Source organism: Nannobrachium achirus, assembly GCF_963921795.1.
Source record: "Nannobrachium achirus genome assembly, chromosome: 18".
Lineage (NCBI taxonomy): Eukaryota > Metazoa > Chordata > Actinopteri > Myctophiformes > Myctophidae > Nannobrachium > Nannobrachium achirus.
This window is the reverse complement of record NC_137825.1, coordinates 46285694-46399119: the sequence shown is the minus strand read 5'-3', so window position 1 is coordinate 46399119 and position 113426 is coordinate 46285694. Positions and strand designations below refer to the sequence as shown.

Sequence of the window (113426 nt, the reverse complement as noted above, 5' to 3'; positions counted from 1 at the left end):
CCACCGCATCGGCACGAGTCAATCGTGCCTGGTCGGTGAGTTTCTGTTGCACTGTTGAAGTTATGCCATGTAGTACAAACACTACCTGAAGAATTAAGTTGTCGTGAACAAATAAACTGGCCAAAGGTTCTCTGCTCCGTAGGAAACACCTGAAAGACGACCCAGAAAAACCCACAGCTTCTGCATATCCTCACCGCCGTCTCTCCATGCCCCACCGTCATCATCACCATCATCGTCATCATCGTAATCCGATCACTGGACTTAAGGACTTTTTAATTCATATTTTCTTTTTTCATTCTTTATTCTTTCTTTTTATTTGTTTATTCAATTTTAATTCTGTCTTTATTCATCTGTACAAACGATGAAATATTGTGTCATGTCTCTTTAACTTTAAGGATTTATTACAGTTCCCTTTAAAAAAAATGTACAGTTCTTTTTGAAAATTTGAATTTCTAAATATCACTGTCTTCATATTATTATTATTATTATTATTACCCTGATAAAATGTTTAATGTGGAGGTCATATGAACCTCATACAAAAATTAAAGGGTAGATTGATAAGATAAGAATTATGATACATAATTCATGATTTGTGTATGAGGCTCATATGACCATATAATATATATTATGAACTGAACTTACAGTATAAGAGACCACATTTTGGTCGGATACTTTAAGCTCAGGCTAAAAGATTGCAGGTCATGGTAACTTTGGTTGCCCTGGCTACGAAATCATGATATACTGTATGTCACTAGTGGAAAATTACCAACACTATGTATCACTGACTTCCTTGTTATGATCTGGGAACAAATCAATGAGTCCCACGACTTCTACTGTTATAATGTCACTGTCTTTCTTCCTTGTTATGATCTGGGAACAAATGAATGAGTCCCACGATCTTACTGTCATAAACTGTACTCTTTATATACTGTTCTCCTCCATCTTGGAGGAGAGAGAGATTTAGAAAGCTGCCGCTATGGTATGCTTACTGTCTGTCTTCCTTGTCTGCTCTCTTAAAATACAGCAATCTAAGATATAGTCCTTTGGTCTCTTTGTCTTATTTTAATTATGGATTTATAGATCCATACTTATTTAACTTTAATTAATTTATTTAACAGGCTTCTACAACACCAGCCCCTAATTGGGCATAATATGCACAATTACAAAAATACATTTATAGAAGCAGTTAACATGAGAAAATCATAAATCAAGGCTATGTGGTATGTGTGATGTAATTAAGCTTTGAGTCTTCTGATGTCACTGTAAAGAAAGAAAAAGGAGAAAGATTGAGAAGAGAACTTTGGTTATAGTCTGCAACTCAGCGGCCTCCCATTGCCACCAGCACTTGACAGGTTGGTTCACTTCTCTCTCTCTTGGTTGACTGGAGAGGGCTCAATGTAGCCCTCACACCACCACAGGAAGTCCAGGTCCCTTCCCTCTGGCAGATGACAGCTTCTCTTCAGGTTGAGTTGTTGTTTTGTTGTCGGTTCTGGGATCTCCATGAAGGCATGATGTTCCTGATCCATTCTCTCTGTGTGCATGATGGATATAGCATTGGTGGCAACACTGGAGCAGCCCCTCTTGCTCCTACTGTTAGTTCCACCTCGACGTTGTGGACCCCCACTAAGAACCCAGGCCACTTTGGTTCTCACTGCATGGGGCCCATCTCCCTGACTGTTGATTGGCACAACTGAAAACATAAAGGTGTCCCCACCACCGGCCCCAATATGACCATGTGATGTTGGTGGGTTAGCAGTTGCTTTGCTGTTTGCTGGTTCCTTGGTTGGCTCCATCTGTTCTGAGGATTTTCCTTCATCCTGATTTTCCAATGTGTGATTGCTCTTCTTGCCTTGGCTGGAAGGGGAGGAGTGTCCTTTCTCCACCACAGCAACATCAGTGTCCAAACTGCTTCCATTGTGCTCCCTCAGACCCTGTATCTGACTGGGAGCTTGGCTCCTATTTGAGGAAACAAGTTTAGTGTCCTGTGTGTCATCAAAATAGCTTTTCACAATTTTGTCAATGACCTCCAGACTTAGCTCTGGAGGGTCGTCGTCTGAACACCAGTCTTCTGACATTTTTGCAATAACCTCCGGACTAAGTTCTGGAGGATCATCTGACCACCAGTCTTCTGTGTACAAAGCCATGCTCTTCTCTTCACAATTTAAGTTCAGTTTTTTTGTTGCACTTGCTGCGTGATGTCCGATATAGTGTGAGCTTTTTCTTTTAACCACACAATAAAGTGCTGCAGCTCACGTACAGTGCAAAAAACGAACAGTCAAAAATAAAACGGCAGTGGCAGTGCCACGCAAATGTATGTCACAAATAAAAGTCCAACAGTGACAATACAAAAAACTAATACAAACGGACTGTAGAAAACATGTCACCTTTAAAAGTCTGACAGTGACAAATGAAAAAGGATGGCAATTGATGGAGCAAACGATCACCAATAAAAGCTCAGTGCGGTAAAACAAAAATAACTCTAATAGTTAAATGCTGTTTTTCTTTAGAGCTTGTTTTGTTACATACCGAGCTCTGGCCTTGTTGTGCAAATTCTGCAAAAGCGATCAGGTTACCAATCCTTTTATTCAACTTTGTCTTCAACATTTGCTCCCATACGGTGACTGCCCCTTCCCCCTCACCTGTCCATAATTATGCCCTCTGTTGTAATCAAACCCAGCCTGGGAGAGGCGTGCCCTTAATTAGTGCCCAAATTGGCCAATAATTGAATTAACTTTAATCTAATAATAATAATACAAAATAATATGCTAAATCAGTCATACGGCTTCTACAAGATATTTAGATATTCATTTTCCCCCTTCCAGGACCTTCCTATACAAACCCATTATAACTTCAAACTCCATTTTAACCATGATAGATTCAATTAAAACACTTGTCCTTTTTTCTGGTGACTCCTGACACCCTCCGAATACGTGAGCAGGCCGTGTTATTTCGATAACATTTTTCATTGATTTCTATACATTTTTGGGGGAAATGAAAATTATTAAATACAACAAAAGATAAATGAAAAACTTTATCGAAAAAAACACGGCCTGCTCACGTATTCGGAGGGTGTCTCCAGAAAAAAGTACAGTTGTTTTCATTTAATCTAGCGTGGTTAAAATGGAGTTTGAAGTTATAATGGGTTTGTATAGGAAGGTCCTGGAAGGGGGCAAAATGGGGGACGTGAATATCAAATATCTAAATACGGAATGAAGACATTCAAAAACTGTCCTGGGTGTGCCCAAAAGCCTGATTAGATGATAAAATTACAAGAGTTTTTTTTTTAAAGTGAAATATCTATTTTGTAGTTTGTTTAACCCATTTAGACCAGGAATGCATCCTAGATTTGAACCACTTTAATCAAATATTTGCACCAATATGCTGTTATAGTGCATAGCAGTGGGAGTGGTTTACTGGTGCCACAAAATAAATCTGCCTTTCATTTTCGCATAGACTTTTACAAAAATATTTTAAGAATAGACGCAAGCCATCCTAACCTGACTGCGCCAGATGGTGGCAGCAGTGCGTATGCCTGCATAACGCTCTGCCTTACATCCGGGATTGCTCGGGCAGACCCAATGTAAGGGGCGGGCCATTTTTTCCAATTCTTTAGCAGGTGATTGGATGGGGCCGTCTCTATCACAGTCTGGGAGTGCCAACTCCAACCACCCATAATCCGCCTCCTGGGTTTCCACGTGGTCTGCAATCAGACTCTATTGGCTCAGAGCCGCTCAGAGCCCGCCCGTAGTCTGCCGCTGATTCGTCCGGCCCGGGACTTTACGAGTGTTATCAACTCTCCCTGAGCAATCTCAGATGGCAAAGGCAGAGCGTTATGCAGGCATACGCACTGCTGCCACCATCTGGCGCAGTCAGGTTAAAGCCATCCAGGATCCTGGTTAATCCCGACCATAAAACCTTTGATTCTGTGCAAAGAAAAGTATATTTGTTCTATGTTTTGTTTATTATTAGCTTATTGAGAAAATCCTTAAATTCCATCTTGAGTCAATCAACTTTATTCGTGTAGATTCAGAGGACCATTAAAAAAGAAAAACAACAACATAAAAACACTAGCATGTAAAAAGAACACCCTATGTATGTTTAAAAAAAAATCAGCTTTGACAAGAGAGGCGATCATACCAGTGGTTACTAAAAGAAGATACTTGTAGTACTGAGACTCTGATAAGGGCTTTAGGAGACATTCAGGCGCGCTACACACAGTTGCGACAGCTATCGTGTCCGTATCGTCAGAATGAGTGGGGGAGGGGAGATCCAATTCATTGTCAATGAAGGTCACGTGGTTTTTTGTCGTTGCCGTGTCTCACGCATATATGTGATTGCGGCCTTAGAGATAGGGCCACAGCTGCATAGACACTTAACAAAACAAAAACACCAAGGAACACTGATGGATTAATATTATTTAATATAATATTAATATAATGTGTACCAATTTGTGTATAACAGTCAAATATCTTAATTCTTTGATTGTGCTGTTTGCCACCCTGTGTTCCAAAACAAACCCTGTTGTTTTAACTTTGTTGTTCCTACAGCCTTGACACTGTACAAGGGCCTGATACAGTATGTAACTGTTGTGTTCTGAATCTGACCACTGATAAAGGTCAGGTCAGCCGATGAGGTGAACACGGTCACCTATTACATCATACTGTTAAAGTAACTATATAAAGCCATGTCAACTGTCTATTAGAGGAAGAACCAACGATGGGTGTACTGTACTTGCTACAATTTGAACTCTGAACTATATTTTCAATACAACTAACAAAAAACGGAATTACGCTGGTGTGGACTCATTTCTTGTGTGCGAGTACTTTATTATGGTCGGGGAAAACTGTTTATCCATATGGAATATAATAATCCTTCCATCAAATGGCCCTACTCGATGCCGGATTAGCTCTGAGGAGATATTGGGGACTCAACTTTGTTGGACTCATCTCTTCTCCTCCGCTGCTAGAACCAGTTAACAACCAGTCGAGGATATTATCAGATGTTTCCCCTGACTCCCACGGATTATCACTGAAATGACTCTCTCCCACACGTTTTTCCTCCTGCGAGTACTGTATCAACATATTGATAAAATCTCACAACGGAAAAGTCTGAAGAAAGCCGAAATGGAGGTGGCCAGGCTTGGGATTCTAGCTCTGGCACAGCTGCGCTGGGCGGCTGCTGAGAGAGAGAGAATGAGAGAAGAAAAGGAGACAGCCTTCAGAATCGGACAGCCAGCCTCTGCCTTCCTCACACCGTGCCACACCAGGGGCCTTTCACAGACAGTCTCTCTCCCCTCATCTCTCCGCACAGAGACTTGAGAGGCATGCTTCATTCTCACACACTAAGTCCTAATTCATCACAATCCGGGGTACAGACGTTTGTACCTGCTAAGTTAGAGACTAGCTATCTCTAGCCCAAGCTGCGTTTTTATTGTTTAATGTTTTTTTAGTCTATTGTTTTGTCGCTTTTTGTTGCACGTTTGGGCCATAGCAGCCGTTTGGCCACGGATAACTGCGGTCCCAGTTGACGTTTCATTGCGCAATAAGAGTCATCCTCTCAGTCCTCGTGTTGGACTGATGCCCAGGCGCTGAAACGTAACTAGTTGGCGTTATATGCACAAATCCCTCCCGGTTGACCCACAGGGGTAACCGTCAAAACAGTTTGCACCACAAATCCCTCCCGGTTGATCCCCTGGGATAACCATCAGTTAGCAGTTTGCATGAATTTGCAATGTTAGGAGATTTTGGGGAATTTGCAATGTTACGGTAGGAGATTTTACGCTTACATGTCGTGTTTTATCTGGTGGTGTGTTTCGTTTTTTAGTCGTATTATTATTATTCTAATTTCCGTTTCAGGCCACTCTGAGATGTTGAATAAAGGAGCTTTTTATCTCAGAGACTCTATCCACCCCATAACTCTGTGAGCGCTCCCAAGAACATTTAATTAAACATGGCCAGTCCATCAGGCAAGTCAAGGCCTACCACTCGAAAACTTGGACCCACTGCTGAAGCCACTGGGACCCACTGCTGAAGCCCCCTGCTCCGAGAAGCAGTGTTTTTATTGTGTAAAACCTGGACCCACACGGATGAGATGTTACAATCTAAACCCAGAACCTCCTTTTAACCCGGACCTCAAGTCACTCTGGAAGATCACCGGGGACTCCCATTTACCAGCAATACCTAAAACCTTTCCTGGAACATTTCAATGGATATGTGTGGAGCTGCGGAGAAATTGGACATTGCCACTGGATGCCACTCAAACCTCATTAGGAAGGAACAGAGAACACAAACAATGTTTTCAGATGCTGAACACAGAGGGGCTTGACACAATGCCCCCCCAGCCGAACCTGGCTGGCACTGCCTTTCAAAATCACAACGCGATGGGACGCGTTGTGAGCTTGTAGATCTGCTATGTGACTTTCTGGATTACAATGTCTCTAAAAGAACAAACACTCTTTTGACCCTGGGGACGCATAGATAATGGTACTATATTTATAGTTTACTTTTGACTAAGTACTAGGGCTTTCACCAACTAGTCGACTAGTTGACTAGTCAACTAGTATAACCACTAGTCGATCTTGTAGGTACTAGTCGAAAAGTCTATAACAAAAATAAAATAAAATATTTTCGTTTTTTTTTATTTTTTTTATGAAGACCTAGCAAACTCATTTCAATTCGATTATAGTTGTTTTATTTCTAACAACCATTACAAACAGAATATTATTATCCAGTCACACACACACACACACACACACACACACACACACACACACCTTGCTGCATCTGCCTACCGGGGGTTAATCCCAAGACAGTGCTGGAGTTCACCCAGAGTTCACCCAAAGTGATGAAAGTCTGCGCGTCTGCAGTGCACACAGCAGTGAGTTGTGAGAATAGTCCTACACAATATAGTTGTTTAACAGTATAACATCGTAGCGCGATCAAATCAGCAAGTGAGGACAGCCGAGTTCTTGCTACAACAGACCGACCGATCGCGACGTTCCGCACGTTCGAGAAGTAATTAAAGGACAGAGGAGTGTTTGTGTTGTGCAGCGAGCTAGCCTGGCTAGCCTGGCTAGCCGACCATGCAAATGGAAATGGATATGTGATTTGTTTACGAGAGAGAGACAGCATCTAATGGTGAGTCCAAGCATGGGTTTCTATTACTGTAGCAGCTAAAATGGATGTGCATTGTGAAATGCTGGTCTGTTATGTTGCGTTAACGTGCACACATGGGTTTGTGTGAGTATCCGTTGTCATGGTAACTTGGCTGCTGTGAAAAGCCGTGACACAGCGCTCTTTATTATGACATAATATGTTAACGACTAGTCGACTAGTCGACTACCAGTGGCTTCAACTAGTCGATCTGTAAAAAATGCTTGAAGTGAAAGCCCTACTAAGTACGTGTTAAATGTTTTTGATATATTGTCTGTCTAATCCTCTCTAATCCTATTTTTCTCCCCTGGTTACATTTTGGTTTGTCTATCATGAAAGAAGAAAACAAAAAAATCAAACCAAGGTGAAGTGAGCGGTGCTACAGGATTCATGTGTTCTGTGCAGTACTGTACAGTGTGTGCTTATCTTGCTTATGCTGCTGGCTTGCTGGCGCTTATGCTTGCCCGCGCTTGCTTGACCGATGCTTACATTTTGGTTTATGGTTTATTATTGTTTTATTTTGAAAAAAAAACTATGAGGGAATTGCTGGATAATTTAAGTTTTTATTTCATTTTTCTTATTTTACTTTGAGAGGCCACGAGTCGCTTCTCAACATTTTTACTCTCTGTTTGACCTTGCTCCCTGCCTCCCTCTCTCGAAATGGGTCTCACTTTCTTTTTGTTAGGAATTATGTGCACATATGACCTTTGGTCTTGGTTTCTCTCTCTCCCTCTCTCTCGCTCAAAAGGGGTTTCATTCACTCTTGTCACGACTCCCCCAGCCTTGTTTTTCATTCCAATGTAGTACTGATAACAACCAACGCTTGGGATATATATGTTACAGGGTAACTGGGTAACTCAGGGAGACTGTGGTAAGAGCGCTCGTTTTGTAGTTCACCACACACTAATCACCACCAGATGGCGACGCAGCCATTCAATAGTGAAGGCGCTGACGTCACTCGTTTGCGACTCTTTCTTTATTTACTAGCCTAGCCTAGCCTAGCCTAGCCTAGCCTAGCCTAGCTTAGCCATTAGCTCCATTGTAGTCACTTGGACAGGGCGTTTATCGTGGGCTTGCCCAGGCCTTACGGCCTGGGCATAAATATAACGATTGCATTCACCACGGCTTCGTAACTCGCGCGGCGCTCCGCCGGCCGCGCGGCCCTGGCCCGCTCTTCGCGGCCACTCGCGCCTGCGGCGCTCGGGGGCGAAGAGCAGGACCAAGGTCCGCTGGCCTTCGTGCCGCTTGCAATGTCGTGGACAATCGAGTGGCTCCGCCTGGAGGACGTTGTTGTTGCGACCGCTTGTTCCGCCCTGTGCGGCACGGCAAGCGCTCCGTTTCTCTAATTCTCTGAGACGCAAAAAAACCGTGACATATATATTTGAATCTGTTTCCATGCCCCTAATGTATTAATTATTGTTTTCCATCAATGACAGGTGGTAGGGATTATTTTTACTTTATTTATTTCATTTTATGGGACAGGACGGACTTGACATGGGCAGAACAGGTATAGCGGAACTCCACTAACTCGCTACCAACTTGACTAACTTACTGATGGACTGTTTTATTTCAATTTTATTTTAACCAGTTTAATTTGATGACTGTTTATTTTATTTTAACCAGTTTTCTCCTGTCCTCCTGTTTTGTCGTCAAAAACACCATATCCTGTGAAAACCGTTCCTCTTGCAGAGAACGGGTAAACAACTGACTGACTCTGTTGGGAATTGTTTTTCATTCCTTTCAGAACATAACAAAAACACAACTGATAGCCCTGTTTTATTCGACTTTTAATTTCTCCCAGGTTGGTTTATTTTGGGTAAACCTTCATTCTCTTTACTCGAGTAAAGGTACTTAAGTTACGTACTCCCCAGCTGCCGACTGCAGGTGGGGACCTTGTTCAGAATATATAACAAAAAAACAACTAGGAGCTCCATTTTAACCTTTACAACCCAAACATACACAAACATAAAAAACACAGGAAAGATTGCACCACCCCTGTGATAAAGTGCATCTAGTCAATCGGTCGCATTATACCCTGAAAAAAAAAAAACTCGTAGCTAGCTTGCCTGCCTGCCTGCCTGCCTGCCTGCCTCAAACCAAGGCCCTAACTCACCAAGGCCCTGCTTGGCATTACTAATTAACGTACGTCTTTTTTATGCCCATCTCCATGTATGGGCATACCATATATTGTATGTATATGGATACATACCAGTAAGACTCCCTAATCGGGAGATAAGCGACCGTTGGTCGCTTATCTCCTGTCACACTGCTGACATCAGTATGACATCACACCGTACACAAATGACCCTTATATAAGACCGGCATTATCTACCGACAGATTAGTAACAAGATGTCAAAATCATTGAAGGTTTACCCTACTAACCAACTGTTTACCATAGCAACCATGTTTTTTACCTTAGCAACCAACTGTTTACCCTAGCAACCAACTGTTTACCACAGCAACCATGTTTTTTTTACCCTAGCAACCAACTGTTTACCCTAGCAACCAATTGTTTACCATAGCAACCATGTTTTCTTACCCTAGCAACCAACTGTTTACCCTAGCAACCAACTGTTTACCATAGCAACCATGTTTTTTACAGGGCCTGGGATTGATGACATCAGAAATCTCCATATATGGGCATGAAAGGGATTTTGTTTCTGGAAATATGTCTGTGGGGTGCCACATTTGGAATAAAACACTTACATCACACATCTGGATATCCATACAGCCCATCTAGTTTGCCTGTGTCCATTTATGCCCATATATCTGATGACATTGGGACAATGATCTCCATATATGGGCATAAAACTTATGTTAATTAGTAAAGCCTGGGGATCTCCATATATGGGCATGAGGGGTACCCTAAAAGGGCATCATCTGGGAATAGCAAATATAGTTATCCTAGAAAGTGAAAATCTTACATCAAAGGCCATAACTACCTACCTACCACCATACTGCATTCCTCATTAAACTACCTACCAGTAAGATGCCTAAGGGAGAAAAGCAAAGGGCGAGGTTGCACCATTTCTTGGTCTTCTGGCCAGTGATGTATATCGGACCATTTAACCATATATGGAGACATCTGGTACCCATAGATATTCACAGATATGGGCTTAATATTGATGACATAAGGGATCTCCATATATGGGCGTAAAAGGGATTTGGTTCCCCTGGCATCACAGGGATCTCCATATATGGGAATAAAATGGATTTGGTTACCCTGGCAACACGGGGATCTCCATATCTCCATATATGGGCATAAAAGGGATTTGGTTCCCCTGGCATCACAGGGATCTCCATATATGGGCATAAAAGGGATTTGGTTCCCCTGACATTACAGTGATGTCAGTGGCTGGTTCTACAGAGGGGATCTCCATTTATGGGCATAAAAGGGAATGTATGTATGATGATGTCAGATATCATAGACGTCATAGGACTTTCACATAACGAATAACTGAGTAAGCATGTAAACCCGTAAAATCTATATTTGGGCATGGCTGATTTATGACCTCATCATGATGACACGAGCAAACACAGCTGAATTGTATAAATGATCAGTGCAGAAACCAACAGAAGTATTTGACCAAGACTCTTGATCTTCAAGAACCCTGAGAACCTGTATTGTTTGGTATTTTACCATTTTTGATGTTTCTAAATGTTGAACTGGACTTTACATCGTGAAATCTGTCGGTAGATAATGCCGGTCTTATATAAGGGTCATTTGTGTAGGGTGTGATGTCATACTGATGTCAGCAGTGTGATGTCATACTGATGTCAGCAGCTATGTCTCTATATATGGAGTTATATGTTGTTCGTGTCCAAATATGGGGCTTGTGAGGTCAGACTTAGTGAGATTCGTCGGTTATCTCCATATATGGAGGGATGTAGGATAAAAAACATGGTTGCTATGGTAAACAGTTGGTTGCTAGGGTAAAAAAATGGTTGCTATGGTAAACAGTTGGTTGCTAGGGTAAAAAAACATGGTTGCTATGGTAAACAGTTGGTTGCTAGGGTAAACAGTTGGTTGCTAGGGTAAAACCATGGTTGCTAAGGTGGTTGCTAACGTACACTAACAGACCAGCAACAACAGACTGTTGCCACAGCAACGTACACAAAGGTTTGTGTACACATGTGGTGTGATGTCATACTGATGCGGAGATATGAGCAGGGCAAAGGTGTGACGTGTGACGTGTGACCGACCGACCGACCGACCGACCGACGGACGGCCGGTGGAGGTTTTGATACCAGTAAGACTCCCTAATCGGGAGATAAGCGACCGTTGGTCGCTTATCTCCACAAATAGGCCAAAAGTTTGTTTTACCAATTATCAAGACATACGGGCAGTTGACAGTTTGCCATGGTTACTCATTGAAGTTGAATCTCCATATATGGAGATAACCTACGCACCTACGCATCACACTAAGTCTGACCTCACCAGCCCATATTTGGGCATGAGCAACTTATGTCTCCATATATGGAGATATGATGACATCACGCCACATCATCGGCTGAGGACTGTGTGATGTCATCATACAATACACAAACGAGCCCTACAGTATAAAGGGGCAATTCTTGCCAGGAAAGAAGCATTTCTTCGACTCAGACCTTATCGCCAGGGTTGGCTTATAGCAGCTGTCGGTAGATAATGCCGGTCTTATATACTCATTGAAGTTGAATCTCCATATATGGAGATAACCTACGCATCACACTAAGTCTGACCTCACCAGCCCATATTTGGGCATGAGCAACTTATGTCTCCATATATGGAGATATGATGACATCACACAGTCCTCAGCCATCAGCCATGCTCTTTTATGCCCATATATGGAGATATCATCTGTCTGTCACTTCTATGTCCAAATATGGAGTTCTGTGTCAGCCATTCCCACATCTATCTATACTACAAGGGGACAAATACTCATATTTGTTGATTATTTTGGTTTCTATGGTTACCAGATAAAGATATTTCACTTTGCACAATTTGTTGATTTTTAGTTGCTATGGTTACTTGATAAAGGCCTTTCACTCGTTTGTTGATATTTTGCCACACATGATCTCCAAATTTGGATAAAGGCCTTTCACTCGTTTGTTGATATTTTGCCACACATGATCTCCAAATTTGGGCATGGTGCATTGTATGACATCACGCCACATCATCAGCTGTGGACTCTGTGATGTCATCGTATCTATATGAGCAGGGCAAAGGTGTGACGTGTGACCGACCGACGGACGGACGGCCGGTGGAGGTTTTCATTGCGACCGTCAGGGAGCAGTTTACTATGAAAACCTCCACCGGCCGTCCGTCCGTCAGTCGGCAGACGAAGTTCTGTGCAGTTCTTTGCAGTCCTTTGCAAGTTCTTTGCAGTTCTTTGCAGTCCTTTGCAAGTTCTTTGCAGTCCTTTGCAGACTTTTTGGTGTGGAGAGGCCTTTAGTCTGACCTCACCAGCCCATATTTGGGCATGAGCAACTTATGTCTCCATATATGGAGATATGATGACATCACACAGTCCTCAGCCGATGATGTGGCGTGATGTCATACAATACACAAACGAGCCCTACAGTATAAAGGGTCAATTCTTGCCAGGAAAGAAGCATTTCTTCGACTCAGACCTTATCGCCAGGGTTGGCTTATAGCAGCTGTCGGTAGATAATGCCGGTCTTATATACTCATTGAAGTTGAATCTCCATATATGGAGATAACCTACGCATCACACTAAGTCTGACCTCACCAGCCCATATTTGGGCATGAGCAACTTATGTCTCCATATATGGAGTCATCGTATCGCATCAGTATATAGGGCTTGTTTGTTTATTGTATGACATCACGCCACATCATCAGCTGTGGACTCTGTGATGTCATCGTATCTCCATATATGGCCATCTCCGTATATGGAGATATAAGTCGTCCATGCCCAAGACTCCCTAATCGGGAGATAAGCGACCGTTGGTCGCTTATCTCCACAAATAGGCCAAAAGTTTGTTTTACCAATTATCAAGTTGAATCTCCATATATGTAGATAACCTACGCATCACACTAAAGGCCACTTTTAACCGCACAGATTCGTCGACGATTCGGCGGCGGAAGGCTGCGGATAGCGTCGGCTGCCGAACGGGAGCTCATCGTCAGGTTTTCGGCAGCGGGTCGGGAGCGTTATCGACCGAGAACTGGGAAACTGGACTTGCTCGGTTTTGTTGAGTCGGTCCCTTGTCCGTCGGCAGTCAAATGAGCCAACGAGAGCGGATAAAATAAAAGACAACACACAATCCGCTGGTAGCTATCTGTTTGGCATACATACTGTTTCCACACAGTCACAGAGGACACCGAGACAACACACTACACACAACTGAACTGAATAAAGTGGGCGCGAGTGAACTGCGAGAAAGGTGCTTGATTGTATAATATCCACGTCCACGTTTCAACTGGGTCCAGTTTGGCACCGGCTTCGACTGCTCTCTTCGCATTCAATCCGACTTTTTCACCATTTCTCAGACGTTTGAATGCAGAGAATATGCACTGGGTATCCACGGAGGAGTATCCTCCGTGGATACTTTGAAGTACGCATGCGCCGATATCTCTCGCCTTGAATATTATTCCCCTCAGGGGAATCGAACCCAAACCGTGGGTTTGTTGCATCCGTGCTCTACTGACTGAGCTAATGAACGGATGAAGTGACTCCTTTTTTGTGCATTTATCTATGACGTGGATAGTGGGGTAGATGTTGATAGTGAGGGACTGAATATTTACTATTCTGTCCATAACGGCACATAACTCGGTAACGCGGCTGAGTGGGATTGGGCGCCGTTCCCACCGTTCGTCGCGGCAACTCGGCTCGCTAGCGCTCGCCTCGGTGGCGACTCACGGGGGTCATCGGCGCCCAATACCGCGCCGCTCCGTCAGGGTCAGTGGCGTGGAGCGTTACACTGGGGAACAGAGCACACTTGGCATCTGGTTCGAGGCTGGGAGTCACCTCAGGTTTTATTTTTGCGCTCCTCTGAGGTTGACCACTAGATGTCGACATTTTACTACTAATATCTCTGCATTGGTGAGTTATTGGATACTGAATATCCAAGTATCCTGGATACTTTCTGCATTGAAGAGTCTGAAAGCACGTGAATATTTCGCATTAAGTGCGTTGATATTAGAAGCAGGTGTTTGGTTACAGTTGGCATACATACTGTTTCCACACAGTCACAGAGGACACCGAGACAACACACTAAACACAACAGAATAAAGTGGGCTAGTAATAGTGCAGCAGCTGCCCGTGTTGTTGTTGTTTTTTTCTTCTCCTCTGCACGGGAACAGTCACGTACAGTGCCTCCGTGCCTACTAGTGGTTAGATTACCTCCTCTTTCAGCTGTGAAAAGCTGGATGTGTGCTTCAGCGTATGACGGTGCGTGTCGAGCATAGCAGACATACAAGCTCACAACGCTTCAAGTTCCGACATGTTGTGAGCTTGTAGCTCTGATATTTTCAATGCGCGACGTCACACCATCGTATCGTATGACAAAATAATACAACTGCACACAGCAGTGGAGGCAGAACGCTGAAGCAGCAACAAGCTGTTGTGAAAGTGTCAGATCATGATACAATTTTAAAGGATTATGATTGGTTTTAAAGGTTGTTCTACTTTATCCAAATAATAATATAAATAATAGGCTTAATAACAGCATTTTCCGACAGCGACGGCATGCAGGGACGATCAACTATGGAGTGAAAATAGCCTTTCAGACTACTGCCACCTCCTGGTTTGGAATGGTATTTCATGCGATCTCCCCGCGCATGCGCACAATTGCGTACAGTAAGTACAGTCGGCATACAGTCGGCAGACGAAGTTCTGTGCAGTTCTTTGCAGTCCTTTGCAAGTTCTTTGCAGTTCTTTGCAGTCCTTTGCAAGTTCTTTGCAGTCCTTTGCAGACTTTTTGGTGTGGAGAGGCCTTTAGTCTGACCTCACCAGCCCATATTTGGGCATGAGCAACTTATGTCTCCATATATGGAGATATGATGACATCACACAGTCCTCAGCCGATGATGTGGCGTGATGTCATACAATACACAAACGAGCCCTACAGTATAAAGGGTCAATTCTTGCCAGGAAAGAAGCATTTCTTCGACTCAGACCTTATCGCCAGGGTTGGCTTATAGCAGCTGTCGGTAGATAATGCCGGTCTTATATACTCATTGAAGTTGAATCTCCATATATGGAGATAACCTACGCATCACACTAAGTCTGACCTCACCAGCCCATATTTGGGCATGAGCAACTTATGTCTCCATATATGGAGATATGATGACATCACACAGTCCTCAGCCGATGATGTGGCGTGATGTCATACAATACACAAACGAGCCCTACAGTATAAAGGGGCAATTCTTGCCAGGAAAGAAGCATTTCTTCGACTCAGACCTTATCGCCAGGGTTATGCGATACGATGACATCACAGAGTCCACAGCTGATGATGTGGCGTGATGTCATACAATAAACAAACAAGCCCTATATACTGATGCGGAGATATGAGCAGGGCAAAGGTGTGACGTGTGACGTGTGACCGACCGACCGACCGACCGACGGACGGACGGCCGGTGGAGGTTTTCATAGTAAACTGCTCCCTGACGGTCGCAATAAAAAAAAGTCCATATATGGTCATTCCCAGAAAAAAAAGAAGAAAAAAGAATTATGCCCATACATGGAGATTTCTGATGTCATAAATCCCAGGCCTAAAATGAGAATGTTAGGGTACCCCTTATGCCCATATATGGAGATCCACAGACTTCAAAACAAGGCCCTAACTCACCAAGGCCCTGCTTGGCATTACTTACGTACGTTTTATGCCCATATATGGAGATTCCTATATTGTCAATATTAAAATTCACCTGTCTGGGTTATCAATCCTGATTGGATCAAATTAGTATCCTGACAATGCATGTTCTGTTTATTAAAGAATTGGAGAGACAGACATGGAGACTGTTATTGAACAAGCACTCTATAGCAATAATTACTATCAGAATATAGAGCTATTTAACACTTATTTTCACCAAAGAAAATCACTTACCCTACCTTTAAATGAACTCATGAAGAACCACCATGTTAAAACTGACCATATATTTGCATTACAACTGACACAACACAGTGACACAACAGTTGTGGTAATGTGGTTCAGTTCAATTCAATTCAATTTTATTAGAGTGTCAAATAACAGGTTATCTGTTATGGAGAGAGAGAACCCGAGCAGATACCTCACGGTACAAGGCCTCCACACTGAGCAAGCAATTTGTGACAATGGTAACGGGAAAAAAAAGACTCTTAAGGAGGAGGAAACGTCAGTTGTGTAGTCTAGTCAGCTATAATGCAGGGTCAGTTGTAATGTAATGTGGTGGGTGCTCTCCTACCTGGTGTGTGTTGGATGGTAGAGACAGTTGACAGTGAATCAACAGGTGGTTGGATGGATGAGAGAGTCGTATGTGATGTTCCAGTGGGAGGGTTGGTTGTTTGTGTCGTCTTCAAGTCTCCTGGGAAGTCAATGAATGTCTTTGTTATGTTCCGGACAGTCACCTGACATCTGACCTTCATCAGGTTGTTGTTGATGGTCAGAGTGGTGGAACATCCAGGCTTATTGTTTTTTATCAGTGTTCCATCCTTCTCCAGCCAGCTCAGCTTGGCACAGCTTACACCATGTTCAAACAGAGAACATGTTAACGTCCGTTCTGTCCCACTGTTTCCTCTGGTGACGTTCAGTACAGACAGATACAACCGTTTATCAAATCTTCCATTCTCAAATCGTCGACAGGTATAATGACCAGCATCTTCAGCTACGATGTCTTTAACAGTCAGAGAGCAGTTAGACTCCAAACTCTAACTCCAAACTCCAGACTCATTCTTTTTGCTTTAGATTTGCTTAATTTACTGATTTGAACAGGAACGGAGGAATCTTTTTCTTCATAAAGCCACGTAGTTGATTTACAGCCAGGATAATCAGGTACATTGTTACATCTCAGATTGACAGCATCTCCAGATCTTCTGTAGAAGTCAACAGGATCCAGTAGGTAAGTATTGTCGACTCCAAGCAAAAGAATGAAAAACAACTGAATCCATTTGATCCCGGACATTCTCTCTGATCTGTCGGTCTGTCTGTGTTTGGACCAGATACAGGCCTTCTTCCTAAGAAGAGAAGTGTGGCGTCTTTCTTAAAAAGTCTTCTGCACCGTGGTCAGCACCTCAGCTAGTTCCTCATTCATTATCTGCACAGTTTCCTGACGACACACGGCAGCTTTGACTACCCTGGCTCGACGTACAAACAGTGTGAGAGCATAAACTCCATTACGGTTAAAAGTCGAACTGACCCAGATAAAAAATTCAAAACAAGGACCTCTATGCCACTATCTCTCAGCCCAAGAGGATGTGTTGTACGTGCGAGCACAAGTGTGTGTCTGTGTGTGGGTGTGCGCCCTATCTCCAAAACTCAGCTGACAGCCCTAGTGGCTTCAAATCTGTGTTGGGCCCTGGCTGTGTGAGCGTACACCGCTTCCAGAACTGCGAAAGCGTCTCACTCCACAACGAAGCAAAATCCAAAACTAACCATGGAACTTGTAACCTGGACATTAAGTGCAATCGACTATCTATTCTCAACAAGGCAACCGGGACCGGCCACCAACTGCAGGAGCCAAGGCCGTCAACAACGCTATCTCTAGATAAAGAAACGAGTCAACCTGACCAAGAAACAAGCTCACAGCACAGGGGCGTCAATTGGGTATGGCAAGGGTATGCAGCTGCCATACCCTGGGTCCAGGGGGAAAATAAAAGTTACTTTTAAATATAAATCCACGAATGTCTCTTTGTCTATCTGTTCTGGTTATTATGTTATTAAATTACAGTAAAATAAATACACATGCGAAATTCTCTCCAACTTGACAAGATGGTATATTCCCAGGTTCCGCAGGTCAGCTGCACAGGTGCAATGCATTATTGTTAATTGTGGCACGTTTACTAACATGCCAAGTTTAGCTGCCTGCACTTGAACCACCATTCCAGGCTGCCATATCCAGCCCAATAAACCATAGAAACGGAGGAAAAATAGAATGTACTTCTTAAAATAAATGTATCATGCCTGTTGCTAAGGTATGGCAACATGACTGGTGTCTTGCGCGCGTGCAAGACACCAGTCATGTTGCCATACCTTAGCCTTTTCTGAACTGACCCCACTGTCACATCACATGGATTATCGTAACTGTGCACGCACACGCACCCTCCCCTGCTTTCCTTTTTTCTTCTTTCTTTTTTTTTCTTTTTATGATGGAAAAAAAAAATCTGAACACTCTTATAACTAATCAATGTCTTAATTCATGAATACGTATAGGATAGGCATTCGCAAGCTTTCAGCTTCTGTCTATTCCTTTTGATCACCTGTAACAATGATTATATTAATGTATGACCTGTATAAAAGTATGAGATGATCAAATAAACTAAACTAAACTAGTAAGGGTCCATTTTGGTTACTAAAAATATCAACTCTCCATCATTTAGTTTAGCTGGGGACCACCAGGAACTCCCTCAAGGAGCACAAGTGGTCACTGAACCATTGGTTGAAACCGACTGCTTTAGACTATTACAACAAAGTTCACACGCAAAGAAAAAGCATGGCGGGGTGGCCAAAAACACAAGCACTGTTCACGCACACATCATTGCACGGCGCGCAAAGAAGCACAGGAGACAGCTGCTCAAATAGACCTAGTCCTAGACACAGATATAAAGAGCTAGATGCCTCGTTCGCCTCTGCAGTTAATTGGAGCGATGTGCAAAAGTTCTAGACCGGACTTCCTGAAAAAACTAAGGGAAGGCTGTCAGTCAAAGTGACTACTGGCCAATCACAGCGTGTCTTTTCCGTGACTTATCCAAGGACCACAATTCAATTCAACAGAGCCAGTTCGATGTTGCGCTGCTCAGCTGTTCTTATAGGCTGCATACGTAAAGACCAGCCCCCACCTGCCTCTGATTGGCTTACCGACTTCCGTATGTGTGACGCACGCGGAAGCAATGAACACGGAAGCGACGAAGATTCGCGTCTGGCTGATACGCAAGCTTGTCCAAGTTCCGGTCCCCGCCGAGCCCCCTGTGATTGGCTGAACCGGAGGTAGGGAGCGCTCCATTGTAGTCACTTGGAACGCGCAGAGGAGGTGAATAGAATGCGTTAGGAGGTTATCGTGGCGTTTATCGTGGGCTTGCCCAGGCCTTACGGCCTGGGCATAAATATAACGATTGCATTCACCACGGCTTCGTAACTCGCGCGGCCCAGGACCAAGGTCCGCTGGCCTTCGCGCCGCTTGCAATGTCGTGGACAATAACTGAGCGTCGTGGACAATAACTGTGACATCTAACCATAAAACGAGCGCTCCCTTCCTAGACACGCTTGGACATAGACTAGACGCCGAAGATTCCCTTAGTTGCTCAATGCATACGCCCCCTAGCCGAAGGAGGCGTCTACCTTTCTATGTCTATGGTCCTAGACCATACATGGGCAAAAGGCGGCCCGGGGGCCACATGCGGCCCCCACCCTCACTGCGGCCTGCAGGTTAACATCAGAATACTGATATATTATTGATTTCAGCTGTTACCATTCCAAACACGCAAACATGACCCGTTTGAATTCCTTCAGTCTATCTTAGTAGCTTAATGACTAGATTAAAACTAGACTCAAATGTTGGTCTTTTTTAAATATCCAACATATTTGTATTTAAGTTCATAAAGTTAACATGAGTATGCATTTGAAATTAAATACAATTTGTACATTTCAGGATTCCAATTTAAAAATAACACATTATTCAGGATTCCAATTCAAAAGAAGCAAAAATAGCAGATCTACAAGCTCAAAACGCGTCTTTTACTTATGTGGATCTTCTATTTTAGCTTTTGAATGAGATACTAGAATGACAAAGTAGGATGTAGCAATACTGTATGCATTGTGGCCCTCGGGAGTGAAGGTGGAAATATTGTGGCCCTCTCCATCATCAAAGTTGCCCACCCCTCTCCTAGACAGTCCTAGCCCCTGTGTCCTGATGAGTCACATTTCTTGTGCTTTATTACCTACTTTTCCAAAGCTGCTTGAGTTGGCTCTATCAGCCACCTCCTCGGCAAGAATGGCCCATACAAGAGGATATACACGTGTGTTCAAATCTTTTGAAATAATTGTATGCAATTGTAGGAACCTCTAAAAGAAAAGTAATATTTACAACCCCATTGTTTGGAGGAACCACTCATCTATCACTCATGATTTATTACTCCAAATGTGGGCAATACTTCCATCCAATCAGTGACTGACTTATATTCTAAGGAAAAAAAATACACCTGTATCAAACAAGACATGCGCATATCTTCTTGTAAGGGCCATACACACAAAGCCAGATGTAGGAGCGATTGGCACCGCTCAAAAACACCCTCTCCAAGTGCTTTGCTGAATTGGCCCTGGTCAAACAAACCCACTAGAACAGGGGTCTTCGACGTTTTCAGTCCAAGGACCCCTTGGTTTAGAGATGAAGCAGGGAGCCCCACAACCTGTGCATAGATTCCATTTAGTTTCATTGTTTGACAGCACAATCATCAGTGTATTTTGGATTGATGTCAATTTGTTTTCAGATATTTAACCACCTTGAACTGTCAGTATACTTGACCTTTCACTCCGTACTTACTGTAGTCTGCTCTTTTTCCCCTCTACACCAAAGCTCTTTGCCAAAGATAGCCGATCTACAAGCTCACAACACCTCGCACTGCGAGGCGTTGTGAGCTTGTAGATCTGCTATTTTTGGGAAAAGTTCTCAGAGTATGGACTCTAGGGTTCGAGTGGTTAATATAAAAAAGGAGAAAAGAGTTTCTATCACTCAAAGATTTGGAGGACCCCTGTAGTAGTTCTGGGGACCCCCCATTGAAGACCCCTGCACTAGAACCACACCGTAATGACAAAGGACACTGTTCTTCATCAGTCTGTTAACTTTCAGCCTTAAAGTATTTTGTCGTATTAATTCACCTGAAATTAGACATTTTCTGTTTTTTTGTCATGAGTAGGCTACATCCACCCAGCATGAAGGTCCTCGATGCACGTCCCACTGGGAGGAGACCCCGTGGCAGACCAAAGACCAGATGGAAGGATTACATCTCCAAACTGGCTTGGGAACGCCTCGGTATACTCCCTGAGGGAGTGGAGGAAGTTTACCGGGATAAGGAAATCTGGAAGTCTCAGTTGGAACGGTTACCCCCGCGACCCGATTCCGGATAAGCGGTTGAAGATGGATGGATGGATGGATAAAGGGATATGTCACTATGAATAAAAGCACCAATGTGAATGAACAAGGCATCAGCTATACTGGTTTTGATGCTAAATATATTCTGCAGTGTTACAAGTTTATTTTATTTCATAATGCTTCCTAATATGCAAATCTGCCTTCTGTACCGTTTTGAAACCATTAACTCCCCCATTAACTACAAAAGAATAAAAAAAAAGTAGATCTTTATTATATTTCCAAAATGTTATCTTGCAACCATATACAAATCTCAGAAAAAAACTAAACAAACACATATATACACACAAAATAGTCCCAAGACACTTTACAAACGTAGAAGGCTTTACAAAAAATATAAATAATGGTGAAAAGTAGTTTTGGGCCAAGGCATCCATAGCAGGAATAAAATACACAAACCCGTTTTGTTGCAGTCAAAACATTAAATAAAAGTACAGTTGATTGAATGAAGAGGAAGACTATCTGCTACTTTGGTGGCAGCTTATCGGGATCAAAACAAATAATAAAATGAATCAGTGCAATATTTTAATTCCCTTTAAAAAGAGAACGACAATACACACATCTAAGGACACTTAAAGGACAACTTTGTTTTTTTTTTACAACAAGGGTTCACATTTTAGATTGTAATTAGAGAAAAGAAAAACATTTTGTTAAAATGTTTTCATTTACTGCTTTCTAACGTTTTAGCGATTTTAATGACTTTGATTTCAGTGGTTGGGGGCATGCATGCAAGTGACTAAACATGTATTTTTAGACGCAATAAGCCCATTCCCAAGATGCACCACAATCTTTCATAGGCAGATGTGACTTATGGGGGCTACTGTAAATAGTAATAAAGAAATTGCTGGCTTATTGTGTCTAAAAAGACTACTTGCATGCATGCCCCAAACCACTGAAAAGCTAAAACTATAGAGAGAAGTGACCGAAAACATTTTAACACTCATCTTTTCTTTTCTCTAATTTACAATATAAAATATGAACCCTTGTTGTAAAAAGACACAGTTGTCCTTTAAATCCCATGACCCTGATACCTCTTGGGAAACCAGAGTCCAGAAAGAGGCCAGAATGAGTCTGTAAGAAAAATAAATAAAACTAGTGAAGGCCGCACCAGATCTTCTTAGGCTTTCAGCCAGTCAGGGAGAAAGGTTCAAGGTCAACAAAAGTCTAAATGTGATTCTATAATGAGGCAGGTAGATCAAGTAGGTGCCAGCCTGGAGCCTGCAGATGCGTGTGTGCATTCAAGTTCTTTGCAGAGCAACAGTGCGTGTATGAACACATTTAATCATTATCCTCACATACACACTCTTCATCTCGCCACTGTACCTTTTTTCCTGCAAATACGACTGACTGGCAGAACTTCCGACAGATTGATGACACGCCAGTAGAGTGCACAGTGAAACCAAGCGTTCGTTTAAACTCAAGAGTGCACAAGTGGAACCAAAAGGACCCATAGGGTCCAATTTGCGCACGCTTTGTAGGTAAATGAACACGGAGGATTTTAGCGTGTAGATCAGTGGTTCTCAAAGTGGATTCCAGGGATTCCGTGGGTTCATTTAGGATGTAGTCTAGATGGACGGGGGGTCCGCGCGCATAGGGTGGATTTCTTTTGCCACCTGTTTTTTTCTTAATCCTTGAAGGGTATATTTTAAGATTCTGCCAGGTACCAAGCTGAAATATGTTCTCATGGGGTTCATTTTTAATGATTTCTTGCACCTGCCCATTCACTTACTATACAGGAAAAAAAGATCCCCCAAAAAATCTTTAAGTAGCATGTGAGGGGTCTAACTAGGGGTTTTCATGATTCTGAATCCACTGCAAGCATTTGTTTTGCACGAAAAACATTCCATGGGCTAAAAACTGCCCCACAAAACTATGTTTTTTGTGATGAAAAGTGATGAGTCATCACTTTTCACAGTTTTGCGAGGTCCATTTTTCGCCCAAGGAATGTTTTTCGTGCAAAACAAATGCTTGCAATGGATTCAGAATCATGAAAACCCCTAGTTAGACCCCTCACATGCTACTTAAAGAAGATTTTTTTGGGGGGATATTTTTTTCCTGTATAGTAAGTGAATGGGCAGGGCAGGTTCAAGAAATCATTAAAAATGAACCCCATGAGAACATATTTCAGCTTGGTACCTGGCAGAATCTTAAAATATACCCTTCAAGGATTAAGGAAAAACAGGTGGCGAAAACAAATCCACCCTATGCGCGCGGACCCCCCCTGTCCCTCTAGACTAATGGAACCATACAAGTATGTAACTCTGACAGTTGCCAGAGTATGTAACTCAGACTGGTTGTAGATCGTAGTGTGACGTGTGCTCAGTTGCTGCTGGGCTTGCCGTGCACCCGGAAACGGTACATGCACGTGTACTCCGGGTGGCCCCAGTTGGACAGCACCTGGACCTCCATGATCTGGAAGCTTCGCTCGTTCTGCTCCTGGTGAGACGCATGAGGATGAAGCAGGGCAGGGGCGTCACAAGGGGGGGACGGGGGGACGGGACTGAGTTACTAGGGCCCAAAGTGGAAGGGCCTTAATTATTTTATACTTTAACTATTGAAAAATAGCAGATATACAAGCTCACAGCGCGGCACCGAGTGCCGCGCTGCGAGCTCGTAGATCTGCTATTTTTTGAAAAAGTCATGAAAATGTGTGCAAATCTTTGAATGTATGTATTTTTTAAGTTGTAACTCAAATTTTGCTTCCGGGGAGTCCCTGGAACTAAATATTTTGAGATGGGGGTCGATTACTGTGACAAAGGAAATCGCGATTTATGATATTATCGCAATAATCAAAAGCCATTATCCTGGGGCGGAACATTTGCCAAAACATAGCAGATCTACAAGCTCACAACGCGTCGCATCGAGCTTGTAGATCGGCTATTTTTTGGCAAAGACATTTGATAGAGTGAAAAAAAGACTATCGAGTACTTACATTTTAAGTACCTTTGACCAATTATAGAGTGCATGACGGAGGACGATATAACGATAAATGAAATCTCCACGATACGATTATCGTGAGTGTTTTTTATCCCGGTAAACGATAATATCACATATTGTCCCATCAGTGCATCAGATACCCAATGTGCTAATTGTTTGTGCTCATCTTACAATAAATCTTACAATAAATGCGAGAAATCTCTGTGAGTATGTATGTATGTATGTATGTATGTGCCCCGCGTATCTCGAGAACCGTTCATCCCACCGGCTTCAGATTTGGCACGCGCGTTCCCCGCCGTGGCGCGGAGTGCAGTGCCGGGCCTCGGCCCGACCCGATGCGTGGTTTTCCCGAACCCGCGCGAAAAGTTCAGAATCTCCGTATGCGGAGATGATTGTTGACATCAGGCTGTTTCTGAGGAAACCGGCGCAAGCGCTGACTCATTGTGACATCACATCATAAAAGGCTCTGACATCACGTATGCCACGAGTCTACAAAACATGCCATGGTTACGTACGGCTCTTATGACAACATGTATAATGGGGTTTGCATTAAAGGGTAGGGATTCACAGAGATCTCCATATATGGGCATAAAATTGATGCCCGGTATGTTGAGCTGATGTCTGACATCAGAGTTTTCCGGAACCGGTACTGTGTCTGCAGAGATCTCCATTATTATATGGGCATAAGTGGACAAGAAACAGATGGTCAAAACGGGTCCTATGACAACAGGTATAATGGGGTTTTCATTAAAGGGTGGGGCATTCATTCCCTATTTCAAATTCGGCGCGCAGGTTCCCCGCCGCAGCAGGTAGTGCAGTGCCCGGCCTCGACCCGACCAGATACGCGAATTTCTGGAACCAGCACGAAAGGTTCGGATTCTGATGTCTGACATCAGGGTTTTCCAGAACCGGCACTGTGTCTGCATAGATCTCCATATATGGGCATAAAATGGATGCAGACGGACAATACAGATATCTCCATATATGGGCATAAATTGACACACGCAAACAGATGGTCAAGACCTATCTTATGACAACAGGTATAATGGGGTTTGCATTAAAGGGCGGGGCATTCATTCCCTATTTATATTGTTCCCGAGTTGGCCAGGTCGCCGACTAGACGCTCGGCCGCCCGAAGGGCGGCTGAGCTTCTAGTTTGATGTAATGGGCAGTTAATCCATTCAAATTAATGTAATTGATTGTGTGCCTTACTTATTAGCTACCTGGCATGAAAGCATCACTTGCTGCTGGTCATTCCAAATGAATGTTAAAACAAAACAAAAATGAATAGTTTTGCTTGGAAGGCCCTCTAGTGGACAGAATTAACCACAAGCTATAGCCTGTAGTTATGTCAATAAGCATTGGTATAAGGTACATTATGGGCAAACTATAAGCATTACAAAAACATAAATTTAAAGAAATAAAGAAATGAATGGGATTATATAGGAACATAATTTGATATGATCAAATATCTGCCCAAGCTTAGTCGCTCCATTATGTGAGAATATATCGCTAGGCATTGTGAGCTTGTAGATTGGCTATTTTCAAATGTATTTTAAATGTATATATAGGGCTGAAGTGATTAGTGATTAATGTATCTTTTGTAATACTGTAATATTAAAAATCTACAAAGTAACTACAATTTCCAAATAACTGTAGTTGAGTAAAATACAATACCTAGTCCATGGGCCGTACGAGATGTCGCTCTCCGAAAGGTGGCAAAGGTTAGTATTCTTTTTTGAAAAGCTCTATATCCGTAGATTATATTTTGGTATGATAACCCTTTCTGAGACACAGCTAAATTGGTGTTATCAGCCGCTAAAGTCAGTATCCCATTAACTTAACTATACAGGGGGGGAAAAAATGCAACAAATGAATCTGCTTTAAGTAGCATTTGAGGGGTCAAACTAGGGGTTTTTCATGATTCTGAATCCATTGCAAGCATGTGTTTTGCACGAAAAACATTCCTTGGGCTAAAAACGGCTCCACAAAACTATGGTTTAGTGATGAAAAGTGATGAGAGCCCCACGATGTTAATGGGACACCAACTTAAGCAGCTGATAACACCAATTTAGCTGTGTCTCAGAAAGGGTTATCATACCAGAATATAATCTACAGATATAGCGCTTTTCAAAAATGCATAGTAACCTTTGCCACCTTTCGGAAAGCGACATCTTGTATGGCCCATGGACTAACTTGCCTCTGAGATGTAGTGGAGTAGAAGTGTACAGAAGATTCGTCAATGGAAATACTCCAGTAAAGTAAAACATAACCAGAAAGTGTACTTAAGTACAGTACTTGAGTACATGACATGTACTTAGTTACTTGTGTAGGTCTGCACCCAGAGAGAACTTACAGTGACAGTGTAGGTCTGCAGGGCCTCTCCGTCCTCTTCATAAGTGTACCTGCCCAGGAACGTCCCGTTGGCCTGCTTCTCATCGTCCAGACCCTACCGGCACAACACACACACGTTCAACCATGAGGTCAAAACACACAGAGCCGCGTGAAAGACATAAAGATGCAGCCCCCTTGCTGTAATGTGTCGGTTCTCAACATTTTCAGGCCGCAACCCTCAAAACAATCATATATTAATGGGAACCCCCCCCCCCCCCTATTATTCTATTTATTTATTCACAAAATGACTTCATTGAATTATTGAAATCATTGAATTCATTTTTTGATTCCTGAAAAAAATATATTTTTTGGGAATGTTTATGGAAAAGGTTTTGAAATAAATAATTAAAAAAAAAAAACATTTAGAAAATAAAAATAAATAAAGGGACCCATAAAAATGTGTCCGCGACCCAGTGTTTGGGAACCAGATATAAGTATACAGTGGTTAACTTGATCATAGTACATGAAGCCACCCCGCAGAGGACAGTCTGTGTGTGTGCGTGCGGGCGTGTGTGTGTCTTACATAGACAGCGAAGTCCTTGGGCGCGCTGTGCAGCCTCCCATTGGGAGCCAGGGCTTTGGGCATGTGTTCCAAGGAGAAGGCTGTAGGAAGGACCCTCGTGGACAGACGGATCACCAGGTAACCCTGGGAACCTTTGAACGCCCAGCAGTTCCCTGGCTGGATGTCAGGCTGGAGGGGGGAGAACATGCAACAAAGAATCTAGATCAGGGGTCTTATTTTTTTTTCTTTTTTTTCCCAACGTTTTCAGGGACCCCCACAACCTTTTCATAGATTCCATATAGTTTCATCGTTTGACAGCACGATCATCAGTGTATTTTGGATTCATGTCAATTTGTGTTTTCAGATATTTAACCACTTGAACTGACAATACTTAATAAACTTGAACTTTCACTCTGTACTTGGTCTGCTATTTTTCCCCCTCTACACCAAACCTCTTTGCCGAGAATAGCCGATCTACAAGCTCACAACCCTGCTATTTTTGGCTTAAGTTCTCAGAATATGGTTATTAAGTGGTTAATATAAAAAAGGAGAAAATAACTTTCTATCACTCAAAGATTTGGAGGACCCCATGTAGTAACTCTGAGGACCCCCTAGGGGTCCCGGACCCCCTGTTGAAGACCCATGATCTAGAGTTGTAAATGGTATATGGTGCATTTATATAGCACATTTTAGCCAAAGAGTTTTACGTAGATTGTGCATTGCATTCACCCATTGACAAGCATTCATACACCGATGGGCGATGGCAGAGGAAACAAAGCAAGGCACCATTAGGGGTACAGAGTCTTGCTCAAGGACACACCAAAAGAACCTTGGTTCAAGAACCAGTGCTGCTCCGACCCCAAGTTTGAGAACCACTGGTATAAAGGGTTTAAATGCTCTAATCCAGAGTGACATCAACTTCAGTTAGACACATAACTGAAAGAAGAGAGCTACGACACTCTTTGATCGTGCCACCACGCAGGGGTGTGGCACCAAATTCTGGGCCCTGGGTACAAGGATTCACAGCGATGTTCTTCATAGGGGGGGGGGGGGGGGGGCTTTAACCCATTTAGACTGGGAACACATTATTTTGTGCTTTAACTCTTGAAAAATAGCAGATATGCAAGCTCACAGCGAGCGTGTGGATCTGTTATTTTTGAAAAATTGTGAAAATTTGGTCAAGTCTTTGAATATTTCAATGTCAGTGGTGCTCAAACCTTTTCATGAGAAGGACCCCCACAATTATATGTATTTGGCCACGGACCCCCCCCATCTCAAAATATGTTGTTCCAGGGACCCCCCCAGCAGCAACATTTGAGTTACAAATGTTCGCATGAAAAATACATATATTCAAAGATTTGCACACATTTTCGCGACTTCAAAAATAGCAGATCTACAAGCTCGCAGCGCGGCACTCGGTGCCGCGCTGTGAGCTTGTATATCTGCTATTTTTCAATAGCTAAAGTATAAAATAATTAAGGCCCCTCTCCACCTTGGGCCCTAGTAACTCAGTCCCACCCCCCCCCCCCCCCCCCCTGTGACACCCCTGCCACCACCTAATCACAAGTGACAGGCTGTGAGCTTTGTTACCTGGATGACAACACGAGGAGACTGTGTGAAGTACCACAGAGGAACACCAAACAGACTCAGCAGAGCCGTCTTTGTCTCGTACGTCTCAGAGCACCGTGTGCTGAGGATGCTGCCCCCTGCAGGGAGAAAGCACACACACTGAAGAGTCATGTACATACAGGCAATTCATTCATTTTACTCTCACATGGACAAATCCACTGTCATAGGAAAATATCTACTTAAATATAAGATGCAAAGAGCACAGTGAAGTAATTCAAATTTGCAACCAATAATTGTTATTTTGAAAGATCAAAAGGACCTGAAATATTTCAGTCAAGATCACACGGCCACATTTTGACGCGACCGCGTATTTCCCGGTGAACCTGTGCGCAAAGGTGGGGGCCGATGGGCAAGGAGGGTCGCAAGCTTATGAGAAACAACTAAAATAAGACCTTAAAACCTGGCAGCCAGTTGCGTGCATTAGCGCAAGATTACGATAAAGGAAATCATTAAATGGAAAACATTAAATTTACTTTTGAAAAGCCTACACGGCCTTAAAACATGGCAAAAACAGTTGCGTGCATTAGCGCAAGATTAGATGAGGATAAAGGAAATCATTAAATGGAAAACATTAAATTAACTTCTGAAAAGGCTTCTAGGCCTACACTATAGCCTACTAAAAACTAGTGGAACCGCGATCTTGCCACACGTGAATAATTGTGGTTGTAAACAATAACACAGACAATACAAATCCTTAGTCTAGTTGTGGGAAGAAAAGTTATCATCATGGCCCCAAATAACTTTTAAATATCTTGCAATTGGCGATGAGTCTCTTACTAAATCGGCAAGAGTGCCTCTCATTCTCAATACATAAAGGTTAAGCTATATAACCTCTCCATCATCAGCAATAGTCAGTGGTGCGTGTTCCCCACACTCCCAAGCCCCCACTGTTGCGCTAAGGTTCACCGGGAAATACGCGGTCGCCATTTTGACAGCATAAATTGACAACGCCATGACACCATGGGTCACCAGAATGATCCTGATGACCGGCCCGGGTTTTGATCGATTGAAGATAAATTATTCTTATAGTTTGGTTTTTATAGTTCAGGGTTTTTGATTAAGTCAGGTACAGCCTAAAACACGTGATACACATCAGTCTCACCTCCAGACTCCAGGGCAAAGTCTGGCATGCTGGTCCTGTCCTCAGAGTACAGTCTGAGAGCATCCTTCACTATGAGCTTCACCTCCTGTGGGAGGACGGCAGAGGAGAGGAGAGTCAATTAATGTCTGAAAGACTGATTTGCAATATTTTGAATAACTGCAATACCACTGATATGTAGCGACAAGAAGATTCTTTTTTAGAATATGCCTCAGGTCTTGGGTCAAGTAAAATTCAAGGGATAGTTTACCTACAAAATGACTTTTTTCCTATTGATTACTCACCCCATGGACACTTCATTGATATCTTTTAGTTTTTGTTGCATTCCTAAGACAATAATTTAAGGAGACTCTTTTGTCTCCAAAGCAGGCTCTTTGTGTCTCCATAGGGAAACACTGCTGGACATCAAATTGTCTTAGAAATGTAAAAAATGTAATTAAATTAAAATAATTCAAGTCTCCATGGGGTGAGTAATCGATTGAAAAATAAGTAATAATTTGGGGGCTAAAGGCACACAATTCAGAGAACGAGAAAACAAGGACGTTTTGAAAAACGGACACTAAAATAAAAATAATGTTGAAAATATTTTATAAAAAAGATTAAGCTTCATATATGTGTTTCTATTCAAAAATGACCACAAAAAGCGTAAAATAAGGATAAAATAATCAAATTGGCCATTGTCAGGCTGACTTTGTTTACATCCCTCTTCTATTCTTTTATATGGATTGATAAGGGATGTAAACAAAGTCAGCCTGACAATGGCCAATTTGATTATTTTACGCTTTTTGTGGTCATTTTTTTATAGAAACACATGAATTTTCGAAACATTTTTATTTTAGTGTCTGTTTTTCAAGAAAAAGTTGACTATAACTCCTTTAAACTCGAGGAAAAAATTCTTGTCTTTTTGACTCTCAGCCAGCTTTGTCAAACTAAAGACATGACGAGTCCGTCCGTCTTACCTCCTCTGTCATGGAGGTGCAGAGTTCAGATTCTCTTCCCTGAGACTCCGGTCCTGCTGCTCTGCCCCGTGTCTCCATCTGAAGGTTCATCATATTCTCCTTCTCCTGTGTCTAAGGATGGGACCATATGAAAATCACGGTTATTGTGACCAAAAATATAATAGCAATTTATTGCGACCGTAGGTCGCATTTACTATCAAACCCTGCACAAAGTGTAAGTCCGTCAGTCAGTCAGTCAGTCTGTCTGTCACACGTCACACTCTTGCCCTGCTCATATCTCCGCAACCGTTGCCCCGATCCATGCCAAATTTTGCACACACACTCCTTACCTGCCAAACTACAACCTCCAAGGACCCCCGGAGCTCCAGGGACCCCCAGGTCCCTGGGGGACCCCCAGATGTAAAAAATGACCAAATGTGCTAAACTGACCAAATGACCACCCCAACGGGGCTGCTCACGGGGAATTCCCGTGGACCACCGACTCCTGGTGCTCCAGAACGGATGCAAAAGTGGTGGTGCCCCCAGTGGAGGACCCCCTACACTGCAGCTCACATAAAATGCCGTAACTCCGGCTAGGAGCGACCGGGACAGCCGGGGCCGGTACCTATTCGTCCGCCTTGCCGGCGCGGAGACCCCACCCCTCATTTCTCACATGGCCCTCTTCTAGCGCCACCATGAGGCCGATTCTTGCAAAACACATTTTTGGACACTGCTCCTACAATTTTTGCCCTAAAATCACGCAAATCGGTACACAGTATGTCTACACTCATCCCATCAACATGAATCTCTCCCATATAGCGCCACCTCCAGGCCGATTTTTAAAAACACATTTTTGGACACTGCTCCTACACATTTTGCCCTAAAATCACGAAAATCACTACACAGTATGTCTACACTCATGTCATCAACATGGATCAGGAAGATTTTGGCAAAACACATTTTTGCCCTATTTGTGGAGATAAGTGACCTACGGTCGCTTATCTCCCGATTAGGGAGTCTTACTGGTAATATTATCGCGATAATCAAAATATTCCCAACATCCATTATCCTGGGGCGGAATATTTGTAAAAAAAATAGCAGATCTACAAGCTCACAATGCGTCGCGATGCGCTGTGAGCTTGTAGATCGGCTGTTTTTGCCAATGAGATTTGGTAGAGAGTGAAAAAAAAAAAAAAGAGTACGTTATTTACAGGTCCGTTTTACACATTTAATATGCAGCTCTGCAAATTAAAGGTGAATTGATCCCAGCGCATGACGGAGGATAATTTCATGATAAATGTAGATCTCCTCGATGCAATCATTGGGATTATTTAATCACGATAAACCAGGGGTCTTCAATGTTTTCAGGCCAAGGATCCCCTTAGCTGAGAGGGAGATAAAGCAGGGAACCCCCACTACATGTTGTATGTAGCAGATTTTCACAGATTTCATAGATGGATTCATAGACTTGTTAGACAGCACTGTCATCAGTCTATGTTGGATTTGTGTTTATGTGTTTTTTCAGACATTTAACCACTTAACCTCTACACCACACCTATTTGCTGAAAATAGTCGATCAACAAGCTGAGCTTGCAGATCTGCTATTTTTGGCTAAAGTCCTCCTTAAAATAGGGATGCGAGGGATGCGAAGTTGTTCATTTAAAATAATTATCCTATCACACAAAGATTTTTGGAAGCCCCCCTGTAGTAACTCTGAGTAACCCCTAAGGGTCCCGGACACCCTGTTGAAGACCCCTGCGTCAAGTATGCGATAAGGTCTTGCTGCGCAGTCATTATGGCTTATATGGACACGACGGGGGGGGGGGGGGGGGGGGGGGGGCTGTGTGTTTGTTTACATGGCTGACATGTTGGATACAGCACTAAATTCACGCAGTGCAGCCTGAATGCAGCAGGAGCTCTGAGCCGTTGATTAGGCAGCGGTGAATTATAGGGTTAGGGTTATTATACGCCTATAATTCACCGCTGATTTCAGCGCTTGACCAATCAGAATCAAGCATTCAACCAAGCCGGGTAATAAACAATAATAACAATCATGCTCCCATCCCTACCTGCGTCTCCGTCATCTTCAGGCTGATCTCCTCCAGGATGCTGAGCTCCAGGCGGTGCAGGTCGGCCTGCAGGTCCTCCCTGCTGACGTAGCGCTCCGTCAGCCACTGGAGGAGGGCCTGACGGGGCAGCTGGGACTGGGCCGCGTCCCCCGTACTCAGCTGGTTGCCATAGAACAAGACGCGCAGCTCCTCGCGAACCTGCGCCTTGACCCGGGCTGAAATCTGTCACATAAAATAAATGTTTTTTTTGTTTGTTATTTTTCAAATTAACTCTTTTACTGCTTCGAACGTTAACGCTCGTACCAATTCTGACGGCGGCGCAAAGCCAATACGAACGCTTGTTCACTGTAAGCTGATGAGAGGTCGCGCGGGTGTGTACAATAACATCATCTCCCGTAACGCTGCTCTCAAATTTCCACCACACGTAAACATCAATGGAGTCCCAAATCACTTCCTGGCTGTATTCTGTGGACCTGATCTAGAACATGCATTTCTACGCTCTGAACGACGGAAAGAGGGGAGGCCCATTTCACATTCATTCCTTGCATAAGGCTTCCCCCTGCCGTCAGTTTGGCTACAGTACACATGTATGTCTCCATTGAAAACGACTATGTTTGGAAATAATCCATAGATAACTTTCTATAACATCGCAAAGGTAAGCTACTTTTTGATGACACCAGCACAAATAAATAAATAATAAATATGGCAGTAGAACTGTTAATGTTTTTTTTTGGGCAGGTGCCTGCTCTATTTTTGGCTCATCTTTATTTCTCAAGTACCTTTAAAGGGCAATTCCAGGCTAAAACATATGCCCCTTTTATCAAGATTCTTCCTACCAGGTTTGGTTGGATTTCTGTTATTGTCGCCCCTCTTCAGAGATCAGAGCATTAGCTACAGTATGTAGCTACATTACGTGGCTGCTAATGCTCATTCAACAGCATGAGACTGAATGTCAAGAAACCACGCTGAAACCAGTGACCTGTAGAATTATGTGACCATAGGTGTCTCACTCTTCCTCTCTCAAAGTAAACGCAGCCCGTTTCTCATCCGGGTCAATATATGTGGATGGACTATATGCACTTCGGCTGGTCTCAGGGAACAATTCATGAAGAAAAGAGTAGCTTTGGGACGGCCAAAATTAGCACTTTTGTCTGTGTATATTTAGACACATTTTCGCTGTGAGGAGGGGTGACAATAGCAGAAATCCACCAAACCAGTTAGGAAGAATCATGATAAAAGGCAACTTGCGTCAAACAGCTACACAGAGACACACACTACCAACAGAAGAAAGGCACACAGTTACACCAAGACACACACAGTCCAAGGGGTGGAGTGCACAGATATAAAAAGCTAGATACCGCATCCACCGCTGCAGTTCATTGGCGCGACTGGTAAAACAGGACTGGCGGAAGTGTGGAACTGTGGAAGGCACTCTGCCCCCTGCAGTGGGAAAGAGGGAGTCCCGCATCTGATTGGCCCACCGAGCGTCCCATTCTGTGACGCACAAGGAAGCGTCCTTCAGAATTCCGGAAACTTACCAGAACTCTTTTACCAACGCCCCAGAGCCGGAGGAGGCGTCTACCTTTCTATAGGTGCCTCCACACCGAAAATACTACAGGAGACTTGTTCAAACTGTTCACAGACTGCAAAGAACTGCAAAAAACTAAGCACATTGAATTTTCCAGCCGACTGTATGCCGACTGTAATTACTGTACAGTTTTGCGCATGCGCACTGTGTTGCCATATTGGCTCGTTACAAGCGACTTTGATCCTGTTTTCCTATAATGTTGCTAGTTGTGGGTTACTTTTGTTTGGGCATGTTTCTGAATTGTAGTTGCTTATTTGGCCTTGCTTTCAACATTCTTTTAGAAAATAGCTAATGTAATAGAGCTCAATAGGTGAAACTGGACGCTCCTTTAGGCTTTGTTTTCATAGACCTGGTCGCTTGTTTAACTCACAGAATCTGGCAACCGAGGAGCAGAAGCGGAGATTCTTCCTGTCCGGTGATTTCTTCTCCTCACACCAAAACAACACACATCACTATTACTAGCGTTGCCTTGGAGTTGATTACTATAGGAAATTGAGAGTTGAGATTGTGAATATGCTATTTAGTTAAAATATGCAACGGGAAAATGTCTCTGGCTTATTTAGGCTTGGTTTTGCTGCAGCAGTAGCAAACTAATGGTCCATTACAACTCGCTACAATTCACCGACGTCCAGGGGCGACTCTACAAAACTGAGCAAGTCCAGTCTTCCAGTTTTCCGTCGATAACGTTCCCGACCCGCTGCCGAAAACCTACCGATGAGCTCCCGTTCGGCAACAGACGCTTTCCGCCGCCTTCCGCCGCCGTTTGGTTAAAAGTGGCCTTATGTCTATGGTGGAGTGTCTCTCACCGTCTCCTGTATGTCGTCCTGTTGTTCACAGCGCTCCTGGTATCCCATGAGCCCTTGCAGGTCCTGCCTGACGCCCTCCAGCGTCGACTTCAGCCCGTCGACTTCTACCAGCAAAGCATCGTGGGAATCGCGGTCCACACCCACCCTGAGAAAAAAAGAGAGAACTAATTCAATCATGGGCTCTGTCTGGTAGACACCTCATATGCCCCAAATTATTACTTTTCAGGATTCAAATTCAAAATATAGCAAAAACGTAGAAGATCTACAAGCTTGAAAAAACATACCGCTTTGCGGCAAATTGTGACGCTGTAGTATGATTAGGCTTAGGATTATTGAATGCTTTAACTATTGAAAAATAGCAGATATACAAGCTCACAGTGCGGCACCGAGTGTCGCGCTGCAAGCTTGTAGATCTGCTATTTTTTTTAAAGTCGTGAAAATGTGTGCAAATCTTTGAATATATGTAAAGCGAACGTTTATAACTCAAATTTTGCTTCTGGGTGGTCCCTGGAACGAAATATTTTGAGATGGGGGGTCCGTGGCCAAATACATATCATTTTGGGGGTCCTTCACATGAAAAGGTTTGAGAACCACCGACATAGAAACACAGTAGTACAAAAAACCTTAGAAGGATTCAAAAGACACTTGTAAAAAGACAAATAATAATACGCAATAATGCGTACCCTGTCTAAATGGGTTAAGTAGGGCGTTCATTTACGAAAAAACTAAAACATTACATTCGTAGGCAAGAGGTTTCTGCTCGACAGCAACGATACGTGTATTTTATGAGAGACGGGCATCCGTGTTACTCAGTAAAATCCTCAGTGGTAGACGATCTATTTGTCCCACCTGACTGGGACTGGGAGCGTTGAGGGAGACGCTGCCATCGTTGTAGGGATGGCCTCTTGTCTCCTCTGAAACTCCTGCAGACGGACCAACACAATGCGGGTTAAACTCCTTGACAATGAAGCAGGGTTCGTACACATTCTATATGATTAGAACAAATGAGTACCTGAGACGAATAACAGTCCAAGTCCATTTTTAAACCACAAACTAGTCATTTTTAATCTGTTAAATTGTTAATGCGCTCGCCCCTCATTTTGTTAAATTGTCTGTTTTAACGTTATCTGCTCCCTTTGTCTGCTGAATATTGCTTGTACAGACTTATACTGTTGTTCCACAGACTGTTGGAGATACTGTTTTTCCACGTTCCATAAGTATTATGTCTTATAATTCCTAATATACATGAGTTAAACTGTAACTGTAAAAGTAAAAAAAAGAAAAATCAACAAAATGAGGGGGGAGTGCATAAATAATTTAACAGCTTAAAAACTTCTAGTTTGTGGTTTACAGTCTGGTAAATCAAAAAAATACATTCAACATTTTTTAATATGGACTTTTTATAAAACAAATGAATGAATGAATGAATGAATGCATGAATGAATAAATAGTGTGTACCTCTGTCTTCACTGCTAGTGACTTTATAAGGACTTCCAGCTCAGCCAGATGAGTGGCCTGTTTCTCCTGTTGTAACACATACTGCTGCTGGCTCTACAGAAAGACACACAGACGCAGTTTCATGAAAGAGGTCGACTCCCTACCCAAACAAACACATTTTCGTGCCATAGTCGGAGAGCTCCGTCTATCCATCTTTAGATTAATCGCTGTTATGTACAGTCCCAGTGATCCATGGTTGCTATGAGACACAGCATACAGAAATAACCCGGAAAACAAAACAAGACTCCTCCGTCCGGTTCAATTCTTCTTCTGCCGAAAACAACAAGCATAACTCCTGTTCTAGCTCTCCACTAGGGATGGGACGATATGAAAATGTCATAACCGGTTATTGTGACAAAAGAAATCGCGATTTACGATATCGTGATAATGAAAAGCCATTATCCTGGGGCAAACATTTGTCAAAAAAATAGCAGATCTACAAGCTCACAACGCGTCGCGTAGTTAGCTTACACTACACCCACGGTGTGCATCAGATCAAAGGAGGGTGCAAAGTTTAGGAAGTAGTGAAAATAGCAGATCTACAAGCTCGCGGCGCGAAGCAAAGCATCGTGAGTTTGTAGGATTGGCAGACAGCTCCAGCTCAAAACGTTTTGCGAAGGAGAAGGACACCGTCCGTCCCCAACGGTACCTGCACCCTGCTCTGTCCCTCCTCTTCCAGCTGCCTGCGGAAGCCGTCCAGCCTGTCGGGCAGAAACCTCGTATCTCCAAGTTTCAAATGTGTACGTCTTTTGGTCAAGTAAAGCCCTGCTTCATCATACAAGACTGTCGCACAAAACTAGTGAAAACAGCCGATCTGTAGATCGGCTGTTTTTTACTAGTTTAGTACATTTTATAGATGATAAACACAAAACGAACGGTTTTGGACATACAAGGTTTCCCACCCGACGACATGCTATAAATATAAGGTGCTGGGAGTGAAAATTATAACGTAGGGGTGCCTCGGATTAAAACAAATATTCATGGGGTGCCCTGAGACAAAAAAAAAGTTTGAAAACCCCTTGCCTAACAGTACCTGCACCCTGCTCTGTCCCTCCTCTTCCAGCTGCCTGCGGAGTCCGTCCAGCCTGTCCTCCAGCAGGCCAGAGACCCAGGGCTCCAGGGACTGTCTGCTGTGGTCCTGGACCTGCTGCTGGAGGTCCCTGAACAGCTGCACCACGTCCCCGTGCCTCTGCTCCACCTGCCGCCCGCCCGCCTCCACCTGCTGCCACAGCCGCGAGACGCTCTGCTCCAACCGCAGCAGGCGCTCCGGGGCGCCCGGCGTCGTCGACGACCACGCCGCCTCGCCGGCGTCTTCTCCTTCCTGTGAAGGGGGATAGAGCAGTGGTTTTCGTGCCATGGACCCCATTTAACCGTTTAGGCATAGACTCTTATTCGTCTCAGGTACTCAAATATTTCTACAAGTCCATATCATTTTTTTTTAATATAGATATCTTTTTTATTTACCAGACTGTAAACCACAAACTAGTCATTTTTAATCAGTTAAATTGTTAATGCAATCCCCCCTCATTTTGTTCAATTGTCTGTTTTATTGTTATCTGCTCCCTTTGTCTGCTGAATATTGCTTGTACGGACTGTTGTTCCACAAACTGTTGGATATATACAGTTTTTCCACTTTCCATTAGAATTATGTCTTATAATTCCTAATATATATAAGTTAAGTAAAAAAAAAAATAATAATAATTCAACAAAATGAGGGGGGAGTGCATTAAGAATTTAACAGATTAAAAACTAATAGTTTGAGGTTTACAGTCTGGTAAATCAAAAAAAGACTAGACAGTTTTTCGTCTCAGGTACTCATTAAATGCTTTAACTATTGAAAAATTGCAGATCTACAAGCTTGTAGATCTGCTATTTTTGCAAAAAATATTTTTAAAAGCGAACATTTGTAACCCAAATATTTGCTTCTGGGGGGTCCCTGGAACAACATATTTTGAGATGGGCGTCTGCGGCCAAATACATGTAATTTTGGGGGTCCTTGACATGAAAAAGTTTGAGAACAACTGTTTTAGAAGAAGGATTTGGAAGACATTTATACTGTAGAATCATGTAAAAAATATTAAAAGACTTCACAAATGTTCACAAAGTAGGTCGGGAGTGGCTTATTGTCGGTATCAGCCGGTAACACGCGGGAGTCTGTCCCCGTTACAATGCGCTAGACCCCTGGGAGATGGACTGCTGAGGTGGAGCGCCACACCTACCATCAGCTCCCAGTACTTGCCGCACGACTTGCCAAGCCATGCTACTCATACGCTGAGTTCATGATTTTTCAAAAATAGCAGATCTACAAGCTCGCAGCGCGGCACCGCGCCGTGAGCTTGTAGATCTCCTATTTTTTAATAGTTAAAGCATAAAATAATGGTTAAAGCTGTTGAAATCTAAAGCAACAGAGATTTGCGTTAAGGCCTAAATGTGATCAGTGGTTTTCAACCCATTTTGTATCAAGGCCCAGTATTTATTCAGCATTTGAGCTACGGACCGCCATTTGATGAAATGTAGGCATTTAGCCTCTCAGACCTAAAACTGACCATAGGAGAGATAACAGGCAAACGTTGATCAAATGAACAATTCTTCTACATTCTCTAATTGTGTCGACTTCTGGTAAATTAAGTAATGCAGATGTTTATCAATAGAGGGTATGCACGTGACATCACTGTTGCTCGAAGTTATGTGGGAACGCCTACTGAGTGGCAAAAAACTAATTTCTGCCATTGACAGCCCATACATCCAAACAGATAAGTCCCATCTGATTGTATTAAACAAAGTTAAACTCTATAATTTAACTTGTCAGAGCCAAAATGAAACCAAACAGTATTACGAGTTGAGCTTCATGCAATGCCACTCATCAACCAGCAGGTGTCCTACTCAACCACAGGTTCTAAGTCTCCATAGAGGAGCAGGGAGACCACAATTCAATTAAATATTACAAAGTATAAAAGAAAATATAGTGGAACTAATTATTTGAACTACTGGCAATTTATACAAGAAATGTGCTGCTAATCTGTCCATTTAATTTGTGTGATAAGCTCTGGCCAGTCGCACAGACACAAACACCCTCTAATAGACAGCTAGCTTTTTCATTTTTTGGATACATTGCATACACAGGACCCCAATGGGCCCAAGAAACAAGCCATAGGCTTTCTTGGGCTATGCTTTTAGTATGGTTTTGTATGAAACTGTACCTCTGTGCTTTTTCTTTTGCTAACTGTTAATAAAAAGAACATGAGGAGAAGAGAACAGGTGCGCTTCCTATGATTGCTGCCGCTGATTTGGGCAGTGGGTGCTTAGCTCTAGCTCTAGGTACCTTAAAGGTGGGGTGACACAGGTACCTTAACTCTCCCCACGCTTTGAACGTTAACGTTCGCCCCATTTTTTACAGAACCTCGATGCCAATACGGCGCTCGTTCGGTTCGTCTGATGACTGTAAGCTGATGAGGGGTCGCGCGGCCGTGTACTGTAAACACATTTTCCGCGGTGATGGTGTAAAAAATCCATTATGCGTTAACATCAACGGAGAACAATTCACTTCCTTGTTGATTTCCTCTGGCTGTAAGGCTCTGTGGCCAGTGACTGGTCTTCTTCTTCTTCAACACATAACAGGCAAATTCACATTCATTCTCGCATGACGCCGCCCTCTGCTGCCTGGCAGACCAAAGTGCACTATTGCACAATAAAAAAGAAAAAAAAAAAAAAAAAAAAAAGAAAAAATGTCTGTCTATCTACTATAACGTCGCAAAGGTAAGCCGCTTTTTGATGGCACCAGACCCAATAAATAAATAAATAATCTGGCAGTAGGAGAGTTAAAGGTGGGGTGACATGGCCAAAACAGCTAATTATTGTTATCAAATTAGCCATTTTTTTTAATGATGTCATGTACCCCCATGTTAAATTACCCAATCAAATTAATTTATTGTAGTTACTGTACTGAAAGTAGTACGTTCTGTACAGTAATGGCAATACATTAATTTGATTGGGCTAATATGGGGGGAGGGGCGGAGTCGAGCATCCATATCATTATCTTTTGAAACTGACCCAACAAAAGCTGTCCGAGGTGTGTTTCCAACTTTCTAAACCAACTTTAAAACTATCAGTTCTAGGGGTAAAAATGATATAGCATTCGCTATAAAATCAATGGTTAGACCGGTAAAAAAGTACATGTCTTCTTCAAAAAAGGTGTCAGAGATTAGTTACGAGGGTCAACACGCTTCTCCCCGTCTATGAGACAGTTTTGTCGGCCATACCCTGCTGTCTCTTCCCCTAAAACCTGACTGGAGCACCAGACTGACCGGAGCAAGCCATATGTCCTGCTGTACGCCCGTCGGAGGACTGAGGTCCGTGGCTCACACACTCTGTGTGTGTAGCCTGTGTGTGTGCGCGTTTGTGCGTGTGTGTGTGTGTGTACACACACAATAGCTCTCGAACATAGTGCGGTGCGGCGCTAGCCGGGCTACACGCTAACAACAACGCATCACGTTGCGCGCGGCACCGCACGACGGACGAAGTATACATTGCGCGGCACCGCACGACGGACGAAGTATACATTCACTACTAACTGATACGGCCCGCCTCCTTTTCAGACTGTTTGGAGAAAGACCACGTGACCTACTGCAGCACAATGTTAAATTTCGGGGGGCGTCACCACTCCTTTAAGACAGTGGTTCTCAACCTGTGGGTCGGGACCCCAAATTATTTTGGTGGGGTCCCCAGATGATTAACTTAATGTGAAACATTGTTTTCTCACTCAACAGTAAACAAACCAACATAAAGTGTAAGTGTATAGAGGGTATCTGCATATTTCTAAAGTGTCAATTTAAGGACTTTTTAATACCTCTAGAATGACAAATTAAACATTGGGCAAATTGTCAAGTATTAGAGGCAGAATGTGTGAAAATAGCAGATCTACATGCTGAAACGCCTCGCAACGCGAGGCGTTGTAAGCATGTAGATCTGCTATTTTCACAATAGAAAGTATTATTTATTTTTTTCAACTTCGACTTTCTCTGGTGGGAGTCGACTTGTGTAATGAAGTCGACTGAGGCGACTTTTTCGTTAATGCCCTAGTATACTGCAGATCTGCTATTTTCACCATGAACCACCGTCGCACGATGAAGTAAAACATTAGGCGCAGGTCGTTACATTTCTTCACCTCAGGCTGTAGCATCATTACAGCAGCTAAATGGGTCAGTTCCAGGGTCTGTCCTGACCTGGGACATTTGGTTTGCAAATGGGAGGTTTGGTGGGGATGTTGTTGTAGCATCTAGAGTAGGCTGTCCTTATTTGCCTTGTAGGTCACCAGCAGCAGTGGTGGGAAAACATACTCACATGCTTTACTAAATAAAAGTATCAATACTGCAACAAAGAAATACTCTGTTAGGGTGCCCTCACACCAAAATACCTAGAGTGGAAACCGCCAATGCATTTCAATGAGAATGGAGCGTTTTTTTGCAGAAATCTGGCAAAAAAACACTCCATTCTCATTGAAATGCATTGGCGGATTCCACTCTAGGTATTTTGGTGTGAGGGCACCCTTACAAGTAAAAGTCTGGAATTTAACCAAAAGTATTGGTATCAAAATGTGCATCTTGTAGATCTGCTATATATAGAGCTGAAGTGGTTAATGCATGTTTTGTAATAATAATAATCAAAATCTACAAAGTTAACTAAAGTTTTCAAATAATTGTAGTGGAGTACAAGTATAATATTTACCTCGGATTTAGCAGTACAAGAACTGAAAATTGGAAATACTCCAGCAAAGTAAAAACTTGAGTACATGTACTTAAATTGCATCACTGATCACTAAGGGGTGTAACGACACATTTTAACAGCAATACGATACGCATCACGATACATGGTTGACAATACGATACATGGACGATATTGGTTCATTCATGGCAATACGATACGATTCGATGATTTAAAATCAATATAGTAACTATTTAGCAAAGACATTAAATCAGTGTGTAAAACGTGTACAAAAATCTATTATGGCATTATACGCTGTGATTATCTAGCAAATACATGGACATTATATTTCAACACATATGGACAAACCCACCTTGACATGAACACGGAGATTACACACATTTATCGATAGACCAAGAGTAGCTATATGGAATGGAAAGGTAATTAGACCCCCATTTCATTTTCCCTCTTAAAATTGCCAAATACAAGGCACAAATACTTAGTCTCCATACAATCAATTATTTGCATTGCATCCTACTGATCACCAGTGTTTTGAATTGGAATAAAAGCAGCAGGACAACATTAAGTCCAAACATGCAAATGCTTGAAACACCACACACTCACTCACCTGTGAGTCAGCTGTTGGAGCAGGGGGGAGGTGAGGCATCTCTAAATATGCCTCTACGTCTGTGGTGGTCTCCTCATGAGCAGGGCTGTCAGCAGAGCTGAAGGACCACAGGGAGGACAGAGACGTCCCCCATTGTGTCACGTTGACAGCAGGCAGGACGGACAGAAGACCACCTGGACCACACAGCCACCACACACCTGATGGACCAATGAGGAATGTATGTTAGTTTATTTAACCAGCAGAGTCACGTTTTATGCACTCTGGGTGGGAACCCATAGGCAAAAAAAGAAAAAAAAAAAACAGCGTCCTCTGCGCTTGTTTCCTTTGAATTTGCGATCAGGGTTCCTACACATTTTTACCAATTCATTTCCAAAACTTTTTCAGAATATTTAACCCAATTTCCAGGACTATATGACAATAATTCAGCTCAATAACGAGTCGTTTACTCCTATGCGCAATGCCCAAAGACAGGTAGTGTATGCCAGTGGTTCTCAACCTTTTCAGGCCGTGACCCCCGAAATAATCATATTTTAACTGGGGACCCCCCCCCCCACCCTGACGAGCACTAAGAGTTGAGGAATTTTGTACAACACGTTTCTATTGTGAAAATAGCAGATCTACATGCTCACAACGCCTCGCGTTGCGAGGCTTTGTGAGCATGTAGATCGGCTATTTTCACAATTTCTGCCTCAATTTGGCCAATGTTTAATTTGTCATTTCAGAGGTATTTATTATCAAAATCAATAACCAAAGACAATGCATAGCAATTTTTTTCCAGGACCTTCCAGGACCCTTGATCAATTCCAAAACTTTTCCAGTACTGGAATTTTTTTTTTCAAATTTCAAAATATTTCCAGGAATTTCATGACCGTGGGAACCCTGTGCCATAGAAATTGGATGACAGGATGTTGGTCCGCCCTCAGCCCTCCTGTCCACATGTCTTTGTTTACATACCTAACATTCTCATCCCAAACGATTTCTTCACCAACGTGTTCGTAAAAGGTGTCTATTAACATCTCTAACAAAGTCTAAAAATTCTAAATCCATAGGAGAATCTTTGACAGCTAGGGTAACTTTGGGTCTCATTTACTTACTATACTATAAAAAGGAAAAAATGTCTCCCAAAAAATCTGCTTTGAGTGGGATGTGAGGGGTCTAACTAGGTGTTTTTAATTATTCTGAATCTGAATACATTGCAAGCATTTGTTTTGCACAAAAAAACATTCCTTGGGCTAAACATGGACCCCACGGAACTGAAAAGTGATGACTCATCACTAAACACCGTTAACATTTAGCTAAACAACTGGGGACCTCACCAAAACTATTTGGGGACCTCTCTGGGGGTCCTGACCCACAGGTTGAGAACTATTGGTCTACAGTAACTTACCACACAGGAGTAGAGGGATGATAACCAGGAGGAGTGGCAGCAGCTTTGGAAGGCTCCTGGTAGAATATATGCACAGGATGTGACAGACAGACACAGACAGAAGAGTGAGTTGTGTGGATCAGCACTATACCACTGCAGCAGTCCAATGGATCTAAAACAGGGGTTCCCATATATGTCTCAGGGTACCCCATAAATATTTTTTTTTAATCCGAGGCACCCCTACATTATTATTTTCACTCCCAGCACCTTATATTTATAGCATATCGTCGTTGTCGGGTGGAACCTTGTATGTCCAAAACCGTTTTGTATTTATCATCTATAAAATGTACAAAACTAGTGAAAACAGCAGATCTACAAGCACACAACGCCTCGCGATGCGTTGTGTGCTTGTAGATCGGCTGTTATCACTAGTTTTGTGCGACAGTCTTGTATGATGAAGCAGGGCTTTGCTTTACCAAAAGACGTACACATTTGAAACTTGGAGATACAAGGTTTCTGCCCGACAGTGACGATATTTTTGTGATTATGTTGTGAGGAAAACGTTGAGATAATAGCCATTTTGGTTAGAACTGACTGAAAATAACTTTGTACTTCAAGTTTAAAATGATACAAAATATGTTTTCAAGTGTCCAAATAAATTCCAAATACTATCAAATGATCTCGCGGCACCCCTGGACTGCCGTCGCGGCACCCCAGGGTGCCCCGTCACCCACTTTGAAAACCCCTGATCTAAAACACTCAACCACAGGAGCCCCTAACATCCTTATAGAGGGTATTCGCATGACATCATCATCATACCCGGAGGTTGTGCAGAAATGCCTACTGAGTGGCAAAAAACGACTTTCATCCAAACAGAAAAGTCCTATCTGATTGCATTAAACAACGTTAAACTCACTTTGCCACTCTATTTGCCATTTACTTTATTCATGCACATACCCTCTATTCTGAAGACTAAAGCCTCGATCAGAGTCTGCGGTGAAGGGCTATCCACTGCAAATTTTAGGTGGAAAGCTTTCCACCTCAAGTCAGAAAATAAGTGAAGGCCATCATATTCAGTCACGGTGAAGTCCTATTCACCGTGACTGACTGGTCCAGGTCGACCAATCAGTGAACGGGCTAAAGAGCCTGTCTGTCTGATAGTAAAAACAGAGAGATGTGTCGGGACTCGCGGTGGAAAGCTCTTCACCGCGAGGAATGACGTAACGTTGTAGTTTCATGACACAAAAAGAGTACACCGCGGTGCCGACTCTGATCGAGGCTTAACAGTTGGCATAATTGGCCGATCTACAAGCTTGTGACCCATTGTGAGCTTGAGAAACGTCCATCTTTTGGTGGAGAGTATGACAAAGAGAACATAGCCAATATAATTTTTGTTGCAGTCGGACAAAAACCTTTGAGCTTGTAAACCTGCTACTTTTTCCATTTTTGAATCCCGAAAAGTAACAGTTTTTTGGACATGAGGTTTCCACCCGACAGAGACGACGTTTTCGCCTACATGGTCAAAATAGCGACGCCAGGTTGAGAGTGGTTAACAACTGTGTGACAATGTGTAAACAAGAACGTTTATTTGATTGTACTCAAATAAATCCCTTTGCACACAGGACAGTTGTGTTTTTTTTCGTTTGCTGCATGAATAAAACGCATTGGATTTGGTGTGCAATGCTGTGCGGAATCGGCGCTGCGAATCCCAAAAGGAGTCATAAAAGGAGTGATACGTTTTTTTACCGCATGCGACAAGACGCACGAATCGAACTGGGTTCGATCGAGAAAAAAAAACGCACGGCCGCAGCCACTCGTCGCACGGCTAATTCGGATCCGGTGTGCATGAGGTCGTAGAGAATCATTGTTTTCTTTAAAAAAAAATGAAATTGTCAGTTTTATCCGTGCGGAAAAACGCGTCTGTGTGCAAAGGGATTTAGTGGGATCTTACCGCATCATAAGGACATCTTTGAGGAAGGCCGTCAAGGTGACGAGATGACGCCGGGCCTTCCCTGCAGACACACATAAACAGGTCAAGGACACGTTTAGTACGAGTTGCAGCAAAGCAGGGTTAGGAGGACAGAGAGAGAGGTTTACTGCAACACATGTGGACGAGTGCAGCAGTAAAGACATGGATCAGGCTGCATGGTGAGTAGACAAGTTATTTCAGACATGTTAGTTCTGTACCAGTTCAGTGGTTCTCAACCTTTTCAGGCCGCGACCCCCAAAATAATCATATTTGAACTGAGGACCTCCCCACCCTGATGAGCACTAAGAGTTGAGGCCTTACATTTTGTACACGCTTCTATTGTGAAAATAGCCGATCTACATGCTCACAACGCCTCGCGCTGCGAGGCGTTGTGAGCATGTAGATCGGCTATTTTCACAATTTCTGCCTCCGATATTTGACAATTTGGCCAATGTCTAATTTGTCATTTTAGAGGTATTAAAAAGTCCTTAAATTGTCTCTTTAGAAAGGAGCAGATACCCTCTATGCACTTAAACGTTATGTTGGTTTGTTTACTGTTGAGTGAGAAAACAATGTTGCACATTAAGCTAATCATCTGGGGACCCTTCAAAATAATTTGGTGACCCCCCTGGGGGTCCCGACCCACAGGTTGAGAAGCACTGTACTAGTTCACTACTTCGCACACTCACTGCCTGAAAAAGACCTACTGTACATCTATGACAGACAGCAACAAGCAAGAAGATAACACAACAAGGGAATTATTCGCTGAGAAGATCCATAAGGCCCAGCCCAATGCAGCAGATCTACTAGAGGCAAAAGACTCACTCCATGCATACACGGCACTTACTGTACACACACACACACACACATGCTGAGCTAGAGAGACAAGGAGGCTGCGAAACTCAGGAGAGATCAGCAAAGTCAGTCTGTTAAGGGAAACCAATGCAAGCGACCAAACATGGGTCTGTGAACCACATGAACCCTAACACCCCCCCCCCCCCCCCGCTCACTCTGCCATGTACTTTTTTTAGTTGAAATACATTTAAACAGTTAAGTTGACACTTGACAGTCATGACAGCCCTAGATGTAGTCTTGCATGGCCAGACTGTTGACTCCGACAATTTGCAAATGCTCCCGTCATTTTGGGAGATTTCTCATCATGAGTAGGATGTGACACACCTGACACACATTATGCTGGAAAAGTGTTGAAGCACCAACATTGAGGATGTGGCATCGGGAACTCATGAATTCCATCGGGCTGGAGAGGTTGATATAAAGTGTGGGGTAGACAAGAGTGATTTTGAACAGCTGTGGGAGATGTATATGAATGCCATGGAAATAAATACCTAATGTAATATATATATATATGGTTAAAGAATATTTTTGTAAACAATGTATCGGAAATTATGTATTATCAATATTACTTTAAATAGGCGTGTGCAGGTGGTATGTGTGTGAATGTGAATGTCTTTGTCTTTATGTATTTTATGTAAAAAAAAAAACGAATAAAAAAAAAAAAAAAAAAGGATGTGACACACCCGCTCCCTTGGTGCAGTAGCGAAAACAAGTCCTACTGGAAGCGTTATGTCTTCTTTGGAGGCGTTATTTCCATGATGTTTTCAAATGTTTTCTTAAAGGGGGCGTGACACGGCCAAAACAGCTAATTATGGCTATCAAATTAGCCAATTTTTTTAATGATGTCATGTACCCCCATGTTAAATGACCCAATCAAATTAATTTATTGTAGTTACTGTACTGAAAGTAGTACTTTCTGTACAGTAACCGAAATAAATTAATTTGATTGGGCTAATATGGGGGGAGGGGCGGAGTCGATTATCCATATCATTATCTTTTGAAACTGCCCCAAAAAAAGCTGTCCGAGGTGTCTTTCCGACTTTCTAAACCAACTTTAAAACTATCAGTTCTAGGGGTAAAAATGATATAGCATTCGCTATAAAATCAATGGTTAGACCGATAAAAAAGTACATGTCTTCTTCAAAAAAGGTGTCAAAAAAGGTGTACGAGGGTCCACGCTTCTCCGCGTCTATGCGACGGTTTTGTCGGCCATACCCTGCTGTCTCTTGCCCTAACCTGACTGGAGCACCCGGGACACCGGAGCAACCGTAGAACGAGGGACCAGCGATCTCCTCCTCCTCCTCCGCAGAGGAGGTCCGCGGCTCATACACTCTGTGTGTGTGTAGCCTGTGTGTGTGTGTGCTTTCGCGCGTGTGTGTGTGTGTGTACACACACAATAGCTCTCGCAAATAGCCGTGCGGTGCAGCGCTAGCCACGCTACACGCTAACAAGGTTGTGCGCGGCACCGCACAACGGACGAAGTATACATTGCGCGGCACCGCACGACGGACGAAGTATACATTCACTACTAACTGATACGGCCCCGCCTCCTTTTCAGACTGTTTGAAGAAACACCACGTGACCTACTGTATCATAATGTTAATTTTCGGCCGGTGTCGCCACTCCTTTAAACTAATACACGTTTAACAAGAATATGCTGCTCAAAATGCTGTCTGTGGTTGTGCTAGTGTGTTCTGTTATGTTTCCAATGGGACCACAGTTCCATGCAGCAGTGACTACTTCCATTACTCAGCTTTCAGGAGCCGTAGTTCCAGACTCTATATAGCATTCGGAGAGAGTGTGGAATAGTTGCATGGCTACGCGAGACTACCCTAGATGCAATAAGCATGAAGTATGAAGCGGGACGTCTACAACAGCCACAGACTGACAGGTTACAGGTTGTTAACCTGGAGGCTGGCCAGAGCACCAGACAGAAGACATCAGCTTCTTGGATAAATCCCAGCCGGCAGACCCTGCTGTCTGAGCCAGCCACCACAGACATGTACCTGGTGAGAAGCAAGGAGGAGTGAGATCCACCCCAACCAATACGATGAAATATCCTTATTTGCATAGTATGTAAAACTTCTCTAATGATTTTCATATGATTCACATGTCTAATAATCATTATTAGACATGTGCATGCACTAGGGGATTCACCGAATATTAGAATATCAAAGTCACTATTCGACGTTGTACACCGAAGTCAAATATTGGCTTATTTCTTTTATTCAAATACTTTGAGGTCGAATAATTTGAATACTAAAAATCACTATTCGTGAATGGTCTAGCACAGGGGTCTTCAACAGGGGGTCCGGGACCCCTAGGGGGTCCTCAGAGTTACTACAGGGGGTCCGCCAAATCTTTGTGTGATGATGTTTGATCACTTGAACCCTAGCATCCCTATTCTTAGTAGAACATTAGCAAAAAAAAAAATCGGCACAGAGGTTTGGTGTAGACTAGAGGGAAAATAAGAGCAAACTAGTAGGTATTGAGAGTTCAAGTCGTTAAATATATGAAATAAAATACATATAAAATATGTATATATATATCAAAATAATAATTTATGTATATATGTGTGATATATACATTATGATATACTGTATGTATATATCAAAATTATAATATAACACAATTATATATTAAAATACACATTAATCCAACCTATACAATATGTAGTGGGGGTCCCTGCTTCATCTCTCTCAGAGCAAAGGGGTCCTTGGCCTGAAAACGTTGAAGACCCCTGGTCTAGCATGCACTATAAGTGCATGTATCCAATTATGCATGCACATGCTGAAGCCAACCAGTCAATGCAAGGGTTCTGGTAGGTGGGGTAACCTGTATAGAGGGCAGCACTCCATAACAACCCCAACAAGTGGGAAGAAGACCATGGTGATGGTGATGAAGATGTGACAGTGTGATGTTTCTCCTTGCAGTCGTCACCTGTTGGTCACCGGTAGCCACTTAATAGTTAATACACTTGCATAAAATACTATCTGGACAAGAAAATACAATAGAAATCACTACAGAGCATTTTATTTGTTCAGGTTTTAAATGTAAGCACATTTCAATATGTTTGTTTCGGCAGTTCTTGCACAATGCACATCCAACATGATTGGAAAACTAGCAGAAAAACACTCAGCTCTCTACATCAACCTTTAAGGAAGATCATGACCTGACGAAGATGTATCGCCATCGAAACGTTGTCACTCTTGCCTGCACCCTGTAAACAAAAAGGCTTAACTAGTCCGTGCTTGCTCCAGTGCCTTCCTTCCTTAGACAGAGACGAACTTTGCTCAAAGTGAAAAGAAGCAGCCAAACGTTTCGGTCATAAGACCTTCGTCTTCAGTATGCTGAAGGCTTGAGTCTCTGGGTCTGATTGCATGCATTGAAACCTTGGGTTGGATTGTACTTGGGGCTGTCATGATTATGACATTTTACATGACGATTGTCACTCAAATAATTGCGATTAACGATTTAATTGTGTTTTTTGTCGTTGACAATTACATTTCTGTTTGGCTTTTAGGCTTTGAAGTTGCACATGGTAATTATGACACATAACTTAAAGCTATACTGTGTAAGTTGCTCAACTAGTGGTCTGTAGCACTGTGTAGCAGTATAGCAAACCGCGGTCGCGTCTGCTTTTTTCGGCCGTTTTTCGCCGCGGACCTGGCCGTCAGACCACCGCGTCTGCCTCGCCGAGACGCATCCATCGAGGTCTCTTGTGTGCCTCTACGAGCAGCGGTTGGGGAGTTACATGCTAGACTTCTAGACCAGCGTAAACAAAGCTGTTGAAGCAAGCTATTTCCTGAAAAGACGCAAGATGCACTGTAATTTGGCCGGTAGTGTATCAAGTGTGTATGATCTGCGATGTGATTGGCCAACGTATACAGATGATGCAGATTACGTCATTTTGCCGCGAAATCCCACCCCTGTCAAGGCTAAGTAGAAATAGAAAACATATAAAGAAAAGGCTTTTGGGGCTGAAATTAACGGAGTGGGGGTTCTAAAACTTTAGCGATTTAATAGTTAGGACAATTTTAAGATATGTTTTATAAAAAAAGTTACATAGTATAACTTTAAATATACAAAGAAATTACTGACAAATTTGACAACTTCATACTTGGAAATAGCCGATCTAGAAGCTCATACTTGTAAGCTTGTAGATCTGCCATTTCCACTACTTTTTGTGTTTGTAATTATATTGACATTTCTCAACATGGAAACGATTATGAAGATTATGCACAATAATTGCGGTTACCTCCAATAATTGCGATTAGACGATCATGTAATAATTGTGACAGCCCTACCTGTACCTTCGTCAGTGCTGTAAGCACTTATTGGGGTGGATTGTACTCACACAGAGATCCGTTGCGGTCGAGTGGCTTCCCGTTGGTCCCCATCCCCTTAACGTTGACCACCCCACAGTATTGGGAGAACTCTGAGAGAGAGAGAGACAAAACACATGAATCAGTAATCACAGCATCGTCTCAGCATGGGAGGACGATATCCACCTGTACACTTCCCATACACCTGACGTGTAATGAACAGCAAGAGGCTGCACATAGAAAGACTGAGAGAGAAAGAGGGAGGCACATTTGCCTTTCTCCAAGGCAACAGCCAAAGCAAAAAAAGGGGCGGTGATATATTTGTTTATTTGTTTGGGAGGCAAACGGCAGAAGGATGGAATAGGGTAAAGGGGGTGGAATAGGGTTGAAGGGGTCTTCAACAGGGGGTCCGGGACCCCTAGGGGGTCCCCAGAGTTAGAGGGGGTCCTCCAAATCTTTGTGTGATAGAAACCTTTTTTTCTCCTTTTTTATATTAACCACTTGAACCCCGGTGTCGATATTCTGAGAACTTTAGCCAAACATAGCTGATCTAGCGTGAGGCGTTCTGAGCTTGTAGATCAGCTATTTTCGGGCAAAGAGCTTTGGTTTAGAGGGGAAAAAGAGCAGACTAAGTACAGAGTGATAGGTCAAGTTTATTAAGTATTGACGGTTCAAGTGGTTAAACATCTGAAAACAAATTGACATGAATCCAAAATACACTGACAAATGTGCTGTCAAACAATGAAACTATATGGAATCTATGAAAAGGTTATGGGGGTCCCTGCTTCATCTCTCTCTCAACTAAGGGGTCCTGGGCCTGAAAACGTTGAAGACCCCTGGGGTAAAGGGTAGGGATGCACCGATACAGGTTTTTTCAATTTTGATCCGATATATATATTTGGATATTTCCTGATACTTTACCGATACCCGATACAGTAGGCTACATAGCAAGTATGAAAAACGATAATTCACCTTTCAATTAAAGCCATTTATGAATTGTAGGATAGGCTTCAGTTCAAATAACAGAGTGCAGTCTCTGTTAAGTGGTAGAAGGATGAGTTGTTCAGTGCGTGAAGGGCACCGTGCAGGGAGAAACCAGACAAGTTTAAAACCGATAAACATCTACACAAATGTAAAACTACTAAGACCAGAATAATGAGAACAGACCCCCTGGTGGAAAGAGGACCCTGGGAAAGTGACAGAAATGAAGGCAGCATTAAAGTCAGGATGCACATTTTCCTTTCTACGGGTCAGAAAACGAAAACGGTGACGTTAATGGAGATCAGTTGGCGACTGAGTCTGCTTCACAAGAGAGACAACAGTCGTGATTAAGCCCGTTAAAACAGACCGGGCACGACAAGGCAGGTGCCGTGAACAAAACCAAACCCGGGTGCACTAAACTAGTGGTTCTCAACCTGTGGGTCGGACCCCCAAATTATTTTGCGGGGGTCCCCAGATGATTAACTTAATGTGCAACATTGTTTTCTCAATCAAAATGAAACAAACCAACATACAGTTTAAGTGTAACGAGGGTATCTGCACATTTCTAAAGTGACAATGTAAAGGACCACCTCACCTCTGGGACAACCAGATCTTATTTTATTGTTACGAGTTATTTTTTGTGTTCAATCTGTGTTTTTAGATATTGTAGTATTTCAGCATGCTACAACAGGTCATAATGATGCTTTGTTGCATGATCTTGCATCATCTATTGCATCATATGATGCAAAATGCATCATATGACTAGTTGTAGCATGCTGAAAATATCTAAAAACACAGATTGAACACTAAACATAACTCAGGATTGTGTCCCAAACAACAATAAAATAAGATCTGGTTGTCAAAGAGGTGAGGTGGTCCTTTAAGGACTTTTTAATACCTCCAAAATGACAAGTGAAACATTGGCCAAATTGTCAAACATTAGAGGCAGAAATGTTGAAAATAGCAGATCTACATGCTCACAACGCCTTGCGTTGCGAGGCGCTGTGAGCATGTAGAACGGCTATTTTCACAATAGAACACAATATAATGCCTCAACTCTTAGTGCTCGTCTGGGTGGGGGGTCCCCAGTTCAAATATGACTATTTTGGGGGTCGCGGCCTGAAAAGGTTGAGAACCACTGCACTAAACACACTCAAAATATACAGGGTTTAACCTGTGGAGTCAGTGTCTCCATCGAGCCTCTGGCCGTTGCAGGAGTGAGCCTGCGGGTTGAACCTGTGCCTCCAGGCGTGCTGGGTGGCCTGCGAGGCGCGCTGAGCCAGGCCGCGGCAGGCCTGTGAGACTAGGGTTAGGAGCCAGACTATGGAGGTTAGGGCTCTGCTGTAATACTGCAGCCTGGACTCCCACAATGACCACATCATACCTGAGGGCACAACCATTTACATGTTTATAGAAATGATGGGATGAGACTGGGGCTGGGCAATTGACCAAAAGATATATCAAAAACACGACTCATATTGTAGGTTAATTGCTTAATCGATTAACCGATATACCGTCGTGGGCGTGGCTAAAAGTATTGGCAGCCTTGCATGTGTAAAACAGAAAATGAAAATCTAAAAAAGTCTTCCAGAAGCTTGGCAAATGAAAACATGTTTTGCATCAACATACAGTACCGTTTGTTTTGTATTTATCATCTATAAAATATACTAAACTAGTGAAAACAGCAGATCTACAAGCACACAGCGCCTCACGATGCGAGGCGTTGTGTGCTTGTAGATCGGCTGTTTTCACTAGTTTTGTGCGACAGTCTTGTATGATGAAGCAGGGCTTTGCTTTACCAAAAGACGTACACATTTGAAACTTGGAGATACAAGCTTTATATATAGTCAAATAGCCATTTTGGTTAGAACTGACTGAAAATAACGTTGTACTTCAAGTTTAAAATGATACTCAATATTTTTTCAACTGTCCAAATAAATTCCAAATATTATCAAATTATCTCACGGCACCCCTGGACTGCCGTCACAGCACCCCAGGGTGCCCCGTCACCCACTTTGAAAACCCCTGATCTAGACCATTGTGTTTTGGGTGTTTTTTAAACAAATGCAAGGGGGCCAATACTTTTAGCCACGACTGTATATGCCTTGGCCTTAAACAGTCTAATGGATTTTTTTAGTAATAATTGACTAACGTTATTAGTCTGATTAACTTCTCCATTGTAAAACAAAGTGTAATCCAAGGTTGTGTACACAAATAGCCGATCTACAATGTCAAAACCCGCTGCAATGTGATGCGTTGATCTGCCATTTTCATTTTAGGTATATAATCGAGGCAAACGTTTGGAATAATCATATTGATTTCAAGTCATATCACCCAGCCCTAGACGAGACACAGATGGAAAGATACGTACATGTATAGATGGACAGAGACTGATAGGACAGACAGAAAGAGAGATGGACAGATACACATTGTGCCATAGTGGAAAATACACTGTTGACACAGCAAGTGATGATTTGCATATCACTGGCAGGCTGCACCGGCTGAAAGTCCTTACAAAGTCTAGCTGTCATGCAAGCATTTATCGAGTAGAGATTTATGCATTCACCCAGTGCCAATTGCCTATGTAATCCTGGGCTCTGCTCTCCCTCTGCCGCGCCTGGGGAGACAACGGACTGACCTCATGCTTCCTTCAATGCATGAGTAGTCCAAGTTGTTTCTTTTCACCTGACAGGGGGGATTTTCCCGGGATGGACGTAGCGCGTGGAAGGAACACGTTATTCCAACCAGTTCCTTTCCCCTCCATCAAGCGCCCCGGCTGGCCAGGCGGAGGCATTATTGAGATGTTTACTGCATGTTTTTGTGAGGGTATCTATCCTAGGAGATACGGGGAGAACATGCAAACTCCACACAGAAAGGCCCTATCGCCGTCCCCACCTAGGGTGTGGGGGCTGATGACGCGGAGGGAGAAACCCGCCCCCAGCACCCACAGCGTCCCCCGGCGGGAATCGAACCCAGGACCTTCAAGCTGCGCCACCGTGCCCCCAGATTTATGCATTACTGAATCAAAAACGGGTTGCACCACACAAACTCCTTCTTTACTCAGATAATTAGTTGTTACTCAATATTTACACCTATGTGGCAGGGTCTTGGCTACTCACACAGAACAATTTAAATTGGAGTTTCAACTTCTTGTCAGACCTGCCGGTTCCTGTAATGCTGCATTCACTTCAGTTTTTGACTGAAGTCACTTCATTGTTGATTTTGCTTTATGACTGGATACATACATAGAGATGATTCTTAGTAACCATTTACAATCAATCAAAACACATTGCTAACGCTTTACTAGCCAAGATATTCATTACATTAGAGCGCAGCATCATTCTCTAGTGTCACTACTGTATCTAGTAAAGAACTTTGTACGGACTGTAGATGCAAACTTTGCAATGGATATATGAGTCTGGGTTGGTGCAACCTGCCCAGGCAGAGTACAAGAATAGGAAACAGTACAAGTTAATGCAGAGACTGTGATACAAGGTGAACAGTGTCAGTTACTGTACAGTGTAAAAAGTGGTTAGTGTGTAAATAAAAAAAAGGTTCCAATCACTCAAAGATGTGGTTGAGCCCCTAACTCTGAGGAGCCCCTGTTGAAGACCCCCACATTATGAGTCAATGCAGACCAGCCTGTGAGACCAGGTGAACAGTGTCATCAAGACCTGGAATTATTTTATACTTTAGTTATTGAAAAAAATTGCAAATATACAAGCTCACAGCTATTTTTGAAAAGTCATGAACATTTGTGCAAATCTTTGAAAATATATTTTTCAAAGCAAACTTTTGCAACTAAGATTTCTGCTTCTGGGGGTTCCTGGAACAAAAACAATTATAGAATCGGGTCAAAATATTCAAAGATTTGCACTAATTTTCATGATTTTTCAAAAAATAGCAGATCTACAAACTCTGTGCCGCGCTGTGAGCTTGTACATCTGCTATTTTTCAATAGTCAAAAGCATAATAATAATAATGGTTAAAGTGGTTCAAATCTAACGAGAAACGGGTTAATGCAGTGATGGAAGCCCAGGTGCACACAGCATGAGAACATGGGGACTCCGTCAGACTACCTGCTCCATCGTGTCGTATCTTCAGCAGCACGTTGATGTAAAACATGGTGAGGAGGCGAGACACGCAGCCTGCCCACCTCCTGATCACACTCACACCGGTGTCCCCCACAGACACCAGAACACCTGATGACACATTATGGTCACACAGTTGCAGAGTAGCGGTGAGTGGCCCAATTCGGTTCTGGATAGCGGCATAGAACTAGAATACTATAAATGACTAGCCTGTGTGTGAGGTTTCTGTACCAATGGCAGAATTTTGGAGCGACAAAGGAGGAGGGTGAAAACATGAAATTCCTTTGATTCCTTTAACCCAGCGAATGCCGGTACAACGCAATTAATAGTCAATCTGATGTGAATGTCTCAGCCACTAGTGGGGGTAACAATTTCAACTTTACCAAACCGTGAATATTTGTCTTCAATCTATATAATAATAATAATAATAATGAGAAGAAGATTAATGGTTTCATGGTTATGCTGGATGGATACATTTTTTTGTTGGGGTAATTAATCTTCATGTAAATTGTCATAATCGTGACAGCCCTAAGCAGTAATAAACAACAGCTTTTTAAACGCCAGAAACTCATTTCACCTTTTCGGTTCTTGCGAATCTTATCCCGGCCATAGATGGTAGTAGTCGGGTGGCTGGATTGACGCTCGCGGTGGTCCGCCCCGGCCAGTCTGGACGAGGAGAAGAGGTCTGTGGTGGTGGTGGCGGTGAGCGCCTCCTTCCTGTCCGGGCGGAGGACGCAGTCGGAGCAGTAGTGGTGCCCGTTGATGATGGAGGTCTGGGTCTGGCTGGGGTGTTTGGGACACAGCACGTCACAGCTGGACAGCACCGTGCTGTTGGCACTGGGATCGGCCAGGAGGGTGCTTTCTAGGGATGGGACGATAAGCGATATAATATCGTTTATCGTGATAAAAAACACTCATGATAATCGTATCGTGGAGATTTAATTTAACGTGATATTGTCCTCCGTCATGCACTGGGATCAATTCACCTTTTATTTGCCGAGCTGCATATCCGGTACCACTTAAACCCTCTAGAATTGGTAAAAGGTACTTATAATATACGTACTTGATACATACTTGATACAGTCTTTTTTCACTCTTATCAAATGTCTTTTGCCAAAAGAATTTGCCAAGCTCACAACGCTATTTTTTGGCAAATGTTCTGCCCCAGAATAATGGATTTTGATTAGAGATAATATCGTAAATCGCGATTTCTTTGGTCACAATAATCGTGATATGACATTTTAATATCGTCCCATCCCTAGTGCTTTCTACAACAAGAACACGTGCAGTGGTGGGAAAAAGTACTCGGATGCTTTACTTAAAGTAAAAGTATCAATACTGCAATATAGAAATACAAGTAAAAGTCTGTAATTCAAAATGTACTTGAGCAAAAGTAAAAAGGTATTGGGATCAACATACCGGTATACTTAAAGTCGCGACGCGTTGTGAGATCGGCTATTTTCAAATAGCCTAGGTATAAAATAGGGCTAAGGTGGATTAATGTATGTTTTATAATATAATCATTTATATCTGCAAAGTAACTAGTAGCTAACGTTTTCAAATAACTGTAGTGTAGTAAAAGTACAATATTTGCCTCTGAGATGTAGTGGAGTAGAAGTAAAAGTACTGAAAACTGGAAGTACTCAAGTAAAGTACAAATACCTCAAAACTTAAGTAAATGTACTAAGTTACTTTACACCACTGGACACGTGTTGGTGTGTGTAGTTAGTAGATCAGTGGCTCTCAATGTTTTTAGTTTTATTGTAAGGACCCACTGTTTTGTATTTATTCTGTATTAACTTAACAAAAATGGACCCTACCCGCCCTTATGGGTCTATTTGGTTCAATTTGTACACTCACAGAGTTACTGACCAGTATAACTTACTTTGAGAACCACTGTAGTACATCTATAAAACAGGAGAGCTTCTAAGGCATTATATCACTTGTTATAAATGTTTATAATTATGTCCGAAAACTTATAACAACGTTTATGAAGAATTATAAGTGCTGGTCATAATGCATTTTAAACTCAGCGGAACAGAACATTATTAAGTGTGCCTGCTATGCAATAGCAAAACACTTATTGTAATCCGCCATACTTAAGTCATTAAGTCATTAAGTCTTTCGCCACGAATTTCTGCACGTAATAACTGCCGCACAATTTACGCCACCGCCGCAATATATACATCAAAACGTGCGGCTCGGCCGGGAATGGTGTGCTATTACTTTTCTTTCCGATCCGCGTTACCATTGCGACGTAATACGCAAAAAACGACGCCAAAAAACCCCATTGACTTAGAATGGGGGAAACTTCGGCACGTAATAACTGCCGCACGATTTACGCCACCCCCGCAATATATACATCAAAATGTGCGGCTCGGCCGGGAATGGTGTGCTATTACTTTTCTTTCCGATCCGCTTTACGATTGCGATGTAATTCGCAAAAAACAACGCCCAAAAACTCCATTGACTTTGAATGGGGGACTCCGAAAAAAACCCAGAAACTTTGGCGCCACATAACTCTGCCATACTTTTGCCTAGCAACGTCATTTAAAATGTAAAATGCTCACACAACTTTGGTCTTTTTCCGACCAATAGGGATGAGCTGTAATTGATTAAGCCTCGCCCCCTCTTTAACAGGAAGTGCCCTTCACCAAACAGGAAGTGCCTCTATAACTCATGAACCGTTTGTCGTACAGACTTGCGGCTGGTGTCATACCTTTTCTTTTTTTCTCAATTTTTTTTTTCTCAATTTTTTTTTTCTCAAATTTTTTTTTCTCAATTTTTTTTTTCTCAAAAAATTTTTTTTCTCAAATTTTTTTTCTCAAATTTTTTTTTTCTCAAATTTTTTTTCTCAAAATTTTTTTTTTCTCAATTTTTTTTTCTCAAAATTTTTTTTTTCTCAAATTTTTTTTTCTCAAATTTTTTTTCTCAAAATTTTTTTTTCTCAAAAATTTTTTTTTCTCAAATTTTTTCTCAATTTTTTTTTTTCTCAAAAAAATTTTTTCTCAATTTTTTTTTTCTCAATTTTTTTTTTCTCAAAACATTTTTTTCTCAAAATTGTTTTCTCAAAATTATTTTTTTCTCACAATTTTTTTTTCAAAATTTCTTTTTCTCAAGTTTTTTTCTCAATTTTTTTTTCTCACAAAACAATTTTTTCTCAAAAAACTGTCGTTAAAGTGCGACCCGTGATAACGGCCAAAAATGCTCCAAAACGCCACTAATTAGTCGAAATGGCTGACTTCCTGTTTGGTTTCTGATTGGCTGCTGGCCTTGTGACGTGGGTAGAGCTGCGAGGGCCTGGTCATCGCTGCTTGCAGCTTTAATTCATTAATCGTCCATGACCTTAATTGGGGCCTATTTCGCCAAACAGGAAGTGCCCCTCACCAAACAGGAAGTGACCCTTGATCTCGTGAACCGTTTGTCATACAGACACGCGGGTTGCGTCAAATGAAATAACGCTAATGCTAACACCAACCGCTACACAAGGTTGCACAGACTTAGCGAGCTGCAGGCACACTTAAAATTTCTTAGAAATGTTCTCTTCTAGTAACTAATAATAATAACAACTTAACTAATTAACTACCATAACTTAGTCACTTTTACTTAACTGTCCAAGTTATTGTTTTAATGTGCTTTTCTGTCTTTTTTATAGACGATTTACTAAACAATGTTACAGGTTCAACAGAGACACTTTGGCCCACAAATCAACTTGCATGTTAAGAAGACAGAATGGGCAGTTACCTGTGGGATCAGCATCCTGGTCCAGACCTGAGAGACAAGACAATGGCACTACATCAGTTATCAACATAAAACACTGAGAATAGTGCTGTCACGATTATGACATTTTACATGACGATTAATTGTCACTCAAATAATTTGCGATTAACGATTTAATTGTGTTTTTGTCGTTGACAATTACATTTCTGTTTGGCTTTTAGGCTTTGAAGTTTTACATGACAGAAATTACACATAACCTAAATATACAAAGACATTACTGATATATTTGACAACTTTATACTAGAGATGTTACCGATCAATCGGCAATGGATCGGATCGGGCCGATCAAAGTGTGATCGGCTGATAATCGGTGGTTTAGATCAAAAGGTAAATTCACCGATCAGATCCGATCGGTGCATCCGATCAATCAGCCGTTCAGTATGCCCACTTGAGGCCATTTTGGGGTATTGATTTCCACAGTGCTTAAGGAATAATTAGTTACTGCTATGATAATAAATACATAGTAATGCTGGTAAATAACTATAAGGCAAATATATAAATGAATTCATGAGTGAATTAATGAATTAAAGTTAAAACATTAACATTTAGAAAATATAAATAATATATAAATAATAACTTGATCGGATCGGTGATTGATCGGTATCGGGTGATCAAACTTTTGTGATCGGTGCTCGGTGATCGGTTCCAAAAAACCTGATCGGACCATCCCTACTTTATAGTTAAAAAAAGAACATTGATAGTGGAAATAGGCAATAGCCGATCTACAAGCTCACAACGTGTCGCATATTTCCACTTTTTTTTTTTAAAACGTCTTTAAAAAAGATACTTGAACATTTTTCAAAATGGAAACGATTATGAAAAAGAAGCACGATTATGTCAAATAATTGCGATTAGACGATTATGTAATAATTCTCTCATTTGCAAATCCCGCCCCATTCTGCCCTGTTACTATGGTGGTACAGATGACCCTGGGGAGATTGTTTTTATAGTGGCAGTGAATGGGGGGAGAGGGTATTTTCATTGCCAAATTATTGCAATTTAAAGTACCAAAGGAAAAACATCTAGGTGATATTAATAAAAAGGGAAGACAAAGGTACAGTAGTTACATTGCAAAACAGGGGGTTTCCCCCGAAAATATATGTTTTAATTTGTTTAATCCCAGTGGGACAGAATCACCATTGCAGATTCTTTTATAGTGGAAGTGGATGGGATTTTTTTTTTCATAGCCTCATTACAGCTATATAAAGTACCAAAAAAACCACATCTACATGATATTAATAAAAAGGGAAGAAAAAAGTACAGTAATTACATAGCAAAACAGTAGTTTTCCCCCGAAAATATATGTTTTAATTAGTTTAATCCTCTGGATCAGATAGAGGACATAAATAGAAAGAGAAAGCGCAATGCATCTTGGGTAGGAAGATGACAGACAGATTATAGTTCTCCTCACATAATAGGCTGGCTTTCGTAATTCTGCCCATTTAAAATACTAGAAGCTCGTCTAGTCGGCGACCTGGCCAACTCGGGAACGATGTAAATAGAGAATGAATGCCCCGCCCTTTAATGCAAACCCCATTATACCTGTTGTCATAGGACCTGTTTTGACCATCTGTTTGCCTGTGTCCATTTATGCCCATATATGGAGATATCTGTATCTGTCTGTCTGTCGGCGTCCATTTTATGTCCATATATGGAGATCACTGCAGATATAGTTCTGGGTCCATTTTATGCCCATATGCCCATATATGGAGATATCTGTCTATTTGCGTCCATTTTATGCCTGCCCCACCCTTTAATGCAAACCCCAATATACCTGTTGTCATAGGACCCGTTTTGACCATCTGTTAGCCTTTGTCCCCACCCTTTAATGCAAACCCCAATATACCTGTTGTCATAGGACCCGTTTTGACCATCTGTTTGCCTTCTGTTAGCCTTTGTCCCCACCCTTTAATGCAAACCCCAATATACCTGTTGTCATGTTGTCATAGGACCCGTTTTGACCATCTGTTTGCCTTCTGTTAGCCTTTGTCCCCACCCTTTAATGCAAACCCCAATATATGGAGATCTCTGCACACACAGTACCGGTTGCGGAAAACTCTGATGTCAGACATCAGCTCCGCATTCGGGGATTCAGTTTATGCCCATATCTGGAGAACGCACGTGCCGGTGGGAAGAACGGTTCTCGAGATTCACATACATACATACACATTCACAGAGATTTTTTGTTGACTCCTGGCGTACGTGATGTCAGAGCCTTTTATGAAGTGATGTCACAATGAGTCAGCGATTGTGCCGATTTCCTCAGGAACAGTCTGATGTTAACAATCAGCTCCGCGTAAGGAGATTCCGAACGTTTCGCGCCGCTTCGGGAAAACCGCATGCCGAGTCGGGCCGAGGCCCGGCACTGCACTCCGCGCCGCAGCGGGGAACGCGCGTGCCGAGGATCTCTGCACACACAGTACCGGTTGCGGAAAACTCTGATGTCAGACATCAGCTCCGCATTCGGGGATTCAGTTTATGCCCATATCTGGAGAACGCGCGTGCCGGTGGGAAGAACGGTTCTCGAGATTCACATACATACATACACATTCACAGAGATTTTTTGTTGACTCCTGGCGTACGTGATGTCAGAGCCTTTTATGAAGTGATGTCACAATGAGTCAGCGATTGTGCCGATTTCCTCAGGAACAGTCTGATGTTAACAATCAGCTCCGCGTAAGGAGATTCCGAACGTTTCGCGCCGCTTCGGGAAAACCGCATGCCGAGTCGGGCCGAGGCCCGGCACTGCACTCCGCGCCGCAGCGGGGAACGCGCGTGCCGAATCTGAAGCCGGTGGGACGAACGGTTCTCGAGATACGCGGATTACAAACAAACAAACAAACAGACAGACAGACAGACAGAGATTTGTCGCATTTATAGATAGATATGTACCCAATCAAAACTCTTAGTTACATTGATAAGGTCCATGTGAACTAGTTTGTTGAAGCTTATTCATTATAATGAGCAAAATCGCTATCACCTCGCGCGGCCGTACTGCACGAACGCCGTGCTCCGCAGAGCGGACCGTTGTTGAAAGCCCAAAGCTAGAGATGTTACCGATCAATCTGCAATGGATCGGATCGGGCCGATCAAAGCGTGATCGGCGATAATCGGTGGTTTAGATCAAAAGGTTAATTCACCGATCCGATCGGTGCATCCGATCAACCAGCCGTTCAGTATGCCCACTTGAGGCCATTTTGGGGTATTGATTTCCACAGTGCTGAAGGAATAATTAGTTACTGCTATGATAATAAATACATAGTAATGCTGGTAAATAAATATAAGGCAAATATATAAATGAATTCATGAGTGAATTAATTAATTAAAGTTAAAACATTAACATTTAGAAAATATAAATACTATATAAATAATAACTTGATCGGATCGGTGATTGATCGGTATCGGGTGATCAAACTTTTGTGATCGGTGCTCGGTGATCGGTTCCAAAAAACCTGATCGGACCATCCCTACCCAAAGCAACATTCTCCACTGCACAAACTCCACCCCCGATAGCAAAAAGTGAATGGTTTTTTTCTGGTTGGCCAGTCAGTCTCAGGGACCAATCAGAAGGCTGACAAACGGTCTATTGTGACAGCCCTAACTGAGAAGTAGGGTTAATTGGGAATGTTGGGCTGCCGTGGGGTGTTCTCACTCCCTGAACCATTCTTCAGCCTGGAAGTTCAAAGGGTTCAAAGCAGAACCTTCAAAAAACAGTGGTGGAAAAAGTAAAACATTTTGCTTTACTTAAAAAGTACTGTAAGGGTGCCCTCACACCAAAATACCTATGACAGTGGAATCCACGTTCTGCCAATGCATTTCAAAGAGAATGGAGCGGTTTCATGCCAGTAGAGGATTTCTGCAAAAACCGCTCCACTCTCATTGAAATGCATTGGCAGAACGTGGATTCCACTCTCATAGGTATTTTGGTGTGAGGGCACCCTAACAGTGCAAAAATACTCTACAAGTAAAAAGTCCGGAATTGTAAATTTACTTGAGTGAATATAGAAAAGTATTGGTATCAACAAAATAATAAAGTACAAATTATGCAGAATGTTTTTGAATGCATTAAATCAGGGGTCTTCAACAGGGGGTCCGGGACCCCTATGGGGTCCTCAGAGTTACTTCAGGGGGTCCTCCAAATCTTTGTGTGGTAGAAACTTGTTTTTTCTCCCTTTTTATATTCACCACTTGAACCCTAGTGTCCATATTCTGAGAACTTTAGCCAAAAATAGCAGATCTACAATCTCACAACGCCTCGCGCTGCGAGGCGTTGTGAGCTTGTAGATCGGCTATTTTCGGCAAAGAGCTTTGGTGTAGAGGGGGAAAAGTACAGAGTGAAATGTCAAGTTTATTATTACGTATTGACGGTTCAAGTGGTTAAATATCTGAAAACACAAATTGACATGAATCCAAAATACACTGATTATTGTGCTGTCAAACGATGAAACTACTGTATATGGAATCTATTAAAAGGTTGTGGGGGTCCCTGCTTCATCTCTCTCTCTCAACTAAGGGGTCCTTGGCCTGAAAACATTGAAGACCCCTGCATTAAATGAATAAAAACATCTTTTGGAAATGGACGATATTCAAGCTCACAATGTGTGAGCCTGTAGAACTGTATATAGGGCTGAAGTGATTCATGCATGTTTTGTGATAATAATCATGATTTTTTTTTAAATAATTTAAGTGGAGTAAAAGTACAAGTATTTGTCTCTGAGATGTAGTGGGGTAGGAGTAGAAATATCGACCATTTCAAATACTCCAGTAAAGCAAAAACATAGCTCAAATCTGTACTTAGTTGCTTAACACCACTGCATCCAAGTCAGGCGAGACGGGAAGGGAGTACAACATGACGGTACAGCACTTGAGCGAATGCACTTGGGTTACTTTAGACCAGTGTTTCTCAAACTTTTTGGACTTCAGTACCCCCTTTTCCTGATTGCTGAATCCAAGTACCTTTAATCAGCAACAACATTTTGATTCGAAAATACGGACATAAAAAAGTTTTTATCTACATGCTCACAGAGCATGTAGATCAGCTATTTTCACAATTTCTACCTCTGACATTTGACAGAGAACCGAGTCACACACCCCAGAAGCTGTCCAGTACGGTCTTCTCCTCCATGGCGGACTCCTCCAGCATGGAGGAGAGCAGGGTGGCGTCGGAGGCGGCCACGCTGTGGAAGGACTGGCTGCCATGTTGTCTGTGTGAGGAGGCAGAGGGCTGGGTCCGGTGGAGGAGGGACTGGGAGCAGGAGACCGACATCTGCTGGGACCGGCGAGACTTCGGTCCCCTGGGGGGAGAGGATGGGAGAGATGATGGTAAGTTACGTAGGAAGGCCACATACACACGCTGGTAGTGACAACCAAATGTATGAAGAGAGCAACACAGCATATAAATACTGTCGGGCAAAAAGTCCAGAAACCTTGTATCTTAAGTTTAAAATGTGTACGTCTTTTTCGTAACGCAAAGCCCATCATCATCATACTAGACTGTCGCACAAGACTAGTGAAAATAGTCATTGTGTGCTTGTAGATCATCCATTTTCACCATGTGAAAATATATGGTGTAGGGACTACACCATGAATTTCACATTGTTGGTTTTTTCATTTTTTGGTCTTCCCAGTGGTGTCTCTTCCAAAAAACAATTTGTTAACTCTAAGCCTTTCCTTTCATTTCAGTGATTTTCTGAATGGGCGTGTCTGAACGGTACTCTTTTGAAATCTGCCCTCCGTGTAGGTCACCTTTGGGCGTGTAGATCGGCTATTTGGTAGGAAACAAATACCAAATAGCCCCTTTTTCTTTTTTTCTGCCTTTGTATTTGATGTTATGCTTTTGAAACTGATATTATCCTAGATAAAGTACTATGTTCTATCCGTCTGTCTTTCAATGTTATGAGATACTTAAAGTGTGGTTCCTGTGGAAATAAGCCTCGGCTTTCTAGGATCTCCTTTTAGTTGACCTTGTACCAGTGATTTGTACTGTCATGAAACTGTACTTTTTTCTATTGCAAACTTCTAATAAATTCTTCAATCAATCAATTCTTCAATCAAAAAAATAATAAAAAGACTCAGTTCTTTACAGGTCCGTTTTACAGTAAATGCCTGGTACCAGATATGCAGCTCGGCAAATAAAAGGTGAATCGATCCCAGTGCACAAATTTGAAATCTCTGCGATACGATTCATTTAAGTGTTTTTGTCACGATAAACGATAATAACGATTATCGTCCATCCTTACCTGTGCTTAGGGCGGTCACGATTATGACATTTTACAAGACGATTAATTGTCAATCAAATAATTGCGATTAACGATTTAATTGTGTATTTGTCGTTGACAATTACATTTCTGTTTGGCTATAAGGCTTCGACGTTGCATAGGGTGAGAAGTTCAGTCACCCGAGAGAGACTTGGAGTAGAACCGCTGCTCCTTCACTTGGAAAGGAGTCAGCTTAGGTGGTTCGGGCATCTAGTATGGATGCCCCTCGAGCGCCTTCCTAGTCCCACTGGGAGGAGACCCCGTGGCAGAGCTAAGACCAGATGGAAGGATTATATCTCCAAACTGGCTTGGGAACGCCTCGGTATACTCCCCGAGGAGATGGATGGATGGGTAGACAATATTTGACAACTTCATACTTAAAAAAGAACAATGATAGTGGAAATAGTGAGCTTGTAGATCGGCTATTTCCACTACTTTGTGAAAGTGTTTGAAACTATATTAACATTTCTCAACATGGAAACGATTATGACGATTATGCAAAGTAATTGCGATTACCTCAAATAATTGCGATTAGACGATTATGTCAGTGTTTCTCAACCTTTTTTCTGCATGGGCACACTTTTCATGTCCCAAGAATCCATGAGTACACCAACATAATACGGGGGTGTAAATATCGTCACTGTCGGGAAGAAACCTTGTATCTCCAAGTTTCAGATTTGTAAGTTTCTTCACAAAGTAATATAAAGCCCTGCTTCATCATACGAGGCTGTCGCACAAGAGTAGTGAAAACAGCAGATCTACAAGCACACAACGCCTTGCACCGCAAGGCGTTGTGTGCTTGTAGATCGGCTGTTTTCACTAGTTTAAAATCATTTTTAAAATGATAAATACAATACTGGCTTTCAAGCAGTTTCAAGGGGCCCACTTGACCCTTCTCAGGGGCACACCAAAGGTCCCCAGGCACAATGGTTGAGAAACACTGGATTATGTAATGATTGTGACAGGCCCACCTGTGCCCAGCAGAGCTTCCTTTGCCCAGACTGTGGGGTGTGCTGCTGTAAGGCTGCTGCGCGCTGCGCTCCAGGAAGCTGTCGTCGCCATAGCGCTCGCTGTTGGGCAGGCGCAGGCTGCGGCGGGACATGGCGGGAGGCTGGAAGACACCGCGCTGACGCTCCTTCTCACACTCCAACACACAGGAGGAATAACTGGAGCTGACGGGAGGAATAAGAACGAGAGAGGGAGGGAGGGAAGGAGAGATGGAGAGTTGACACAGGATTATTCAACATTTAATCGGCAGTTGCCATTGGAAACCCACCATTTTAGCTTGTGTTAGGCTTAGGGATGGGTCCAATGCGGCCCGCGACGGACCCCCGGCGGCCATCTTTGAAAAAAAAAAAAAAAAAAAAAAAATTTTCTTTCAAAAATATTTTTTGGACCTCCAAAAATGTAGTAGGTATGATCACAATCGCGAAATTGCATGTGTAGCCCAGTGGTTAATTCATGCCCTTGGTTAATTCATGCCCTATCCTAAAACCTAGAGTTCATGTCATTCTAAAACAGTTTGACCGAGTTCATGTCATTCTAAAACAGTTTGACCAAGTTAAAATGTATGCCTTTAATAAATAGTTGTCTGTTAAAAATAGCCCTGCTATATAAATAGGTTTTGTCAAAAGACTTATGTTAAAAATGCATACAGTATATTTCATGGTTGTTTAAAGGGTTAATTTCATGGGAGTCACGGTGACCTAGTCCTGATCAGAGAGTTTACTGATCAAAGGGTAACCTAGTTAGTTACCTAGGCAACTGAATGTTCATGTTTATTGGTGATGCATGCTGATTGGTGACTTCTCAATCAGTCCAGTGGGGAGAGAGGAGAGGGGAATGATTGCTGAGCAGAATCACCTGTTGCATGATCTGACAGAGAAGTGTTTGCAGTTTGCTGCTGCTTGGATGGACAGTAGCTATTCTTTTCTTTTGTTGATGTAACCTGAGTGTGTGAAGTATCTGTAAGTTGGTAGAAGTGTGTGTTTGAGCTGAGGGGAGAAGTCAGTAGATTAATCAACCAGAGGACATCGAGACTGACTTTGAAGATTGTTTGGGAGTATATTGCCTAGAGAAGGATTATACCTGCCCGCTGTCTGTTCACCTCCCACACCTCATCATCCCATTCCGCAACTGTTCCCCAGAGCGAACAGAGACTGGCTTGCTGACTTTTCACCGAAGAGAGGATTACAGTCTACAGTATCTCCACCAACTGTTCCCCAGAGCGAACAGAGACATTGAGTAGCATTTGCTCATCTACAAGAGAAGGATCCCATCATATCAGGCCTGCACCTTTTTTGTTTTGTGTGAGTGTGTGCGAGTGTGGGCCCATAGTAATTTGATGACATTGATTTGTATGTTCTGTCGAGAAATAGTGTTCGCCTATTGTATGGTACACTAAGGTTAAAGGGATTCTTGAAGGTTTTGAGATTTGAGTTTTTACATTTTGATTGATTGATTTCAAGTCATTCGGGTTTATTGTGAAGGTAATTTAGAGTCTACATTATGTAGATCTCTCAATTTTGGATTTCATAACAGGCTTTAGGCCTAGAGGTTCATTTAAAAAGAGTTTACCATTCAATTTCATGTTGTATGTCCATTTCATGTTTTTTATTTATTTGACATTTAAAAAAGGGTTTATCCCGTTTGAGTAAACTTTGATTACCATTTAAAGTGTGGTCTGTTCCTTTATTTAAAACAGGTATGTGGTCTATTATTCGAGCCTTGTGGTTTATTTTATAAATACAGGGTTAACAGTAGAAGGTCAACGAACTCAAGCGCCCCGTTATTTCCTTCCCTATAGTATCGGGGTGCTACATAAAATGGAGGCACTGCTGAGATCCTAGTTTTCCTTTCTACTAAAAATAAAACTAAGCTAGTAAACAGACCACACAATAAAACCTCATCTCTAAAAATCCTTAGCATATTACTTCCAAACCCCTTAACTATTAGTACCTCAACAACATGGCTACCTTCCTCAACTGGTGCAAGGGGGAAATGTTAGACCCTGAACATGCCCTGTTAGTGCATGATGTACCGGAAGGCACTGAAACGGACTTCATTGTGGAAACACTGGAAACTGTCAAAGCCCTGGGTCGGGTGAAAGTAAGGGGACGGACTTACAACCCTGTATTAGAATGTCTGACAGTGCTATGTGAAACCGAGGTAAAAGTGAATCCTAAAGCCCTACCCCCCACTGTGCAACCTGAGGGAAGAACAATGCCTTGGAGGCTTACAGCCAGAGAGGAAGAAGGGCCAAAGGTTGACCCCCTATTCCAAGCCAGTTCCCCAGAGGCCATTATCAGAGCAGTTGGGGACTTGATGGCAAAAACTGCAAAATCTTCCGGTGAAAATGTGTTCAGGCGATTGCGAACATTCTCTGGAGTTGTTCCAACCCCGGTCGGGGAGGAACACTTGGATAACTGGATAGAGCAAGCACGTCTCATGGTCGAGGAAAGTGATCGGCCTGACCGAGAAAAGAAAATGCGAATTGCAGAAAGTTTGAAAGGACCTGCTTTGGAGATAATCCAAGCCGTGAGGTTTGCAGACCCTGATGCCACTTCCAAAGAATACCTCGAAGCAATAGAAAACACTTTCGGGACCGTTGAGTCGGGAGAGGAGTTATATTTCACTTTCAGGATGCTAAGCCAGCACCCTGGAGAAAAATTGTCAGACTTCCTAAGAAGAACGGAGAGAGTACTGATTAAAGTTGTACAGAAAGCAGGCATGCCAAATACCTCAGTCGGTCGAGCTCGCCTGGAACAACTTATTAAAGGTGCTATAGAGTCTGACATAATGATGCTCAATCTCCGACTAAGAGAACGAATGAACAACCCACCTACTTTTCTAGAGCTGCTGAATGAGATTCGAGCGGAAGAAGAACATGAGTCTGCCAGACGCAAGCTAAATGCCAGAGTGAAGCATGTTGGCATCAAAAGTGACAAGACTTCACCGTCAACCCCGATGCAAGAACTGACATCTGAAATACGAGAATTGAAGTCACGTGTGGCCGAGCTGACCGGTACACAGCCAGCTCAAGCTCAAAGTGTTCCCGACTCAGCGTCTGTGACTGAGGATGTTGAGGACACAGACAGCAAGGACATAAAAGCCCTGAAAAAGGAAATGAGGAGGTTACAGGAACAGATGAAAGTAATGTCTGTGAGATCTACTCAAGCTTCCACAGCCCAACTCCCTAACAAAGAGCCTCCCTCTAACTCTACTCAGGGAGTGCGTACCTCCACATCTAAGTCGTCAGGTAGTTATTTCTGCTACAGATGTGGAGAAGATGGGCACATTGCCACAACATGCACAGCTCCTGAGAACTCTCAGAAGGTGATTCAAAAATTGATTCGGGCTCGTGGCTCAAAACGTCAACCAAAAGAACCCGACACCAGTTCTGAGGGGAATGAGCAAGATGTTGTTGCCAATAAAAGTTCAGTGAAAATTATGCAAGCCCATTGCATTCCTCAAGGACTGGTAGGACCCCCCTCCACTACCTCAGTGAAGGTTAATGGGACAGATTGTGATGCCCTTCTAGATAGCGGGTCACAAGTAACTATAATATTTGACAGCTGGTATTCCAAACACCTGAAGCACGTACCTCTTTATCCTGTTGGTGGGTTGGCCATTTGGGGTCTCAGCGATTCTGCAGAAAGCTACCCATACAAAGGCTACATAGAAGTTGAGGTGGAGTTCCCTGGAGACCACCAGGCCATAAACCTCCTTGCTCTTGTGTGCCCGGATCCACGCTGCTCTGACAAAATTCCCATCCTTGTCGGCACTAATGCAAGAAAGGTCAGGCAGTTAGTGGGTTTTGGAAAAACACCAGCCACTGTTTGCAGTCACTCTCTACATGTGTGCCCTGTTGACCCAAAAGTGAAGCCCTCAGCAACCACCTTGGATGGTGTTGGGGCAGAAGTCAAGTGGATGGGTCCTGGACCTCTCATTATCCCTCCCAATTGTGAGCAAATTGCCAGTTGCAAAGTGGAAGAAAAACAGCCACTGTGGAACAATATTCTCCTGACAGAGGAGCCTGCTGATCTAGAGCTCCCCGCAGGTGTATTCATACAACCTACAGTATTGTTCTCCTCCACCCTGAACAAGAATGACTTTTCAGTGCTGCTAAGAAATGAGTCATTGAAAGAGGTCTCCATTCCACCCGGCACGGTGATAGCTCATTTGAACGTCACTGATACTGTTACAGTGACTCAGAAAAATGGCTCAGAGACACACCCAAACCTTGACCCAAATCCGTTTGATTTTGGGGACTCGCCCATTTCTAATGAATGGAAAGACAGACTCTCCAAGAAACTGTCTGAAAGAGCCAATGTCTTCTCTGTTGAGGAATGGGATGTGGGCCTCGCTAAGGGAGTAGAACACCACATTAGACTCAACAATACCAAGCCTTTCCGTGAGCGATCCCGCCGCATCGCACCTGCAGATGTGGAAGACCTTCGGCGCCATATCCAGGGATTACTGGCTGCAGGAATCATCAAAGAGTCTCGGAGTCCCTATGCCTCGCCCATAGTTATAGCCAGGAAGAAGAATGGGAGTGTGCGCATGTGCATCGATTACCGGACGCTGAATAACAGAACCATACCGGATCAGTATGCTGTGCCACGCATAGATGACGCCTTAGATTGCCTGACTGGAAGCCGGTGGTTCTCAGTCCTCGATCTACGCAGCGGATATTATCAGATCCCCATGGCCGAAGAGGACAAAGAAAAAACAGCTTTTATCTGTCCTCTAGGATTTTTCCAATTTGAACGAATGCCACAGGGAATCACAGGAGCCCCTGCGACGTTCCAACGGCTTATGGAAAAGGCTGTCGGAGACATGCACCTCCTAGAAGTCATCGTGTACCTTGACGATTTGATTGTGTTCGGGAAGTCCTTAGAGGAACACGAAGATCGTCTTCTTAAGGTCCTCGACCGGCTCGAAGAGTGTGGGTTGAAGCTGTCAATCGACAAGTGCCAATTCTGCAGGCCAGAAGTGAAATATGTGGGACATATTGTCTCAGAACATGGCATAGCCACTGACCCAGCCAAGGTGGACGCAGTAGCCAACTGGAAGCAACCCACAGACCTCAAGTCCCTTCGTTCCTTCCTAGGTTTCTGCGGGTACTACCGCCATTTTATAGCGAGTTACTCCTCCATCGTGAGACCTCTCACAGAGCTCACTAAGGGGTATCCTCCAGCTCAGAAAAGTCAAAAGACTAAAAAGTCCAAAGAGCAGTCATACTACAAGGAATCAGAGCCCTTCGGAGTACGGTGGGATCAGTCATGCACTGATGCCTTCCTGAAGATCATCTACTGTCTCACGAATGCACCAGTGTTGGCCTTTGCAGACCCCACTAAACCGTACATTCTCCATGTTGACGCCAGCCTTAATGGGCTAGGTGCGGTCCTCAACCAGCAGTACCCTGAGGGTCTGAGACCTGTTGCCTTTGCCAGCCGGAAGCTCAATACTTCAGAACAGCACTACCCAGTGCATCAGTTAGAATTCCTGGCCATGAAATGGGCAGTTGTTGATAAGTTCCACGACTACCTGTATGGAGCTCAGTTTACAGTCAGAACTGACAACAACCCTCTTACATATGTATTGACAACAGCCAAGTTAAATGCAGCTGGTCATCGATGGTTAGCGGCCCTTGCTACCTACAACTTTCACATACAGTATCGGCCAGGCCGGAATAACATCGATGCTGACTTGTTGTCAAGGAAAGATGAAGGAGGAGAGTGGATTGAGATTCCCCCAGATGGCATACAAGCATTATGCAAACCTATTCATTGTCAAGAGTTGTCTGATGATTTCCCCTACTGTGCAGAACAGCTAGGAATTGATCCAGACGCCATCCCTGAATGCTACGCTTGCCCAACACTGCTACAGATCGGTTGTCTCGAGCAAGTCAGTAGGCGAGATCTAATCAAAGCTCAAGACCGAGACTTGCTCATCTCACCTGTGAAACAAGCTGTCAGAGATGGACGGATGTCGAGCGCAGTCAAGGGCGGGGCCCCCGCTGTAACCTTGCTAAGGAGAGAAGGCCCAAAGCTGCAGATCAGGGATGACCTACTCCAAAGAGTGATAAAGAACCAATCTGGACAAGAAATGCAACAGCTTGTACTACCAAAGGAGTACATACCTGCGGTACTAGCATCCTTGCATGATGAGTCTGGACATCTAGGAGTAGAGAAAACCACAGAGCTGGTTAGACAACGGTTTTACTGGCCCAAGATGGCCAATGAGATTGATCAGTACATCAAGAATTGCGGCAGATGCATTGCACGCAGGACTGCTCCCCAGCGTGCGGCACCTTTGGAGCAGATCACCAGCAAGGGACCACTTGACCTGGTATGCATTGACTTTCTGTCGCTGGAGCCAGATTCCCAGGGGATGTCAAGCATATTAGTAGTGACTGATCATTTCACGCGTTATGCGCAGGCCTTTCCCTCGAAAGACCAGAAGGCCACAACAGTAGCCAAGATCCTCTGTGAAAAATACTTTGTCCATTATGGCCTTCCGGCCAGGATTCATTCGGATCAGGGGCGTGATTTTGAAAGCCAACTAATCAGAGAGCTGCTGACAATGTTGGGGATCAGGAAATCACGTACGACTCCATACCACCCCCAGGGAGACCCTCAGCCAGAGAGGTTCAACCGTACCCTCCTCTCCATGCTGGGGACTCTGGATCCAAGACGGAAACAGAAATGGAGTCAGCACATAAGCCAATTGGTGCATGCCTACAACAGCACCAGGAATGAGGCCACAGGATACTCACCCTATGCTTTAATGTTTGGACGAGAAGCAAGGTTGCCTGTTGACCTCTGTTTCGGCGTGTCTCCTGATGGTGATGCAGAAGCTCAGTACCACCAGTATGTGGCTAAGTTGAGATCTGACCTGCGCAAGGCGTACCAGTTGGCCTCAGACGCTGCAGATAAGAACCATCAGAAGAACAAAAGAGCACATGATAAACGGGTACGAGATCAAGTGTTGGAAGTAGGAGATCGAGTTTTGCTCCGAAACTTTGGATTAACTGGCAAACACAAGTTGCAGGATAAATGGAGACCTGTGCCTTACATAGTTTTCAGTAAGATGCCAAATCTACCCGTGTATACTATAAGGCCAGAAAGAGGAACGGCAAATGTGAAAACAGTCCACCAAAATCACCTGCTGCCAATTGGATACCTGGTTCGACTCCCAGTCGACACAGATGAACCAGAGCCTGCTCAAAGGTCTGTGACAAGGTCACAAGGCAAACAGACAGTGACTCAGATGGAACAAAGTGATCCGAGATCTAAGTTGCAAGACGTGCCATCAGACTCGGAGGATGAGGACCTGGACGTGTCTCTACCACAAGTCATGGATGGAGACCGGGAACTAGGGAATGAGACACGACCTGAAGCCCCTGTTCAGGAGGTCCCTCCTGTGGTTGATGAGGCCCAAGCTGTACTTCCTCTAGATGAGGATGTGGAAGATGCCACGGCTATAGATCAGTCAGCCCCTGAAGTGGAACCTGTATCTGATGCAGTCTCCCTAGACCCTGTGGTAGACACCGGTCTAGAAGGGGGAGAAGGAGTTGATAACCCTCAGTTACCTGTGGAGACAGAAGAGTCCCCACCGCAACTCTCAAGGAGGGAGAGAAGACCAGTTAATCGGTTCAGTTATGATGAGCTGGGACAACCTTCCGCTCGAACCTGTTCCGTACTGAGTAAAGGAATGCTTGTAGAGTGCAGTACCTACTAGGATCCAGATTGTCTGTGTCACACTGTCTAGTGTCATCCCATGGCAAGATGTCCTGTTTATACAACAAGACAGAAGATGCTGTAGATGGGGGTAATGCCATGTCATTTGATGAGGACATCAAAATCTAAGAAGGGGGAGGGTGTAGCCCAGTGGTTAATTCATGCCCTTGGTTAATTCATGCCCTTAGCCTATCCTAAAACCTAGAGTTCATGTCATTCTAAAACAGTTTGACCGAGTTCATGTCATTCTAAAACAGTTTGACCAAGTTAAAATGTATGCCTTTAATAAATAGTCGTCTGTTAAAAATAGCCCTGCTATATAAATAGGTTTTGTCAAAAGACTAGACTTATGTTAAAAATGCATACAGTATATTTCATGGTTGTTTAAAGGGTTAATTTCATGGGAGTCACGGTGACCTAGTCCTGATCAGAGAGTTTACTGATCAAAGGGTAACCTAGTTAGTTACCTAGGCAACTGAATGTTCATGTTTATTGGTGATGCATGCTGATTGGTGACTTCTCAATCAGTCCAGTGGGGAGAGAGGAGAGGGGAATGATTGCTGAGCAGAATCACCTGTTGCATGATCTGACAGAGAAGTGTTTGCAGTTTGCTGCTGCTTGGATGGACAGTAGCTATTCTTTTCTTTTGTTGATGTAACCTGAGTGTGTGAAGTATCTGTAAGTTGGTAGAAGTGTGTGTTTGAGCTGAGGGGAGAAGTCAGTAGATTAATCAACCAGAGGACATCGAGACTGACTTTGAAGATTGTTTGGGAGTATATTGCCTAGAGAAGGATTATACCTGCCCGCTGTCTGTTCACCTCCCACACCTCATCATCCCATTCCGCAACTGTTCCCCAGAGCGAACAGAGACTGGCTTGCTGACTTTTCACCGAAGAGAGGATTACAGTCTACAGTATCTCCACCAACTGTTCCCCAGAGCGAACAGAGACATTGAGTAGCATTTGCTCATCTACAAGAGAAGGATCCCATCATATCAGGCCTGCACCTTTTTTGTTTTGTGTGAGTGTGTGCGAGTGTGGGCCCACAGTAATTTGATGACATTGATTTGTATGTTCTGTCGAGAAATAGTGTTCGCCTATTGTATGGTACGTCCTAGATTAAAAACTAACCCCAGCCCCACCCCCCCACCCCTCCCTTGCATCCATCATTCACCACCAAGATGACACACACACACACACACTCACACGCATGTGCCTGCACAAAGGAAATTAACATCTTATCCTGTGTTTTGTAAAACTGAGTATCTGGACACTGAGTCCAGTGGCTGCTGAGAAAGATCAGCTGACGACAGGGGAAAGTCCTTGTGGCGGCATGGAGAGACAGCTGACGGGAGGGAATAGACCCCACTGGGACGGGCATGGGCTAGCTTCCCATGTTTGTAGTTTCCTATGTCTTTGGCATGTTGGAATCACCCGCTATAGCTACGAAAAGACGACAAAAGAGAACACCCCTAGAGTCTGCGAGAGTGGGGGCGGAAGATGACTCATCGGCTGACATCATGGTAACAGACCCTGGAACGGAAACGACTACGAGTAACGAGAGCACAGCGCAAGAGAGTGACACAGCAGTTGCCCCGGCTACAGCCACGTCAACGGGCCACACACAGCAAATATGTCCCTGTGGTTGGAGGAAGGTTACATCCTATCGGGGGTTGAGAATTCACCAGGGAAAGATGAAGTGTTTGACAGAAGAGAGACAGAGGCCTCGCGTTGATTACTTTCTGCGAAAGGAATCAAATCAGTCGAATGAAGTACAGCAACTGGACGCAAACCATAGCTTGCAGTACATCAATACCACTGTCGTGGAGGAAGCAAACACAGAGGTGATAACAACAGAGGCAGAACCGACCCAACCTCCTAGACCTGCAGTCGAAAGGAGACTAGCAGGGCATAGATTGCATGTGAAGTGGCCTGGTGCCGTGGATAAGAAGCTCTGGGAAACTATCAATACTGATCTGACCCTGTCTCTTGAGCAACTTCGAGGGACAGTGGAAAAGAAGCTGGAGAGAATGGGGGATATCATCTACCAATACGGGGCAGAACGCTTTGGAGTGCAAGAAAGGAAAGGCAGGAAAGATGTTCCAACCGCACCAGTCTCCAGGAGGCAACAGGAGATCAAGCGCCTCGTCCTAGAAAGAAGACAACTTAGGAAACGGTGGAAAAAAGCCTCTGGAGTGGAAAGGGAAGGCATAAATGCACTTCAAGGTGACATTAAAACACGACTGGCATCCCTCCGCCGAGCAGAGAACCTCCGGAAACGTAGAAAGAAGAAAGAACAAACTAGAACACGGTTCTATAAAGATCCCTTCAAGTTCCTTAAAAGTATTTTCACAAAGGAAAAAAGTGGAGCTTTAAAAACAACAAAGATAGACCTGGAAGATCATCTGAAAGCAACACATTCTGACCCAAGGCGGCATGAACATCTGACCATTCCTTCAGATATCCCACCAATTGACCCCCCTGAACATCACATGCCTTGCAGTCCTCCAACATGGAAGGAGGTGGAAAACACAGTGCGTCGGGCAAGAACGGCATCATCCCCGGGGCCAAATGGAGTCCCATACAAGGTTTATAAGTACGCACCAGATGTCCTGAGGTTTCTCTGGAGGCTCATGAGAACAGCATGGCAGAAGAAGATAATACCTAAAGTGTGGCGTAGGGCAGGTGGAGTCCTTATCCCAAAGGAGAAGGATGCAGTGAACATCAGCCAATTCCGTCCAATCTCCCTACTAAACGTTGAGGGCAAAATCTTCTTTAGTGTCATTGCTCGGAGGATGTCCGAGTATCTGCGAAGAAACGAGTACATTGACACATCTGTACAGAAGGCAGGAATATCGGGATTCTCAGGGTGCTCAGAACATTCCAGCATGATCTGGCACCAGATCCAAACGGCAAAGGTGGAGAGAAGGGACCTCCATGTAGTCTTTCTGGACCTTGCCAATGCCTTTGGCTCGGTGCCCCATGAACTCCTGTGGTCTGCCTTTGATTTCTTCCACATACCGGACACCATCACAGCCCTGGTTAAATCCTACTTCCAAGACATGCAGTTCTGCTTTACCACCTCTGACTTTACCACCTCTTGGCAGTGCCTGGAAGTAGGCATCATGGCGGGATGCACTATCTCACCTCTGGCATTCACGATGGCAATGGAGATCATCATCCGAGCCTCAAAATGGGTTGTAGGCGGACAGCGGGTTGACTCTGGTCAGCGCCTCCCTCCGCTCAGAGCTTACATGGACGACATTACAACGTTGACCACCACCGTCCCATGCACCAGGAGGCTGCTCGGAAAACTGGAAGAGAACATCAGTTGGGCCCGCATGAAGATCAAACCATCCAAGTCACGAAGCATCTCAATTGTGAAGGGAGTGCTCTCCGACCTGAAATTCTTCATCGGCGATGACCCAATCCCAACAGTGTCTGAGCAGCCTGTAAAAAGCCTTGGCAGGTGGTATGATTCAAGCCTGAAGGACAAAGACCAGGTGCAACAACTGCGCAAAGACATCAGCAGTGGCCTGCAGTCCATCGACAACACACAACTACCTGGAAAGTTAAAGGCCTGGTGCCTTCAGTTTGGCCTCCTACCTCGGATGTTGTGGCCCCTTGCAGTTTATGAGGTCCCAATTTCAACGGTGGAGAAGTTGGAAAGAGGAGTCACAGGCTACCTCAAGAAATGGCTCGGAGTTCCACGATGCCTGACCACCATAGGCCTCTATGGAGATGGCATCCTCAAGCTCCCCCTCACCAGTCTCACAGAGGAGTTCAAGTGTGCAAAAACAAGACTCCAGATGACACTGAATGAATCCAGAGATTTAGTGGTGAGCAACAACGCACCGACCTTGGCAACCGGGCGCAAATGGACACCAGCCAAAGCAGTGGAGGAAGCAACAGCAGCCCTCAAACATGCTGACATTGTGGGCTATGTTCAGCAGGGACGAGGAGGTTTTGGGTTAACAGCTACTCGCCCTGCTTGGAGTAAGGCAGCAGCACCAGAACGGAGAAAGATGGTGGTGGAGGAAGTACGCCACCAGGAGGAGGATGGAAGATGGGCCAAGGCAGTCTCTCTTGCAAAACAGGGCCAGTGGACACGATGGGACAGTGTGGAGAGGAGGAAGATCAGCTGGAAGGATATGTGGGCCATGGAAGCGAGGCAGTTGAGCTTTATCATAAGAGCTACATATGACGTTCTTCCAACACCAGTCAACCTTCACCAGTGGTTTGGTGAAGACCCGGGGTGTGCCCTTTGTTCAACTCCAGCCACCCTAAGGCACATTCTATCAGGGTGCAAAACCAGTCTCGCCCAGGGACGTTACACATGGCGCCACAACCAAGTCCTAAAGATCCTTGCCTCCACCTTGGAGGACAAACGAGCTGCCACCAACTCCCTACCGTCACCAGCATCCAACCACCAACAGGCAACCACCTTTGTCCGTGAGGGGGCAAAGGTAACCAGGAGTGGCTTGACACCATCTGAGCGAGGCCAACTACGTTTGGCTCGCGACTGGAAGATGCTGGCTGATATTGGCCGACAACTTGTGTTTCCTCCAGAGATCGCTACAACCACCCTGAGACCTGACTTGGTGCTCTGGTCCCCTTCTCTAAAAAAGGTGTACATCATAGAGCTCACAGTACCCTGGGAGGACTCAGTGGATGAGGCTTACGAGCGGAAACACCTACGCTGAAGCACAACAGCGCGGCTGGAACGCTGAAGTCCGCCCAGTGGAGGTGGGATGCAGAGGGTTTGTGGCAAGATCTACAACCAGGCTCTTTGCAGACCTGGGAATTAGAGGCCAAAGCCAGCGGTCAGCCATCAAAGCTGCATCGGAGGCAGCCGAAAGAAGCAGCCAGTGGCTTTTTATGAGGAGGAAGGACCCCTGCTGGGCCCCAAAGTAACCAAGCTAGATAGCATTCGTATAGGTATATACGATTTGTTCTTGTTCTGGATTGATATCTCTATGCAGTTGATGTATTGATGTTGATTAAGTCTCATGAGGAGCTGGCATAACGCGATTCTCATGCATGCTTAATCACTTTGATTGTTGTATTGCTTATTGCTTATTGTATTGCTTTGCTTGTTGTGGGTCGCTTTGGATTTGGAGCTTCCAGTTTGGGTATTGATGTTGATTAAGTCTCATGAGGAGCTGGCATAACGCGATTCTCATGCATGCTTAATCACTTTGATTGTTGTATTGCTTATTGCTTATTGTATTGCTTTGATGGTTGTATTGCGTATTGTATTGCTTTGCTTGTTGTGGGTCGCTTGGATTGGGAGCTTCCAGTTTGGGCATTGAGCTTCTGCTAAATGCCTAAACTGGAGCCAGGAGGTATGCGGTCAGCCTATAGGCTTGACTCAGGGAAAAGGACGCCCCTGCCTTGCACAGTCCCATGAGAAGTCTGCCATCCATAAGATGAACGATACTCTCATGATTAATTGGAAATGACGCAAGTTCGGGACTCATGACCCTGAGCTGGCCGCCTCCGGAGAGGGTGTATAGTGTATAATGGCCGAAACACCCTAAGACCTGGAGGAACACTACTGATGATGCGTCCTAGATTAAAAACTAACCCCAGCCCCACCCCCACCCCCCCACCCCTCCCTTGCATCCTTCATTCTCCACCAAGATGACACACACACACACACACACTCTCACACGCATGTGCCTGCACAAAGGAAATTAACATCTTATTCCTGTGTTTTGTAAAACAGGTTAAAGGGATTCTTGAAGGTTTTGAGATTTGAGTTTTTACATTTTGATTGATTTCAAGTCATTCGGGTTTATTGAGAAGGTAATTTAGAGTCTACATTATGTAGATCTCTCAATTTTGGATTTCATAACAGGCTTTAGGCCTAGAGGTTCATTTAAAAAGAGTTTACCATTCAATTTCATGTTGTATGTCCATTTCATGTTTTTTATTTATTTGACATTTAAAAAAGGGTTTATCCCGTTTGAGTAAACTTTGATTACCATTTAAAGTGTGGTCTGTTCCTTTATTTAAAACAGGTATGTGGTCTATTATTCGAGCCTTGTGGTTTATTTTATAAATACAGGGTTAACAGTAGAAGGTCAACGAACTCAAGCGCCCCGTTATTTCCTTCTCTATAGTATCGGGGTGCTACACATGTTTAACCCCCATACCACACCACATTTGAAGAAAACATAATGGCTTCTATCTCATGAATGCCTGAACGGATTTCCAAGCGGATTTTTTTGTTTGAAAGCTGTGAACAGCGTGCACACACATGGTGCATGATCTAGGCATGGGCATGCATGATCTGTGCACTATGAATTACATGGAAGTCTATGGAGACTGAGGCATCCTGGTACTTGGCAGCCATTTTGAAAAAGCAGCGAATGCGTTAATAGTAGAAAAGAATATGTATAACTTCAAATTGAGTTGTTCTACTTTCAATGTTTTAATTGGGCTCCTTAAAAATGCATTGTTTGTTTTCAGTGTCTATAATTAAAGTATGTATATGTATATGTATATATACATGTGTGTGTGTGTGTGTGTGTGTGTGTGTGTGTGTGTGTGTGTGTGTGTGTGTGTGTGTGTGTGTGTGTGTAAACACCTTTGACACAATCTAATTGTCTCAATAGAAGAGCAGGAAAACTAAACACAATCATCTCAATTGTTATATTGTAACATACACTACATTCAGATTAGTAATAAAATGTGATTTTATTGGCCAAGCAAAGTAGGCCTGCATAATACAAGTGTAACTATACAAGCTGAAACTCTGGAGTCTCAGGTGATCATAGCTGAAACCTCAGTGTGTGTGTGTGTGTGTGTGTGTGTGTGTGTGTGTGTGTGTGTGTGTGTGTGTTAGAGATGGACATCGGTATCGGCCGGTATCGAAAATCGGCCGGTATTATATAAAATCGGCCTCAATCGGTGACCGGCCGGTCCTAACGTAATTTCCGGTTTTCCGCCGATCAAAAACAGTACGCAACATGTGGCTCAACGCGCGCTGACCATGCCTCGTCCAAATTTCGCTGCACAGTTTGTAGACAGTGTACGGTAACCACCGTAACAGCTCGCTTGGGCCGCTGTGACGGTGGTTACCGTACACTGTCTACAAACTGCGCAGCGAAATTTGGACCCGGCTCATTTCACGTTCCGTTTGGCAAGTCGGATGACTTTTGGCATTGAACTTACCGAGGCGCGTGCGTGTGCGTTGTCCTTGCGAACATCGGTGTGGATGACGGCCGCACATGAGATCTTTAGCGTGGAAGTTTAATCCAAACAGTAAATGAAGCCCAATGAAGCTAATGGTGGCTGCCTGGTAGCCTTTGGTTCCTGTTTACAGTTAAGAGTCGCATCTGAATGACGAAACGAGCCGCTGAGCTTGATGGGAAATGTAGTGTTTTTTATTCCCCAGCAGTATGCTGTGTGGACTGTTCTGATACACATTATGAGGAGCTGATTTTCAGTATGAATTGGTTAATGCAATACAATACAGCAGAATGTTATCTCTGCATGAGCTTTCTATGATGATTTTCCAATAAAAACGTTTTTCTTTATAAATAACCTAATATATAATATATAATATTTATATATTTTTTTTCAAAAAATGATGTAAAGAGTCAGAGTCGTACTATATTCGGGCTAATACGGTATTCCAGTGTTTAACTGGGGTACTACGAGTACCCCTGGTGATACCCAGAGGTACTGCATGGGATACTGAAGAAATTACATGGTAGAATACCAGCCAACTGAGATGTGTTTTTGAATTTTGTTGATCAGTTGATGATGATTGGTTGTTGATTACTAGTTATTGACATGAAAACTGACTGAATCTTATTGTCAGTGTTGAAAATAAATCTGCTCAGGATGCACTGTTTGAAACTCACTCCATTTCTTATTTGTGATGTTATATTGTTGAACAGGGGTGTTATGCATATAGCCTACCATAGTTGTGGTTTTAATTGCAGTTATATAAGCAAAATGTTGTCTGGGAAAGGGAGTACTTGGATAAAAAAATCATGGAAAGGGTACTCAAGCCAAAAAATATATGGTGTATTGTATAATTATTGTTCTTTCTTAGATAGAAAATCGGTATCGGAAAAATCGGTATCGGCAGATCAGAATTTAATAAAACCGGAAATCGGAATCGGCCAAGAATTTTGCAATCGGTCCATCTCTAGTGTGTGTGTGTGTGTGTGTGTGTGTGTGTGTGTGTGTGTGTGTGTGTGTACATATTATATACACATATGTTTATTTTATTTTATGTATATATATATATATATATATATATATATATATATATATGTGCACACTTAATGGCACTTAGCTGGATGTGTGTGCGCGTGCGCTGGCTGCGGCCCAGCTCAAGTCACCTTTTGACCAATGTGGCCCTCAACCCAAAATGAGTTTGACACCCCTGGATTAAATGAACCACTTTCAGGCCTAGATGACAGTGTGAGACAGGGACAAGGCGGTAAGCGAGCCTGCCTGGCATTAAAATCAACTTCATATGCCCTGCACCACATTCTAGGCAGCACAGCTGAGGTTGGACTGACAGATCTATCTGTGCCAGGGAGAAAATAGTCTCAGTTGATATGAACAACTGTACTAGTCCTGCTTCCCCTGTTCACACACGACTCGTGAACTTTGGAATCAGCGCTGCCTGCCTGGCCTATGAAGTTAACACCCAAAGTTTTGCCTTAGCTGACCTGCCTTACAGCAGTGGTTCACAACGCGTGATTCCTAAACCCACCAGGATTGAGTTAAGACCCGCCTCCTCTCGATAATCTTAAGTATGAAAGTGCCCATGAACGTTAGTGCTGCTCGCTCAAGTGCAAAGTACCTACTACCTACTGATCCATTACAATAATACACGCAGCATAATAGGCCCAAAGCCATATCCAAACCATAACAATTTAACTGATAATCAGTAAAAGTTTTTATTTTGAGCACAGTAGTGACAAATAGCTTTCTCAGTACGTTTTTCTCTTTAGCAAAGTTACAAAGTTTTCCCTTTATTAAGCACAGTACAATTAAGTCAGTTTCAAGTTTTTTTTTAGCACAGTTTATTTTGAGCACTGTAGTGAGAAATTAATAGTTGTGCATTGTGCAAATGCAGGCTTTTCTCAAGTACAAGTCTTCATGCCTCTGACTTTATCCACCCTCCATGTGTCAGGCAGGGATTTCAGCCACTCCTGGAAGTCCTCGCGTTTCCGCGAGGCGGGTCTCAACTCAAGCCTGGTGGGTTTAGGAATCACGCGTTCACAACCTATGGGTCGGGACACCCAGGGGGGGGGGTCCCCAAATTATTTTGGGGGGTCCCCAGATGATTAACTTAATGTGCAACCATTGTTTTGTCACTCAACAGTAAACAAACCAACAAAAAGTGTAAGTGTATAGAGGGTATCTGCACATTTCTAAAGTGACAATTTAAGGACTTTTTAATACCTCTAGGCTATTATGATAAATTAAACATTGGACAAATTGTCAAATATTAAGAGGCAGAAATTGTGAAAATAGCCGATCTACATGCTCACAACGCCTCGTGTTGCCAGCCTCCAGTACCAGCTAAACTTAAAGTATTCCGGCGGGCATAGGAGTGATCAATATGCAGTAACAGTTCATGGGATCTCAAACAAACTAGCTATTGTTTGCCCATGTAGGGCAGTGGTTCTCAAACTTTATTTCATCCCCTATATATGAGAGTAGAAATGGAACGTAATTTGATTACATTTGCACCCTCTCAAGGGTTACACACCTGTATAGCCCCTATTATAGTAGGCACCGCGGTGATAAGCTATCTACCGCGGTGTAGTCTTTTTAAGTCATAAAACTACAACATTACGTCATTACTCGCGGTGAAGAGCAATCCACCGCAAACCCCGACACATCTCTCTGTTTTTACTTTCAGACAGATCGGCCCATCACCCCGTTCACTGATTGATCGATCTAGACCAGTCAGTCACAGTGATAGGACTTCACCGTGACTATGATGGCATCCACTTGTTTTCTCACTTTAAGTGGATAGCTTATCACCTAACATTTGCGGTGATAGGCTCTTCACCCTGGACTCTGATAGAGGCTTAAGGGTCCACTTGGTTGGAACCCCCTCAAGGAACGCAGCAGGTTCCAAACTTTTAGAACTTTAGCTGTAGGGCATCATAACTTCCAACCATGATTCATGATAAAAGAAGCTAGGAAAAGCAAAAAAAAGGTTAGACCAAGGCACTCTTGGGGAAAGTTAAAACGCCTTATTTTCAGGTATAATGCATAGCAAGATATATGATATTTTAATATTCTTGCTATGCATTAGCCCTGAAATAAAGGCATTTTAACTTTCCCCGAGAGTGCCTTGGCTTGGTCTAACCTTTTTTTATTTTTTGCATCTATTGTGTCACCTTTGCACACAAAAAAAAGCACCTTGTATGGGAGATTTTCAGTCTATAGCCAAACAGATGCACTCCTTGCTCTTTTTTCTATAGAAAAAGCAAGTCCAATCTCCAAAATGAAAAGCCGAATCACATCATTTGAAGTAACATTCTATCTATTTTACGGTGCACTGCTGGTTCTCCTATACGCAGCCTTGAAACTGAATCCGTGGCTATATCTTTTCTCACGCAGACAAACCCGGAGAAGCACACACAGACTGCACAGGTAAACATTGTAAAACGACCCAACAGACGTAAGGTTTTAAGCGATCTAAAACAGTCCAAGCTAAGCACAGAACAAAGGACAAGAAGATTAAGTTCACAGGTTAATCTCACTTACTGTAACTGAACCCGAGAACAAAACGTCTAACCACAGAACAACATAACAAGGTTCAATGTGTATATCAGTGACACAGCAAAATAGAACAAGTGCACCGACCAAAGCACACAGATAACCGTCACGACCCAGTTAACATCCCTGGCATTGTAGAAAGATCCTGTCGATAAGGGCAGAATATGGAAATGAAAACCGCAGTAGTACTGTTACACACAGGTCTGTCCAGCCCCAACTCTCCAAGTCCACCTCTTCGTCAGAGACACACATCCCAGGGAGAAGAGCAGCAAACGGTCATCTTTAGCGCTACACGGCCAGCCAGTCACATGCATACAGTACACACACAGTTATCCCCAACGGTAGAGGAGAGCAAGCACCTTAGCCCTTCTTAGCATAGTAACGTACCGTACCATACAACTGCTGCAGTGATCACTTCCTGTTAGGGTGACAGTGTGAATGGAACAGCTGCTTAAGAGCGTGTGTGTGTGTGTGTGTATGTCTGTCTCACACACACACATTCCTCTCTTCCCACTAGGGATGGGACGATATGAAAATGTCATCACGATTATTGTGACAAAAGCAAATGCGATTTACAATGTTATCGCGCTAATCCAAAATCCTGGGGCGGAACATTTGCCAAAAAATAGCCGATCTACAAGCTCACGCGACGCGCTGTGAGCTTGAAAATCGGCTATTTTTTGGCAAAGACATTTGATAGAGAGTGAAAAAATACTGTATTAAGTAGGTATATTATAAGTACCTTTTACCAATTATAGAGGGTTTAAGCGGATATGCAGCTCGGCAAATAAAAGGTGAATTGATCCCAGTGCATGACGGAGGACGATATCACGATATATTAAATCTCTGCGATACGATTATCTTGAGTGTTTTTTATCACGATAAACGATAATATCGCTTATTGTCCCATCTCTACTTCCCACCTGTTTCAACTTCTCTCATGATCAGCACCTTCTCATATCTCACTGATGCTCCCTTACAGGGGCGTCACAACAAGGGGGACTGGGGCCCACGGTGGAGGGGCCTTCATTATTTTATATTTTAGCTATTGAAAAATAGCTCATATACAAGTTCACAGCGCGAGAGGTTGTAGATCTGCTATTTTTGAAAAGTCGTGAAAATGTGTGCAAATCTTTTTTTTTAAGCAAACATTTGTAATTCAAATTTTGCTTCTGGGGGGGTCCCAGGAACGAAATGTTTTGAGATGGAGGTCCGTGGCCAAATACATATCATTTTGGGGGTACTTCACGTGAAAATGTTTGAGCACCACTGACATAGAAAGAAACATAGGTTGAAAAAAACCTTCAACAACTTTTTTCACAATCTTTCAAAAATAGCAGATCTACAAGCTCGCAGCGTGGCACTCGGTGCTACGCTGTGAGCTTGTATATCTGCCATTTTTCAATAGTTAAAGCACACAATAACGCAGTGAATCCTTGTACCCAGGGCCCAGAATTTGGTGCGACACCCCTGCTCCCTTACACCCAGACACATACTGTACACACAGCCAAGTGGGCAGAAGTTAACGGGAACTCTGTCAACTTTATTTACAGAAGGGGAAATATTCTACTCAAAACATGAACTCCTATTGTTATTCTGAATGCCCATTCTACTCAAAACACAAACTCCTATTGTTATTCTGAATGCCCTTTGCCCGGTGACTGCAATCAATACAACACTTTTTTGTGTCATCTTGTCAGCGGGTAATTGGATATAAAGTGAGTTACCAAGGGGACAAAGGTTTCCTCCGAACTATTACTATAGTTTATGTTTACATTCACAGCACAATATTTACCTGCAGCAAGTATCTAAAACACGTTAGAGTTGTATGAAGCTGCTGCAAACAATACCAATGGATTTTGATATTTTACAATTATGACAGGCTGTGTCAGTTGCAACTCGCTCTGTCTCAAGCAGTATTAACTCAGTCGGTGCCATATTTAAAGTGGGATGACCTCTTATATTGCCGGTTCGCCAACAAAGGGTTAAAAAAATAGTGTGCACGCTGGTGCACACATTCGTGCACAGATCATGCACTATGCATGTGCATGCTTTTCACAGCTTTCAAACAAAAAAATCCGCTTGGAAATCCGTTCAGGCGTTCAGGAGAAAGGAGCCCTTATGTTTTCTTCAAATGTAAACAAACATGGCTGCCATGTTTGAAAGATGGGGTTGGTATGGGGGTTAAACATGCAATTTCGCGATCGCGATCATGCCTAGTACACTGTTGGAGGTCCAAAAAATTTTTTTTCAAAAAAAAAAATTTCAATTTTTTTTTTTTTTTTTTTTTTTATAATTTTTTTAAAAAAGACGTTCAGAAGACGTCTGGCAGGGAGGTCCATAGTGAAAAAGACGTTTTAAAGACGTTTTTATCATAGAAACATATTTTTTGGCAGGGTATGAGTTTTAAAGGAGCTATAGTCAACTTTTACTTGAAAAACGGACACTAAAATAAAAATGTTTCTAAAATATTTTATAAAAGATTAAGCTTCATATATGTGTTTCTATTCACAAATAGAAATCTTTTATAAAATATTTTCGAAACAGTATTTTTATTTTAGCGTCCATTTTTCAATAAAAAAGTGTTAGTTGTTTAAGTTGTCGAAAATGTGGCCATATTTTCCCAAATATGGAGTGGACTGACGCCCGACGTCGTACATCATAGACCACATGAGACTGACCCACTATGTCCATTATACAGGCATTCCCAGATATGGGTTAATATTGATGACATCAAGAATCTCCAATTCTGTCATGGCCATATATGGAGCTCAGGGACAATGACGGAATTCATTTGCAACATCATTGTGATGTCAGAACAGGTCAGCTATATCATTCTGCCGAGCTGGGATGAGGTGTCACACATGCACAGGATCTGCAGATTCTTATAGTAAATGCCGGTGGCTACTGGCTATATACTGCAATATTATCAGCATATCAGGACATTATGTTGAGAACTCCGACCAGCTTCTAACTGAACATGCTCATATTACACACATGCAACTTATACTGTACATCTTCTGTATATAATACAACTGTAACTTCCTTTGTAGAGTGCACTGCTCCAGTTGACACCGATAAGATAATGTTCCCAAAGCTCACAAGTTGCAGATGATAAGAAAGCTTTGCATTTATCTCACTTCACTTTCACCAACAGTTCAACAGACCCGCACACTCAGGGCTCTATTATGATCCAGGTCTTATGCCTTATGCCTTAACTTCTTTTGCTGATCTACATCTGCACGTTGTGAGCTTGCAGATCAGCTATTTGAAATATAAAAAGAAATATGTCTATCTATCTATAAATGCGAGAAGTCTCTGTGTGTCTGTAATCCGCGTATCTCGAGAACCGTTCGTCCCACCGGCTTCAGATTCGGCACGCGCGTTCCCCGCCGCGGCACGGAGTGCAGTGCCGGGTCTCGACCCGACCCGACGCGCGGTTTTCCCGAACCGGCGCGAAACGTTCGGAATCTCCTTATGTGGGGTTGATTGTTGACATCAGGCTGTTCCGGAGGAAATCGGCGAAAGCTCTGACTCATTGTGACATCACTTCATAAAAGGCTCTGACATCACGTACGCCACATGAGTCAACAAAAAATCTCTGTGAGTGTGTATGTATTTGTATGTAATCCGCGTATCTCGAGAACCGTTCGTCCCACGGGCACGCGCGTTCTCCATATATGGGCATAAAATGAATGCCCCCATATATGGGCATAAAATGGATTGCAGACAGACAGATACATATATCTCCATATATGGACATAAATGGACAGAGGCAAACAGATGGTCAAAGATCTCCATATATGGGCATAAAATGGACGCAGACAGACAGATACAGATATCTCCATATAATCACACTCCCCAGCGCCCCTCCCTTAACATGTGTGGTCAGAAAAGGTTACTGCAGGAGTGCAGGCTACGGACACGGAGACAGACAGACAGACAGACAGACCCACACACACGGCCACGTATAGGAGCGTTGTGACCACCGCTCAAAAATAGCAGATATACAAGCGTGGCACCGAGTGCCACGCTGTGAGCTTGTAGATCTGCTATTTTCGAAAAGGTCGTGAAAATGTGAGCAAATCTTTGACTTGTATGTATTTTTAAAGCGAACATTTGTAACTCAAATTTTGCTTCTTGGGGGTCCCTGCCTGGAACTAAATATTTTGAGATGCGGGTCCGTGGCCAAATAAATATCATTTTGGGGGTCCTTCACATGATAAGGTTTGAGAACCACTGACATAGTAGTCTCTCAAGAAATTGAGCTCCAGTTAAGTGAAAAGGACATTTTCTTTGACGATGGCTGGCCAGATTGCTGACATAGAAACATATTTTTCAAAAAAACCTTAGAAGGATTCAAAAGACACTTATAGAATCGGGTCAAAATTGAAATTCTCACGATGTGAATTCTCACGTGCCGTGCTGTGAGCTTGTATATCTGCTATTTTTCAATAGTTTTCAATAGTTAACCTGTTCAATGTATTGATTTGAGACAACATCTAAAAGAAGTTATATTTACATCACTTGTGCTCGGTCGGTGTTCTGGCATGAGCCATAGAATGTTGTATGTTATCTAGTGGTTCTCAACCTTTTCAGGCTGCGAGCCTGCGACAAATGCCGAATAAATAATGGACTTTGACATAAAAAGGGTTGAAACCCACTGGGCTGCGATCTATCAAAGCCCCCACTATGGGACAACAATGTCCAGACATGAATGGATGAATCCCCAGCACCCTGCAGGATCAAGTGTAGTTCTAGTCTTATTTAATCTGATGGCAGTTAAGTGTTTAAACACTAACAAAGATTAATAACTTACAATAAGAACTCCTAGTCAACAGATGTTAGATTCATTTTCCCCTAAGACATTAGGCATTAGTCCCACTGTCACTTGTTATTGCTTCACCAAAGCAATTTGGTCAATCAAATGTTAGTCCATCAAATACAAGAGTAAATTCTCCCAGCCTTGTGACTGGTACAGTGTATAATCGTCTGCATACACCTGCATACATAAGTATATGTCACTCACCTGCGGGAATAGGTATAGCCAGTATTGACCACATGCTGAGATAGTTTGAGTGGGTGAAGCGTAGAACGCTCCATGACGAGAATCATCAACTGAGCTCTGACTTAAAACTGTGACTAGAAGAGTCAAACAAGGAACTTTTATTATCTACAGTTCCCTCTCCCTCACACACACAAATCACACTCACGTGTGCAAATTGACACAAACACTATCCCACCCACACCCACTGTTCAGTTTTACAAGCTGGACAGTTGCTTCCTGAAGCAGGCGGGACAACACAGTTATAGGGATGGGACGATATGAAAAATTCATATCACGATTATTTTGACAAAATAAATCGCGATTTACGATATTATTGCGATATTCAAAATCCATTATCCTGGGGCGGAATAGAGAGTGAAAAAAGACTGTATCAAGTATGTATATTATAAGTACCTTTTACCAATAGAGGGTTTTGGTACCGGATATGCAGCTCGGCAAATAAAAGGTGAATTGATCCCAGTGCATGACGGAGGACGATATCACGATAAATTAAATCTCCACGATACGATTATCGTGAGTGTTTTTTTTTATCACGATAAACGATGATATCGTCCCATTCCTGAACACAGTCACACCAAGCTAATAATAGCATAACACCACCCTTTCCCCCGCACTCTAAATGAGCTCATCTTTGGCAAAGACAAAAGATCTTACTGTACTTTTTTTTTTAATTCATAGGGAGAACCCAGCTAGTCCTATAACCAGTCCTGTAATGCCTGTAGGAGCCATCACCACAAGTCCTCAAATCACATCAGTGAACACATGGCTTGGACACGAGTCAAGTCACACCCTAAACAGACAGCCATACACACACCCAGAAGGCTGGGTCAGCAGAGTCAGTATTTACTAGACTTCTATAATTACAACTAATAAGAATTCAGAGCACTCTGTACTTCGGTAGTGCATTCTCAAACCTTTCAAGTCAAGGACGCCCAAACTGATATGGCAACTGACCCCAATTTGAAAATTGTTTGTGGCATACATTTTCAATAGCAGATATACAAGCTTTCAGCATTGTGGTGCTGCATTAACACATTTTGCTGGGGACCCCCTGAAACCCCCTCGAGACCCCTGGGGGTCCCCGGCAGACCCCCAGGCAGTGGCAGTGGTTCTCAACCTTTTCAGGCTGCGGCCCCCCAAATAATCATATTTTAACTGGGAACCCCCCACACTGACGAGCACTTAAGAGTTGAGGCATTACATTTTGTATAGCACGGTTCTATTGTGGAAATAGCCGATCTACATGCTCACAACGCCTCGCAACGTGAGGCGTTGTGAGCATGTAGATCGGCTACTTTCACAATTTCTGCCTCTAATATTTGACAATTTGGGATTTGGCCAATGTTTAATTTGCCATTTTAGAGGTATTAAAAAGTCCTTAATTGTCACTTTAGAAATGTGCAGATACTCTCAGTATACACTTAAACTTAATGTTGGTTTGTTTACTGTTGAGAGAGAAAACCATGCTGCATATTATTAGGTTATCATCTGGGGACCCCACAGGTTGAGAACCAATGATTTAAGGCACTCTGTGGTCATTGGTTAATCAACACACACACACACACACACACACACACACACACACACACACACACACACACACACACACACACACACACACACACACACACACACACACACAATTATTACTATGTCAATATTTAAAATGCAACGTTAGTTACATTTTGATTAAAACTCACTCTGAAAACTGTTGATAAGGGTTTGACAGAAAGCACGTGTGTTTGCCTGATTTGACTGACACGGCTGTCGTCATGCAAACAGCCAATCAGGGTATACGCTGCGGCGCCTGAGAACCAATCAACGTCTCCGGTGGGCGGGGTACCGCGAAAAACGAACACCTCGAAGCAAGACGTTAGCATTAGCTTTTTAGCTTTCCTACTCTTGCCACTGCCAGACAAACAAAATAAACCACATTACAGCAACAACAGCAAATACGTACACTATCTTAAACACTTTCAACCTGGCGTCCCTAATCCTATTCCATTGTACCATGTTCATGTCATTTGTCCTTTTACGCGAACATGTTCCCAACTTCCCTGCTTTTCCCAAAATAGCTTTAAAAACAAAAATAGCAGACCTACAGGCTCACAACGCAGCGCGGCAGGACGCGCCTGAGAGCTTTTAGATCTGCATTCCCCTTCGTAAGACGAAGCATAGACTAGGACTCAAATGGTCACAATATTGCGATTCATAAACGATGAACAAATACGACAACTGTGGTTTCTCACCTTGTGAACGTGCAATGGACGCCGAATATCGTGTTTGTTGTTTGTTGTTCTCGTTTATGTTTCTTTCTGCTGCTTGTGTGTTTGGTTTGTTTGTGTCAGGTTTGTGTGTGTGTTTGTTTGGTCACTCTGCCGGGGTGATGTTCTTCGCCTATGTGAAGTGAGCAGGAATAGCGTTAGCAGCAATAAGACTTCCGGTGCCGATCTCTTCAGAATAAGAGTACCCCAAAAGCCATTGAAAAACGTTGAAAAACTAATAATTTTGCCATAATATGGACGTTAAAAAATGTAGATTGAGTATCTAAACGAACATACACAATGCAAATTAGGTTTCTGTGTAAAAAAAGAAAGGTTTTATTTAGGGTTTTTTTAACATAAAAACATGATAGATGGATAAATGCTGTTCACTGGAGTGCATAGCCTTTACAAATTGGACTCTGGAGAGCATGTTTTGGACACACACATGCACGCGTGCGGGTAGACCTCCTCTGCCACACCGACACCGCACTCTTCGCTAAGCAGGAGAGGTGTAAAATCAATTTCTGTTGGCTTTCCAGTGCAGCCACTCACTTTACTAGGTCACGCGATTTAATTAACATATTGAACTCCAATTTAAAATGGGTGAAAATAGGTGGGGATTTGGCGAATTTTTGCTTGTGAATAAAAAATGTGGCTGCACCGTGCTTTTATTGTTGAAAGCATAGCGTCCACATGACGTAGAATACGTGAGCCGGAAGTAGTGTCAACAACTGCATGTGTTTACGTCGCACGTGTGGCTGGAATCAAACCCACTGAAAACAGGTCAGAAACTTTACTTTATCCAATCCAAAACAGGTCTTTATGAAACTTACTGCTTTGATATTGATACATTGTTATGGTGTAAACTGTCACCGAGATGTTTTATTTAGTTATGAAACACCTTAGTAGTAGTAGTTTGACATTGAAGGACTCCTGCTATCTAAACTGCTAGTGCTTCCTTCCAGAGTGAAACAGTCTGAAGTAGTTCTCAAACTGTTTAACTTCAAAGACCCCCATAACTCCCAGGGAGGGTACTAGAGATGGAACCAAGTGGACCCATTTGGTTCCAATTATTTAAAAACCGTCCATTTAGAAGCACGATCGAGGAATGTTCAGGGTCCCTGGCTGGACCCCCTGTTCGTGAAAGTCTGTTCTAAGATCCACTGAGATCCTGGCCCGACAAGACTGGCCCGACAAGACTGAAGAAGTGCTGCTGGTTTCTGAAGAGCTCTGTTATCATTCATTATATAAATGTTTATAATTATTTATTGAGCAACTTGATCCTAACATGGTCATCAAATTATTAGTTGCAACTAAATACATGATTGTGGAAGGATGCGCAAATGTTAAGAATGGGCGGTTTATTACTAGTTTCTTGATGGCAAGGCACTACTGCATTCTGTTTAAGTGATTTTTACCTTGTTTATTATATGTCACTGGTCAAAAACTAACAGCATCTGCTAAATGCCTAAATTGTAAATTGCTGTTATTCAGAGCCACATTCTCTGGATTTTACTTCAACTCTGAGAGGCTACAAATGGAACCAAAATATACAAATTATCGACATATTTGACAACTCTATGCTTAAGGGGACTACCACTCATTTTCAGTCAAAGAGTACATCTTCATGATGTCACTGATCACATGACCCCACAATCAATGCTCCAGTTCTAGGCAACACAGAAGGGGGGGGGATTTTATTTCTTATGGTATGACATAGTTCAATGTTGAAAATGAGTGGTATTCCCCTTTAATTAATGACAATGATAGTGGAAATAGCTGATCTACAAGCTCACAACACATCACATTAATTTGCAACACATTGTGTAGATCTGCTATTTCCACTATTTTTCAACATGACAATTATGACTAAATAACTGCAATTATGTAAAATAATTATGATTAGACGAATAGGTGTTAATTGTGACAGGCCTACGTATGTACATGACATGGAATCTCCATTCTCACTAGAGATGCTCCGATTGTGATTTTTTGGGCCGATACCGAGCAAATGGAATCAGTATCTGCAGATACCGATATTCTGGATCACAGCGCCAAATCCATAAATTCTTCTATTTATTGTGTTACTGCAGCATCATTTATATATTTAATGATTCTTCTTACAAAACATTGACATTGTATATTAAGTATAAACATTAGGAGATTGCAGGCTGAGGTCCTTTAGTATCCAATTCAACTTGTAGGAGTTGAAGCTGAGGTTACATTCAGTCCCACAGATAAATATTGCGAAAATAGCTGATCTAGCTTGTAGATCGGCAAAGGTGATACCGTTCAAATTCAAAGCCGATCGAGGCATTATCGGCCGATCGCGATCACTCACCGATCAATCGGCACATCTCTAATTCTCACCCTGGTTGTGTTTTCTCTGACAGATTGACATCCAGTCACGACAATGACGTCTTTAGCTCACCAGCTGAGGAAGCTCGCCCTGCCCCAGAATGACCCCAACCTGTTGACCCGCAAGGAGGTGGCCTCCTTGCTGTTCGACCCTAAAGATGCCTCCACCATGGACAGGAGCACCTTCTATGCCCTCGGTGCGTGTGTGTCCCTGTCCCCTATTGGCAGTGGTTCTCAAACTTTTCAAGCCGCGACCCCAAAAATAATCATATTTTAACTGGGGACCCCCCCCACCCTGACTAGCACTAAGAGTTGAGGCATTACATTTTGTATAACACGGTTATTGTGAAAATAGCAGATCTACATGCTCACAACGCCTCGCAATGCGAGGCGTTGTGAGCATGTAGATCTGCTATTTTCACAATTTCTGCTTCTAATATTTGACAATTCAGCCAATGTTCATCCCCAAAATGACTTTGTTTCTATTGATTAGTCACGCCATGGAGACTTGAGTTCAATAATATTTTTGTTGTATTTGTCGCATTCCTAAGAGACAAAAACATGCATTATAGTAATAAATATACCCCCATTGATTCTGGCTGGGGACCCAAATGCATGGGCCTGGATGGGGACCCAAATAAGGCCCTGGATGGGGACCCAATTTTGCCTGACTGCGAGCGCCAGACATCTCACACTACGTTTCACTTCGGGATGAGAGTCTGAAATTGAGGGCAGACATTCTATTTCGGCGGGGGGGGGGGGGGGGGGGGGGGCTAAAGCCTATTGACGTCACACACACACACACACACACACGCGACGGCGACGTGGCGTGACATTGCATAAATACGTTATTTCTCATAACATATTATATGTCTGCATGTTTACGTTAGTGCAAAATGGTATTAAAACGTGAAGAAACGGCACTATTTCATAGTTTATTAAAATAATACGAGTCGAGTCTGACTCCGCCATGACAGTTTTCACGGACCAATCAGAGTCCACTAGACTCTCACGTGGGCAGAGGACACCAATCAGAGTCCACGAGCGAGTCTCACGTGAGCTCAAGAGCTCTGTTTGGAGGGGGCTGGGACCGGAGCAGCCACACCACGTGCCCCAAGCATACAACCCTGATTGGCCCATTCAATGCGCCCGCTCTTTGGGCGCTTTCGAAATAGATTAAAATGTGTGCAGCTTCAGTCCACACTACACACCACCCACCAGCAGGGGGTGGTGATGTGCGGACTGAAGTGTCAGGCTAGACCCAATTGCCTTTGGGTCAGAATCAATGGGGGTAAATGTAGTGTCATGGGCCAAGTAAATTTACCCCCATTGATTCTCACACAAATGCATTTGGGTCCCCATCCAGAATCAATGGGGGTACATTTACTATAATACATTTATTTGTCTTAGGAATGCGACAAATACAAAACAATATTATTGAACTCAAGTCTCCATGGTGTGACTATATACAATAGGGAAAAAAAGTCATTTTGCGGGTGAACTACTCCTTTAACCCTTTCAGTGCCCAGAATCACCACTAGAGGGTGCCCAATGGCCATAGAATCCACCATAGACATACGCTGTATATGCACAAGCCGTGCAGTCATGACGCGCCTGAACACTTTCCTTTGTGCATGAACAGGAACAGGATGATGTTAGCTTGAAGTTAGCTATTGGCTACCAAGCATTTTAGAAGCCCTATTTTTGGCGATTTAGCCGTGATTAAACCTTGCACAACTCATGGATATGCATGGAACAGAGAAAATGAGCTCTAAAGATCCTGGATTGCATTGGAGTGGATGGGAAATATCGGCGGCGCGACGCTCTCGCGGGCCGTGTAAACAGATGACGGCCGGCGGCCCGGCTCGAAAATTTGGCCCGGTGCTTAAAAAAAAAAAAAAGCCGAACTAGTTCGGGATCGGCACCCCGAACGTTAATAAGGTCCAAATAAAGCCGAACTAGTTCGGGATCGGCACAATAAGAGTTCATTTGTCATTTCAGTATAAAATAATCCCTCAAGAACCTAGAATCTAATCTTTCTTTTTCTCTGTCCCGGATCCTCCTTACCACACACCGTACCTCCCCCATCCCCCTGGCCCAGGTTGCAACGGGCTGGAGGCGCTCCTGGGGATCGAACCCAGGTTCCTGGAGTTCCAGGACACCCTGTTCAGCCCGTCGTCCGTGACCCTGGAGAGGAGCGTCCAGTCCAGAGAGGTCAACGCCAAGCTGGACGCCGGGATCTCGCTGTTCCTCTGCCGCCTGTCGCCCTACTTCCTGCTCAGACCCGCTCAGAAGTGCATCGAGTGGCTCATACACAGGTAGGAAAAGTACCCATGTTTTCTACTTAAAGGACAACTCCGCCCTAAATCACTTCTAGGCTCATTTTCCAACTTGTATTGATCCCAAAAGACTGTCCATGGGTTCTATTAGGCAGAAAAGCTCCTGTTGTCCAGTTTCCCCAGCAGCTCTCATAGCATAGAGTGGAGCATAAGCCTATCGCTTTTACACTGTTTGTTGTGTTCAAAAGTGATTTTCTTTTTCATGAATGTGTTACTAGTTGTCATTACAAACACATCCATGCCTTGGTTGTCCCACGAAAGCCACCACAATCTCAAAAATAATGTTTTGGGGTGAGCATTCGGCACAAGTGCCAATCAAAGTGTCTGTACTGGCCAATCACAGGGCATCTTTTCCGGGACTTGGCAAAACACATAAAAGCATAACATCTGTTTAGCAGAGTGTGATGGCTTGTGTGGGACAACAATGACATGGATGTGTTTGTAATGACAACTAGTACCACATTCATGAAAAATTAAAACACTTTTGACCAAAACAAATAGTGTAAAAGCGATAGGCTTATAGGCTCCAATCTAAGCTATGAGAGCTGCTGGGTTCTCATGGGGAAACTGGACAACAGGGGCATTTCTGCCTAATAGACCCCATGGACAGTCTTTTGGGATCAATATAAGTAGGAAAATTAGCCTAGAAGTGATTTAGAGCGGAGTTGTCCTTTAACCCATTTAGGCCTAGAATTATTGAATGCTTTCGGTGCCGCGCTGTGAGCTTGTATATCTGCTATTTTTGAAAAAGTCGTGAAAATGTGTGCAAATCTTTGAATATAATGTATTTTTTAAGCGAAAGTTTGTAACCTAAATTTTGCTTCTGGGGGGTCCCTGGAACTAAATATTTTGAGATGGGGGTCCGTGGACAAATACATATTATTTTGGGGGTCCTTCACATGAAAAGGTTTGAGAACCACTGTCTGACATAGTAGTCTCTCGAGAACAGACTAACAAAACATGTGCTCACCGCATCGTCGAAACAGTTTTCTATCTACCGATGTGCCCACTCGTCGGCATGTGATAGTCCATATGTTTACAATAAATAAATGTTTACTCAGACTTCTCCGAGACTCTTGTTTCCTCGTCGGAATGCCTCCGCCTTCAGAACTACAGAACGTAGGAATACTTCCGCCTACAAAAACGTCATGTCCTAGTATGAGCGAATAGCGACAGCGATCAACGTCGCGTGATATGTTCGGCCATTTTTATCCAACAAGGAAAGCGATGAGACTCGGAGAAGTTTGAGTAGACATTAACTTATTGGAAACATATGGACTCACACATGCCGACGAGTGGGCCCATCGGTAGATAGAAAACTGTTTTGACGATGCGGTGAGCACCTTATTGATTTGTACATGTTTTTAGCCGAAAATGGACATTAGGACTCACTTCAGCAAGAGCGTTCTGACTCCCCTTTATAACTCTTGTAAAGAGTAAACGTCCCAATATAAGCGACCTATACAAGAGTTATGATTTATGGCTATGTCAGCTCAGCTGTATGATAGGCTAAACAGGCACCCACAATTTAACAGCTAACTTGAAACAAAGGTGTTTGTTTGTGTAGCACTAGCAAGGGCCAAAATGTCTGCAGTGGTGATATCTTTGGGAAATTCCGATCATTTCCAAACGTAGATCGTCTCTAACAAAATCCAATCACTGTTCAATCCCACTATTTTCAAACAATCTCAAACAAGTATAAAGTTATAAAAAACCTTGAAACCTACGAAACCTTTGTGTTCCATTGTTTGTTGCCAAAAACACAATTAGGTCCTTGATTGCAATTATTTATTCATGACAATTAGGTCCTTGATTGCAATTATTTATTCATGACAATTAATCATCAAGTACAATGTCATGATTGTGACTGTCCTAGACTCAGATTGGCCATCTGCGAGGCTAAATGCTCAGCCCACTCATGCGACACCAAAATAAAAATGCAAAAAGGAGCTACAGTGGGCAAACCTGCTTTTAGTCATTTGCTTGACATCCCTAATTTGTCCACATGTTGGTTTCAGGTTCCACATCCAGCTGTACAACGTGGACAGCCTGCTGGCCTGTGCTCTGCCCTACCACGAGACCAAGGTGTTTGTCAGGGTGGTGCAGCTCCTCGACCTTAAAGAGCCCACCAACCGCTGGAACTGGCTGCAGTGTCTACAGGTGTGTGTGTGGAAAGGCTAATAACGTGAATAGAAAATCTAATAGCATCACATCTAAATAGAACAACTTGGATGCATAGATCGTACTGTAACTGCAGGCTCCATCACCGTGTTTGTCTGGCCTTCTTTTGATTCCATAATAGTAAACATTGCTTACTGTATATAGACATCTTAAACAGTGTTTTACGAATTATTGAATGCTTTAGCAATTGAAAAATAGCAGATATAAAAGCTCACAGCGCTGTGAGCTTGTAGAACTGCTATTTTTGAAAAAGTCGTGAAAATGTGTGGAAATCTTTGAATAGATGTATTTTTTAAAGCTAACGTTTGTAACTCAAATTTTGCTTCTGGAGGGTCCCTGGAAAAAATATTTTGAGATGGGGGTCCGTGGCCAAATACATATCATTTTGGGGTCCTTCACATGAAAAGGTTTGAGAACCACTGTCTGACACAGTAGTCTCTCAAGAACAGACTAACTGAGCTCCATTTAAGTGAAAAGGACCTTTTCTTTGACGATGGCTGGCCAGATTGCTGACATAGAAACATCGGTTTTTCAAAAAATCTTAGAAGGATTCAAAAGACACTTATAGAATCGGGTCAAAATTCAAATTTTCACGATAAAAAAAAAATAGCAGATCTACGAGCTCGCAGCGCGGCACTCGGTGCCGCGCTGTGAGCTTGTATATCTGCTATTTTTCAATAGTCAAAGCATAAAATAATGATACACAATAATGTGTACCCGTTCTAAATGGGTTAAAACAGAAAACATGTGAACAATAAGCTAACCAGTATAATGAATGATGTAGTCTTGGGATGACCTTTGGAAATCAGCTTCCGATTTGCTCAACATTTGGATGGAAACCTGTGAGTTTTTAAACGTTCCGCTGTGTTGTGTCTGTTCAGAAACCAGGCGTGCCTCTGGCCAAAGGGACTCTGATCACACACTGTCACAAGGACCTGGGCTTCCTGGACTTCATCTGCAGCATGGTGACCAACTCTGTCAAGGTACACTGTTAAGGTGCCTCCACACCGAAAATACTACAGGAGACTCTTTCTAACTGTTCACAGACAGCAAAGAACTGTAAAGAACTGCAAAAAACTAAGCACATTCTTTTCCAGCCGACTGCACGCCGACTGTAGTTACTGTACGCAGTTGTGCGCATGCGCACTGTGTTGCCAGGTCTGCTCGTTATAAGCGACTTTGATCCTGTTTTGTTATAATGTTGCTAGTTGTGGGTTACTTTTGTTTGGGCTTGTTTCTGAAGTGTAGTTGCTTATTTGGCCTTGCTTTCAGCATTCTTTTAGACAATAGCTAATTGTAATAGAGCTCAATAGGTGAAACTGGTCGTTTTGTTTTGGGCTTGTTTTCATAGACCTGGTCGCTTGTTTCACTCACAGAATCTGGCAACCGGACAGGGTTTTTTTCCTGCTCTGACCAAAACAACACTCAGAGCAGTATAGGAAATTGAGAGTTGAGATTGAGAATATGCTATTTAGTAAAAATGTGCGACGGGAAAATGTCTCTGGCTTATTTTGGCTTGGTTTTGCAGCAGTAGCAAACTAATGGTCCATTCTACAACTCCCCAAATCCTACCACTTCCCCAACATACAGTAACTGCTTACACAGCTTTTAGGTTCATCATATTTTTGTTATCATCTTTCATTTTTAAATCACTCCTGGATTAGCCTCGGAAACCCTGGCTTATTTTGGCGATTGGAAGACAAATAAGCCTGTAGTAAGGGGAACAAAATCTGCTAAGTAAATCGTTACCAAGAAATGTCTTCACCAATGTGTTTCTAAAGGTGTGTAATAATATGTAGGGGAAACCTCATGAAAAAAATGATTTGTGTTTGTGTCCCATTAATTTACTATACAGGAAAGAAATACAAAAAATAAATATGCTTTAAGTAGCATGTGAGGGTTCAAACTAGGGGTTTTTCATAATGTTTTTCATGATACATTGCATGAAAAACATTGTGTGGGCTACAAATGGCCCTTACAAAACGGTGAAAAGTGATGATTCATCACTAAACCATCGTTTTGTGAATCCGTTTTTAGCCCAAGGAATGTTTTTCATGCAAAACAAATGCTTGCAATGGATTCAGAATCATGAAAAAAAAAACTAGTTTGACCCCTCACATGCTACTTAAAGCATATTTATTTTATTTATACTTTCCTGTATAGTAAATTAATGGGACACAAACACAAATCAGTTTTTTTATGAGGTTTCCCCCGAGAGTTGAATTTCAACCTTTTAGTACATATTATTACACACCTTTAGAAACACATTGGTGAAGAAATGTCTTGGTAACGATTTACTTCGCAGATTGGTCAAATATCTTATAAAATCCCTTTACTACTGGGCAAGCCCCCCTATAACTGTGCTGGTTCATGACATTTGAATTGTATGAATAAATGTAGCCGTTCAGATATCTTATTTTACATCAGTGTTGTTCATGTGTACTGGTTTGTTTAGGCTTATCCATTATAATTATAAAATCGTTATGATTTATCACTCGTTTTCCACCGCGGATCACTTCCTCATTTACTCAAAGCGGACAGCAGCAGGAGTCATGTCCCCCTCCGTGTCATTTCGAGACGCCGGAGGACCCAGCGAGATCCGCCGGGCAGCATAGAATGTGCCCCGTTAGGTTAGACTACTCCTGGATTCATGTCTTAGGCCATGGCTATACGGAGCTGGATTTTTCATATATCCCGTTTTTTTAGATATCCACACAGAAAAATATCTAGGTCCACACGAGCAATATATTTAGGTCTAAAATAATCTGACTGCACTCTCCACCTGTGTCTAGATCCAGTGAATCGTTTTTTTTTTTTTTTTTCAATGTCTTCACTTATTTATCCGGTTTAAAAAATATCCAGCTTCGCGGCCGAAATATCCAGCTTCATGTAGGGCTGTCTTCGACACAGGATTTATGAAGTCGATTCGAGTCGCGGGGGTTAATCCGACGCGTCGACGAATCGTTTTATAGTCTACTTTGTGTAAAAAAAAGAGAAAAAAAAGTGTTGCTTTAAACCACGTCAACATAATAGAATAATACATTAAGAGATGAATTGAATACACAGTGTTTTCGGTGATATCGGTGCGCGAGCACAAATGTTATCTGCATAGCAGTGTACAACCATAGAGTTATAACACACCGTTAAAACAAATCTCCGCTGTTTCAACTCTGCCCCGTCTCTCGGCAGCGTGCAGTAGATGAGACATTCGCGAACGATTCCGCTCTCTTGAACGGCTCTTTTAAATGAACGATGGGATCCAGTCCGCAGTCGCGGGACACAGAGCACTGACAGAGTAATGAGTCAGTGTCGAGAACGGATTCATTTCAGAAACGGATCATAAAAAGGGGGAGGCACAGCTCCCGTTAGAGCTAAAAGTCTGGGTTTCCGAGGCTACGTTAGAGCCAGCAGTGTGGACATGTCATGGACGCAAACACAGCGAAACACAATCATTCATCATGGATTACAACATTGGAACAATTCAGAAGCACTTTAATTAGAAAATGTAACTTGTAGCCTACACTTGTGTATGTTAATTTGACTTTAGAAGATTGTTTACTACTTCGTGGACGCGCGTTTGTGCTGTGGCAGGTTATTTAGTATGGGATTTTGACAGCGTGCTTCCCTCCTCTTAACGGAACACTGTCCCGGCTCTGAATGTTTTAACGAAGCGGCGGTCTGAACCGTTCTGGCCGTTCCGTCTCACTTTCAACCCGACGCTGGTGCGAGACAATAAATAACTGTTCGTGTTCGCCAATTGCTACTTCTCATTGGAAGTACATGACACCACACCAGTCCAGCAGTGCACCGCAGTACTGGCAGTAGTAGGCTAACTGGTGGTATAAAAAAATATATATTTTCGCTTCGACTCAAACAATTGGCGTCGATTCCCGGGGCTTAAAACGACGCGTCGATTCGTCGATTTTTAGAAGACACCCCTAGCTTCATGTGGCTGCAAGCTCCAACAGTCTAGCTTCAGAAATATCCAGCTCCGTGTAGCCATGGCCTTAATGATCCAGTTTACATGATGGATATTTCACTGATTTGTTAACCACTTTCGATGCATTGGAAAAAGTAAACAGATATATCACTTTTTATCCCACGATTTTGTAACGCAAACCCACAGACATGTGGAGAACATGCAAACTCCACACAGAAAGGCCCTTTATAGTGCTTTTCAAAGTCGCTTTAAAAATATACATGATCAGTGTACATCAGGGTTCCCCAATTAGTTTTCCCCAAGGGCCGATTTATGTCTAGGGTACCAAGCCGAGGGCCACAACATTGCAGGGGGCGGCGGTGGCGTTCCTGCTACTCCAGCAACAGTTCAGATATCGTCGTTGTCGGGTGAAAATCTTGTATGTCCAAAACCGTTAGTTTTGCATTTATCATCTTAAAAATGATTTAAACTAGTGAAAACAGCCGATCTACAACCACACAACGCCTCGCGGTGCGAGGCGTTGTGTGCTTGTAGATCTGCTGTTTTCACTACTTTTGTGCAACGGCCTTGTATGATGAAGCAGGGCTTTACTTTGCGAAAGAACGTACAAATGTGGAGATACGAGGTTTCCACCCGACAGTGACGATATACTAGTGTTGTTGCTGCTCTTATAGACAGACCGTAGCCCCCAGCGGGCCGCAAATGGCCTGTGGGTCGCCTATTGGGGAACCCTGGTGTACATGATTGTTTTATATTGGGAGTTCTACCAGAGTGATCGTACAAGGCCTCTCTTTTCCAACTAAAACAATCCTTTGTGTGTGTCCAGGCGTATGCGGGTACCTCTGGTAACTGCTCTCAGCTCAGCGTCATGTTCTCCTTCTACGCCTCCACCGTGGTTCTGGCACTGGACACCGTGGAGAGAGTCACTGACAACATCATAGCCAAGCTGCTGCCTTACATACAGAAGGTAACAGAGTTACTCTTACATCCAGAGTTTCTTCCTAATTAGATTTCACAAAGGTATCTTTTCCAGAATGCTATATATTTTTTTTTTTTTGTTTGGGGATAGGGATGGGACGATAAGCAATATTATCGTTTATCGTGATAAAAAAAACACTCACAATAATCTTATCGTGGATATTTCATTTATCGTGATATCGTCCTCCGTCATGCACTGGGATCAATTCACCTTTCATTTGCTGAGCTGCATATCCGGTACCACTTAAACTATCCATAATTGGTAAAAGGTACTTATAATACACGTACTTGATACAGTCTTTTTTTTTATCAAATATCTTTGCCAAAAATAGCAGATCTACAAGCTCACAACACGTCACAACGCAAATGTTCCACCCCAGGATAATGGATTATCACGATAATATCGCAAATCACGATTTATTTTGTGACAATAATCGTGATATGAATGTTTCATATCGTCCCATCCCTATTTGGGGATAATACAGCATGAGTTTCAGTAGTTATGACAACATCATCTTTCATGTTGTTTTCCATAAGCACTGTCACAAATGCAACAAGTGATTAGCTTGTTGTTCTGCCCCAGGGCCTCTAGGGGGCGATATTGGACTGTATTCTAGCCAGCCACTTAGCTCCTCTAGGGGGCGTTTGTGTACCTGAGTATAAATACCCTGCTGTGTTGAAAACTGTCAGTCTACCTTGAGCCTCAGAGCTGGCAGCAGCAGAACTGTCCTCTCCTACTCTTCTCACACAGGACCTTGAGAGTCGTGAGACTGTAAGATTATGTTTATTATTTTCATAGAATGTGTGTACTGTGCAAACTAAAGACATGACTGTTCATTTATTATTTAAAGAGATGGAAAATGTGTATGCTTGTGTGAAGCAGCAGTGTTTACCAATGTTTGTTGACACCATCCTAAGTTTTACTTACCTGTTCATATATTACCAATTGCTGTAGTGGGAAATATGTTTCTATTATTGTGCAACATGCTAAAAGAGTACAATGTATCATTTCTGTTTGTTTGGTCATACTGGTTTCAGTCTGGCCTGCTGGAGATGGCACACCTGTTATGGATCATTCTAATTAGTGCAGTAGTGATTGATCTCAATTGTAACCTATTTGACATGCCTTTTGACTGCCTTTGTGTTGAGATGATGTGAAAAGATAGGTCCAATGATTGAAACCCAATTATTTCTTTTTGATTGCAGTTTTACAAAATAAGAACACTTTGTGCCAATGAAGAAGGTGGTCTGTCCCTTTATTGGAGCTGTTCCTGTAAGCTATCTGTGAAGTCACATAAATGGGCGTGTGATTAAACAGAATAGTAAAAAGTCTCCCTTCAACGAGGTCACTTCCAGAGGACCAGGAGAAGTTCTACACAGCAGCACAAGACATCAAAGCCTGTAAGGTATCCGGCACAACATGGATCCAAAACAAAATCCACAACAAGAAGATAAGCGCAACATGGATCAAAAACATTATGCACAACCACCAGATGAGACATTAGAGACACGGTCTAAGGTTTCTGCACACTCCAACAGATCCAACACATCTAATGTAAGTGCAGCTGCCACAAAGGCACGTGCCAAAGTTCTTGCTGCCCGTGCCAAACTAACTTTTGCTAAAAAAGAAGCCGACCTACTCAAGCAACAAGCTCAGTTGCAAGCAGACATGCATGTTCTCGAGGCAGAGAAGGAAGCTACTGCAGCATTGGCAGAAGCTGAATTCTTGGAAGGAGCTGTAGAGGAGGAAAGAGCAGGTTCATTCCATGAACTAAATATTACAACACAACCCTCTGTTGAACGCACTAGGGAATATGTGCAGCAACTTTCTCTAGAAGACAACCCCTCACACACTGTCCATGTGCAGCAACAGTCACCAGAAGTTAACCCTTCACACACTGTCCATGTGCAACAACAGTCAACAGAGGTTAACCCTTCACGCACCAACCCTAAGCAGACAGAACCTACCTCAACTCAGGTGCCACACTCAACTACACATTACAACATAGAAGATGATTGTGATGACGGTGAACTGAGTTATCATACCTTTAGCACCGCATCAATGGAGGTTAGACCTCTTCAACAACAAACACGCAGCATGCCCTCCTCTCATCCATTTACAGGAGCAAAACAGTCCTTGCATCCAACCACGAGAGCAGTACCCAGTAGAGGTGTCAGCTTTGACTGGGTGAATCATGATGCACACGGTGCATACAATCAGCAAGGTTACTCCTCTGTGCCTCATCGATCACAGTCTTACAGTACACCAAGTCATAACCCTCAACATGGGTACTCCTCTAAGCCTCAGCAGTCGCAGCTTTACAGTACACCAAGTCATAACCCTCAACAAGCGTACTCCTCTAGGCCCCAGCAGTCTCAATCTTACAGTACGCCAGATCATAGCCGAGTCAGCCGACCGGCTGAAGCAGATGCATCTGACCTAGCAAAATACTTGCTGCGCCGTGAGATGGTCAGCTCTGGCCTTCTACTTTTCGATGACCAGCCAGAGAATTTCTGGTCTTGGAAGGAGTCATACCTATGTGCAACCAACGAACTAAACCTAACAGCCAGAGAACATCTTGATCTAATGACCAAGTGGCTAGGCCCACAATCATCGGTGCATGCCAAAAGAATTCGGTCATTGCATGTCCACAATGCTGAAACTGGACTACTCCTTCTGTGGCAAAGGCTTGAAGAATCTTATGGAGCACCGGAGATCGTAGAAAGTGCACTCATGAAGAAGTTGGAAAACTTTCCAAAAATCGCAAATAGAGACAATCACAGCTTACGAGAGCTGGGAGACTTACTCCTTGAAATTGAAGCCGCCAAATGCAGTGGCTACCTCCAAGGCCTGACTTATCTAGACAACTCAAGAGGGGTCAGCCCGATAGCTGAAAAACTACCGTATAATTTGCAGGAACGGTGGATAATGTATGGCTCTAAATACAAGAGAGATTACTTTGTCACCTACCCACCATTCTCTGAGTTTGTCAGATTTGTCTGTGAACAAGCGAAAATACGAAACGACCCCAGTTTCGCTACTTTAGCTTCAGGCAGTGCCAGCAGTTGCAAACCAGAGAAACCTGCAAACCAAGGATACAGACCTGCCGTGGCGGTACGGAAGACAGATGTGGAATCAGAGTCAGAAGTGAATCCTGCTCTACAATCAGATTCTCAAGAGAGTCAACCAAAGAACGCAACAGATGATCCAGGCAAAGAGTGTCCTCTTCATCACCTGCCACATCCTCTCAGAAATTGTCGAACCTTCAGAAACAAACCGTTGGATGAACGCAAGGCCTATCTTAAAGACAACAACATATGCTTCAAATGTTGCTCATCGACTCAACATTGCGCAAAAGACTGTGATTGGACAATAAATTGTCGCGAATGCAACAGCGAAAGACACCTGTCTGCTTTACATCCTGGACCAGCCACAGTAAAGGTGACAAACATAGCCCTGCAGGAAGATCAAGGCGGGGAGCAAAGTAATAATTCAGAGGATGAAGTGTCATCCGTCACAAATAAATGTACCGAAGTGTGTGGTGCAGAAACTACAGCGAGATCGTGCTCGAAGATATCTTTGGCAAAAGTGTACCCAGCTGGGCACAGAGAAAAGGCCATCAAAGTATACATAGTATTGGATGAACAAAGTAACAGATCTTTGGCAAAGAAGGAGTTCTTTGACATCTTCAACACTGGAGTCGAGTCTCTTCCATACACCCTAAAGACCTGTTCAGGCATCGTTGAGACAGCAGGTAGAAGGGCACGAAATTACATTGTGGAATCACTTGATGGCAAGACACACGTTCAACTGCCAACCCTGATTGAATGTGACAGCATACCTGATGACAGGTCCGAAATCCCGTCTCCAGAAATCACAAGTTACTATACTTACCTCAAACCTCTTGCAAACCAAATTCCCCCCGTTGATCCTGACGCAAACATCCTGCTATTGCTTGGAAGAGATGTCCTTGAAGTCCACAAGGTTAGACAGCAGTACAATGGACCTCACAACTTGCCATTTGCACAACGTCTCGACTTAGGTTGGGTTGTTGTGGGAGAAGTCTGTTTACAAGGAGCTCACAAGACTGCTACAGTCAATGTCCACAAAACAACCATACGCAGTAATGTCCATCCAGCTGATCTTGATCCTTCCCCCAGACACCTTCTCATTAAAGAGAACTACAAGGACTCCGACACTTTCAATGAGATGGGCAACCTCAGGACCGAGGTGTTCAAACAAACTCCAGAAATTCAACAAGCAAACAAAGTTGACACTGAACTTGCCCTGCAAACAAAAACCACTGTCCTCAAATGCGTACAGCAAGAGCGTTTAAAGGAAGACAAAGAGATCATGACGTTAAGTCCACTAATGAAACTAAACCCCATCCCTGATAAGGACTCTTTGCCCAGAGTTGGGGGCCGTTTGAACCGCAAAGTCTTGGTCATGAACCGCCGGCCATTAGTAACTGTCTCAAAAGACCCAGGCATGTCAGCAGTGCTGACCCCTGCAATGATCGTGAATCAAAAGGCTGTAAACTTACCTGCACCTTCAGGAGACTCCAACACCAAAGACCTTTACTCAAAACAGTGGAGCCAAGTACAAGGTCTCACAAATGCCCTTTGGAAGCGCAAAAAGAAATGGCAGAGCAATAAACCCAACCTTCAAGTGGGAGATGCAATCCTGCTCAAAGACTCCCTGACAGAGAGGAGTGAATGGCCACATGGAGTGGTTTCTGAGACAATACCAAGCAAGGACAACGGAGTGCGAAAGGTCAAGGTCAAATGGAAGACTCCAAAGAACTTTTATTGCTTTTCGCAAAGGGAAATGGTTAATGGCATAATCATCATTATACCAGGCGGGGAGTGTTCTGCCCCAGGGCCTCTAGGGGGCGATATTGGACTGTATTCTAGCCAGCCACTTAGCTCCTCTAGGGGGCGTTTGTGTACCTGAGTATAAATACCCTGCTGTGTTGAAAACTGTCAGTCTACCTTGAGCCTCAGAGCTGGCAGCAGCAGAACTGTCCTCTCCTACTCTTCTCACACAGGACCTTGAGAGTCGTGAGACTGTAAGATTATGTTTATTATTTTCATAGAATGTGTGTACTGTGCAAACTAAAGACATGACTGTTCATTTATTATTTAAAGAGATGGAAAATGTGTATGCTTGTGTGAAGCAGCAGTGTTTACCAATGTTTGTTGACACCATCCTAAGTTTTACTTACCTGTTCATATATTACCAATTGCTGTAGTGGGAAATATGTTTCTATTATTGTGCAACATGCTAAAAGAGTACAATGTATCATTTCTGTTTGTTTGGTCATACTGGTTTCAGTCTGGCCTGCTGGAGATGGCACACCTGTTATGGATCATTCTAATTAGTGCAGTAGTGATTGATCTCAATTGTAACCTATTTGACATGCCTTTTGACTGCCTTTGTGTTGAGATGATGTGAAAAGATAGGTCCAATGATTGAAACCCAATTATTTCTTTTTGATTGCAGTTTTACAAAATAAGAACACTTTGTGCCAATGAAGAAGGTGGTCTGTCCCTTTATTGGAGCTGTTCCTGTAAGCTATCTGTGAAGTCACATAAATGGGCGTGTGATTAAACAGAATACTTGTAGAAGTTCTTTTTTTGGGCAAGCAACACCATCATACTATGTCTTAAAACTAGTTTTAATTTCTTTTTAAAGAATAAAATGTTATTTGGACCATTCCTTATACTATGTCTTAAAACTAGTTTTAATTTCTTTTTAAAGAATAAAATGTTATTTGGACCATTCCTTATACTATGTCTTAAAACTAGTTTTAATTTCTTTTTAAAGAATAAAATGTTATTTGGACCATTCCTTATTGTAGCGTGTTAACATTATTTGACTTAACACAAATTGCATAGCTTGTAGTTGGTCTCCCTGCTATTCTTTAAGAAATGAAGATTCTGTGGTCAGGTAGGACACCTACTGGTTGATAAGGGGTACTGCAGGTGTAGTACCCCTTACCCCGTACTCTTACTTCTACTTCACTACGGCTCGGATCAAAATATTGTACTTTTACTCCACTACGATTATTTGAAACTTTTAGTTACTAGTTACTATGCAGATATAAATGATTATATTATAAAACATACATTAATGCACTTTAACCCTATTCTATATCTTGGCTATTTGAAAATAGCAGATCTACAACCTCACAACGTGTTGTGAGCTTGCAGATCGGCTATTTTCAAACATTCTGTACTTTTAGTTTTGGTACTTTAAGTACATTTTGATGCCAATACTTTCGAACTTTTACTCAAGTACGTTAGACTTTTACTTCTATATATATTATGTTATATTATTAGGTTACGTTTAGGTGTATCTCTGTCCCTTCGACTTAAGTTTCGTCACCTCCGTGCAGCCAATCACAAGCTTACGCTGCCTTAACCCTGTTGCTTTTTGGATACACTCTTACTGAAAGACCTGCAAAGAACACTCTCCCGCTCTCGTCCACCTCGTTCCAGGGCCTGTCGTCCTCCCTGACCGACCACAAGGCCGCCACCTACATGCTGGTCTGCCAGCTGGCGGTGAAGGTGGTGCTGGAGCCCGGCCTGGTGGACACCCTGGCCCTGCAGCTGTGCAAGGCCCTGCTCAGAGAGCCCGTCCTGGGGAGGGAGGGCCTGGGCTGCCTCATCGTCCTGCTGCAGAACCAGAAGGAGGGCGCCGTCGGACCCAAGTGAGTACCGCGCAGTAGGGCATTCACGAATAGTGATTTTTAGTGTTCAAATTATTCGACCTCAAAGTATTCGAACAGTCAAATATTCGACAGGACTGGCCAAACTGTCAAATATTAAGTAAGCAAGAGGCGAACATTGTGAAAATAGCCGATCTACATGCTCGAGGCGTTGTGAGCATGTAGATCTGCTGTTTTCACAATATTTATCTGTGGAACCGAGTCACATTAAATGTAATACCTACAATTCCAAGTGCTTGTCAGGGTGGGGGTCCCAGTTCAAATATGTTTATTTTGGGGGTCACGGCCTAAAAAAGGTTTGACAACCCTAGAGCATTAACAAATTCATCCACCAGGGGCATTGACGACTCATTCTTATGACTTCCTATCTAGCCAAGCTTTATAAACTATATCTTTTTTGAAAGAGAAAACAATAAAAAAATAAAAGTAAGCAAATATTCGACTTCGGTGAACAATGTCGAATAGTGACTTTGATATTCGAATATTCAAATATTTGGTGAATGCCCTACAGGGGTTGACACTAAGGTCTCAGAGGCACTTGCCCATCGGGCAAGTACAGGTCATGTTCTACTTGCCCGAAGGTAATGCCCACTTGCCCGAAAAGTAAATCGTCCTTTATAAAATGATAGGTACGATTTTAATTACTGCTCAATTTAACACTTATTTCTTTACTTTCTGGGCCTGTGCGATAAAATGTCATACCTCAATACCTCCAAATCCAAATACCAAATACTTTAGCTATGATATGTCTATGGGTTCACACTTGTTATTTTTTATTTTTTAAATGTAGCAACAGTAAAAACAGCACATTATAGGTAAATAGTGCTCTTATTTTACATTCCACAGACCAGAAGACACAGCGCACTGGCCACGTTCAGGTGTTTAGACAGATATCTCATGTTTATAGACATTTGTGTCCCCTCTCAAATGAGCACTTGCCCTGTCGGGCAACCTGAAAGCCAACTTCACCTGCCCTGACGTTTTATTTACCTGCCGGGGGCAGGTGGGCAAGCCTTAGTGTCAATGCCTGATAGGGCAGGGGTCTTCAACGTTTTCAGGCCAAGGACCCCTTGGTTGAGAGAGAGATGAAGCAGGGACCCCCACAACCTTCTCATAGATTCCATTGTTTGACAACGCGATCATCAGTGTATTTTGGATTCATGTCAATTTGTGTTTTCAGATATTTAACCACTTGAACCGTCACTAC

The 113426-nt window shown here is 43.1% G+C and overlaps 2 protein-coding genes across 7 annotated transcripts in view; one reads left to right on the top strand and one right to left on the bottom strand.

Moving 5' to 3' along the window:
- Nucleotides 1-1800: 1800 nt before the first annotated feature.
- LOC308303684 (SUN domain-containing protein 1-like) lies at nucleotides 1801-86693 on the bottom strand. Of its 6 annotated transcripts, none has more exons than XM_080748142.1 (22): nucleotides 86560-86693; nucleotides 67822-68022; nucleotides 65685-65887; nucleotides 60558-60584; nucleotides 57391-57675; nucleotides 53897-54106; nucleotides 51774-51854; nucleotides 50252-50356; nucleotides 46544-46604; nucleotides 44614-44669; nucleotides 43227-43423; nucleotides 37932-38219; nucleotides 36860-36952; nucleotides 36251-36324; nucleotides 35402-35546; nucleotides 33008-33229; nucleotides 30960-31070; nucleotides 30004-30088; nucleotides 28863-28978; nucleotides 27294-27461; nucleotides 26733-26825; nucleotides 1801-1956 (listed from the first exon to the last, which is right to left on the bottom strand). In XM_080748142.1, exons 1-22 carry the CDS (start codon nucleotides 86610-86612, stop codon nucleotides 1894-1896), a joined length of 2937 nt encoding a protein of 978 aa, XP_080604268.1. In that variant the 5' UTR covers nucleotides 86613-86693; the 3' UTR covers nucleotides 1801-1893. The 6 variants fall into 6 exon arrangements, with proteins under 6 accessions (XP_080604268.1, XP_080604267.1, XP_080604270.1 ...); XM_080748141.1 differs by lacking the exon at nucleotides 1801-1956 and adding an exon at nucleotides 21632-23875; XM_080748144.1 differs by lacking the exons at nucleotides 1801-1956; nucleotides 86560-86693 and adding exons at nucleotides 21632-23875; nucleotides 86349-86482.
- A 7727-nt stretch (nucleotides 86694-94420) lies between these two features.
- The window catches only part of LOC308303143 (HEAT repeat-containing protein 1-like), a gene marked incomplete at its 3' end in the record, with an annotated part of 45624 nt that continues 26618 nt past the window's right edge, over nucleotides 94421-113426 (top strand). Inside the window, exons 1-7 of the mRNA XM_080747466.1 lie at nucleotides 94421-94475; nucleotides 96086-96247; nucleotides 98152-98368; nucleotides 100408-100549; nucleotides 101452-101553; nucleotides 105337-105477; nucleotides 111990-112201. Coding sequence (XP_080603592.1) covers nucleotides 96106-96247; nucleotides 98152-98368; nucleotides 100408-100549; nucleotides 101452-101553; nucleotides 105337-105477; nucleotides 111990-112201 — 956 coding nt within the window. The 5' untranslated portion in view covers nucleotides 94421-94475; nucleotides 96086-96105. The remainder of the gene's footprint in view (nucleotides 94476-96085; nucleotides 96248-98151; nucleotides 98369-100407; nucleotides 100550-101451; nucleotides 101554-105336; nucleotides 105478-111989; nucleotides 112202-113426) is intronic.

Excerpts from the sequence above, each read along its gene's own strand:
- LOC308303684 (XM_080748141.1), bottom strand. The coding sequence starts at position 86,612 with ATGTGTGTCTCTGACGAAGAGGTGGACTTGGAGAGTTGGGGCTGGACA. Across the intron at positions 35,547-36,250 it reads ACGCTCCCAGTCCCAGTCAG|GGTGGGTGTGGACCGCGATT; the intron begins GTGGGACAAATA and ends TTTTTTTCTCAG. Across the intron at positions 28,979-30,003 it reads CTTTGCCCTGGAGTCTGGAG|GGGGCAGCATCCTCAGCACA; the intron begins GTGAGACTGATG and ends TTCTCCCTGCAG.